This window comes from Strigops habroptila, chromosome 4 (assembly GCF_004027225.2).
Source record: "Strigops habroptila isolate Jane chromosome 4, bStrHab1.2.pri, whole genome shotgun sequence".
Taxonomy (NCBI): domain Eukaryota; kingdom Metazoa; phylum Chordata; class Aves; order Psittaciformes; family Psittacidae; genus Strigops; species Strigops habroptila.
The window spans coordinates 36,276,838-36,389,077 of record NC_046358.1 but is presented as its reverse complement, the minus strand read 5'-3'; the positions used below and the strand labels follow the sequence as shown (position 1 = coordinate 36,389,077).

The 112,240-nt window shown below is 52.6% G+C and overlaps 3 protein-coding genes and 1 long non-coding RNA gene across 4 annotated transcripts; 2 read left to right on the top strand and 2 right to left on the bottom strand.

The window, feature by feature from the left end:
- Positions 1 to 17,756: 17,756 nt before the first annotated feature.
- On the bottom strand, positions 17,757 to 20,906 carry ISCA2 (iron-sulfur cluster assembly 2). The gene is made up of 4 exons (XM_030483825.1): positions 20,510 to 20,906; positions 20,195 to 20,363; positions 19,951 to 20,066; positions 17,757 to 19,759 (listed from the first exon to the last, which is right to left on the bottom strand). Exons 1-4 carry the CDS (start codon positions 20,689 to 20,691, stop codon positions 19,585 to 19,587), a joined length of 642 nt encoding a protein of 213 aa, XP_030339685.1. The 5' UTR covers positions 20,692 to 20,906; the 3' UTR covers positions 17,757 to 19,584.
- On the top strand, positions 20,571 to 21,440 carry LOC115607061. The gene is made up of 2 exons (XR_003991070.1): positions 20,571 to 21,103; positions 21,197 to 21,440. It is a non-coding gene; the product is annotated as an uncharacterized LOC115607061 (long non-coding RNA).
- Positions 21,441 to 24,600: 3,160 nt separating this feature from the next.
- NPC2 (NPC intracellular cholesterol transporter 2) lies at positions 24,601 to 26,183 on the top strand. The gene is made up of 4 exons (XM_030483822.1): positions 24,601 to 24,772; positions 24,874 to 24,981; positions 25,228 to 25,400; positions 26,051 to 26,183. The coding sequence occupies exons 1-4, from the start codon at positions 24,688 to 24,690 to the stop codon at positions 26,135 to 26,137; spliced, it is 453 nt and encodes a 150-aa protein (XP_030339682.1). The 5' UTR covers positions 24,601 to 24,687; the 3' UTR covers positions 26,138 to 26,183.
- A 1,308-nt stretch (positions 26,184 to 27,491) lies between these two features.
- On the bottom strand, positions 27,492 to 101,696 carry LTBP2 (latent transforming growth factor beta binding protein 2). Its single transcript, XM_030483823.1, is given in 37 exon segments — positions 27,492 to 28,400; positions 31,669 to 31,818; positions 32,031 to 32,306; positions 32,850 to 33,017; positions 33,256 to 33,396; positions 33,644 to 33,772; positions 34,397 to 34,477; positions 34,601 to 34,792; positions 35,066 to 35,209; positions 35,848 to 35,973; positions 37,143 to 37,274; positions 37,492 to 37,614; positions 37,712 to 37,837; positions 38,136 to 38,258; positions 40,709 to 40,834; positions 41,028 to 41,150; positions 41,353 to 41,472; positions 42,425 to 42,544; positions 42,941 to 43,069; positions 43,243 to 43,368; positions 44,434 to 44,526; positions 44,940 to 44,979; positions 45,677 to 45,699; positions 46,278 to 46,508; positions 47,330 to 47,494; positions 47,939 to 48,061; positions 52,022 to 52,096; positions 61,064 to 61,166; positions 62,763 to 63,031; positions 63,385 to 63,585; positions 65,170 to 65,340; positions 66,644 to 66,825; positions 85,706 to 85,949; positions 92,217 to 92,287; positions 100,117 to 100,666; positions 100,669 to 100,834; positions 100,836 to 101,696. Coding segments are annotated over 37 exon segments (5,658 nt in total). The 5' UTR covers positions 100,965 to 101,696; the 3' UTR covers positions 27,492 to 28,233.
- Positions 101,697 to 112,240: the final 10,544 nt, after the last annotated feature.

Here is a 112,240-nt window from a genome sequence, read left to right as displayed (position 1 = left end):
ATACTTGTGCTCGTGAATCCAAAAGCTACAGCTCTTCACACAGGGTCTGGCTGCACCCAACCTCTCAGGACCCTTATTTTATATCTGGCAGGCTCTAGTGGTTTATTAGCACATTTACTCTTGTCCAGACTCTTGCTCCAAGCTTTATACATCAAGGACGACACCACCACAGCACAGATCCGAGCTGCTGGCTCCCTGGGCTCTTGTTCCTAGGCTTAGCACAGCTTTCTGCTGCTGAAATCCTGGCCAGTTGCAGGGAAGTAGAGAGTGCCAACGCACAAAAAAGAGATTATTCTCCTGTATTTACAGTCTCTCCAGAAGCTCTACAGCTCTTATACCATATCAATTTTTTTGGTACAAGCATGCAGAGTGTATGAAGCTATAACCCAACCCATTCCTCTTCAAGGTTGCACACCCAAAGCTCTAGCAATTCAGCCCCACTTTTCTTCCTGGGATGCTGTATTTATTCCAGTTGTCTTCTGACTATCAAAACAAATTCTGATATGAACTCAGGGATGGACATCATGGGGTGCAGAAAAATATTACAAGGAGCAGAAACAGCCTACATACACAGCTGGAACAGCTCTCTGATTCAGAGACCTTATTATAGATCAGAGCCCATAGGATTCAAAGTCTGTATAGACCATCAGAGACTGTGCGGTCTCTAGACTTCCTCTGAAACATGTCTTGGCAAGTAGAAAAAGACATGTCTGTCATATAAACCAATTTATTTAACCCTTGCCAGCCTAGAGTGGACCACTACAGTAGAAAGAGGGGTGTCGGAAGCTGGGGCCAGGTTAAAGCGGGACACACTAGCCGACAGATGTTTACATCTGTTTTCTGCAGTGGTAACAGATGACTTGATTAGGATTGGTGATGGAGCTCCAGAGCTGGTTGGGCTAATTGTCCCTCAGCCCTGAAAATGCACCCTCAGCCACATTCAGAAAATTAGGTTCTGTGTCCATGGGCATGTTCTCACTCACTGATTTCCCTTGTACACTGGTGAAACAGCCTTAATAGACAAAGGAGTTCATCAGGCAGGATACAACATTCTGAAAGCCATTTCTAATCAAAGCCATTTCCTTTCCAAAAGTAGAATTACCCCGAATCCTTGGGAAGCTCCAGATGCTGTGAAAATGTGTATGACCAGATTGCTCTTCACTGCACTGATCCCCTCTCTGGCTCTGCAGTGCAGGAGGCAGGGGAGTGCTTTCTTCACCTGCTTTCTTGATTCTGCCTGTATCCCCAGTGCAGGAGCCATCTTTTCCTGAGACCACTTCCTTGGGGCATGCAGAAACACTACCTGGATCTGCTTTCCAATGCATGGTTCGCACCAAACCCAGTGCTTCTTGGCCAGCCATCATGGTAACCAAAGCAGCAGTCCCTCCTCTGCGCTCCCATTAGAGGACATTGATATTTGTTTCTTCCTCTCTGCTTTTTGCAGTTAGAGATTTGCACACCCCCTGCCCCAGCCCAGCAACTCGTCAATGCCACGACATGTTTGTGAGGCCCATCAAAGCATGAGATGAGGGCCTTCACAAGCCACCAGCTTTCTGCTGAATCTGTCCCCCAACTTCGCTGGCAAATCTGCAGCGGCAGTGACCCAATTTCATCTCTCTCCACCATGCAACCTTACACAAGAGCATGGGATTTATTATGCTGGGATTTGGGCTCTTAAGTGTGAGCACGTTGCTTTTATCAGCAGTTGACAGGCCATCAAGAAAACATTGCTGCCAAAGTGACAGGCCGGTGGTTAGTATTTCCCCAGACCCCTGTTTGTCTGTAAACAGCAGGAGTAGTGCAGCTCCTGCTCATGGAAAAGGCTCTCTGGGGCCTGGGGGAATTATCTCCCCACTCCCTGCTCAGGACAGGATTGTGTGCCAGCCCTGCAGCATCGCTGCTGGGGGATGAGCGGTTCCTGAGACGCTGCAGTGCATGGCCACAGGCAGAAGGAAGCCCCACCTGCCTCACCAAAGACTTCTTTGGTTGGTGAGAGCAAAAAATAGTGTGATGTGTCTGTCCTCCACATCTGCGCCCTATGTTTTGGAAGAACACATAATAACCTTGAACAACCTCTGAGCATGGCAGGAGAGGACTTGACATGGAGCACCAGGCCCATGGGCTCCCTAATCTGGGCATTACCAGAGGTCACATCCTTTAGTTTTTTCTTTTTATTAAAGCCAGTTGTTTCTCATTTAAAACTCATTTTTTAACATTTAGGAGCACAATTCTCGGCATGCCATTTTCTCCGATGATGTGGATGCACTTACACTGTGTCCTCGATTGCTTTGGATGAGGACGCTCCTGCCAGCAGCAGCCAAGGGTCCATCACACAAGCAACGCTGCCAAGCTGACAAACAAGAGGTCACCTGCAGTTATTTTGTGAAGCAATCCACATGCATTATTTACAGCAGAGCCCAGAGCAACACCTCCCTTGTGTGCTCTTGAGCCAGGCTGGTCTAAAATGTAATTGTTTGAAATGTCATGTCAGGAGGACCTTTACCAGCTAGCACTGTGTGTGCAAAAAAGGAGACATTTTGGAAGCATGCATGTGTTTTAGCTCTTTTTACTGCCTGGTCTCTTAGGGGAGTGGGCTATCTCCATCACCATGTGTCTGTTTTCCATGGGCCAAGGCAGTTTATAGCTGTTTGGTTACTTTTGATAATGTGTAAGGGGTTTCTGTCTGAAACTAAGCCAGTACACAAGATATTTCCCTTAGAATTTAAAATGTTCTTCCAACAGGGCAACTGGCCTGAGGTTTCAGGGTATTGAATCTCTCCCTTTTGTTCACGGGTGACTTTGCTCTAATAATGTGTCACAAAGTAATGAAAAATAAAAATGGGGCAAAAAAAAAGAAAAGCTGCAGTCCATCTCATAACTGGGATAGACATGGCCAGATATTAAAGACAGGTTTTAGCACCTTATTCCCCCTCCCAGAAAATCTCTGTGAAGTGCTTTGGTGAAGTGCCCAGAGGTATTAAAGAACAAGGGATGATGCACGACCCTGGGTCTGAATGAGCACCCCTGGCTGAAATTTCATCACAGAAAGTCAGGAGCTGCCTATTCCCCAAAATTAGATTTCCTGCAGCCCGCTGTTCCCATCCAGGCAGAGTTGGCAGTGCTAGGCACAACACGGCTCAGCTCTGCTATAGGCGGGGAGGGGGTGAGCAGGAGCTGGCCTCTTTAGTGGGGAAGGAAACCAAATTAATCCTGTTCAGACTCAAAGCCTACCACCAGAGGAAGGCTGAGAGGTCAGCGGAGAACCGCTCTACATAGCTACATTTTTATTCTATTAATTTCCCCACTGCTCAGTCAGAGGATTCAAGAGCAAATCCACTTTGCAGACAACATTTAAATAGAGAAAACCTTTTAGAAAATGGTGGGAATCAGCATCACCGCAGAGAAAGTCTGCATTGCCTTTGCTTTTCCTGGGAACAAGGCTGCCTTTCCAGGGTGCTCTGCTGGTGCTTGCTCCTCTGGTCCCTGAGCACAACAGGTGTTAAACTGAGGTTTCTCTGCTGGGGCCAGCTCAAGGTCTGTGCTGAGCACCCTGCTGGAGCTGCTGGTCTGGGGCAGAGTTCCTACCCTTCTGCCTTATTTCTGACAGCAAAGATGCTGGGCTTTCCCCCAGAACTGTTCACACAACCTCAGCCAGAAAGGAAAGACTTCCTGTTTCACTCGAAGTCAGGAATTCAGAAGATTAGAGAAAAATCCAGTCCATCGCTATTTCTATCATTTAGATAGAGATCAACTTTTTCTGCCCTAAATGAATGGGCTTCTCTTTCCCCCCCTGCTAACACAGAAGCTTGCAAATTCCTGCCTGAAAATGGTTTGCCAATTACCTGGTGACTGTATGCATGTTAACTGCTGAATTGCATTGAATTATTTTGCACTTTTTATTGTCATTATTAAAAGGTTGGGGGAAAAAATAGCTGTCACCTCGTGAAGCTGATGCTTGACTTCTACATTCCCATTATTCTGGCTGCTCACCTTCTCAGACAACTGCACGGACCCAGTGAAGGTGACAGAGAGCCTCATGGTTTGGGAAGGGCAGCAGAGCAAGCAGGGGCTGTTTCCCTTGCTCCATCTGAACATCTTTTTTACGCTGCTGCTGTGGCAGTGTGCAAAGGTGCTCACTGTAGGAGCTGCTTTCACAGAGGATGTTCCTGGTTTGCAGCCTGCTACAGTCTCCATCATCACCTGCTCGGAAACACCAGGCTTACTAATAAGAGCTGAGGCTGGTGCCTGCTCCCCCCCTCCTCAGCAGAGGGGTTTTGGTTTCCATTTTAACCATTTGGGTCCAGCAAGGTGCTGGGAAGGATCCAGGAGACTGCAGGGAGGACCAGCACCCTTCACTCACTGCCCAGAATGTGCTGGGCACTGAATGACACAACGGCTCTTCCTCTGGCTCATCTCCCTTTTCTCCTTTCTGCAGGACTGTGTCCCTTCTCCTGCCTTCTAGCCCCATTTTGCTTCCTAATCCTCTGCTACCTCCCTTGCTTCTGTGTTCCCATCCCTGTCTGGAGCTTCCAGATGCCCACACATCAATGCCACATGTGGCCAGGCCAGCTTTTCTGATCCTCCCTCATGCTTAACCACACCATCACTGACTTTCAAGAGGCAAGGGAGAGGTGGATAGCTGCCTTCCTGGCAATGGAGAAATGCTGGAGCCGGGTGATGCAGGCATCGGATGCTGTTGGACAAGGCTCAATTCCGACCCAGTATGGGAAAGACGCTTCATTGCCATTGGCTTTTGCTGTTTCTATTGGGCTGGCTCCCCTTGTCTTGGCTGAGTGCTCAGTAGAGGTGACCACTATGCAGCCACATGGAGGGATTCTTGGACATGACCTAGGTGGGCAGCAAGCTGCAAAGGTCCTGCCTGCCAGCCTGACTCCCACAGCACCCCACCCCAGGCCCCTTTCTGGGTTGTGCCGGCAGGGAGAACCTGTGCTTTGGCATGTTTTTGGCTGGTCCTGTGCAAGGTATGGGATGCGGTGCCCGCCAAGGCAGGGCCCCCCGCTGCCAGCACACTGCTGACTGCACGAATCTCCACAGCCAGCTCCCTCACTCACACTTATCAGAAAAAATAATTGAATGAAGTGCAGCACCATTTTACTGAACAGACAGATAAGAAATTTCATATCTGCCCTGATTAGGGGCCAAGAGATATGAGCTTGCTCCAGAGCCAGCAGTGGACGCAATTTCATTTCACTTCTGCTGACAGGGGAAGAAGTTTGTGGAGCTGAGCACTGCTGTGGTTTGCTGCATTAATGTCACCATGGAGGTGACCTGCCTGCTCCCAGTGGGCATGGAAATGCTCTAAGGAGCTCAGCCAGGGAGGCATCATGCGTCCAGAGAGCCCTGTGCAGTGCCCAAGCACAGCTGGCTGGCATCTGACAGTAAGCACAGCGTAGGAGCTCAGGGTGGTGTGAGATGCTCATCCTCCTGCCCAGCACCTGGACGACAGGGAGGTCCAGAGCCCTCATTGCCTGTGCCAGTGGTAGTGGCACCTCACCACCTCTGTTCCTTCATCACAAGCGCAAAACACCCACAATGGAAAAGAACATCAGAGTCAAGCTGAAGCCATCATGGCACATGGGTCTGTTTAAGATGGCAACAGCTTGGCTGTCACCCTGTGTTGGGTGTAGCACTGCTGTGGTGTCTTTGGTGCCTCATCTTGGCACGACAGAATGTCTTCACTAGAGGTATTGCCTAAATCGCTTGGGATTGAGGTTCCCACCGGTCCCTCTGCTTTCTGGCTGTCTTGCTGCCACAGGGCCGTGAGAAACTGGCTGTGTCACAGCACAGCCAGCTCCTGCAGATGGGCCAGGACATAAACCCAGGGAAAAATGCGCTTAGCATCTCTGTCCTCAGCAGTGGTCAGAGGTACCCCGTAAATCCATGTACTCACAAAGGTAGGCTGGATGTCCCTCATCTCCCAGAGGCCAGCTGGCAAGAAAAGAGGAGGTCCTGGCTGTCCTGGCAGCTGACAGCAAAGCTGACAGCAAAGCTGACGGCAAAGCTGACGGCAAAGCTCCAATGGGGAAATTTTGGGCAGCTCTCCAACTCTGCAGCCAAAGCTGGAGCAGGTGAGCTCCACCTGCTTTACAGGTATGAAGAGGAGGCATGAAGAGGAGGCATGAAGAGGAGAACCTTTGCCTGTGCTTATACTGATACCAATAAAACTATTAGTTGCCATCAGTATGATGGGCCAGAGCAGGATGCCATGCTGTGCTGAGGGAAATGGCACCTGAGAGTTTTTTCAATATCTTCAAAATAAAAATAATTTCTATTAGCTTTAAGCTGGGAGCATAAGCTGGGACTGTGTAACTTGGGGACAACTGCAGTGCTGCACTCTGCATCAAGAAAAGGGCAGAGGTGTGGCTAAGGTGGCACGTTCTTGGGATTCAGGAGCTTCTGCAGTAGGTGGTGAAAAGCAGCGGGTTCACATGGTGCTAGGACTTTTTTTACATGAAATGCCTAAAAACACCACCAGTATCTAACGGATCAGCAAAATGTAAGAGCCTGAGCACCCTCCACATACTGAGAGGCGTTGGGAGAATTGAGTGCTCCCACACAACCCTGAGCAAGGAGTAGGGCAGAGATGAAGCGGGGATGGAGGGCAGCACAGTGATAAACGTCCTCCTGCCGTCAGCCAAGCCCAGGTGCTGGTGTTCACAGGAGGAAGCTATGGAGATTTCACTTCTCTTACAAAACCGATGTTGAGTTTTTAAATCAATAGCTTCACTTTCTAAGATGTTCCAGAAGAGCCTGTAATGATTTTCAGCCTATTCTAAATGTCAGAGCAAGCAACATTTTCTTGCAAAAGGCTTTGCAGGCAACAGTGCCGGGAGCCAGGCGGGCAATGAGCGCAGCTCCTCTGCCTCTCCATCCCTCTGCTCCGGGTTACATAGCTGCCCTGGCAGCCACCTCGTACCGATGCACGGTCCTTGGCTGCTGCAAGGAGCCTTGGCACAGATTGCGGGTGGGAGCCAGCCTTATTTCTTGGGATATTTTCTATTAAACCAGGAATAACTACAGAAAGAAAACCTGTGCCCTGGGGTGAAGTTTTATCGCTATCTCTTGCTGCTACACGTGACTTAGTTTGGAACAGCCAGGCCTGGGCAATGTTTCAGCCCCACAGGGGGAAGGATGTTAACCCTGAAGTCTGCTTTGGCTTAAGGAAAATGTCACTGGCAGCTGTCAGGGCTGAGAGGTCCTCAGGGCACACGCCATGCTCCCACTGACTTCCTCCAGCCACTGGTGTCAAGCCTGTTGCAGTGAGATGAAGCATTCCACGGAGTGAGCCTTCAGAGGAGATGCTTTCAGCAGTACTCCAGTCCCTCTGGGCATTTGCAGACAGCTCAAGTCACATCTGCTGCTTGCTTTTTTCTTTCTTACCTTTGCAGAGGCACTTCCCTCACACTTCCTCCGCCAAGTGCCTCCTTCCCTTCTCCAGGCTGCGGGAGCAGAAGTAAAAATGGGAAAATCCTGAATTCATAGAAATAGGTCAGAGACTCTCAGGTCTCCCAGTGTGCCAGAACAAGTTGTTGAGATGGGCAACTGTTGAGCTATTTAAGCCATGAAAAGATGCAGAGGGTCCTGCCTGGCACTGGCGTTAGTCACCCTCCCACCTTAAGAACATACCTTGTAAAGGTGTCCCTTACGGAGAGCGAAACAAACCCAGACAGCCCAGCCCAACCTGGTGAGGGCAATTGTGAAATGGTCCCCTGCACACACACATGCCCTTAGCCTCTCTAACCTGCTGGGGGCTGGGGTGGGAACTGGGGAGAGGTGTAGGCAGCCAAAGCCGTGCTGCGGCTGGTGCCCAGCACAGAGGTGCTGTGTGAGACCGGAGGTCTCAGTGTAGAATGGTATGCTGCACTGCAAATGGCAATTTCCTCTTGACATCTAATCTTGCTGCTGAAAAGCATGTACACTTCTCAACAGCCCAAACAGAGATGCAGTATTCTGTGCTTGTGCCTGCTCCTCTCTTCCTGATCAGGAAACCGTGTACTCAGGCTCTCCAAGAAACCCCTTTTGGGAACATGATTATGCCAGAAACCTCTTCCCCATGCTGCATGAGCCATTGAGGGATGGCTCTGGCTTGTTTATAGCTCCTTTCCCCATCATCATATGCCAAAGATTATCATGGCCCCAGTTTTCGCCCCTGCAGCAGGGCTGTGGCTTGAGTCAAAGGCAGGGGCAGGCACATTGACCTGTGGGTACCTGTGCATCCTACCCACCGTGGGCAGAGAGGTCCTAGTAAGGGCTGGGTCACTTGAAGCTGCCCTGGGCACGGCCAAGACCTGCCTAGCTTGCGTGGAGTATCCCTGGGCAGCTCTGCTCCCCAGGCAGCTCTCCAGTCTCTGCCCTGCACCACTGCACTTTGGATGCCTGGGCTGCGGCCAGGAGCATATGAAATATGTTTGGCACATGTCAAGCTTGCCTCAAAATGAGGTTTTCAGGACGCCAAACTTTTCAGTCACATTTGTTAGCAGGTTTTGTCTGAAAATGCATGGGATAATTTTTTCCTGAAAATGTCAAAACATTTTGTTTAGACATTTTCTAAATGAAGTAGCTTGGTTTTCTTTCAATATGACAGTTCCAGCTCAAAGCTGACCTATCTTCCAAAATTCTTTTAAAAAATGCTAAATAACATGAAATGCTTGGAGTTCGAATTGGCATTATTTTACTTTCTGAAAGCCTCCCCCAAGTTTTCTGTTTGGTTCAAACGGGCAGGTCTTCCCCTTCCTCCTGTCTGTGTGGGGAGGGGTGAGGATGGTTAGCAGACGATGAAATCCACTTCTCCCCGTGGTGCTGAGGGTACAGGGAGCTCCCCCAGGACTCTCCTTCTCTTCTTGCTGGGGTATTGCCTTGGATACCCATACTCCCCTCCATTGCCTGACCCCTCTCTCCCTCCCTGGGTTTTTACTCCAGTGCCCCGTTCCCCACCCTGGGAATAAAAATGCTGCTTTCAAGGCTGCCTGTGCCTCTCTGACCCCCACAACATGCTTTCCATTAAAGCCAAAGATTAATTCCTAACTTCACTGACTGACAGTGTGCCAAGGGGGAAAAAATGGAGCAGGCTCGGGTAGGGAAGGGATGGAGGCTGCGGGAGGAGGTGACACAAATCAGGGGTGGCATCCATTCACTACTGGTAGCAGGGCAGGGGTTGTGTGGGGCTGGCTCTGGGTGCATGTAGTCCCCTAAAACCTGCCCTGCAGAGCCTCAGGAGGCTACACACACCCATCGCACCCTGGCCTGGCTGGAGGTGAACTGGGGCAGGCCAGGTGCTGCTGCCTTCATCAGAAGCATCAGAATACTCCTTTCCTCCTGCCACCGCACTGCTGGCCCCAGATGAGGAGAAACCTGCATTTCCCTCTGTTGGCTTCCTGGCGAAGCTGACACCACTGATTGCTATGGAAACCTGCGGGAATGCGGAGCAGGGGGATGCTGCCTGGCTGGGAGGCTCCCACAGCTGATAGGGGTCCCACAGGAGGAGATGCAGTGTGGCAAGGCTGGACGCCTCCGCTAGGGCGACCCCAGGGCCAAGCCCTGTATGGAGGCAGAGGACAAGTGCTGGCTCACCCTCCCCATCCCACTGACACCCTAGAGGGTTTGAGGTGCAGTTATTGCCTACAGAGGATCCTGCACTTTTCCTCTCTCTGTCTCTGCACCAGTCATGACAGGAGCTCACGGCAGAAAAGCACGTCCCTCGCCAGCTGGGGACTGTTGCCAGATTTTGGCTCCACCAGCCTTTCTTCCCGCAGCGACGTACAGAGGTTTTTCTTATACATGCAGCTCAAAGGCTCTTCTGTTTCACTTTCTTGTGAGGATTATCAAAGTGCTCAGAGATTTTTTTTCTCACTCTTTTTTTTTTAATGTTTAGCAGCTTTTAAGAGGGGTCCCAGCACAGGTAAGAGGCTCTCATCAGGACTGGGTTCTGCCTCCCCCTCCGAGCAGCAGAAAGGCAGCAAAGTCTCTTAACTAGCAAGCCGATGCTCCCCTTCCTTTTTTCCCCTGCCCAAGCCCCAGCAAAAGGCCATGAGCATCCATCTGGGGTACCAAAATCAGCTTCTGATGACAGTACCTCCCTTGGCTAGGCACACACCTCTCCTGGCACCCCCATGAAACTTTAAGAAAAACATGTAACAACTTTCTTCCGCAGAGAGACCAAATCAGCTTTATCTATCCTAGATATGTTTGTAGCCCTCTTTCCTCTTTTAGTACCTCTTTGTTGTTAATGCAGGCAGGCTCCTGCTGCGGCAAGCGCTCTTATCTCAGTATTACAGATCATGAGGTGACATGAGCAAAGTTTGTGAGCAAGCCAGCAATGTTAAGATGAGGTTATCTGTGTAGGCAACCTGAAACAGGGCAACAGCACAGTCTGTACTGGGATCATCAGCCAGAAACATATCAGAGAGGCACACACATAGGGAGTATTAGGCTTTTAAGGACGTTCAAGTTGTTTCCTCCCTCTTCCCCCACTCTCCTTCCCCTGGGACGAACTCATACAAAATCCTTTCTAGTGCTGCTGGCTCTGCCTGTGATGCACCCGTGAAGCTGCCTGGGACCAAAATATCCGTTTCTGTGTGTCTCTGCCAACAAAATGGACCCCTGGAGAACCTGCCATTCTGAGGTACCTGCCGAGCTGGGGAGAGGAGGCTAGTGCTCAGATCAGACCTGAGAGGCTTTAGTAAAGCAGCAGCTGACTCACCACTGCCTGAGGCCGGGAAGAAGCAGGAGCAAGCCTAAGGGACAGACAAATGTTATCTGCAGCCCTCATGGGGAGAGGCTCAGTGCCCCTCGCACCAGTTTAAGAGAGGAGGAAGCCAGAAAGGGAGCTGCTCCCCAGCACTCAGCATCCCATTTTTATTCAAAAAGGTGGGTGTCATTTTGACTTGTCCCCAAATCCTGGTTCTGATGTGACAACCTGCACAGGGAGGTACAAAAGAAAGGAGGGAAATCTAGAAAATGCTTCTTGCCTAAGCCGGGGTTTAGTTAGACTCCTATAATTAACTACTGCTGCTCTCCCAAGATCCCAGCTGCTTTGCTCTGCAGCCTGCTCTATCAATTTTTCTCTGTCGCACCAACACGCACCAAAACTCATTCCTGTGAAGAAGGGAATGAGTATGTATAAATCAAACGCATCTGGAAAACATAAGCAGGAGAGGAGGGGGCAAAGGGAGCACAGATACAAAAAAAAGCAACACAAATCAGCATCCCTGGGAGAATGCGATCAGGCTCCCCTGGGCCAGAAGAAGCTTGCAGGGTCATGTGTAGCAAGCCCTTCGCACATGAGCACTAGGTGAGGAGTGAATGAGACCCCTCTGTGCCCACTGTAGCATATGCTGTGCAAGGTATACCCTCATTTTGTCTTGAGATAAACAACTCCTAAAAAGCTGTCCTTCTGCTGAACTACTTTGTGTTTGGCCCAGCCCCAGGGGGCCAAGGACCTCCCCTTTCTCTCCCAAGCCCCAGTCTTTAGGAAGCCCTCCCAGTCTGACACTTCTAGTGGTCTCATCTGTCCTGTAAAATCACCACATCCAGCATGGATTGAGAGGACATCAACCCGCGATGCCCAGCGTATTACAGAGGAGGGCATCCTCAAGCAGCAGAAGTCTGTTATTCAATTCCTTACGACAGGAGCCTTTACTATTTTGGAAAACTAGCCCATGTTCCTAAGCACCTAACACATTGACCAAGGCTCTCTGTGCACCCTTGCTTTTCGGATCTGCTGCCTCCTCTCCAGGCCAGCAGGGCCCAGTCCTTGAAAAGCAGGCAACTTTCCAGTCCTTTGGCCGGTCTGGTTTTCATCTCAGAAACTTTGTCACTTTCTGTTTGCTGAGGCTCTGTCCCCACAGGCTGCCGCCATCCAAAGTTTAGCCACGGCAAAGCAGAGTGGGTCAGTGCCAAGGATCTGGCACCCCCATGGCTGTATCTCGGGGGGACAGCTGCCCAGCGGGCATAGACACATACTCTGCTCAGCTCCTGCATCCCCTTGCTCTTAGCTTCCTACTCTTTGTTCCTCCATCCCATTTGGGGTTTTTTTTACACTAACTACACCCCATCCCTTCACCATTTCTTGTCTTCTCAGAAGCTCCCAGGTCTCACCAGGTTCTTTTGCCTCTTATGATACCTGGAGAGCTGTGAGTGCCCTCCCACCTTCTGACAACCTCATCTACCCACAAATGTGTGCTTCTGCAGCAGAGCTGAGGGAGGCTCAGCAAATACCTCCTGTTGCCTTGCCCCCCTGAGCATCGACCTGGGCTATTCCCCCTTCTCTCATACCAGTCTGTTTTGTCTTCACCCTCTCACAGTGCTGGAGCTCTATTTGATTTGCAGACACAATTTTCTCCCATGCAGTTCAGCTCTGCCGTGTGAATTGGATCTTCACTGATACATTTTTGCTTAGCTCGAAGAGGATTAAGTAACTTCTTTCACCATGGCAGTCCTATTTCTGGCCTGTGCCTGTTATCTGGGAACATAGGACAGTGACAGCTGGGGGAAGCATTTTATTAAGAGGCCAAGGGATCTGCTACGCAGTCCCACTGCTTCCCTGCTCCACACTAAGCTTTTGCAGGCGCTGTTAGATAAAGTTCTGCTAACAATAGCATTGCCCCATTATTTCTGCCTTTATCACTAAGCGCAGCTGATGAATTCCCTTTTCCAAATGCTACTATATCTTCCCTGAAAAGTTTCTATATTTAACATGAATGTTCCAGGTCTGAAGTTTGTGTCAGGCACGCATGGGTAGGCAGGGAGCAAAGGAAAGCCTGCCACGCAGCCTGGGCCAGAGCATGGCCACCCTTGCCTGGACACAGCACAGGATGCTGGCCAGGAGAGTTGACTCCATGGCCAAGGAGAAGCTGAACAAGGGGCCATGTCACTCCCTCAGTCAATGCCTGCTTGCTGCTACAGACATGAAGGGAAGAGCCTAAAGCCCAGCTGTGCAGCTCTGCAAGCCACTGCAGCAGGCTATGACTGAGCCCGCAGGCAAACTTCCTTATGGTTCTAGCCCATGGCACAAGCCTGCCAGCTCACAGCAGCCCTCAGCAGGAAGAGCTCAGGCTGTCCCTGCTCTCAGGCTGCCGTGCAGCTGGTCAGCTCACCACAGCAGCTGGAAGGTAGCCACCGCTTTGCAGCAATCCTTCCTCCGTACCCTCTGCACCTCGAGTCAAGCCAGCCTGGTCCAGCATCAGCAGCACATCCTCCAGCCAATTTCTGTCCATGCAAACCATGCAGAGTTTGTCCCAGTGCTCAGTACCTCAGCTCAGGAGGGAGGTCTCCACATCTCAGAGGCCATTCTCAGTGTCTTCCAAGCAATAGCTCCCAACCAAACGTTGGCAGTGTGTTCAGACTGTAATTCTTCCAGGGTTAAAACTTGCAAGTTCAGCAATGTACAGGGCTCCTTGGTCTTTATTCTCCCCTTGATGAGACAACACGAACTCAGGCTAACTGTGACAGCTACCATGTGCGATCAGCACTGTGGTAGACTACAGCAAGGAAAAAGAGTTGTGCTTGAGCAGCACCTGCCTCACCTGTGACATGTTCTGAAGGCAACATCTGCCTCCATGCTAACTGCTGAGTGGACAGAGCTTCATCATCCTTTGCTTCAGGTCTAATGGAAGGCTAGTGGGGCTATATGGAAGGAGAGCTCTACCACATCCTCTCCATGGATGACTCTTATTGCATCGGGCTAGAAAAGTGCAAGACACAAGTTTTTTTCCCCTCAGTAACCAAGATTAGACTGTGAATAAGAGGAATCAGCTAAAGGTCAAGCCAGCTAGAACAAGAATAATGAACACAGGCTTAAGGAACAGCTGTGTGCAATTGCTCAAAGTACTGCAGATTCTGTCCTTTTTTCTGACTCAGTGGCTGGGGGAGGCAGAGATGTTAGCAGTGGCCAAGAGCACTTCTGGCTGGGGGCTGCAGACCCATCATACAGCAAACACCTGGTTTCTCTGCCCTGCATCCCGAGTCACGCACAAAACAGAGAAGCATCACCTTTGATCCCTAACTCTCTGATGACCTCCTGAAACTGTCCACACTGCCTCCCTTGCAAGAAGGTCCCTTGCTCCTGACGTTAACTTGATGTGCCCTGGTGCCTCCAGTCCCAGCAGACAAAGGCTTCTCCTCAGAGTCTTAGACCCCACAATTAACTATTAGCCCTTCGGACCAAAAGGAGTTGAGACACATTGACCTTTGGAACCCATTGGAAAGTTCAATTAACTTCAAGGGCCTTTTCTGGGAGCATTAGTTGAAGAAACAAAGAGCTCAGAGCAGTGCTGGAACATTGTCATCAAATTGTTCCGAACGTCTCTATTTTTAGAAGGATGAAGGAGAGAAAGAGCTGAAGACAATACCTCGGAGGCCCAGCACATGGGATGGTGGCAGTAGTCACAGGCCTCTCCCAGCCCCAGGCCTAAGCCAGAGGAAGAAAAGGAGTGGTGATGGTGGTGGTAGTGGTGGCATCTTTCTTTTCCTGTTTTGTTTTTTTTTAATTTAGTTTTTGTTAAGAGATGAAGTTCCATTTTCACCACCCCACCCCCATGGTCAGAAAATGAGACCCACAGATAGAGCTGAAGATAATGGCAGGTTGCCATGGAAATGTGCATTTAGTCTCACTGTTTCCATGGCAACTGAAAGACATACCATTCTGCTCCTCTGAAGGATGCCAAAGGTAAATGAGCACTGATTAAAACAGGGGCACAAACTTGGGCTCTAATCAACCACAAAGACTAGGGCCATAAATGCTTATTGCTCAAGCAGGAAATATTAAGACCATACAAGTGCTGGGAAGGCCAGAGGCAGGAAGCTCTGCACACAAACTGCTCCCCACAGGGCAAAGAATCACAGCCTTGGAGTAATGGCCCACTGTCATGAACAGCTTCAGCTGCCTCACCATGGCATTTCTGTCCACAGCTGGATGCTAAACCCACCCCAAGTCCATGATCTATTCAGCTGTTTCCTGGGCAGGTATCTGCACAGATCAAAGCCAGTTGCAGCCTAATCCTGGGAACCATGCAGAGTAAACATATTCCTCAGAACCCAGCAAGATCCAAACTGCAGCATTAATCCTATACCTAGCCCCTAACAGTGTTTGGTTCAAGGATTCATCCTCCTAAAAACAGAAAAGCAATACCCAAATGGAAGAGTTTGATACTATACAGATGGCTGCAGTTTGTTCTTGCCAATGCTTGATCTCCTTGAATCAGGGTTCTATTTCCAGGCTGGCTGATAGTTGTATCAAACACACCATTGCACAAGGTTATCCTTTTCTCTGCTGCCAGCCTCTCCAGGAGCTACAGCCCATTCCAGAGAAGCATGGTGAATGCTGGGTGAGAGCTTTACTGGTGTGTATAAAAACAGGTGAAGAGAATGAAGAATCAGAATGGTGCACATGCTATCACACTCTCTGCTAATGAACCTGGCTATTGCGTTTGTCAGTGAGAACTGTGCAGCTTGGTCCTCAAGCATACATTGTAGGAGCTAATCCTGGAAATACAGCATGCTTGCTATGAATTCAGTTAACTCCTGTGGCCAGTCCTGGCAAATGGTGTGAATAGTGGGGTTTATACAATTCTGGCTGGCTTTTTACTTCCAGCTGCCAGCAGATGTTCAAAACGCTTGCAAGGCTGAAGACATTTTTAATACAAAAGCATTTGCCTTCACAGCGTGGGACACAGACAAGAGAAGCTTTCTTTAATGCACTTCTGCCTTACTGTTACTGCCTCCTCCACTGTTCAGTGATTCCTCCCCCAGGTGATGGATTCAGGCAAGCCCCACAGCAGCAGGAAATGCAGTACTGTGTGGAGAAGCAGAAGCCTCAGTGAATGTCATCTGGGGGGTACTGACTTACCCAAGAGGTCTGTACAGACACAATTTCACAAGGGAGAGGACTGAGCTTAATGAAATTTCGCAGGTGAAAATGTGGAGGTGAGAGGGACGCTTGTTCCCCTAACATCCACCTTAGTCTGGCCCTCAGTCTTACAGGAGCCGCTCACCCTAAATTACTCTTGCTACGGCAAGGAATACCACACAGAAGCCCTCCAAGGTGAGCACAGCATTCTCATACATATCCCTATACAGGAAAAGGGGCATAACAAAATCTGTCATTTCTCTACCACTGCTTGTCATGAAGCCTAAAAAGAGGGACCCACAGTTAACAGGCGATGATAGATACCTAATTTGAAGAACAGATCCAGAGTCACAGGCTGAGGATGTGCTGGTCCTCTACTAAAAAGCCCTTGCAGAGCTCTAACAAGCCCTCACCAAACTGAGGACTTCTATTCCATCCTTTTCTACTGCATGTCAGTGGCACCGATGATTGTGCCCTTTTCCCTTGAAGTTTCATCCTGACATAGGTTTCCATAAATATCTCTTTCTTGATCATTCATTCCTTGTCAGGTGGGTGAACTGAGAGAATCCTCCTTCTTCATGTGGGAGCAGAAAAAGATTTTCCACTGCGGTTTCTCATCTGCCATGAAGTGAAGGCAGCACCTCCAGCTCCGTACTCCTGATATTTCTTGGATTTTTTCAGTACAAGGGCTCCCACCTATCCCCACACTATGGATCCCTCACAGGCATGCCTTGGCAGTCCCTCACAGCCCAGGCAGGACCAAATCCCTTGTCTACTACTCTGCACCTTTCTTTTGGAACCGCTGGTCTTGCCCCACAGCCTACAGCGTGGTGCCATCACTGCATCCTTCAGTGTACAAACCTAGACAGGTTGGGATTTTTTTTTCTTCCATAGGAGCCAGATCTAGCATTTTCTGCACACACAGCAAAAATTCACCAAGGTCACTTTGATCCTCCTCTGCTAACAGGACCCCCTTTATGACTTCCTAACATGAACAGAAGTTTTCAGTCTTCGATGTACTGACAGCCTGAGTCAGGAGGACTCTGGAGGTGACAGACGGCCCTTTGCACCCATTCACTACTGGCAAGTGGGAGACTAATAGCTCTAGCCAGTATATTACAGCTGCTCCCATAAAGCAGCACTAGGAGGCCAAGAGAAACGTGTTGTATAGCTGGAACCTCTCCAGCTCTTAGCAGTTTCTCTGGTCTAGAGACCAGACGAACTCAGCTCCCGCCTCCAAAACAGGCAGCTGCAAAGAAACTTTTGCTCTTGCCTAGGTCCTGCATGGAGCAGATCCAACCTCACCCCAGACAGAAGTCGAAATGCCCGTGTACGCCCAGCGCAGCAACTCCGGAGTAAGGGGTCCACCTAGTGCAGTTAGAGCAGTACTGACAGAACCGCAGGCAGAGCAAGCTACCCATGCAAGCTTCCCGGTCAAGCCCAGCAACACTGCCGGTGATACCGGTAGGGACCCAAAGCCTCATGCTCTGTATGGGGAGGGAGGGAGAGGCAGATTCTCTGAACGGGGTGACACTAGACATGGACAGAACTCGCTTGATTTACTTCATCAGCGTAGAGTAAGTGAAGGGAGGTGGAACATGGCTAGGTTGAACAGACACAGCAGATTTTCATATAGCAAGAACAGTAACCCAAGATGCAGGCTGCATGCTTACAGGGGCTGAAGCCCGGCTTTAGTTTAGGGGAAAGAGGCCTTGAGAGCCGGTGGTTTGCTACTTCCCCAGCATTACTGATGCACTTTTCTTTCCCTTAAAAGACCCCAAAAATAGACTTGCCCAAGGTCAGACTGTGTGAAATGGATCAAGAATGGATCTATACTTCCTGTTTCAGAAAGCAATTCCTTCTGCCAAGTTTCATTGCTTAGTTATCCCAGTTGAAAGAAATTGAGTTTATTTAAATGTCTTCTACCTACACAAGCTTTTAGGTCTTATACTTCTCAAAGGCAGTTCTGGCTGACATCACATTCAAGACCTGGGAGTGTAAGGGTAGGGCCAAAACAGCCTGCAGGTGGTTGGAGAAGTCTTTTAATCACATCCTTTTACTCCCTTTTACAAAATAGGAGAGTACTAAACCCAGCTCCCTCTGACAGCAACACAATTAGGTAGATCTTGTCGACTGCAGGAAATGGCAAGGACTAAATCAAAAGAGCTGCTGCTCCAAGTCCCATCCATATCCCTCATGGGATGAAGTCAAAGGAGATCACACACTAACTCCCGTAACATCTACAGATGAAACTGAAACTAGCTGACTATGAACTCTGATCACTAAGAATCGACAGGCAAATCAGTGCTGTACATAGGCACTGCTGATTAGTTGAGAAAGATGTTTTGGAAGCTTAACAACAAAAATGCCTGTGGCGCAGAGTCTTAAAAAGCTTGTTTCCCATAAGCAGCTTCCTTGAGACCAAAGTCATGCAGTGTTCCCACACTCACGTGAGAGATTCAAGTCTTAGACAATTTGGTTATGATCAGATAAAACACAAGAGAGGGGAAAAAAGTAGCTTCCCCATCTCTCACCTAGAAGCAGGTGAATCATTCCGATTTAAAAGACATCTAGTGGCAGACAAAAATCTACAGAAAACAACTAATCAAAAGGATGTTATCCTGGAAACTTCTAGATTACTCATTCCATGGCAGTTTCAGAAATGAAAGGAGCCATTTTATTCTTTCATCAAACCAGGCACAAGTCAGAGATTAAACGGTGAAGCAAAGATTCCCAGACAACTAAGTCAAAAGGACTTGAGGACCCTTAAGTAGCACTCCAGACCCTCCTCTGCCTGGGCCACCTGAACTTCCCTTCCTGCTGACAAGGGAAGGCAGCAGACACATCTTGTGTTGAAACTAGAGAGTCTGTGTGACCTAAATTTCCAAGTCAGGTTTAGGAACAGACTAAAATAGCAGTGGGGGATGGAGGGCTATGTGTTTTGTGTGTGTGTGTATATATATACACACACACATATAGATATATACATACATATATATACACACATACACACAAGGGGGTTTTTCATATAAAATTAATAAGCTATTAAGTCTTCCTACCTCCATTTTTTAGCTTCACTTACTCTTAGTAAGTAAAAGTTCTCATCCCGGGGACTGACAGCAAAATCACTGTAGGTTCCTGGGACTGAGAGAAGCCTGCTGGGTAAGAGAACAGCAAAGTATCTGGAAAAGCCCACTAATGGGGATTGCAGAGCTGGCAGCACTGGGAGGTATACAGGAGAGAAACTCCAAGTCCCATTTGGCTGGAAACAACAGATAAGCAAGAGTACCCTGAAAGAACCCAGATTCTAAACACATGGGAATGTACAAGCAATACCCATCAACCTCAAAGAATTTCTTTAGTAAGAACTTTCAGTAGACACACATATATATATATATAGCCATCTCTTGCAGAGATAAGCAGTGCAGTGGTTCCACATTCAGGACAGGGTAGGCAAGTCAGCATCACCTGGACGGTGGTTCACAAGGTGCTAAAAATGCTCCCATGTGGATGCTCAGGGCTACTTCATGTTTCTGAAGGGAAGACTAACAAGCCTTGGAGACAGGCTCAGTGCAGACATACACACAGCCGGAGTCATGTGTAACAGCTGTGTTACAGGGTAAAGGAGATGAAAAGGAGCAGCAAAACCTCTGCAAGCAAAAACCTCTGAAGACTGCCAGGAAGTGTCTGCAGATTGTGTCCATCCATGGGAACTCCAGTCAGAATTTGACAGAGAAGGAAGTCCCACATGAGCAACCCTTCTCTGCCTGGGGGTTGCTCACCACCTGGAAGGAGCTGCGAATCAGCTCCTGGCTGAAGTCCACCATGGAACCTTTCACAAAGGCCAGGCTGTCCACATCCACGACCACGCGGGCACCACCTTGTTCAAATACCCTGCAGAAAAGCAGCATATTTAACCATTAGCTGTGCTGCAGATCCGTCAGAAAAGCACAGCCTGAGCACTTGCTTTACCTCAAAGGTTTCTTCCCTTCAACACAAGATACTATCCATGTAATGCACACCCTTTTTGTCACCTTTGGGAAGCACAGTCACACCTGCCCACCACTACACCCCTTTGCCCTTGCCTGTCATCAGGATTGATAACTGTGTCCAAGGAAAACTTGTACTGGAATCCAGAACAGCCGCCTCCTTCAACCTGCAGCCTGAGAAACTCTGAGCCTTCTGTGATCTCCAACAGCCTCTGCGAAGAAAAGGACGAGGGTTAAAAGACCTACTGACAAACTAAGGAACACTCAGGTGCCTCCCCTGCATGCCTCTGACAGAGAAGACAGTCTGGAAACCCCTGCCAGAGGCACCCGTGGTCCCTACCTTCACACAGCTCTCGCTGAGGAACACCTGTCCCTCGCTGGGCTCACTCTCTGTCGGGCCCGGCTGGGAGAACGACGATGCCCACTGCAGGGGGCGGCCAACTGCACAGGCAGGGCCCGCGGGGGGCCCCGGCAGCGCTCGTCCTCGGCACAGCGGAGCGGCACACCAGCTGCCTCAGGGAGAACAGAGGAAAGGGGGGCCTCAGAGGGGTCCCTGACACGCCGGGGAGAGGGGGTGCGCCCGGCGCCGCACAGTGGCGATACCGAGCGCCCGCCGAGGGGACCGAGCGGACTCAGGGCCGCTGCGGAGCGGTACCTCGTCCGGCCGCCCGGAGCCAACATCCACCAGCGCCTCAGAGCCCCCCGCGCCGCCATACTGCTCCCGGCGCCCCGATTGGCTGCCCGCCGCCCCTGCTTCCGGCGAGGCGCTAATGGCGCCCGCCGAGACGGAAGTGCTGAGCCGGTGGGGGTTGCTAGCCAACGCACTGCCCGCCCCATCGGGCCGCGGGCGGCTGCACCTCACCGTGCGGGCCCGGCCGGCGGCGTCCCACCGCGGGCAGTGCTCGGCTGCTCCCTCGGCAGAGCCACCGAAGCCGATAGAGCTCTGCACAGAGGCACGAAGCCGCTGTTTGTCCTTGGGGGTGTTTCTTTTCACAAGCACCAGTGCTCACGGAGGGAAATAAAACAGCAGTAAAAGAATAAATAAAGTAAATAACGCAGCACTCCACGTAGAGCGTGTTTGTCCTGGAATTAGCTCTAAGAGTTGTTTATCCCAAGCAGAACCCAGAGACCTGGAGAGGGATCAAGACGGAAGAGTTAGGCCGCCTGAGGAGCAAACACGGGGCCCAGGCGGATGGGCTGTAGTGGTTTCCCATGATCCTGGCCCTCCTGCCTTGCTCTCCTTTATCAGGTGGGATGATCTGACATGTGACAGCGGCCTGGCCGGTTGCTCACAGACACACCCGTGGTTAAAAGAGTCTTTATCTCCTTCTTCTTCATGCAGTTCTGGGGGAAGAATCCTGTTCCCCAACCCTGGCCAGGCCTGTGGAGAGTCACGCAGCGGGATGTGGAGGAAAACCAGTCATCCCAGCAGGAGGGGCTGACTTAGCACCAGGAGACCTCGGGACCCAGCAACGGCTTGCGTTCTCACCGTCCTGCTTCAAGCAAGGCGATGCTCTTGCAACCATGTGCTTTTGCTCATTTGTCCCACCCTGAGCATGTAAATAAAATCTGGTTTGACCTGTTTACTTTTGCTTGCTCTTGGCTTAATTCTAACGACATTAGGATAAAGCATCACAGGCAGGGTCCTAGGGGGGTGGTATTAATGTGAGTACCTGCAATAGTTGATGAATCCTCATCAGGCATATTGGAACACTTCATGTTTTAAAAAAGCATATTGGGGTGTTTCTCTGGTTATTATCAATGTGGCATCCCAAAAGCAGAGCTGGGGGATCACGCCTGCTTTCCATCCACTGGCTTTCCTTCTCTCTCCCACAGAGTGTATTAGACCAATCCCACTGCATTTGCCCATGTTGTGACTCCATTCACTCTGAACACCTTTTGGAGAATGGGTATAGCCCCAAAAACTAGACACTCCTACTTTCTAATGTGTAACACCAGCTAAAACACCTTCATTTTTACCAGTGTTATGTGTCAGAAGTGAGACAAGTAGTTTCAAGGCACTTGGGATATTGCTCAAATGGTTACCTCAAACTGAAAGAATGAGAAAGAGGCCAGTTGGCCTCAGTTAATTTAATCTGATTAATAATCCACTCTGCTGAGGAGTGACTCAGGTGCTGGGGCGAATTTTCTGAGTGGCTAGGAGGAGCGGGTGTAACTAAGGAGAACAGCTATGTCTTTGCACCTCTTATTACTTACTGTTTTTTCCTTCTGCCAGCTTTGGGGTATGGTTGTTTTTCTCTCACCCGGAGTTACACTCCAGGTTTTCTTCCTTCCTGGGCTGTGATTTTGTTGGTCACCTTGTTCCCGATAGCTTGATGTAATCTGTTTTTAGGTTTGGCTGTGTTTCATTTTCCACTTCTTATTCTGGTCTGTGGTATCTGGGTTTGGGGAGTTCCTTTAGCCCTCCTCAAGCACGCTGTGTTGAAGAGATTTGCTGTGAGTTGAATTCTCTAGATATTTTGCGCTATTCTCCTCTGCAATGTGTATGCTTTAATCATCCTGTATCTGTTTTGGTGGAAAACTGAGCTTGTTTCAGCGCTTCAGAAACAGGTGATAATAAAACCTCTGGCGTGGTGTTGAATGTGAGAGCGTCTTGTGATGCGTTTCAATGTGAATTCTGATGACCTGCAGCAAAAGGAGTATGTTCTGGCTGAGAGAACAGTAAAATTGATTAGTCTCTGTGTGTGGATTTTCTTGAGAACCTGACTTCTGTATTCACTGCTGCTGTTGTGCCTGCAAGTCCATCTGTTTACCAAGCTGCAAGTGCAATGTTGTCGGAGGGATTTGGATTCATCGGGTGTAGCTAGTTCATGAAGTGGAACCTTAGACATTTTCCTCATGTAATAGAGGTGGTTGGATTGCAGAAATTAAGAACTTGAATATCAGTCTTGCTGAAAAGAATTTATCTGTTGGTTTCCTTAGTCTTTTCTCCTGGTGTTTCTACACCTTAGCACAAGCTTACTGTGAAGTTGTTAATCTGGGAAGAGCCCTGTCTGCAAAATAATGAGACTAACCTACAGCTGAATTGAGAATTTTGGTGAAATGTTGGGCTCCAAGGTGACCTGGAGGCCCACATCTTGTATCAGATGTCAAAAGGGGCATGTGCCTAAAAGCAAGGTCTGTTTGGTCTATGATGCTTATGCTGCCCTGGGGAACCTAAGCTTTAGTGCTGCTATTGCAAAACTGGTAATGTGTGATAGCAGCTAAAAACCTTGGGCAGAAGGTTTCTGCTTCTTTCTTGAGTAAAGGCCTTGGCTGTAGTTTTACAAACTTACGCTTACTGGTTTGTTTTATTTTTATTAATCCAGATCTGGAGGGAATAGATGTGTTAATTCTGATCCTAGTTTCAATGATTTTTAGTTCAAAAGCTTTGAAATACATGTAGACTTGTATCTATGTAGTTGCTGCCACTGTGCAAAAGTGTCTGTAAAGCAAAGATATCTGGTGAGCCATTTCTCAGAGAGGCATCCTGATTTAATGCACTGTAGAATTTGCTCCCAAGCGTGACACTGCTTATCCTGTGAATGTGTGACAGGAGTTTATGGTGTTGCTCTGAGCTGACTGTGATCCTGTTCCCAGCAGTCAAAGCTCAGGCTTTGTTTACCAGCTGTAAGACTTGAAGGGTGGGGAGAAGGAAAGCCGTTTTAAGGGCACGAGTTCCTGTGGGCAAGGAAAAGACTTTATCCGGGTCAGGTATGAAGTGTGCTGGGTAGGCTTAAATATAGAGCTTGGTCTTAGGAGGGTCTTTGGTTGATTTTTGGTTTGATAGGGCTGCTGTAAGCACTCTGGTCTGCTTGCTTGAGGCCTCTACAAACCAAAAGCTTACTCAGAAAAAAAAAAGTAAGACACCACCCCCCCACCCCCCCCCCCCCCCGCAGATCTACTTCTCCTTCTGAAGGGAAGGTTCCTTCCTCTTCGGAAGAGCTGAGCTGCTCAGTGGAGACGCACAAGAGCAAGCCCCGCTCACTCCTGCAAAAACCTCTGAGGTGTTTCTTGGTATGACACCCGTGGTGGCGGGCCCGAGCAAAGCGGGGGGGGTTTGCCCCTGAGTCACTTGGCAGCACAGCTGAGGCTGAGTGTGCACACATTGGGATGGGACAGAGGGCTGCTGCGGGAAAGCTGTGTCAGCTCTGCCGCGTCCCTACCAAATCAGCGCTCACGTCCTTCCTCTCTGTTGTGTCCCCGGCACGACCCTGTTAAAGGTAACGCTGCTGACATGTGAAATTGGTGAGAAGCTGTAAACTTTAGCAGGGGTCAAAAGCTTTCTGAAGCGTCTTAATCGTCCTCTGGTTTGCCCCAGCACCCACAGCACAAAGCTGGCAGTCTCTGGCATTTCACAAGTTTGAGAAGCGGGACTAACTTGTATGAGCAGCAACCACACCAATTACTGAGCAGATGTCACTCTTGGCACTCGGGTTACTCAGCTTTCGACATGCCGAACAGGAGGTATGAAGTAAGTAACGAGTAAGACTACTACGCCGGCTTCTTCGAAAGAGCCTCCCAGCCCACCGCGGGGCTGCACCGTGGCGCGTCCTCCAGCCACTGCCCTTGGGCGCCGAGCGCACCTGCCCGGGAGCGGGGATTTACGCGGCAGCGCGCTCTGTCCAGCCCAGTAGGGTGTCTGCTGTCGGAGCGCGGCACTGCAGGAGCCGCTGCCGCCAGGCTGCCCCCAGGCGGCTCCGGGGGCACGGGGCGGCGGACGGGCACCGGGGCGGGGCGCCCCAGCTGACCGCTGGGCGGGGCCGCCGCGCTCATGTGACACCGCCGCGGAGCCGCCGCCACCGCTGCTCCGCTCCCGCTGCCGCCGCCGCCATGGTGCCGTCCCCGCTCGCCCTGCTCCTGGCGCTGGGTGCCGCCGCCACCGCCCTGGCCGAGCCCCTCCGCTTCGTCGATTGCGGTGAGTGTCTCCGGGCGGCGGCGGCGGCGGCGGCGGGGTGGCGGGGGGGGGGGGGGGTCAGCAGGCGGAGAAAGTGCGGTAAGCCCGGCTGTTCGTTGCAGGTTCCATAGACGGCAGCATCCAGGAGGTGAACGTGAGTCCGTGCCCCACGCAGCCGTGCCTGCTCCACAAGGGAACGTCCTACAGCATCAACGTCACCTTCGCGAGCAGTGAGCACTGCTGCCCCAGCTGGGGTGCCGGGTGGGCTGCGCGGGGGGAGGTCACCTCGGTCCTACTGCGTGGAGAGAAGTAAGGGAGGGTGGCTGGAAAGCGGTCTGGGTGGGAAGAAGTGGCGGTGAGGAAGAGCATCCCTTAGTTGTGTTCTTGCAGCCTCTAGGGTACGTGGAGGGGAGGGTGTAAGGTAGAAGTGTGTTCCTTGCTCCAATGCTGTGCTCACGCTTCTCTGTGTTCTGCAGAGATCGAGAGCCAGGGCAGCAAAGCAAGGGTGTATGGTGAGATGCTGCACGTGGACATCCCCTTTCCCATTCCTGAGCCTGATGGATGCAAGTCCGGGATCCAGTGCCCCATTCAGAAGGGCCATTCCTACAGCTACCTGAATAAACTCCCTGTGAAGAGCGAGTACCCCAGTGTAAGTAAGCAGGCAGCTGGTATGCTCCTCAGAGATACTGCCCTTCCTGGGGCAGTCCCACCACCTGCCTTGAAGGAAGGACACCTTGTCCTTTGGTGGTAGGGAAGGGGTTAGAAGACTCCTTAGGCTGTCTGTATGCACTTCTGCTGTGAGCGTGACACTTGTTTCAAGTTCCCACTTTGGGACAGACCCAGCAGAGGAAGCAGCCTGCCTCCAGCTGCTGAGAAGTGGCTTCAGCTGCCCAAGTATCCTCCTGTACTATGCCTCCCTGCAGAGCCTGCTGCATTCAGCCAAATGCTCCCAAACTGGGGGTGCTGGCTCCAGGGTGCAGTTCAGCTGGGAGGCTGCAGGGTGTTTCCACTCTTTGCTCACTCAGAGAGTGAGGATCTGAGTACAGTGTGTGAACATCTCCTGTGTCACGCAGCTGAACCCTCCATCCATGCAAGATATTCCAGGAGTCACTGCAGGAGCGTGGCCCACCTACTGCAGCAAGGGCAATACCCCACCTCTGATATCTCTCAGAGATATCTCTTAAATGCAGAGCTCCCAGGACCTCTTTGCTCCATAGAAGTGATAACTCTCCTCCCCATGTCCTTGCCTTGTGGTTTCCTGAGCACTCTCATTTTCCTCTGCTCTTCTCTCGCTTTCAGATTAAACTGATTGTGAAGTGGGAGCTGGTGGATGACCAAGACCAGATGTTGTTCTGCTGGAAGATACCAGTGCAGATCACCAGCTGAGGAGCCCTGCCTTTAGTAGGGCTTGGGGAGGGGAAAACCAGAAGACAACACAGGCCAAATTCTTTTATATAATAAGCATTTCTTACTGCTTCCTTCAGAGCTCTGCAGCCTCTGAGCAGCCAGAACCGTGTTCCTGCAAGGTCAGCCTGGGCAGAGGGCTCTTACCCCCTTTAGAGTCCCCTGGGTGTCCTCACAGCAGCTCAAGGGCGAGCAGTGCCTGCTGCAGGAGTGACTGAGCATCATCCTCCAGCTGCTCTGTGGAGGCACATTAGTTGTTTGAAATGGAGCTGTCTGTCCTCTCCAAGGAGTTTCTCTGTGATGACCCTGGCTAGTATCTGAGCTGCTACCTGGTAACCCTTCAGTGCCTCTTCTAGAATGCCAGCTACATCCACCCTCCTGTGCTTCTCCTGCTCCGCCACAACCGGGATGCCCCTGGGACCTGTGTTTGCGCTGAAGGAGAGGAGACTTTCCCTGAGCTGGCAGCCTGCTCTGTCCTGGGCCCACTTGTGCCAGCAGGCCTGCAGCAGGAACACTTTTTTATGGATGCAAAGCCAAATGGCGTTTGACGTCTCTGCAGGGATGATTCTTTCTCTAATCAATGGTTTGCACTACTAATTTGGAGCTGCTGGGAGCTCCTGAACCTCTTTTTATAACTTTCCTTTTAATAAAAGCTAGATAGATATTATCTGCTTCTGTGTCTTCTATGAGGGGAGAGGAGGAGAGTGGCTGAGCATCTTCTAGTTGGGGTTTGGCTGGTCTTCCTGCTTTTCAGCTGAAGGTGGGGATGGGATGGTGGTATGCTGGCCTGAGCATGGGTGATGTGTGAGCAGCCAGGCACCTCTTGCTGGCTGTCAGTGTCCATCTGGCAACGCCTGGCTGTGCTCCTGCCTCGCTGGTCCTGTGCTGCCCTGAAACTGTGCAAGGGCTCCCTGAGGAGGTGGTGGTAGAAGGCATGGCCTTGCTTGCTGCACTATAGGTAAAGGCTGTTGTAGTGAGGGCTCTGGGGCTGGACCAGCAGGCTCCCGAACCTGCCAACTGCAGAAACCTACATGCTCTCGTGCTTAAATGCAGCCCCCTTGAGTGTGAACAAGGCAGGGTGTGAGCAGCCACAACTGCTGTGCTGTCTCGTGGGGATGGAGTCGGCTCTTTCTGCTGGCACTGGGCTTGAGAGATAAGCAAGTATTTGGCCTGGCAAGAGTCTCTGCTCTGGCTCAGGAGGAGGCTGGATGCCAGCATGAGACACATATAAAAATTGGCTTACAAGAGTGTGGTGGCCTTGCTAGGCTAGACCCACAGGGAAGATGTGAATCTCATACCCCTTGGCGGAGGCAAGACAAGCATAGTTCTGAACAGCCCCAGTGTCCTGAGCCACAGAGGCCCAAAATATATGTTTATTTAACAACATGAGAGAAGTTTCCAGCAGACTCGGTTAAAAAACAACAAAAAAAACCCAACAAAAAAAGAGTCACCAACAACTTTACAGAGAGGAAGCTGTGCCTGTCCCCCTGCCCAGCAGCACAGGGCACAGGGGGGACATGCCCGGCTAAGGGCTGCGCCTGGGCTGGCCACAGGGAGAGCTGGCCCTGTGCCCCCTCCGGCCTCTCCCCATGCCCCAGGGTTAGGCAGCAGTTTTAGAAAGCTGGGGTCACCCCCCTCAAAGCTCTGGCCAGAGGGCTGGACGCTTCACGAGGAGCAGGGCCAGCACCCATGGTGTGGGTGAGGCTTGTCGCTAGGTCAGTGCAGCAGCAGTGGGGAGATGAACCCCCTTCCTCGCAGGGTGAGGTGGGGTGGCTGGGGCTGTGTGGCAGGGGAAGGTGTTCCGTGAGCTTCCACGGCATGGGGCGATGCGACATGTGCTGGGAGCAGGGGGGGGCTCTGCTGCAGCAGGAGCAGGGGCTGGCAGGGTGCAGGGGGCGCAGAGGCTGGGAGCTCAGCCCTCACCTGTAGAGAGAAGGTGGCGAGGAAGTTGTGCACTTCGGAAGGGAAGGAGCGAAGAGCCTTCAAGCACCCGCAGCCTCGGGGGGGGCCTTCTCCATGCTCCTGGGTGCCAGAGCCGTGTGCAGGAGGGGAGCACCCTCACCCCTGCTCCCCTAGAGCTACGCTGCTGGTGGGCTCTGGGCTGTCTGGGGCACGCAGTGGTGGGGCTGGGCCAGGGCTATGTAGCCTGGCAAGCAGTGGCAGCGGTAGGAGCCCTCCGTGTTCTTGCAGGTGCCACCCTGGCACAGGGGCTCAGGGCCGCCCACCTCCTCGCACTCGTCGATGTCTGCAAGGAGAAGGACAGGGGTGAGCCGATGGCACAGCGAGCAGTCCCAGCCCACAGCCACCTCCTGTGCCCCTGCCACCCCACAGGTGGCCCATGCCCACCCCCAGCACCTCCAGGATGCCCGTGACCCTTCCAGCCTCCCACACCCCTCAGAACACCCAGAGATGTCACTACCCAAGGGTGACATCCCCAGCATTTAGCATCCCCCAGCACGGGAGGGAGTTCCTCCCACCCCCAGCAATGCACACCAGATAATGGTTCCCCCATGTTCTGCAGCTTGTGACACCCCTGGGTTAGCAGCTTTCTGCTAAGTTGTGGTTAGCTAAGTAGCGCAGATCTGGGAGAAAGGCCACCTCCAACCTTGGAAAATGCTGTTTCCTGATCCGACAAGGCCGAGGAGGCAGATGATGGTGGCCCTGAGCAGCTGATTATCATCACCAGGACCAGAACAAAGAGAGACCTCGTGCTGCACAAATAAGGGCTTGTTTTATTAACCCACTAACTGTGCCAAAGGGCTCGCTTGGCCGGCTTGCCGCTGGGCTAGAGTGTGCATGCGAGCCTATAGCAGCTGCCCCGCTTGCTAAATGCATCTCCCTGACACCCTCCCTGAGCTACCCCAACTTGTGGTGAGGCCACCAGCTAGGCAGAGCATCCCTGTGCACCCCAGAGCCTTTGTCTGCACTCACAGGACCTCGAGAGCCCAAATCCTCACCTGCCAAGGCAGGTCCAAGCCCTCTGACCACAACCTCCAGCCTCACCCCCACATATCAGCAGGAAGCAGGAGTGGGGAGCAAGTGGTGGGTTCAGCCTGCCACACAAGGGAGAGTGAAGGCCCGGGCAGCGACCAATGGACCCCATGAGGAGTGAGAAGCTCTGCCACCCCGGGGAGTGGCAGGTTATCCCTAGCACAGGTGGAGGGGGCTATCTGGCAAAGAAAGAGAAGTGCAACCCCAGGGAAGGAGGCTGGAAGCAAGACCTTCAGGTAAGGCAGAAGGAAGCACTGCTGAGTCATGGGAGAAGAACGAGGAGAAAGGAAAGGTGAGATGAGAGCCTGAGAAACAAGGCAGCCTTCATATGCAGCCAAAGCAATGGTTGAATGGGCACTGTGGGCTTGGGCTAAATCTCAGGACCAGAACATCACCATGGATGGGCTTGCTCAGAAGCCCAAGGAAGAGATGTTAGGCAGCACATCAAGGGAGATGTGCTCCACAGCCTGGGAAGCAGAGGGAGACAGCCTTGCTGGGTGCTCCAGGGCAAGGTAAAAGGGTGAAGAGCTGGCCTGGCTGTGGGCCACTGAATTGAGAGGAGAAGTAAAACAAGGCTACTTAAGACCAGTCACATGAAAGCCAGAAGCAGCAGTCTGTGCTATCACTGTGCACCAAGCCCTGGAGCTTGCCCACTCAGGCAGGGGTAGGCAGGCAGCCCATCCTGTGGGGTGAAGGCAAGCTATCCCCACAGGCACGTGAGAGGGGAAGCACTGCAGCAGCTGTAGGAGTATTTTACATGCCTGAAGTCAGCAAGGTGAAAACACAGAGGTGACTAAGCACCAAGTAAGAGAACTGAAGGGAAAAAACCAAGATAGACTCCAGTGTAAAATGAGTGCTAGTTAGTCTAGGATGCAAAAGGCAACAAGCAAAGACTCCATAAATATGTTAGCAGGAAACACTGGGGAATGTTGGTCTGGTCCTTATCGGCGGGGGAAACAAAAGCCAGCCGAGCTGGCTGGAGCAGCTGGCGTGGGCTTTGTTCCAGCCATCAAAAATGCTTGGGGTGACCAGACAGGGTGCAGACCACGTCTGAAGTATTTGAACAAGGTGAAAGAGCACAGGGAGGGAAAGGCCATCCTATGATGGAGAGGTTCAACATTTGGACAGATAAAGCAGTTACATCCATATTGCTAAAGGCTTGTTGCAACTCATCTTCACATCTTAATGCTCCTGCAGTCCCTGAAAAGTTGGCAGTTCTCTCTGAGATGGAGGATAAAGGAGGTTTCAGAGACCCAAGGAAGCGTAAATCTGGTAACTATCTTCAAAAACAGAGAAGGGAGAATCCAGGATTACAGACTGCTCACCCCCATTCCCGTAAGCAGACCAGGTTTGTGAGTGATTAGGTCATAACACTCCAAAGGATATCAGGGTCATTAAATAGCTGGTGCAGATCTGTTAAGGTCTGATTACGTTAAGCCAATCTAGTTCCCTTCAGTGACCTGATAACTGGTCTGTCAGATAAGGGAGAAGTGGTGGATATGATGTGCCTTGGCCAAGGTGAGGATTTCAACACGCTCTCACATGACACACTCAAGCAGACTGAGAAAATACAGTCCAGATGAAACTGCAGCAATTGCACAATGAGCCGCAAAGCCGCACACCAAAGGTAATTAGCAATACCTGTCTGCTACAATAAAAGACATTTAAAGCATAGCCTGCAGGAGTCTGTCCTGACCTGTACTCAAGCTAAATGTTGTCATTAAGGTGGACGAAGGAAGAATTCCCTTGCTTATAAAACATGTGTGTGACACCAGGCTGCAAGCATTTTGCAGGGTTCAGACTCATTCTGATCAAGCAGAGAAGCCGTCCAAAATCAACCAAACAAAATTCACTGAAGGCAAATGCAAAAAAATCCTGTGGCCAAGGAAAGTGAAACAGTGCACAAATGCAGAACAGGGAGTAACAGCTCAGGCAGCCATTCTGCCCAGCAGCACTTGGGGAGGCAGAGACCACGGGTTCTGTACAAAGAAGCTACATGATCAGTAAGAGCTGGGAGCTAGAGTAAGGGCTGTGCCTAAGGAAAAAGAGAGTCTTCATCTGCTCTGTTGACTGCCTGGGGCCTCAGCTGACTTGGGGAGCTGCACTGTGAAAAAGATTGAGACACGGCATAGGGATGTAGAGGAACTGCTAACAGATGCTTTAGAGACCGTGTCTCATAGGGCAGGGTGGAAAGCGAGGAATTTCACCAGGTCAGTGGTGAATGTCGAGGAAATTAAACAGGGATAGAGTAGCAGTGTCTGGTGATGTAGTAGGGTGCTATGCAAAGAAATCAGGAGTGAGCTGCTCCCCGCGGTGCACAGAGCTGCCCTGACCTAACTGCCAGCAGAGAGTGGCCGGCTCAACCCTCAGGAAGGTCCTCCCAGCCCTACAGGAAGGAAGCACCCGGGAGCAGGGACTCCTCCGGCAGCTGTCCCGGCCAGCACCACCAGAGAGCGGCAGCCGCCACGGGATGCGGGGCCAGGCTGCCCGCACGGCCCGGCTGCTGGCCCGGCCCCGCTCACCCATGCAGGCCATGCGGGTCATGTCCAGCTGGAAGCCGTCGAAGCAGTCGCAGGTGTAGCCCTCCCGGACGCGCACGCAGCGCCCGTTCTCGCAGCCGTTGAGGATCCCGCACTCCTCAGCCTGCAGCCCCTCGAAGCCCTCGTAGAGGCCTGGAGGGTGGTAAGGTGGTGTTAGAGCAGGGTGACCCTCCACGTGTGGAGGGGACATCGGGCACGTGGCGAGATGGTACTGGCGAGGCCAGGACTAACTCAGCAGCCAGGAGCGGAGCCTGGAGCACCCTGGCTGGGGTGGAAGCTGCCAAGCAGTGCCCACAGACACAAGCTGGGTGGGAAGGCGCCTCTCTGTGTCTCCCCGTACTCACCAGTTTGGCTGGGCACGTAGTGGGGTGGGGGCTGCCCTGGGCCATGATGCAGAGGGCTGCCAGGAAACTCGCTGCTGGGTTCCCTCCGAGGGAAACCAGCATCTGGGTTTCCGTACTCAGATTCCAGGTAGTTGTAGTAGGGGCCCATATCTGGGCTGGGAAGGCCGTAGTGGGGGTCTTCCAAGCCTGGTCCATACTCATACCTAGGTCGTTCTCGGAGCTCAGCCCCTCTCTCACTGTCTTCACTGGCCCCATTACACAGGAAAGCAAAATCAGCTGCAAGTGGTGAGAGAAAAGGAAGAGTCAGTGCAGCCTGGCTCAAAAGAGGTAGGTCCACTATGGCCAGAGAGTATGCATCCACACTGGGCAAGCAGATCCAGGCCTGCATTCAGTGGCCTCCAAAGCTGCAGCTCTGTAGTTTGCTGACAAGACCCCATCTTCAAGAAGACCAGTTCATGTCTGGAGCCAGCAAGTCCCTGAGCAGCAAGAACCCTCAGTTCCCAGTGTGCTCCCATCCCAGCCGGCCACTGCCTCACCTCTCCTAAGCTAAGCAGGAGCAGCGGGATGCACAGAGTAACTCTCCCCTCCAACACCTCGGACTCATTGCAAACCAGTTTCAGGTACATCCTACCCACAGGTGCAGCCCAGCCCTGGAGGAACAGGGGGTTCACCCACTCCTTGGACTGGTCTTGGCAATGCAGGTAACAAAAGGAGCCCTCACTGCAGACATATGTGGCCGACCCTGCAGGACATGACCACTGGCACCCCAGCCCGCTCCCACCTCTGCCGGGGGATGCTTGCCCATGCCACCCCACTCACCGGAGGACCTGTGTGGGCAGAGGGCGCAGTTCTGGCCCCAGGCTTCGCCAAGCCGGCAGCAGCACTCAGTGTACGTGGTCTGCTCGCCATGCAGCAGGTCTTGGCAGATGTAGTCGGCAACGGTCTGCCAGCAGACATCCAGGTGGATTTCATACTCCTCCGAGGCATCTGCAAGTGACACAAGCAAAGGAGGCTACGAAAATCATCCGGAAGAGTGCCACCCACCTTTCCTGAGAGGGACAACCATGCACCCCAGCTCCTGCTCACGCTGCCCTGGCTGCACACATGCTGGTGCTGGCACACCTCAGCCTGACACAAAGCCCTACCCCGTGCTCCCTCCCGGAGGACCAAGCCACAAGGCAGGATGTTGGGGTGAAGGTGTGCTACAGCAGGGTCTCAGGCTCACCTGCCCTGCTGGAGAGGTTCACACACCGGTTGCCAGTGGCATCCAGCACGAGAGGGAGGCTGCAGAAGCAGTGGTAGGAGCCATCAGTGTTCAGACACTCGCCATTGATGCAGTACACTTCGTTCTGACACTCGTCCTGGTCTGCCCACACACAAGGATAGAGCAACATTTCAGACTGGTAGACATGGGCAATGCAGCCCTTACCCTGCCCAGACATGGACCTTGGGAGCTCTTGCCACCTCCTCTCCTCTTTTGTAGGAGGTTCCCAGGAAGCCTGTCACCCAGACCTGGCCCTGTAGCATGGGCAGCAGGGACTACTCTGCGTGCAGCAGCACAGCTGTCCCTCCATGTGCAGTGAGGTGCCCACAGCTCTTTAAGGCTGTCTTACCAACACACTCGAGCTTGCTGGAGTCATAGAAGTAGCCTGCACGGCAGAAGCACTTGTAGCCCGGCACTGTGTTCAAACATTGTCCATTGCGGCAGAACTCGGAGCCAAATATCTCACACTCGTCCATGTCTGAGAGAGGGATGGAGGGAGGGAGGGAGAGAGCATCTCAGTGAGCAGAGCCATGGGAGCAAGGTGAGCCGGGTGCTGTACCTGCACAAAGCTGGCACAGCACCTTGGCCCGGATCACTGGCAGGTCCTCAAGTGAGCCCTCCTGCCTCTCCCACCGGCCCCATGCCTGGGAGCACAGAGGGAAGGACCTGCAGGCAGAGCAGGAGAAGGGATGACAGGGAACAGGATACTTTCACAAATAGGAAATTCCTGTAAGTTTCTGGAAGAACACAATCCCCTGGAGGTGATGTGCAAGAGGCTGAGCCGGTTGGCCACTGGGAAATCTGATCAGTGACTGGAAGGGTTGTGTCTTACTGGACCCCATCCCTGGCTCAAAATGGGCACAGATTTGCACCAAGAAAGAACCACTGCCTGCAGAGAGGCAGGACTGGAAGAAGGAGCACTGCCAGCTTGGTCATACTGGCAACTTGGAATTTCTCGGGATGGAGGAAAGCAGCAGCAGGATGTTAGCATCCCCCACCACAGCCCCAGGGAGATATCTCTGTGAATGCATCTCCATGCAAGGTTTTGCACTGCTCCCTCCCTCTTCTCCTTGGAATAAATGAGAGAAAATAGTGCTAGTACCTGTGAAAGAGACTTTTCCTGAGAGAGGATCTTCCTGGGGAATATAGCCCTTCCCGAGAGGGCAGATCTCTTGGTACTCCACTGGCCAGGAGGTAGATGCCAAGGGAAGATGGGAAGTAAAGAAAACAGTTTGTTAGTGCAACCAAGGTGGAGCTGGCAGGCACAACACCAGCCTTGCCTGGTGTGGTGGGGCCACAGTCCTACCTGTGCCCGGGATGGGGCAGGGGTAAGTCTCACAGTTGTCACCCCAGGCTGCCCCCACAGTACAGCAGCACTCCTCCTTGGTGATGTTCTTGGCTAGGACGCTGTCGCACAGGCGAACGTCACTGATGTGGTAGTAGCACTGCTTGCGCTCTGTGCCATCAGAGAGGTGGGCTGTGTGTGTCTCGGGGCCCTCTAGAAGACAGCAGAGCAGAGACGGGATGGGGTCCTTGGCACCCCAACACAGCATCCCACACCTAGGAGGTCCCAGAGCACACCCATCACCTGCAGTGTGGCCTTCACAGGTCCCCACTTTCAGGCTCCTCAGCTCTCCCCAGATGAGAACCACTTGTCCCTGCATGGGCTTGTACAGCCCTGGCAGCCCCTCAGCTTTATCTCATCCCAGCCAGGACTACCACACTCCTGCTGTAGCTGCTACCCATGCTTCTGTCCTGGCTGCCTACTCACCCAAGGCTGCTCGGGGCTGGCACTGCCCTGCCTCTGTGTCATACTCCTCATGGTCGCTGGGGCAGAGGCACAGGAAGGATCCCTCCACGTTCTCACAAAGCGCAGTCCCGCACACGGCGACCATCAGCTCGCACTCATTCACATCTGCAAAGGAAGGGGCAGTGGTGGGCAGTGGAAGCCCTGCCTCTGCATGGACACCCTGTGCATGGTCTGCAGCAGAGGGTCACCCTTCAACAGGGAGATGGAAGCTGCCAGGGATGAGCTCAGAGCTGTGCTCACACTGTGGCTCAAATCAAGTCTGGTAAGAGCTTCTTGCCCTGCTCTCAGTGGATTCAAGGAGCCTGAACTACAGCTTGTGGTGAGTCACTGGATCACAGGATCATCCAGGTCTGAAGGGACCACTGGAGGCCTCTAGTCCAACACCCTGTTCAAAACAGAGTCAGTTATGGGGTCCCACCAGGCTGCTCAGGACTTTGTCTTCTTGGGCCTTTAAAACCTCCAAGGATAGTGACTGTGCAGCCATCTTGGGCATCTGTTTCATTGCCTGCCTGTCTTCATGGTGAGAATGTTTTTCTTTATAGTACACCCTGCCTATTCTCTCCAGGCACCCATTTTGCCTAGGGTTTTGCCATGAGCTGCCCTGTCCATGGCTGGGATTCTCCATGCATGGATGCAGTCCCCATACATGCTCTGGGAGCACGTGTCACACAGTAGGGACACCAGCCTAGCATCTACCGATGGCTTTTCCTCAGTGACTGGCAGGGTGATCACAGGAGACTCACCAACGCAGTAGTGTCCGGAGGGCGAGCTCTCATAGCCACGGTCGCAAAGGCAGCGGAAGGAGCCATCCGAGTTCTCACAGAAGCCATGGCTCCCGCACAGCGTCTCATTGGCACACTCATCTATGTCTGCAGCAGAGCAGAGAGCAGGGCTTGCCCCAGACCCCACCTCTCCCAACGGACTCCCCCTGCCCACACCTTTCTGCTCTGACCCCAAGACCTAGGGATGGGGCAGGCATTCCCTTGATGTGAGGGACTCCCCTGCTATCAGTGTGTGTGTCAAGAAAAGCTTCCGGCAACATCCAGAGCTGCAAAGGGTCCACACGGATTGAGAGACAGGAGCAGGGTGGGAATGAGAAATGCATGGGAAGTGTGGGAGGTAGGTGGCAAGGGCAACTAAGGGTAGCACAGGTTCCTCCAGAGGTGTAAACGGACACAGAGCCTACAGGCTCACATCAGCAGGAGATACAAGGGTGCAGCTGAGGTGCGTGGGGCAGGTGCAGACAGACAGACAGACAGATCTAGGATGATACCGTCCTGCCCTGTTCTTCTTGACCTCGTCCTTCCCCAGCTGCTATAGTGCCAGAGAGTAATCTCTGCCTAGCCGCAGCTCGGTGGGGTTGGACAATCACAACTGGGTCCTCTGCCTACAGAGGGCAGGTTTACAGCCCTGCTGGCTGCATCCTGTTTCCCTCCTACTGCTGCATGGGGGAGATATCCCTGGAGCAGCTGCATGCCCACAGCCTTCTGCTCCTAAGGCCAGGAGCAGCACCATATGCTAAGTCCGAGCACTGGTGCAGGCCAGAGAAGCTCCTTCTTGCTGCAGCCTTCCCTGAGCCAGGCAGGGGAGCCTCAAAAACTGCAGAATCCCCTTTGATTTTTCTTCTTTGCTGGAGCCTAAACTCCAAACCCAGACTCCTCAGCCTAGCAGAGTGGTACCAGCAGCTTTTCCTCTCACCCAGCCCTGCCAGGCAGGTGACCGGCACAGGCAGCAGCCCCAGCAAGCACAGCTTATGGGGATCTGTGGTCCAGCCCCAAGCTTGGAATGGCTGTAACCTGCCCAGGACTCTCCCAGAGCGGAAAGCAGCACAATGTGGTGTCTGTTCCAGATGCCAGGAAGAGAGAAGTCTAGACACAAGCAGGCAGCTCAGCCAAGAAAACAAACTCAGCATTATCTGCCTCTCCACCAGCCACACATTTCCTCCTCCTCCTTCTCCCCCGCGCCCTTGGCAGAGATGTCCCACAGCCACCCTGTCCCTGCCAGGAAGAGGGACAGGGACACCCGGGGCTGTACTCACCGATGCAGTCACCCAAGGGGGTCCAGTGGAAGCCAGGCTGGCAGCCCATGATACAGCGGTAGGAGCCCAGGCTGTTCTGGCACCGCCATGTGCCGCAGATGGCATCCCCATATTCTTTACACTCATCCACATCTATAGGGAGGAGGGAAAGGGGGTGAGGATGATTAGATGGGGACCCTGCTTGCTCACTGCAGCACCTGGGTCAAGTTCAGTCAGCCTGAGGCCCTAAGCTAGTCCTAACAAGATACCGGCAACTCTGCGTGCTGGCAACAGAACCACTCTCCCCATGCACTCGCTGCATCCACCCCCTGGATCCCAGGGGCCTGATCTCCCAAAAATGAGCTCTCACCCACGCAGTCATCAGTCTCCTGGGAGTGTTTGAACCCATTTTCACAGAGACACCTGTAGGACCCTTCAGTGTTCAGGCACTGGCCTTGTGAGCACCGGGACTTGTCTGCGCATTCATCCACATCTGCAAAAACAGGCCAAAAGCGTCAACCTGGATCTCACAGCACAGAAGAGAGCAGAGGGCAGGGCCTGAGGTATGTCCCTGCCATCCTGCAGCTCACCTTGGCAGCTGACTCCGCCAGCCACATTTGAGAAGCCAGGAGCACAAATGCAGAAGTAGGATCCATGATTGTTGAGACACTCGCCATTGGGGCTACAGATCTCACCGTTCAGACACTCGTTCACATCTGCAGAGGGAGCAGAGTCAGGACCATGCACCCAGCACTGGGACACATCCTTCACCAAAGCCTCATGATTCCCTCTCCCCAGTCTCAAACAGGCAGCCCTCGCAGGGCTCCTGGACCCTGGTTTTCTCACCATGGAGACAGAGATCTTCCCTGTCCATGGTGATCCTGCATTTGGCTACAACCTTACAGATGTGCCATGCATGATGGCATCACCTGCCTTGCCACTAGCATCCTCCCTGCCAAGAAAGAAGGAGGATCCATAGGGAGGCTCAGAGGGCTGAAGGGATGGGGTTTGTACCTGTGCACACGGTGCCATTGATGAGCTCAAAACCAGTCTGGCAGTGGCACTCGTAGGAGCCTGGGGTGTTCCTGCACTCTCCCCCCTGGCACTGAACAGTAGGGTCCTCACACTCATCCATATCTGCCAAAAAAGACACAGCACACAGTGAGACCCCAGCTCTTGCCACCACCACTAGAGAATATCCCTGCCCAGAGAAGCCATCACCCAGCTGTTGGCCTGCAAGATGGGTTCAAGCTGCTCTCCCACATCGTCCTGTCACAGTGAGATGAGGGCAGAGACTCCCTGTTACAGACATGTGAGGATTCAGCCCAGTCCCTTCACTTCCCTCCATCACAGGGACCAGGATAACTGGATCCCAGCATCAAGTCAGTGGGGCCCAGAGACAGGACCAGAGGAAATGGGCATAAACTGAAACACAGAAGGCCCCACCTGAACATCAGGCAACATTTTTTTTACTGTAAAGACTACTGAGCACTGACACAGATTGCCCAAAGAAGTCAGGGAGTCTCCCTCCTTGGAGATATTCAAAAGCCATCTGGACATGGTGCTAGGCAGCCAGCTCTAAGTGGTCCTGCTTGAGCAGGGGGCCTCCAGAGGTCCCTTCCAACCTCAGCCATTCCGTGATTCTGTAAGCACAGGGATAGTGCTAACCCTAGTGTCCACCTCCAGCAGAGCTCTGCACTGGGTACCACAGCCACCAAGAGGCCAGTGCAGAGCAACAGTTGCTGACAAACCCTCTCTTCAGCCAACTGCACAAGAGCAAACACCAGGAAAGTAACCCAGCTCCAGCCATACCTTCTGCAGCTCTGCTTTCCTACCTGCCAGACTTGCAAACGATGTCCTTTTGCAAACCTGGATGGGGCCTGCGTCAGCTGTTACCCAGCTGCAGAGCTCCACACAAACCCTCTCCCACCCAACTCCTCCAGGCCTTGGCCAGTCTGCTGGCACTCTGAGGATTTTGCTCACAGCAGAGGACAGAGGAGTACCTTCCCCCTAGCAGAGGGCTGCGAGATGCCAGCAGACTGCCATTGCCTGCAGGTCCATGAGGTAGGGGGAAGCATTGCAGGATGCTGCTAACCAGAAGGATGGGCTGGTGTGCAGGCAGCAGAAGACATGGTAGTTGAGAAGGTCCTCTTCTCTTCTCCCCTGCCGAGAGCTAAAGCCCTGAGACTAGCAGCTCCTGCGGGCAGGGCAGGGACCTTCTCTTCCTCTTTGCAGAGCACTGATCATGCCACAACCATAGATGAGCATCACTCCCTACCACCTCAGGGCAGGGTTCCCAGCTCTTCAATCTCAAAGAGTTGCAAGTAACAATGTTCTTGAATCCTTCTGGAGATGAACCATAACCTAGTTTATTTATCACAAAACTACCATGAAACCCTTATCATTTTTCAAATATGAAACCCAGATCCACTGACAAGGACACCAGCCAAGGCAGGAAAGAACATGCCATCCTGCCATCAGTGTTCAGGTCAGTGTGACCCAGACAGTATCGAACCCTGATAAGGTGTCCTTGTGACACAGCTGGGGCAAGGTGGCTAAGAAGGGGCTCACGTGGAGTCTTGTGAAAGGGGGAGGGCAGATGGAAGAGATCAAACAATGGTCCTTCCATTGCATGCAAAAAGCATATGGAAAATAAACTCATTTCACGGTGGCATTCTCAGACACCAAAACAAAGGAGAATACAGGGAGGAAAGCCTCCCGCTCCTCCTCTATCGGAGGCCCGCATGCAGGGGAGTCTTCTAAGAGCAGCATCTTCTGTTTGCCAGCTATGTGCAGGCTGCAGAGCTCTACAGTGCTCCAGAAAGAAATTCACAGCACATGGCCAATCTTTAAACAAGTACCTTTGACAGCTCTGTCCTCTCCCTTCCCTTGCACCAAACAGGAAGTCTGCATCAAGCCAGCTCAAGCCCAGGATGTCCCCTGGGGGCAGCCACCGGGGAGGGAATTTCCCTGCCTGTGAGGGGCAGTCAGGCTGTAAGGCTGGGACAGAGCGCTCTCATGTCTCAACAATACAACCAGCACAGCTCAATGCTGGCAATAACTCTCTGACACACACATCTGGCACAGCAGAGCCTTTGCTGAGCTTTCCTTTTAAACACGTCCAAGTTACGTTAGGGGCTGGGAAAAAATGATGAAACCTGGGTGCCCACAGTCTATCCATTGGCTGTGTACTCAAGGTTTCTCCCTCTGCTGAGGACCTGCATTTGGGGCATGTGTTCCCAGGCACATAGTTCTCAACTGAACCACAAACAACTCCTCTCTGCCCACACTTCCAGGCCTCCCATGCTCTGGCCTGTGTCAGCATCCCCCAGGTCATCATTAGTCCAGGGTTCTCATCAGAAGGTCCTTCTGCCCTATTCCTTTCCTGTGTGAGGAAGATCACCTTCCTGTTGCTCTAGGCAACATCTGCTTGCATCCCTCCCTCCCCGGCTTTCTGCAGATCAGAGAGATAAAGAGCTGGAGGAGGATCCTGAGGCTAAACAAGTCCCCAGACACCACCAACAACCCAGCTGTGGCAATGTCTCTTCCCTTCAGCACCCTTTCCTCTGTCCCAGGGAAAGGGATACCTTCACATGTGCTGCCATCTCTGGAGACAGTGTAGCCAGCATCACAAGCCATGCAGGAGTAGGAGCCCTCGGTGTTGAGGCAGAGTCCAGAGGAACAGGCAGCCTGCGATGTGCACTCATCGATGTCTGCATAGGCACATGAGAGAGCGCGGGATGAGTGGGAAGGATGTGGAGTAACCACGTCTGGCAGCAGATGTGTTGAGGGAACCAGCCAACATGGTGGCTAGGACCCCAGCAGAGCCCTCAGGAAGAGCTTAAGGAAACCTCTGGACTGGGCGTGTGACACTTCAGAGGGTCTGGACCCATGGCTCCCTGGTACCTTGGCAGCTCTTCTTGTCAGGTGCCACCTCGTAGCCCCGGTAGCAGGAACAGCGGAAGGAGCCATCCAGGTTGACACACCGTCCGTGAGCACAAGTCCCCTCCACAAGGCACTCATCCACGTCTGCATGACACAACAGAGGGCAACATGGCATGGGAAGGTGCTCAGGGCTGTCCCCACCACCCAAGCCATTGAGGGTGCTGTGTCCCAGCCATGCAGGCTGGCTGCCCATAGGGAAAGGGTGCTGCCTGTACCCCTGCTCCTTCTGAGGCTTGCAGAGAGCACTGCCATGGGGTGCTGCCCAGAGACAGCCTGAGCTCCTCACCAATACATCTCCCATTCCTGGCCCGGTAGCCATCCCCACAGCTGACACACTTGTAGGATCCCAGTGTATTGACACACTTCCCGCTGGGGCAAGGGCTGGGATCCACGCACTCGTTGACATCTGCCAAGAAACACACTCCTTTCAGGCTCCCAAAGGCAAACAGTGCAGCCTTCTCCAGGATGTCCCATCCAGCTGAATCCTCAGTCTCCTTCTGGGGTACAGTAATGCTGAAGAGGAGGCAAGACAAGTTTCCCAGGGCTTGGGTAACACTTCTTGTAGTCCCACTTATCACTCAGGATCCCACACCCACACCTAAGGGCTGACATAATCCAGCACCAAAGCTCACTGCTGCAGGACGTTGCCAAGGCCAGGAAGTGCATGGGCAGAGAAAGAGATCAGAGAACATCTGTGCAGGGCTGTTTCATCAGGGACTTTCATAACTATGACTGTGATGCAGCCTCCAGTTCAGGAAGTCCTTAAGGCAAGTGCTTTCTGGAGGCCGAGCAGGGGGAGCAGCATTCTGTGAATGCCCTGTTTCCCGTACTGCCTCCTAAAATAGTCTCCCACTCTCTGCTGGAGATGAGCTACTGAGAAAGGGGAATCTTTGATCAGGCACATTGTTGAATGATAAGGCACCAGGCTGAATGCTCTGAGGGGCCCAGGTCATGCCATTTGACTGGGATGCTGTGGGGCCAGATGGCCTGAGGCAGCCTGCTCTCCCTGCAGTCTGCTTGCACAGACTGGTGCACAAAGGTCTGGTGACACAGAGTCAAGGCAGCATGAAAATGGATGGGCATCTCCTCCCAGAATGGAAAGCTGACATGGGCTGGTCGTGGGGGATCTCCTTGGGGAGGTGGGAGAGGATCTTGGGAGAACTACCCCTCTCTGCCCAGGAAAGCCTGTCCCTCCTAAAGCCAGAGAGGACAGGCAGCCCTCAGGGAGGGCACAGGGCTGACAAACATGGTGGGGTCTTTCCTCCCTTTCAGGAGGAAACATGGAGTGGTGAGGAAAGGTGATCAGCCCTGCACAGGGTGGGTTGAAGGGGCAGGGGAACGGGAGCAGCAAGCTTCACCTTCACACTGTCCTCTGTGTCCCATGGCAAAGCCCTCCTTGCACTCGCAGCGGTAGGAGCCAGGGGTGTTGATGCATCGCTGTCCTCGGCAGGTAGAGGGCTGCTCACATTCATCTCGATCTGGAAACAGGCAGGAAGACAGTCCTGAAGTCTTCCTCCTCCAGTGTCAGGAAGGCTGGGTGCAGGAGAGGAGCTGCTCCACCTGCAGAAGGCTTTGCCCTGAGGACCCATGCCGGGGCTCTCCCTCATCCCCCATCTGTCCTAGTATCCCCTTGAAGCAATGACCAGCACTGGCATCACAAGCTCCTGCCCAGATCATCATGGGCAAGGTCCTGTACTTGAGTGAGCAGGAGAGAGTGATCCCCATGGATCAGGCTGTCCAAGGGCAGGCCTGCAGGGAGGGAGGGTGTGCACATGTGCATGTGTGTGTGTGCACATGCATGAGAGTGAGCGAGAGCAGGAGACTGGGGACACCCTGGGGAGGTGGCAGCCCTGTGCCAGGCAGACACCACTTACCCTCACAGCTCTGCTTGCCCTGAGAGACAGCCCGGGTGTACCCAGAGTAGCAGAAGCACAAATAGGATCCCACACTGTTGATGCAGTGACCTTTTCCAGCACAAGGATCTTTCAGGCACTCATCTTCATCTGTGGCCAGGCAAGGACGGAAGACAGGCAGTCACCACTCGCAGCCCCCTGCCAGCCCTGCTGTGCAGCAGGTGGGCAGGGGCTCAGCAGGGCTGCAAGAAAACCTGCTCCCAGGAGCATGAAGGACTGAATGGTCCATCAAGGCCCAGCAGGCAGAGGAGGTGTCAACCTACCAATGCAGTGGTGGCGGCTGCGGTCCAGCATGTAGCCAAGGTGGCACAAGCAGCTGTATCCTTCTGGGGTGAGCACACAAGCACCAGCTCCGCAGGAGAGAGGTGAAGAGGCACAGCTGCCAACCTCTGGGAGGAGAGAGCATGGGGTTGGTGGCAGCACCAGAAGGGTGTGGGGATTCTAGTGTCTGCCTTCTGTCCCCAGCATCACTCTGGGGAGGCTGTTTCCTAACTTCTTGGAGGGCGATGCTGAGCCTGATCCTCTACATCCTCAGGGAGCCTGCACTGATGGGGCTGCAGGGAGGACATGGCAGACCCTGCCATCTCCTTTGGCCTGAGCCAAGCTGGGATGCCCACGTCCCCTGCACTATTCTCTTGTGCCCTGGCCCCACAAAAGGGTGGTGAGGAAGCCTGCCAGCCCCATGCCTTGAGGAGAGCTGGCAGCAGAGCCTGGTGCCTGTAGGGGGCTCGTTTTGGGGTGACAGTAGGGCTCCCTGCTGCTGCCGGGGGGTGCAGGTGACAGAGGGGGAGCAGCAAGGCACCACACACCCCTTGTCACTGAGCCGGATCGCCAGTGCGTGTGTGTGTGTGGACAGCCCAACCCCAAACAAAAGGCTACTGAGGAAGATGCATTCCTCAGCAAGGTGCCTCAGCCAGGCCTGCTCCCCAAGGTGCTCCAGCCCCCGGTGGAGGGCAGGGGCCACACTCCCAGACACTTAAGCAACCCTGGAACAACAGCGTCCTTGTTTCCAGCACAGTAAACAAGCCGCCCCGGGAGCCACATGCCTCCCCTCGCGCTCCCCCTTCCCAATGAGTCAGCTTGCACTGCCGGGGAACAGGGCCAAAGCCACCCGAGCGAGCGCGTGATCCCCTCGCCCCGCAGCCACTGCTGCACTGGGCAAGCGAGCTGCAGGCGGGGAAGCACACAGAAAGCCAAACGCTTTACTCCTGTACAGGAGCGCTCTCGTGCTTCCCTGCAGCCAGCCGGCTTTCCCTGGCAGCAGCCAGGACCAGGATGGAACCACACCCCAGGGTGGCATGGCAGGAGCTTTTCTTTGGGAAGTCAAGGGGGGTATACGGGAAGAGAAGCAGGCTGGGCAAAGGAGAGAGCTCCTGGGCAGAGCTTAGGGCTTCATTTCCCCATAGTGACAGGCAGAGAAAGGGGGAAAGTCCCTGGGAGCAGTGAACACACACCTGAGCCTTGTGCTGGCATCTGTGTTGGAGCAGCAGCATCCCAGGTGGTGGTGGGGCCAGGCTGGGGAGGACCATGCCAGGACTCCTCTTCCTCTGTTGAGGAAGAAAAAGCAGAGAGGTGAGGTCCAGCTCTCAATCCCAGAGAGAGATGCCCACCCAAGGTTTACCTGTGCTGGGTGTCCCTGCAACCACTGCCCTAAGACAGCGTATGAGAAGGTGCAGCAGGGTGGCTGCAGTAATCTCATTATCCAGTTATTTAACACAGCCTCCTTCACCTCACTGGAGATCCACCACCTCCCCACATCCCTACAGCCACACATCAGCCACCCCAGCGTGATGGGGGTCCCCCATGCCACCCTGCAGCCAGCCGAGCCAGAAGCCTGTCTTGCCCAGTGCTGGGGTCTGCTGTGCAGAAGAGGCAGCTCCCAGCCTCTGCTCTCCTCTCTCCTCGCTGCCCTGTGCTCTTCCCCACAACCACCCTGCCCTCCTGCCAGCTGGGCACTCACCTCTGCGCATTGCAGGCTCTGCGATGGTGTCAGCAACACCCTGAGGGACAAAACACAGGATTGTAGCTGGGGTGCAGCATCCCCAAGACATTTTCCCACCCACCTCCTGGATCCTCTTGTTCCCCAAGACACTGTCCTGGTAGGAGAAGTTGCCACAGCCACTCTGTCCTGAGCAAAACACAGCTCCTGGCTGTGCCCAGGGGGCTACCCACAGAGGGGCCACACCAGCAAGCCACACAGGTGAGACCCAAAGCACTGCTACCAGGCAGGCATCCCTGCAAGGTGGCACGGTAAATACCGCCACTGTCACCAGTGGCTCTGGAGGGCTGAGGACAGCCACTGCTCCTCCTGCTACCCATCAGCCCTACAGCCAGCAGGGAGTGAGCACCCACACCTCAGCCAGCTCCAGCCTCAGCCTGGGCTGCTACCCCCGCCCAGCAAACACCAGCTGGAGTCAACGCTCACCATGAACTAATGCAGCAGAGGTCTCAGCTCCTGCTGTTTGAGTTAGTGGCCTCTTAGCACAGGCTGAGTGGGCACATGGCCTTCAGCCACAGCAACTCAGCCAAGATGACAGGGTTTGCAGCTTGTATGACATCATTCCCTCTGGCAGCACCTACTTGCTCTCCTTAGTACTCTCTCTGACCACATTTCATACCTCCCGGTCACTTATTTGTATGACATTCCCCTTCTTGCCCATCAAGCTACCGTGGTTGTGGCAGACAAACCTTTCTCACCTGTGCAGCAGAAGAAACTTCACCTGGAAAGTGAAACAGTGCCTGGTGAGTAGAGACAAGGCAAGCAGGCATCCTCCTCAAACCCTGGCTGTCCTACCTTCACCCCACCTCTAAGGCACTGACACTCAGTCCCTCACACTCCTCCAACAACAAACAAGAGCTTGTTCTCAAAGTCAACACACCCAGACTCCTCTCCTGGCACTGCACAGACCCCAGGACCTTCCGCTTCAGCAGGTGCTGGCACAAGCAGCTGGTCACAGTTCTCTCCGGCTGAGTTGGACAGAAGCCCAAGGACTGCAGTGCCAGGGCTGCCACACAGACCTGGGGTCCCAGTGGAGGCAGCCTGCCCAGCCACCACCAACTGCAAAGATGCGGCTGCAGGAGCCTGAAACACTTGACCTCCTCTCCAAAGGCTTGAAGACATGGTGCCTCATGCCCCAGGAACACTAGTGGGGCTGAAGAACATCTTGTATATTCATACCGACGTAGAAGCCTTTAACAGATAGAAGTCCACCCATGCGGGCATGGCAGGACCTGTGAATCTGCCCACCCTTGCTAGGGGCCCAGATGGAGCAGCTTTAAGCAGTAGATCCCACACTACCCTCTCCTGCTGAGATGCCAGGGTGTGGGAATGCCTCCAGGATGCTCCCACGCAGGCCGTCCTGCAGTTGCTGTCTCCTTGCCACCCAGTCCAATGTCCAGTTGCTGCTCTCCCCTTGCTCTTCCAAGCTGAGAGGCAGCTCTTCTGCCTCGGCCTTCCTCATCGACAGACGGATATCAGAGCTGGAGTAGGTGTAGCCATGTCCTGCTGGGCAAATCTCCTTGAAGGCTTCTGTAAGGGAAAATCACATCAAAGCTTTAGATGGCAGATGTTAGGAAGAGGCCGGTGCAGGGATCACCTGGCTTACCGCACCCAGACATGTGTGGGACATGCGGTAGAAAAGAACTGAAGATGGACAGGCATGTATGTGAATGCAGGTACCAGTTTCTCCCATCCTATTATTTTCTGGAGATTTCTAAGGGTTAAATCCTTATGGAAACACATCTGGGCTGCAGCAGGTGGATGCTTTTTGCAGAAGCAATCTGCTCACAGGGCAGGGTGGGTTTCCAGCAAGCACCAGGTAGTATTCCCAGACACCAAAACCTAAATCCCTTCCCAGGTCAGCACTGCTAGTAAGGGATCATGCCACAGGAAGGTCTAAGCTGAGCAAGGGGGCAAATAAAAATGAGCCCGTTATCTCGGCACTGAGCACATCACTCAAGATGCTCTGCATAAACCACCTGAAGATTTTTTCCAGTCCTGAGGATTTCAGTGCTTTCCCTTCCACCCAACCCCATGCTGAGATATGCCAAACTCATCCTCACCTGGCTTTCATCCCAGCAGAAGGTGTACAAGAGACACAACGGTTGTCAGGTAAAGCCAGGCACAGATGTGGCTGTGCTCTCCCTCTGGTACAGAGTGGTTTCCCACCAGGGGCTTCTCTATCTTCCCAGTATTATCCAGGTCTGCTTCCTGGGCTGCTGTACCCATCTCACAGGCCAGCATTTGCACCGCTCAGTTCTGGGTCCTGCGGCCACCCACGTGGCAGCATGTTCAGGCAAGCCCAAACCCCAGTGTAGCCAGAGAAGCAAAGCTGAGGTGGGAACACTCACTTGAGCCGGGCACAGGGCACTCCTCGCAGTTCTTCCCCCAGCCCTTGCCAACGCGGCTGCAGCAGCAGATCTGCTGGGTGATGCGGTGGGACAGCGGGAAGGAGCACACGCTGCCAGATGCCGAGCGGTAACACAGCCCCTGCTCCATTGACACGGCTTTGTCCGCTGAAACACAATGGCGGGGTCAGTGACAAAGGTCAAGCTCTGTGCTCCCCAGAGAGAGTGGGGGACACTCGGTCTCTCCCCCTCAGGCCTTTCTTTGCCCGTGCCTCCCAGACTGTTCCGAGGGCTGCCCCTGCCTCTTGCAGCCTTGAGCCATCAGGCCATTCCCCCAGCAGTGCCAGTCCCAAGCAAATCCAGCTCCTGTGGGAGCTCTCTCAACCCAGGAGGCTGTGTCTTCTGCTGCCACACTGCAGGCACATCCCCTCCAGGCCATTTTTCTCCATATCCATGGAGAAGGATAATGCATGAAGGGGACCCCTCCTGCACACAGCATAACTCAAACGCACTTGTAAGAGATTGGAAGAAGGCTGCAGCCTTCACTCAGCCATGGGCTCAGGCCCCGTCCGAGATCCCTCGATCCAGATCAAGGTTCCCTGGACCACTTACAGATGCAATGGCTACGGGATGGGTCCAGCATGGTGCCAGGCTTGCAGGTGCAGCGGAAGCTGCCACGGGTGTTCACACACTCAGCATCTTTGCACAGGCCCTGCATCAAGCACTCGTTGATATCTGTGGACAGAGAAGAGATGTGAGATATGGTGAGATGTGAGGAAGCTGGGGGTGAAATGAATCCCCTCCTTAGTGCCTCCCATTCAGGTGCCGGGGACTGAGGGTGTCTCAGCCGGGCTGGTGTCTGGGGCAGCCTCTGCACCAAGCAGCATGGTGGGGACCTCTGTGGTAGCAGCAGTCCCACATGTGCAGCACAGAGCTTGCTCACTGCAGCTGCAGGGATAGCTCATGAATGACTGCTCTGCTTTGCAGTCCTCGTGGAACACAGATGTGGTCTCTACAGTGAGCCACCCTGGTTGTCCTTTTACCCTGTCCCTGGTCCTGCTTGCATGGAGCCATCATCCGCAGAGGACCCTTGCTGAGAAACTCAGTGCCAGCACGCAGGGAGGGCAGTGACTGATCCCCTCCAGAGGCACAGGGGTGGTGGGCCGGGCTGTGGCTCAGTGCTGTAGTGTCTTCTTCTAGGAACGCGTTGAGCAAGCAGGAACTAGCCAAGCTCAAGCCCTGCCTCAAGCTCTGGCTCTGCGTCTGACTCAGCAGGAATCAGACCCAGTCTTTGGGAAGAGAACTGGGCTTATCTCAGGGAAACACTGTCAGGCTCACCCATCAGGCTTGCTGTAAAACCTTTCCTACAGCACCACATAGGAATGCATGAGCTAAGCTGGACAAGACAGGGATTGGCAAAAGATGCATAAGGGGGAGCGAAGGGCAGTTTTCATGGTGGAGAGTGAAGAGGAAGCCCTCCCCATGGACTGATGTAGCTTTATATTTTCACTAAAGAGCCTGGCCCACAAAAGTCAGTGTGCTGTTGAAAAGTGCTGTATCAGGAGGCACAAGCAGTGCAGGAAGAGCTGAATGGGAACATGGAGCAGCAGGAGTGGGATGAACCTCAGCACTACCCTGGAACAAATCACAGGAACATATGCTACAAGCTAAGAGATGGAAGCAGGCAGCGAGAGGGATGTGGGCACAGTCACTGCTCGCAGGGCAGCTGTGAGCTGCCAAGACCAAGAAATGTCAATGTGATGTTACACCAAACGTGATGATCACACCAAACACTTTCCAAGGACACAGGGCAGTCCCAATGTCAGTGTACAAGGCACTGGTGAGACCTCAGGTGTCCTGAGAGCACCCAGTTATATTCTAGAGACTGTATTAAGGTGTACGGGGTGCAGAAGTGGGCTGCTGGAACATTCAGAAGAATGGAAATAGTGGAAGAGCCTGACTGAGGGCAGGTAGGCTCAGGAATGGCTTTTCCAGCTCTACCTTATTCCTCAGAGCTGAAGCATTACTGCTTGGTGGAAGTGCAGGTGTCAGACAGCCACCAATGACAGCTGGAGTTCAGACGTAGTGACCTGAGAGGTTCTACCCAATCCTGTGCTCTTAAATGCCCCGTTCACCCCACTGACTGTCCCGTAAACGGTAGGGACACACAGGCGCCATCAAGACCAGGCCACAATTTTAGTCAATTGGAACTACCAATGCTACAGAGACGTGCAGCAAGCCAAGGAGGAGTGGGATCTGGCTGAGTATGTAATGTAATGGTTTCCTGCTCCGTACCAAGCACAGGACAGGGCTCATGAGAACTACCAATGGCTAGACCCCAAATGTGCTGGGAACCCCAGCACATAAGAGAAAAGGCTTGTCTCTCCAGAGGAGCCTCAGGGCTCATCCCTGTCACTCCCTGGCATGGTCAGAGCACCGCGTCACTCCAACACACCAACTGGCACGTGTTTGGCCTCCACATAAGCAAAGGGATTGAAGGGATTAGAGCCATGAGAGCACAAAACAAACAAGCACCAAGGGCTGGGCTTTATGAGCTTAATTTAAAACTGGGCCACATACATCCCAGCCTCAGTCCGACCCCCTCTATTCCACTGGCAGCGAGGACCCCCACACAGTGGAAACCCCTGCAGGGAACAGAAGCAGGCAGGTGTGCTCAGGGCTACGCACTCCTACCTCCTGCAGCATGCCAGGGACAGCTAGCCCACAAGAAGAGGCCTCAAGGACCACAAACCAAGATCCATGTTCTGTCTCAGCCGCTTCTTCCCACCCCACACAAGCCTGCTGGTGCTCCACAGAAAGAGCCAGGCTGGGACAGGCAGCCTGTGGTAGAAAGGTGCAGGCTGGTTGCTGGTACTTGGTGAGCAGAAAGGACCTGAGTCAGCAGCAGACACGAAGTATACACAGACAGTGCGGTGCTGGTGTGTGTCCTGTGCAGTGGCTGCTGGGCATGCACACCTCCCTGCCACTGAGCCTCCAAGACAATCTTTGCCTCATGTCTAGCAAGCACATTACCCCTTCCAGTGTCATCCTTCTTGCTGGTCCCAGCAGCACTAGGAGATTCCCTGGCTGGGTCTGCCAAGCACTGCTCTCAACTCAGACTCATTGCAGCCTTCTTCCTGCTCAATGGGATGCAGCAAGGAAAGGAAAGGAGATCTGGCAGAAATGAGCCATTTGTTCCTCTGCTGGAAGATACCAGAGGCAATCCTTTCTGTCCATACAGAACAGAGGAAAGTGGGCTTCTGCCAGGGCCCTTCTCCAGTCATTCATCTGTGCTTTGATGTCAGCCTGCAAAACCAGAGCTCAGCTCCTTTCCAACTCAGCTCCTCTCCTACAGCCAATGGCCTCAGGAACCACCAGCCCTCGTCCAGCCCCTTGGCTCTCCTCCTACCTGGGCTGGCGAAAGAAGGCCACGTGTAGCCTCTCCCACAGTCTATCAGCCAAATTGCTCACTCTGGACCCCGAAGTGCAGTGCTGGTCTTCCTGACACACATCCCGCTGCAACAGCAGAGACGGGAAAAGTACCTTGAGTCCACAGAGTGTCTGCAGAATGGTACTTCTCTAGCCCAGCTTATGAAAGAGCACACAGAGGCACAAATCTCTGGTTCATGCTTCTTCCAGTGCAAAAACATCTTCCTAGCCAACTCCACACTGCTAGCTCCCTCTGCTCCTGTGAGCCTCTCTCTGCTCCGGAGGGGACACAAATCTAGAGCACATGCTGCAGGTCTCTGCTTGCTGACACTGAGTCCCTCCAACTGCTCTGCTCTTCGGACTCCTGTTCAATGTCTCCGGGTAGCTCCTCATACCCGTAGCACTGTCTGTGGCCACATAAGGGATGAGATCTGAGCACCAAGAATAGAAGCTGTTGTGTTGTTCAAAGTTCTCCCCCAGGACGATGTGGGGAGGCTGAATCATTAATTAATTAAGCATGGTGGAAAGTCCCGGCTAAAAGAGATGAGTCACTGGATTGCCAGCCCTGGATTTGCACGGCTGGTGCCCAGGCTCCCTGCTGTATCTTCAAGATGACACCTCTCAGCTTATTGTGAATCACAAGAAGGGAACCATAAAGTTCCACTTCAGTAAGAGCACAGAAAAATATAAGCACTGTGGGTCCAGGAGATGCCAAAAAAACACTAACCAGAGAGAAAAGTGAAGAGATGGCACCTTCCTCACGTGGAACTGAGGGACCGCGGGAGTGAGAAATGGACAGACCCGAGCAGGCAGGGCAGCCTGGCAGCATGGACAAGAGACATGGAACAGAAGGAATTGCTTTGATGGCACTCTACCACTCATAAATGAACAACTGAACAAGCTGACAACCTTCTTAAATGTTTTCAGGCAACAGAATTTCTGATGCTTCAGACTATGGCAGAAGTGTTTTTATACCCACACTTGTTGCAGAGCAACAACATAGGTCCTTAGTGGCTCAGCAAGATTTAACAGGTGAGTTTTCTTGTGCTGGCCCGACTACACACTGACGATGCTTATCAGCTGAGCCATGCAGCCCAGTGTTACCTGGTTTTCTTTCATCCTTGATGAAAGCACAGAGATTTTTATAAGTCATGTTCTCCACAGATCTGTATCAGGGAGTTAGATAATTGTATTTTACTTGTGTAGATACTTATAACTCTGACAGTGGATGTGGGAAGGAGAGAGATATGTAAGCAGCATCCTTACCTTGGCAGTGGCTCTGGTTCAGCCTCTTGTATCCCTGAGGACACTCCACCTGCCCATTCTCAATCACAGGGTGTGCTGCGAAGAAAGCAAACAGTGTGGGATGTCAGCAGTGGAGCCAGCCATCAGCGTCCTACCTTCTCTCTGCAGAGGGGAAAGGGTCCTTAGTCTGCCTTGGATGGGACTCCGATGACTCCCAGGGCAGAGGGAAACGTGGGAGCAAGCATATTTTCCAAGCAATGTCTCTTGCTGCTTGGCAGATGCCAATCTGGTGACCCAGAGTTGCTGCCTGTGTTTCACATCTATCACTATGTCACCCTAGCTCCTCCTAGGCCAGCTTGGATAGCCAGGTGGCATATGGCAAGGGGCATCAGAGTGAGAGGAATGACAGGGGTTCTTGACAAGATGCTGAAGTAACAGCCCAGGGCCTGTTTATTACATTTCCCCCTTTTTTACTGCATGTGATTTCCTGTCCCAACCACTTTCATAAAAGAAAATTTCAAATTTCTGCTTAAAATAGTTCTGTGGGTTTCAAAATGTCCTATAACCTGCACAATTAATCTCTCCCGATTGTTTAAAGGTAAGTAAAATACGGTCCATAAATTCCAAGGAGGTCAAATTTAGGCACCGTGTTTTGGAGCAATGGGAAGTGAATATACGAGGTGATGGGCTGGGAAGTGAGTAAGCACAGGGTGGGGTAGGAAGAAGGGTGCTTTGCCTAAAGATGGGATTTTCCCAGGGTGGGGTTTCTTTTTTATTTTCTGGACTGTACATTTGGAAACAAGAAGTGTGTGTAACAGCTAAGTTCCTGTCCAGCTGTATTCCCAACACTCCAATTCCTCCTGTTTGGCATCAGTAGCTCACACCCTGGTGTCATATGTGGAAAGCCCTCCATGGCAATAGCAACAGTAAGGATCTGGCAGAATCCTAACACACTGCAGCTTTCGAGAACCAGGGACAAATTGAGACCATCCTTGCAGCAGGAGATGGTCAGAAAGAGGCTGCAAATGTTAAGAACACAAACAGTGTGCTGGAGGCAGAGAACACAGACATCCATGACTCTTTGTCCTGGTCCTTTGGCCCTATAATGCAGTTTAAAGCCATTCTAGGACACTCCTTAAAGGCAAAAGTTAAGGACCAGCCTCCTAGGATAAATGTACTTGGGAAATAAAAGATGGGAGAACAAGTCATTCATCAGCCTGTACCTAGAAGAATAGAAAGCCTGTTTTCCTTGGGTATATTAAATGAAGCTATGAAGTTCTCTGGGTGCAGAGAGATCCTTAGCAGCTGGATGAATGACTAAGACAAAAAAGTCTATATCTGCCCCCTTCAAAAGCTCAGTCATGAATTGTGATCAGCCCTTCTTTACTGCCCTAGACAGACTCCCGGTGGCACATGGTGTAGTGGTGGTAAAACCAGCCCCCTCTGTACTCTCCTTCCCTGTATCCTCCCCAATCTGATATCTAGATGCTAGGGGCAAGGGGCATGCTGGTGATACTGAAAATCACTGGGTACATTTCCAACCTTCTGGGAAGGGAAAAGCAACCTCTAGCTCACGGGCTCCAGGCTCAGTGCCCCAGTGGGATTCCAGGCCCTCTCACACCACAGCCTGTGGGCTCAAGGCTGCTGACAGGCATTAACTGTGCTTGGAAGCATCTGTCAGCTTCAGCACGATGTGATAACAGATGATGAGATGAAGCAGCATCGTTATGTGTGAGCCCTCCGATGGGGAGCCAAGCATGCCAGAGATCAAACAGCGATGACATGTGTCAGAGCCCCACTCCCTCTCTGAAAAGCCTTTGTGGAGAAACAGATCCTGCACCATCCCTCTGCCAGATGCTGCTGGAGAGAGGGCAAGGCAAAAAATACCAGTGATGGGGGGTGAGTGTGCACGTCTTGTGCCACCTCAGCACTCATACGACTTCAGCCTGCAGAAACCTGCAGCCCGTTATTGCAGCAAATCACTTGTGAGGCTGTGGACAAATGCCTTTTAATTTTGCAAAGAAACCTGTGTTCCCTGGAAAGAACAACTGTAATGAAATGTGAGCAGACCTCTCTGTACCAAGGGTAACGAAGACAGTTTCTGAAGTACTGGATGAAGGCTGCTCTCTTTCTGCCAGGACCTGGCCACAAGGGAAGACAGTGTGAGGCTGCAGGAGGATGTAAGCTATTAACTCCCAGCTTTGTACTTGGTTACTCGAGCAGAGGACCATTTCCTTCCACGAGTTCTTATGTTGCTGAACTGCAGTGGAGATGGCCAAAAACCTCTGAAAAACCAGCCTAGGACATCTGAGTTTCCTGCAAAGGGGATCAGCATCCACCCTCTCCCATGCAGCTGCTAGCAGTGGGAGAATGGCTTTGGAGGCTATTCCTCTGAAACCCAGCAAAGGGAAAAATAGGTTTCTGCCCTATTGGAGAGGGCAGAAACCTACCAGCATCCACAGCCAGAGAGGTCCCAGCCTCCTGTGTCTGTCTGTCTGTCTACACTCTCTCCAAGAAGGCATTGTTCCAGAGCCTGAGGCTGCAGATGGAGCAGCTGAGCTGCATCTGTCGGGCAGAGGGATTTCAGGCTTGCCGAGCAAAGGGAGCTCTGGCTCCTGATTCAGGGGTGTGATTTCAGTGCCTTGCCTCGGGGGCACTTCAGCCCTGTGGGCACTGTGCCAAAGCTATGTGCTCACCAGGTACCTGCACACTGGGACTTACCCTTGGCTCTCCTCATTGCTCTCTCCAGCTCTGGTCCCACTGTCTGGTGCTGCTCTCTGCAAGCTCTGGAGGCACCGGGCATCCCTGGCGTGGCAGGGCTCGCACAAACGAGTGTATATGAGCTCACAGACCCAGAAAGGAGGTGAGCATGAAGCAACCACAGCCCAGGACTCCCAGCAGCATCTCTGTTCCCAGCTAGATCAATACTCGAGCAGAGCAGAGTAAGAAGGGAAATGAATGCATGGAAATTGGGCAGAGGGATTTTGCAGCCTAGCAGGATCACTTAAGCATCTAGGTTAGTTTTCCATCACTTCCCAGGAGAAGAGGCTTTAACTAAGAGCCCTGATCCCCCAAACACTGAAGACAGGACGAAGCAGCTCAGGCTGATGGTGAAGTGGAAAGAAACCACTTCTAGTGGTGGTAGCCACAAGGGCCCAAATGAGGCAAGGTTTGTAGGGTGAGATAATACATTGCATTAGGCCAGCCAAAATCACTCTGTTAAAAGGGGAAGAGGCAAGCCTGCGGTCAGATGAAAAGTGAGGAAATGCTTGGCTGCTGAAAGCTAGCCCGTTTCTTTCAACTCTTTCCATTTATCACAGAAAAGGCATTATCTCTCTGAGAAACATTGCTTTGCTGAACTCCTTTGCCACTTTCAGCATTCACAGACATTGCTGGAGACCCTGCATCAGCTCCACAGAAGAAACCCCACCCTGGAGGGACGCCAGGCATTTCCCCATGCCTGCAGTGGGCACAGAGCATGCAGTCAGGAGAATGGCTGTGGTGTCTCTGCTTGCCCGGGGTTTTATAGCACGTGGGAGATGAAAGGAGCCAGAGTTCATGATCTCATGGCATCTGGAGGGGTGGGGTGGTGGGCCCAGTCAAACCTCACACTGGTTTAGTGTGAAGCAGAGATCAGCCTCTGCTGCAGAGAGCATCTCAGCTGCTGAACTCGTGGCAGAAGAGCAAAGCAGCCTGGACCCCACAGCAGCCTCCAGAGAGAGGATGTACTGGAGATACCAGACCAAGAAGTAGGCAGGGCTGTGGCTGTGTGGATGAGCTGAGTTCCCAGGCAGAATGGACAAGAGGGAAAGGACACAAATCCTTCAGCCCAGATCTGTCATGACTGCTCTCCTCCAGGTAGTCTGTGGTAGGCAGGCTCCAGCAAGCCTTTCTCCAATGCCCCAACAAAGGCTATGGTAGCAGGGGTGGTGAGGGCATGCACCAGTGCTGATATGCAATATGAAACGAAGCCCTCTGCTCTACTCATGGTCAGGAAAGATTTGCATGGTGGAAAAGATGCTTGAAGAAAAAAGACTCTGGTGTTTGGGGTTGTTCAACAGAGAGAGAACCTCATCCTTCTCCCACAGTGGCTTTTATCTGGGACAACATTACCTGTACTTAAACCCCCCCCTACTTTTGCAACACTGCTGCTGTGTGCTTGAGACCATGATGCTGCACATGAATGATGGGCAAAACAAGCACTCTGCACAACAAGGCAGTCCTGAAAATGCTGTGCTTCTCCAGTTAAGCATTGCTCTCTGTGGTACTGCCACAACCTTGCAGAGATTTCAGCTTCTTTCCCCACCTTCAGCCCTTCTTTACTGCCCCAGACAGACTCCCAGTGGCATGTGGTGTAGCGGTGGCAGAACCAGCCCCCTCTGTAGCCTCCTTCCCATATTTCCAGGGCTTTTTTCCCTGCATCCTCCCCAATCTGATCACAAGAGCAGGCCAGGCAGCTGATTTTCAAGGGGCTTCCTGTGGCTGCTTCAGCGCCTGCAGGCACAGCGCAGGGTAGCCGCTCAGTGTTTCTGATGATGACGGCTCCATGGGTGAGCTGCCACCCCTCTCGCGGTGGGAGGTCTGTTTGGGGAGTGCTGCAGACGCCAAGCCAGACATTACAAGATCCAACTTTCCAGTGAAATTCAGACTTTTCTCTAGGACAAAAAAAAAACCCTTGAAAAAACACAGGGAGTGGGAATAAAAACAAAACAATAGCCTTCAAAGACTTGTTTCTTAATGCAGTTAAAACCCATAGGCAGGAGGAGAGAAAGCAGCCCAGGAAGATCTGCAGTGAGCACAACTGGCGGGTGCGCAGCCCAGCCCATGCTCAGGCTGACTGCAGCCTGAAATAAGGGTCAGGGGGCACTGAAAAACCAGGACCTGGAAGATGCAGGTTTACTGCTGCACTCAGACAGTCCCCCAAACCCACACAGAAAGATGAGACTTGTAGCTCCTGGGCAGCACCAGAGATGGTGTCCATCACCAGTATGGGCTTGTCCTGGAGCACTGCTGGCACAGATGTGTGTGGTCTCAGGGGCAGGGGGGAGGTGGAAGAGAAGGGCTGTGACCCCCTCTGGGCAGAACTCTCTGCTACCAGTTTTGTTTATTCCCCCATGCCTGAGAATGACCAAGGCTTCAGGGAAACCAGTGTTCAAATCCACACCTGCCCTGGGGTCTGTGTTGACCTGCAGCTTGGGTCTTGTTGGTTTTAGTTTCCACAGGCCATCTCTTGTTCCAGCATGTTTTTCTCCACAGACCACTGTATACCCTGGAATAGTATATGACCTGTCAGGAAAGCAAGAGTAGCTCTGCCCAGCAGTATGCCTGCTACTAGCCCCACATCCTGAGCTTGTCATGGGACATGACATTGCTTCAGTGCAGCTTTCTCACCAGCGCTGCTCAAACACCTTGTCAGCCGTTGAGCTTCCACCCAGCCACATCCAAGTGTCCCAACTTCAGCTGCTTCCTCAGCCTCCAATTCCCTTTTCCTACTATCAGTCTTCTCCAAGTTTTACCTTCCAGGTAGCTGCTCCTATCTCTCTGTTCTAGCTTTTCAGTGCTTCTCTGCCTCCTCTGAGTACTACAGACCCAGGAGGGTCACTGGATGTCTCCATTTGATTTATCCTATCTTTGCAATGCAGCACATTTCATCCAGCCACCTTCAGCTGGAGCTGAAGGACTGCAGCCACATGACAGCATGCAGGTGTCCTGCCACTCTCCATGGCCCTGCCTCTGGCTCATCTCTTTGTTTCATGGGTTGGGTGACAGCCTTTGCCCCAACAGCTCATGGAGCAAGCTCTCGGCTCTCCCCCTTCTCCCAGGACTGTCTCTGACACATCCTGGGCGTCCCACCTTCAGCTCTCACTTACATGAACAACAGCAAACTCCCAGCGACTTCCATAGCCTGCTTGATTATCCATCTCTGCGCCCACTTCTCTGAAGTGGCCTAACAATATACAATCTCCCACGAGCAAACCAGGCAGCCAAAGGCCTGAGCAGAGCCTATGGAAACCTCTGAGGCTAATGCGACACCCACTAGAGAGAGGCCTGCCCAGGTCAACCTCACCTCTACCTTAATTCTGAACTCAGCTTTTACCATGTTCTCCTTAGGATGCAGACGAAGCATTCAAGTGCCTTGGCTTTCCTGATGCTGGACAAAACACACAAAATAGTGGGGATTGGTTACGACAGGTTTGCTCGGACAGCCGCCTGCCTCCGATTCTTCTCCTTCTCTGATGTCTTTCCGCACACAAACACGTACCAAACATGAAAGCAGCAGTCGACAGAGACATCCGGACGTATCCAGACTCTACTAACAATCAGCGTCTCGGGCAGACAGTCAATCCAAACAAGTTCTCCATTTGTCTAGCTATTGCCTGGCTGCACTTCTGTACATTTGTAAGTGTTTACACTGAACTAGCTTCTGCCATTTCTGTCTCTAGTTGCTGGAATTAAATTCCCAGCGCTGTCAAGTCTGATCTGGTGCACGCCTCCCTGGGACACACGAGTGCAAGAAGGTCTCTCCAAAGACCACAGTGCCAAGAAGAAAGCTGGAAACATCCACTGGATGTGTTATCTTTGTGCACGAGACACCAGGTCACTGAACCACAGCCCAGTGACTTTGAGCGAGCACAACGCAAACCAGCAAGACTAGTAGACAGAAGGAATGAGAGTGTGGGATGTGGTCTACAGGCAGGAATGATGTGGAGTGATGACTTCACACTGGACAGGCATGGACCTGGGAGCCCTGGCAGAGGAGGTACGGGGCAGTGAGAGGTCACAGTGCTTGATGGCTCCATTGGAGCAGTTAGATCACGGAGAAAGGACTTTTTCCATTGCTCCATACTGGGGCAAGACCTTGTGTAAACACAGCATGCCAGAGAAAAGCATGCCAGCCACCTGGGCTTCTCACTCCACAGCTGGTCTCTCTTAGGCTGCCTCCATCGAATGTCTGCCCTACAGCTCCCTTCACTTGCACTGTGTGGTCTCCTGCATGTGGGGCTGGTTACGGGGCAGTCAATCAGAGGTAGCCAAAGGAGGAAGATACTTGCACACAATTAAAGAGGATGAAAACAGCCTCTTCAGCTAGCCTGAATTCCTGCCAAAATCAACAAGAGCTATTTGGTCTCCAAGGAGGAATTTTATTGCCCAAAGCTAGAGAGACGGGGAATGGGATTTTTTTGTGGCACAGGAAGATGGAGACCCACAGGATATATTTTTAATATCCCCATGAAATTAATCTGAAAAAAAAAAATCCAGACAAGCATTTGTCCACTCAATGAAGACCAACAGTGACAACCTCCCTTGATATTCAGCTGCTGCTGGGACACAGCACGTGATGAGCTGTGGAAGTGGAACCTGCGGGCAGCTAGGAGGTATTTCTTAAGTGCATTTGCTCTACTGGCTGGATGACTACATGGAGCACCTGGGGGTATTTCATGCCTGTTTTTATGTCTTGGAAGTCTCTGATTAGAGACACATTTTGAAGCCTGAAGATCCAAGTCCAGCAGAACAAATTACTGCTGGAGCTCTGGCTGCTGAGTGATACCTAGCATCCTGGCTTGGAGAAAAGGAAAGGAGATGCAGAGATTTTGCAGCCATCTGTAGACTAACCAAAGTGTTAAGCATCACCTCCTGCCTCCTAATGGGGGAGATCACAGAGAGACAGGGTGGGAAATGGGGAGACTGGTGTGGGATAGGGAGGAGAAAGCAATGACTGGGGATGCGAAGGTCAGGGACAATGAGGAGAGGGCTGAGGCCTATCTGGGGCATTTCCCTGTTTGTGCTGAACCTGGAGACCCTGTGGTCACCCCCATACTACATGTGCCCATGGCTCCCTTGGGGTTGGCATATGGATGAGGTCAGGCAAGCAGCAGCATGGCCACAGCAGAGCCATGCAGAGCCTGAAGATGACAGCAGTGAGAGTTCCTCAGATATGTGCTGGGTTCCAGGATGCTGACAGCCTTGTCTGTGATTGTGAGGAATTTGGCTCCAGCTAGCCCTACCCCTGGCTGAGGAGGAACCAAACTGAGGGAGGACAAGAAGATGCAAACAGCTCTTGTGAGCGTGTGCATGAGCAGCTGGGACAGCCTCTGGGCAGAACTAGAAGGCAGCAACATCACGCTTGCTTGCGCAAAACCTGCCACCCTGGACACCTCCACTCTCAGTCTCCTTGGCCATGGGGTCTGTCTGCTTTAGTCCTTTGATCCAGTGAAGGCATGTGAACAAGCAGCCTGGCATGTGAACAAGCAGGCAGGCAGAAGAGAGGTGTGCAGCTCCCTGCCTGCATTGCACTGGACACGTGCACCCTGCCCTGCACCAGACTTGCTCAGCACCGGCTGCCAGAGCCACTGTGCCCATGGGGCTGCCTCCCCCCAGCAAGGAGCCCTTGAGCACAGCCTCTCTACCACAACACAGGATGGGGCCACAGCGTGAGAGGCCATGCCTGTCACGGAGCACCCCGAACAAAGCAGATGAGGAATCCCCATCTCCTGCTGGATCAGTCCGTCCAGCTCCCAAGTGCAGTAGAAACAGAGCTGGACGCCCGTGCCTCTGGAACAGACTGTGGGTGTGCTCCTGCCAATTGTTTGATGTAGTGTTATTTCCACAGCCCCTGCCAAGCCCGTGTCGGGCCCAGAGCAAGCCCGTAACTCTATAGGGCCGAGTCTGCAGCCTCCTCCACCAATCTAGGACTGCACCTCCTAAAACCACGGCAGCTCTTTTCCTGTTTCTCCCTCTGAGCGGGGCTAGCATGGCAGGAATTGCTGACTGCGCTGGAGCTAAGCAGGGGCAGCTTAGGGAGAAAGAGCTGAGCCTGGACCCAGCACCCAAACCAGAGTGGTGCTTTAGGGTGCATGGGCTGGGGTGGAAGCCAGCACAGCCCTGCAGACCGCCTCGACACACCGCCCATCCCCGACGGCCTTGGGCAAGAGAAAGCCACACGGCAGGGGACCCACAGCTCTCCTCCATGCCTCCTTGGCTGCCACCAGGCAGCCTGGGCACTTTTGCTTGCCGATGGTGCTGGCCATTGCTCTCGTTGTCCCGGCCTGCGGCAGTACTCACCTGGCCGGGGGGGACAGGCCAGGCACCAGTCTGCACCCCAGAATAGCCCCACGCTGCCACAGCAGTCCTCCAGCTTGGTCAGCCCCGGCAGGGGGTTGGTGCACTGTGGAGAGAGGAGCAGAGGATCAGAGTTTTGTGGGACAGGGAAGGGATGTGCGTGACCATCCGCTGCGGGCGGCTGGCGCAGCAGCAGCAAAGCCAGCACGGGGAATGACAGTTTGGGGTCAGAGGCTGGCACAGCCCTCTCGGCACAGGTCCCCATGGGGACACAGCAGGACTGGGGGTGTGAATTAAGACAGTAAACAGTTGTGCAGACAGAAAAACACAAGACTCCCTCAACTGCACCCCTCAGAGGAGTAGGGGACATCAAACAGAGCAGGAGATGAACCAGAGATGATATCACCCAGCAAAGCCCTAGGATCAGCCCCGTGCCTGGCTGATTAGCCAGCGAAATGGGTGCACCACTCCAGCCCGGCGGGAGCTTGCTGTGCACTTTCCTGTGCTTAATGAGCCTCTCTTTCCCCCTTCCTTCCCCCCACCGGCAAGGCCCTCTGGATTACAGGCTTCCCCATTAGAGTGGAGCCGCTGCGGCCCACAGGCCGGAGCTGGCCCTGGTCCAGGCGTGCGTGGCCGCCTGCCCAGTGCTCGCATACCGATCGGCTCGGCTGCGGCTGGGCTGAGAGGCAAGCGCTCCCCGCTGGGCTCCTCACCCTCTCCCGGGCATGCCATCACCCTGGCTGAGCGAGGTGTGAGCACTGCAAGGGTACCCCCTGCCGGCCCCCTTACCCCCCACAGAGCATCTCCTGCAGCATCTCTGGACATCCATGAGCATCTCTGTGCACTCATGAACATCTCCGTGCACCATCATCTGCTCCCAGTGGCAGAAAGCTGCTGTCTCCCCACAGAGGAGCTTTTCCAACCCCAGGGGCTGATCTCATTTACTGTTGGGAATGGCTGAGAACATATCCCGCTACAAACAGCGGGACGATGGAATGACTGAAGGACAGGATGGGAATTGGGAGCAGCCCCCCAGAAGGGGCTGGGGGAAGTCGGGAGGGGGCTAGGTCCCAGGCTGCCCATCAGGGGGAGACCTCACTGAGCACAAGCTGCTCCGGGGAGCTCACAGGTGTTCCTGTGGGTGCCAAAAACCTCCAGTGCTTTTCCAGTGACGCAAGAGAAACACATGGGGCAAGACAAAATAAGAAATTACGATGACTGCGGGACAGGGGTGAAAAAGCCCCTCACGTGCGTTTGCTTCCCAAGCCCAAGCCGAGCTGCCCAGGAAGGCGTCGTTCCATGGAAATCAGACTTTCATTTATCGTCTGAGAGGGAAAGGAATTTTCCTATGTTTTATACGTTTCCTACAATAATCGCAGAGCGTGGCTGTAAATGTTGCTATAAATAGGGCACTTTTTTTAAACGAGACTGTGTGTGAAAGCCATCAAGTCTGGGCTGTGCTGCCCCAGGGCACAGCCTGGCCAGGGCAAGGCAGTGAGGTCTCCCTGCGGTGCCAAACCAAGGGATTTTCTTCTCAAGTACTAATACATTGCTGCCCGTGCCCACAGCACCTACGTGATGCCCACGCTGATGCTGAACAATTGAAAGGCCATCCTCCCTGCCCCATAAGCCAATGCACCCACACTCCAGAATAAGAAACGTATCTGCACATACACCAGCACTTCAATGGGTGACCCCTTACCTGCCCATGGAGAGCCTCCCGAAAGCACCTCCCCAGCAGCCCTGGTGCTCTCTGCTGCTGCTGGCCGCTCTCTCTGGCAATGCTGTTGCCATTCCCGTGGGCATGGGTGTACCAGCGCATGGCAGCCAGCTGAGGCACCAGGACTGCCTCCACGCTGTTCTCCTCAGACACCTCTGCATCGCCCCGCACCCTGGCCACCTGGTGAATCTGCACGGTGGCTTCTGGAGGGTGGCTGATGTGGACATTCACCAGGGAAGGGTTTAGGGAAGCTGGAAGATGAGTTTATACAACAGCTGTGACAATCTGGTAACAATTTGGCACCCAAAGAGCATAGTGTCATGAACAAAGGAGAAGAGGCAGAAAGACCCCAACTAGAAATCTAGTAAAGGAAGACTGCATCTAAGAGAAAATACTTCTCTGCCCAAAACCTGGACAAACCTACCAAAAACTTCCCCCAGCAGCCTGAGCCCTTTGGAAACCAGGGGAACCACTTTTCTAATGACCTGGCATGAAAAGGCAAGTATAGGAGGCAGTGGCCTCCTTGGGCCTGTGAATGAAGATCTGAGGTGCACCCAAGGAGAAGGAGGAGAATGCAGGGTCTGGAGTCACAAGCCACGCTCACCCAGCTGGTTGGACAAGGGCAGGGTGTAGGTGGAGTGCTTCATGGAGCTGCCAGCCAGGGTCTTCGGGGCTCTCCCTCCTTGCTTCTTCTCCAGAGAGGGAACGGGCAGGTGGCAAAACTTCCCCGTGGAGTTGGAGGGGCACCAGCACTCATCCCGGCCCACACAGCGCCCTCCATTCAGGCAGGGGATCTGGCAGAAGTCTGCAAGGTAAAGAGAGGAGAGAGGCCTGCTTAGCAAGACACTGACGCACTGCGTCTAGCCAAGGGGCGGCTGGGGGAGGCCAGGCAGCTGCATCTGGGCCAGCACTAGCCCCATGGTCCTCAAGGAGCACGTCCAGCTCCAGGCTGGGGTCAGCACTGCAGCCTGGAGGCAGCCTGGGGTCTCTGCTCTGCACCACCATCTTGCCCAAGCTCTGCTCAGGAATGGAGTAATGGGTTGAAGATGATGGGCTCTGGGACCACAGCCAGCCTGGGTCACCCACAGCCTGCCGGACAGCCCCCCACAGCCAAGGTCGTGTTGCTGGCACAGCAGGATCCCTCGGAGTGGGACAGGAGCTATGGCAGCTGCATGAGGCCTAGTCAGCACAATTCCTTCTCTCCTGCATTGCCCCTTCCCCACTTGGCAGGGTTTTTACTCCCAGCCCAGAAGAGAGCTCAGCGGGGATGGGAGATGCAGAAGGAGAGAACAGGCAGAGAGCGACGTCCTCGGAGCCTGCCTCCTGGCCAGCCCTGGCCCTGCCAGCAGCTCAAGTGGGAGAAGTGTGGAGTGGGACAAAAGAATCAGGAGCAATTCATCTGCACAGACTCAGGAAACACATTCACAGATGAAACCAAAGTCATGTCTTTTCTGGCCTCATCAGACGCCTACAGCAACCCAGAGTGTCCCTCAGTGCGAGCAACACTCAAGCAAGGCACAGGATTCCCTGACACATCATCCTGACTCATTTTCAGTGCGAGCTGCAACATTGCTGCTGCACATCCCTGGATGGCTTGTCAGGTTCGTGCCAGGGGATGAGCTCCCAGCCTGCTCCAAGTTCATTTGCTCAAGCCCAGCAACCAGTTTTGGGGAAGGAGACACATCTTTGGACTCAGATGAAGGCAGAAATTCCCATGACCCCTGCATCAATTGGTGTCCACAACAGCCGGACTTTGCACTCCCCCACTGTTACACGAATGTGAGAGTTAAAGAGGCTTTCAGATGATAAGTCCCACCAGGTCCTGCAGGCTGCTCCCACCAACTGGCTCCAAGAGGATGTGCCCAACCCACTGCTGGGCATCCCAGTGACCTGATGAGCAATCCCAGCAGCTCTGAAAGGCGAGCAAAGGTTTCAGCAAGCCTGTTTATAAGAACAGCTTGCAACCAGCAGCCAGCTCTCCTGGCTGCCACGTGAGTGAAAGGAGAGAACAGGAGGAAATTAGGTGATGAAAGTCAGCCCCAAGACTGGATGCCAACAAAAGCAGCGAGCTGGCTCTGACAAGGAGGGGGTGGCGAGGCTTGGCTGCAGGCCTGACTCAAACACACGCACCCCCTCTACCTGGGGTGTCATGGAAACAGAAGTGGCTTGCCCAGGAAAAGAGTGCAATGAGGCAAGGTCTGTCTTCCTCCCCCAGAGACAGAGACAAGTAAGCCCCAAGGACCCCAGGAGACATCTTCCAAGGCACTGAGAGGCCATCTCTTCCCATCTCTACAGCAGCCCAAGCCCTCAGTCTGTAAAGGCAGGGAAGGCAGAAGGAGGAGAGTGGGGAAGCAGGAAAGAAGGTGGGCTGGAGCCTCAGGGTGCTCACAGATGCGGAAGCCAGACTTGGGATCATGGTCGTGCCCTCCTTGGCTATAGAGAGTGGTGGTGTCTCCTTTCTCGCAGCTGTTGTAGCAGCGCCCGCTCCGGCACGTCTGTTTGCAGATGGTGGGTGTGAAGACGATTTTTATCTTCCTAATCTTCTCTGTCAGGTTGGCCCCTATGAAAGAAAAGGACAGCGCTAAGTGGAAACAGCATCTTGAGGCCATGGGGCTGGTAATTCGCAGCTCAAGCTCCAAAGCATTCCCAGAGCAGGGAGCGGCCTGCATCCCTCCGCAGGGCAGTGTGTCTCTTTGCCCCTTGCTCACTCCAGCCTGCCCTCTGCTCCTGATGCTCTTAGCATCAGTAAGGGTTTGTCAACGCATGAAAAATGGCAAGCAGCATGCTCTGCCTGCCCAGCTGGAGTGGCACAACTCCCTGCGAAGGGACACACATGGACTAACTCCAGTATAAAGGGTGTTTTTCTGCTTTGGGCAATATTCCTTCTACAGCCATGTCAGTAGCCAGGAGACTGGCTGCCCTTAAACCACTGGAAGACTTCCCACACGAACAGACACACTGGTATCCATAAAAGAGAGTACAGGGCTTCAGAAAACCAGTATCTCCCTACAGGTGTCCCATGGCTTCCTGCAGTTACCTGTGGTCCCCTTCTGGACCCTCACCAATCCTCACATTGGATACACGGGGAAATCACACTCAGAGCTCTCGGGGGCTTGCAGAAAACATGCAACAGACAGAACTGTTGTTTAACCATGAACCAGCTGGCTCGACACCAGAGCCCTCCATCCCAGCCCACCAACACAGCCGTCTCTGTGGGTGCCTCCCTTGCTGTGCTCAACCCCCACTATCCCATTCAATTCCCACTTTCAGATCACAGCTTCACTTAGGCTCACTGTCCTACTCAGAAGGGCTAAGATGCCACATGGTGCCTCGCTAGGGAATCACGGCTTCAGGAGGAGCCAAGCTGCAGAAGACAACTTGCATCTGTCCTAGCTGGGGAGGTGCTGAGGCTCAGCAACTGCACGTCCCAGCAGCCTGGCCTGATCCCTGCTCATGTCAGAAGGCACCATGGGGGCAGCCAAAGGGAAGAACTAGATGCTGGTTGCACAATCTGACCTTGAGGTTTGCTCAGACTGAGAAGTAAGCTGGGAGACACCATTCCTACAGACTGAGGCAATCCCCCTGACTGAGGCAGCATGCTGGGGTGATGTTCAACACCTCTGGGAGGCATCTGTCACATCCCCCTAGCTTCTCTCTCCTGCTGTCAGCATTTTGCTTCCCTGATCTGTCCTCCTTTGGTAGGGTCTCTTTCTTTGCCAAGCCCAGCAATACCCACGCTGACCTTCCCTTTCCATCTGATCCAGTGGCACAGTCCTGGGAGTCAGGGTTTCTTGGCGATCCCCACTCACACTATTGCCCTTCCCCACGACACCCCTGAACAGTGACAGCCCTGGAGGCCTTACCCCTTGCAGACACAGTGCGCTCCTGGGAAACCATGTGAGGCCCAGAGCTGCTCTGCTCATGTCCATTCCCATTGGGGAGTGCATTAGAGGTGAGCTGGCCATTGCTGGCTGGGTAGCGCCGGACAGTCCGTGATGGCCCTGTATGCTGGGGGGAGACAGGAGAGCCAATTCTGCTCTGAGTCCTGTGGAAGAGAAAAAGTGAATCAATACTTCTCACGAGTAACTGCACTGGCCCACAATGCCCATCCACCGGAATACCCTGTGGCAACCTTCACTGCTAAACTGTCTGAACCCTAACCTGGACACAGAGCTCCGCCTACCTGAGCGGGGTCCCACTCCTCACCTGCTTTCAGTCATCACGATGGCATCATTTCACTCTAGAGACCATGCCCCATGCTCTGAACCTGGCAGCGCAGGTATCACCAAGACACCTTCTCTGTACTGTTACATCAAGCTGCCCCACCACAGAGACGCCCCACTTGCCTTGAAGAACCTTGGCTGCCCAACATACCCAAGGGCTGCTTCTTGCCCCACCACATCCCTCCCCCAGCAAACACAAGCAGCTCCAAATAAACTTGTTCTTATGTTCTTTCACAGGATCTGCCTTCTTTGCCCAAAAGGAGCACTGAAAAAACAGCAAGGCAGTCAGAAGAGAAGCCGCACCAAGCAAATGAACAAAACTTGGCCCATGAGCATCACAAACAAGAGAGAATGACCAAGAACTCAAGCGTGTAAGTGGAGTTACAACTCTCTGCAGTAAGTGCATTTATGGCTTCTGGTGTTTTTCTGGGGACTAAGCATGGAGAAGCCATGCAGCTCACAAGGTCACACTTCTTACACCATGTAGACTGCTAGGCATTAATGCACTCTTTGCATTAAACCAGAAAACCAGCACATCTTGCTCTAATGCCCTTGCTCCCATTCCCTTTTACTAGATGGCAGCACTAAGCCCCCAAGATGGTGCTCTGTGCTTAGCAGCAAATGCCTCCCTGACTCTCACCTGCACTACCTGCAAGGAAAAAGGCCTTAGTACCCCAGGGACCAAAACAGATGGCTGCCCATATGCTCCTTGAGTTTCTCTGAAAGTCCCAGCTTGGACTGCTCTGCAACCTAACCCTTAAGTACTGACAGGTCTCCTGCATACCGTATCCAACACCTCCATCTCTGACTGAATGGCTGAAGTCATTCTTGACTTCAAAGAAGCAAGCTCTGTCCCACCAAACTGCCCAAAGAGGTCCATCCCATTTTATGTTTTTTACCATCTTCCCTGTGAGAGTCAGCACAGGGGAGGTGTTACTGTGTCTACAGGGAACACAGATTTCTAAACCCAACAAGACTGGATGATCCAACAAGAGTTGGCTGACAGCAGCTCTGGCTCACTGACATTCCTGGCTTGGAATAACAATAAGATGTGGGGAGATGGAAAGGGAGCTAATGCTGCGCTGATATTCAAACAGGTCAAGCACAATACACAAGGTAACTGTCAGCCAGCGAGCCCAAAATCAGCCCTGAACAACACAATGGAAAAGATGACGCACAGGTCAATAATTTGGGAACTAAAGGAAAGGAGTATAGAAGTGAGGTCAAATCGATGGGGTTTATGCAGAACTACTCTTGTCAAAGGAGTCTGTTTTCATAACTTGATAGAAATTACATACATGCACACCGACAGGCTCAGAGCCCATGCTATTCGATAAAAAACAATAAACAGGGCAGTACGATGTCAATCAGGCACATGTGAAATGAATAACAAACTGGCTGTGTGACAGAACACAAGACGCAGTTGTCACTGGGGAGGGAATTAGATGGGTTCCAGGATGATCAGTACGAGGCCTGGCACGATTCAAGGATTTCATCTGGAAATAAATATTTTTATTTCGAAATAAACATACGATCGACATTGATAATGTGTGCTGCTGACACAAAAATTTGCAATGTGGTGTATCGTGATGAGAACAGAGCAATCACACAGAGCAGTTTGGATCACTGTGGAGGGCAAATCCATCCAAGTAATATGGGATTTTAATGGAGCCAAATGCAGAACTACACTTCTACGAAGAAGGAATGCAAGCAGCAGCTGCAGATAGGAGATGATCCCGGAAAACAGCAATTCTGAAAAGATTTCTGGGGTAATGACGAGCAACTAAGTATTAACTGTCAGTTCAATGCCCTGACATCAGGGCAGTGGAACACTGCAGGAACAGGGTGGTATTTTTGCCTCCCTACACATCCTCATCCCAGCAGGGTGTACGTATGTTAAAATAGCACATCTAGCTCTGATGTGAAGTATGTCTACAACATCTTCTAAGGGATGTTGAAAACTGGAGAGGATATGGGAAAAAACATGACAAAAATAATTGGAGGGCTGGTGAAATGCCTTTCTGTAAGAAACCTAAAGTTTTCCATCTCTTAAATATAGCAAAGAGAAGATGAAGAGGTGCTCTGATTACAGGGCACAGGTTTCTCCACAGGAACAAAACACCAGGTGTAAAGAGCCTTGTAATCTAACCAAGAAAAGCAAATCATGAAACAACATCTGCGAAACAAAGCCAAATGATTCCCTACTACAAATCATGCCCACATGCAGCAGTATAGCCGTTTTCCTTCTGCAGAATTACCCCAGTACTGGATTCCTCAACTCCCCATACCATTGCTTCAGGAGAGGAAAATGTGCCACTGGGAGATATCACTGCAACAGTGCAAATATAATTAAATAAAGACGCATAATCTGTGCTGTCCTGGAGGCGATTTTAGATATCTATTGATCTATTGTTTCTGGCTTCGATCTGTCGAAATCCAAGAATGAATGGTTTTATCCCAGAGACAGAAGTCCCTGGTGCAGATACTCATTACCTAATTGGTTCTTATGCAGGAAAACCTTGAAAATGAGGGCTGAGCTGCTGGGAAGAGGCATGAACAGGAGCCCTGAGAAGCAGCAGCACAAGTAACCCATGCTGCTGGACAGACACCCAGCTTTGCAGACTGAAGGTTCATACGCTGTTTGGAGTCTGGCTACGGGTCATCCAGGGATGGAGACAGAACAAGTGGGACTGGTCAAAGAGCACAGATGGATCACAAAATTATCACCTGCTGATAAAAATCTTTTTGTCTTGTTAAAATCAAGATGTAAACTAGGATGAGGACAGCAAACAGCACTTGTTTTTCAATGATCAGCAAGACTAACCAGAATAATTGCAGAGAAGTGCACTTTACATCAGCTCTACCTCAGTCCCTACCAGTCTCTTTCAGAGGCTCTCCTGAGATTCTGCAGAGTACCACCTGCCCCTGATGGCCACAGGAGCCAGGCATGACCTGCCCACACATTTGTGAGCTACTAATTCAGCCCTGCTGCTAACAAAGGACCTTCTGGTGCCTGTTACCTACCGCTCTTTTACCTGGTGTGCTACTGCTGGTTTTGTTAGTGACAAAGGAAAAGCTGTATGGAGCTTTAAGGAGGCTAGGTAAGAGCTACCAAGACCGGGAAGCTCAGGCACATGTGTTCTCTGATGACAGACCCTAAGCACAGTCCTATGGGTGAATGTGGCTGGGGTTCCAAGCTTTTACTGCATATATGGAAGCACACAAGGAGAAGAAGTGAGAGTTCCCTAGCCCAGCAACATTCACTGCCCTAGTGCTGGTCACTTGAGGGCAACTTCAGCCCCAAGCTCTGAAGAGTTACTAGCTGAAGGTGACCAGTGGCAGAAGACAGGGAAATATCAGCTCCTGTGCTCGAAAATACCCTATCTATAGAAAATACATCCTATCTATTCTTGAGGAAGGGAACATGCTACGTGCAAGTAGCAGGGCTTGGCTGGGCACTAACAATTGCCTGCCTGAAGGAATTCCGTGACTTGGCCTTAGGGACAATTCCTGTCATTCCCAGGATTATCAGATTTTGTAAAAAGAAACCCAAAAAACCAACATATGAAGAGCTTTATATAAAATAATGATTAGCATTTCAGTTACCAAAAGAAAAAAAAAGAAAGGATTATATGCACTCACTGTGAGGGGCAGTGCCAACTTCACAAAGGAAAAATGGTGGAGGAACATTACTCCATGGCATGCAACACTTGAGGAAGAGCCATCCTACTGGGATCGTGTTGGCAAAGCATCCCAGTGTGTGCCACAGTGGGGGGAGGCAGATTTGCTTTGAATTAATTTGTTTATTTGGCTCTATTCAAGGCAGATGAGCTCTGGGATTTGTGGACTGAGTTGAGTAACACCATCCTACCCCAGGCCACAGAAATCAACGGCAAAAGCATCTTTCCATTGCAGTTTGTCAGTCCCAATCCATCCCCAAGTCACGCCAAGCAGCTGGCTCATGGTCAGGGAATACAAAACACAGCTTTTCCCTTCCAAACCTTCAGCATTAGTCTCTGCTGGGCAGAGGGGGACTGGCTTGCTTGGAGGGTCTCAGGAATTGAACCTGAGCTCACCACATCAGTACAGACCTGGCCAGAAGGCACTAGCAACCCCTAGCCATTTGGTGGATCTTAATATGTTTGGCTGGAGCTTGCCCAGTTCCCAGGTACCCGCATTGCCTCAAGTTCTCTCACTGGTGTGGTTGTCCTACGGGTAGTAGTGAGGATGGAAAATAGATGTGGCGGCTCCAAATGAGCGGACTGGAGAACTCTCTGTGCCTCCACTGCTCAAAAAAGAGGCACTGAAGGGACAGAGGAGGTTGACACCTCAAGCACTATGTTCCAGGACTGTTGAAGTCCCGAGGCTTCACACTGATTCAGGCTTAGCCTCCCTCAGCACAGCATTACTCACTTCCACTCTACCAGTCAGGCACACGGCCAGCACAGATCTCTGCAAAGAGGCAGTGGTCTCTTCCTTTATGGCAACCACCTGCCAAGCAGCCGGTTTCCCTGTTCTTCATCTGTCAGAGCTGCTAACAGCTTTCTCCATGTCAGGCACAGTCTGTGGGGCAAAACCAGCATGCAGACTCCTAGGACACCTCTCCTTCTGGGCTGCGCTGGGGCACTCACCTCTGTGGTGTCAGGCTAACAGCGGCAACAGCCACGGGGAAAACCCTGGTCAAGGAGGTAGAGGGAGCAGCGTTCTCCTTCCAGGAGAATGGGTGTGTGTGCTCCTGCTGATCTCTACCAGACTGATGTCTGAAAGATCACTAACTGAGAGACCTCCATCACCGGCACATGGAAAGTTTCACTCCAATAGGCATTAGGTGCTAATCAAAATGAAAAGATATTCAAGATGGGATGGAGCTGTGTAGTCACACTGACCCACATCTGCAACAGTAGATTACTACCCAACAGACTATCCAACAAGCACTCGTAGCTGCCCTCTTCTGAGGCACAGGTCAAGGACCTAGACTCCTCGTAAGCCCCCAAGGACACATGCCAGGAGAAACGAGGGAGATCTGGTCCCTTACATTTTAGTGTGACACATCGTTGCAGGATCCAAATGACACCTGTATGACATCTAGCAAGGGACATCCACACCTGCCACTGCACCTCTGTCTGTGTATAAACACTTTATTTTAAATAGGCTTGGTTACCAGTTACACTCTGCTCTATATTTACTTCGGAGACAGGAGGCCAGAGGAAGTACAAACATGTTGTATTCCCTGGATACGATGGCTCTCCTGCCCACTCCCAGCTGAACCTGCAAGGTGTCTGTTCCTTGCCCAGAGGAAGTGAGGGGTATCTCACACCCTCCTGAGGGCAGCAGGCAGAAGACTGAGCTGGCAGGCTCCCAGCAACCACACAGATGAACGTGAGGACCTCTGTTTTCTAAATCAACCACATGTTTTTTCTTTAAGCCTGCAATTTCAAGACTAGGTACACAGAATCACAATAAGCAAGTCTAAATCACCGAGAACATGGGTTCCAGAAAACAATACTGGTTTTCTAACCCACTGTATATAGAAAGCATTTTTTCAAATCTCTGATCACTTTTTATGATCTATAGTTCTCTGGGTAAGCGAAAGCTCATGGAATCCAGGTGGACATACAGCTGTGGCTTCTCTTAGTTACCTAAGGCCAGGCATCCTCCTTGCGGCTGGAGGCAAAGGTGGCAAACTCTTCAAAGCACTTCTCTCTCCCCAGCAGCAACACCTCAGTCTTTCCTGGATTTAGCTTCTATGAACCACTCTTCAACCAATTGTTGACTTTGGCCAGATCACCAGTGAGCTGGGAAATGGTGTTTTTTGTGTTTGTGCGAAGGAAATGCAGAGCCAAGTGCCACAGGAGTATTACTGAGTTTTCATCCAGCCTGCCTCACCCTCTCCCCAGCCAAAGCCTGAATGACCATAGCAGGGTGGATGGCCCGAGCCACTGCGGAGGCAGTGAATCCAGGACAGTGTGGTCAGCAGGGAGGGGTGCTAACCCCAGGCAAGCAAAGACTGGTCACATGAGGATTGGAAAGTAACTGTTGCAGCTGGAAACAAATCTGCACCCTGCTGAGCATGAGGAAGAGATGATAGACACCATGGAGACCTAAGGAGTAATTCCCATGAGGGCAGTAGCAGAGTGGGACAGCACTGGCCAAAACAAAGCTGAAATGAGCAGCCCTCAGAAAAGAAACCGTGTTCCCAGGGTTGTCACCTCTATCTCAGGGCCCAAGCTCAACAAGCTCCATTTCTCCAAACATAACCAGCAGGATGCCTGGAACGCAACTGCTGCCCCCAGCCACCTGGAGAGGCAGCGGGGCTGGGAGCAGGGTCCCACAGAGGGGAGCTGCTGCAGCACGGGTAAGGCCACCCCAGCTCCTCCACCCTCCGCCTGCGCGCGCAGCTCCAAGGCAAGGGCTCAGCCAGGACAGGGGCTGAGTCATGCTCAGCCCCTGATAACCAGCCAGGACAACAGGCGGGTTCTCCCCTAGTTTTTAAACACCGAACAATGCACCCGGTGTCTGTCTTGTCCGTCTGCCTGTCCCTTTGGCTAGACGCCCTCCCCACTTGGGGCCACTGGGACCAAAATCAGTGATTCACTTCCCCCTTTGTAATGCTCTGCAGTTGCTGATTTTCCACTAAAGCATCACAGAAGAATGGGCAGCCTCAACACCAGCGCCTGTGTCTACAGGGGAGAGAGAAGCAGCCAGCCTTGGAAGCAGCAAATTGACCGCAGACCAGAAACTTCCCCTTTCTTGGACTCTGCACAGGTTCCTCAGCAGGCAGACAGGATTCATGGCTCAGTCTGCAGGCCCCGGAGCACAGGAGAGGCATAGCTTAGAAAGCACTCAAGTTTATTATCAATTAGCTCACAAACATGCTGACAAGGATGACAGCTCTGTTAGAACTCGGGGAGGAGGGGGGAAACTGCACCGTACAAGGCACCTGCCTTCAAGCCCACCCACATTATGACCGTAATTCCTGGCTCAGTTTATCATCCCCATGAGCAGCAGAGATAGCTCTGAAACCTGCCTGCTTCAGGCTTCCCACTGTCCCTCCTGTGGTTGCCTTTAGCCCTGGTACCCCCCATGCAAGTCAGGGAGACAACAAAGTCCAAATCCCTGCCCCCCAGAGTTTGGTGGAAGGCAAGGAAAGTTCTCCTGCCCAGAAGAAGGGGCCACCTACCTCTTCCAGGCAGAAGACCTTCCAAGCTGAGCCAAGCAGGACCTGCATACGATGAAGGCCACAGGAATGACCACTGGGTACCTTCATGCCCAACTCACTTGCAACCAGATCTCATGCCAGATGAGACACCAGACACCGGGACCATCATGGAGGCGTCAAGGTGAGTGGCAACCCTACTGCTTACCACAACAGAGCTCAACTGCCAAGGCGTCCCCTTGCATGCTCACCTCACAGTGCCACAGGCACAGCTCACACAGTCAGGTCACAGGGCAAGCAGGAAGGGAGTCATCCAAATCCTTCCTTCCCTGCAAGACCTGTGGAGCACCTGCAGGCAGAGGTGCCACTGGCAACACCCTTTGCCTTGGGCACAGAAAGCACTGCCAAAGCAGGGCTGCACAGGCAGGAACGCAGCGTGTCAGGCTCCCTGCCCCACATGTGCACTCAATGCTGCTGGCATGTGCCCAGGAGACGTGCCAGTCCAGCACCACTATCCCTTGCCACAGCTAGCACATGGCTGTCACAGAGCCCACACAGGTCTTGGTTTGGGCTCTCTCCTATGCCATCTTACAGTGGTAACTTCTCTCTGCTCTGCCTGACACACATGCCAATGGCTGGCCAAGGTTTCTCTGGATCTCTCGCTACAAACTGCAGCAACAGAAGTGCAAGTCTGTGGGGTAGTAAAGACACAGGGTGTCTGCCCCATGCCACCAAGCTCAGTCCCTCCACCACCACCACCACCCTGGCATCTTCCTTCCTCTGGTCCCCAACGCAGTGCTGGTGGTGTAGAGCCACCCTAACTGGCTCCAGCCTGCTGTGTAGTGCATCAGAACAAAGAAAGAAGAGACGGGCTGTGAACTCTATTTTTATCTGCTCAGGAGTTGCGAGACACTGCATAAGTGACCCTCTCTAAGCACACGGACAGCTAACAGGTTCTTTTTAACCAGTCTCTGGGGGTCTAATTTGCTTCTTAGCCAAAGTGGCTGCTCACACATCTCTGCACAGCTCTTTGCTGACATTAAATGCCCCTCATGCCACCTATCACTCTGGGAGTGCTCTTCTTTGCTTTCATGTATTAGGGAGTGAGCAACTGACTCCCTGGAAGAAGTCCAGCTCTCCAAGCATGGGAACACCACCTGCCTGGCCCAGCAAAGCTGCAGAAACATGCCCTGTGTGAGGCTATGACACTGGGCTGTCACCAGGAGCAGCAGATCATGCCCCTGGCTGGATCCATTACACCTTAGTGCTGACCCATAAACCGTCCAGAACTGTGATTTCCAAATGCCAAGCATGATGAAGAGCTGTTTGCAATCTGCCTGTCTCCAGAGCTGAAATGCAGGCTGGTGCCTCCCAGGAAAATCAAAATGCAGCCTACAACCCCTCCGAGATTCAAGTGGAGCCAGCAGAGGAACCAAGCCAGGCTACTCAATTACAAATGCCACATCTGGGCCAAAGTCTGCACACTTCATAGACTAAAACAGGGATTTAGCGGGAGGCCAGGCGAGCTTCCATGCCCCTGGCAGAACCATCCAGGCTGGCCTGCGGTGTGTGCAGTGAGTGGCTGGTGAGATGGGTGGCTGTGTGGCCCTCCTCTCCCAAGCACAGTCACACGCTCCTTTGGGCTGAAGCAGTGAGAACGCTGCTCCAGTCAGCTCCCCTGCCTGCATGCAGGGGATGGTGTTCAGCAGCACAATCAACAGCCACAGCACTGCTGCCAGACACAGTCGTACAGCTGCGCTCATGCCTTGGTGAGAAAAGACCCATCCAGATGTGTCTTAACAGCTGCCAACACATGATGGTCTCCATCAGTGCCACCATCTTACTGCAGGTATCAACCCACAGCCACAGCTTTTGCCTCGTTACAAAACCAGGCATAAGATGCTGGCATAGTTGGAGAGCTGGGCTGCCCACCATGCAACGTGACTGTCCCACAGGGGGTTCAGCCACCACCACCAGCCACAGCAGTGCCTCTGCTGCCCCTCTCCTCCTCCCTGTGCTCCCCAGCACAGTGAGCAGCAGCCCCTGCATGGCAGGGGAAGGAACTGTATTTAACGCGAAGGCACACAAGAGATGAGGACAGCACATCGACCTGCCCTTGTGCCCACAAGCACACCAAGCTCTCCAGCCCAAAGAGCCCTCTGTCTCCACAAGACACAACTGTGAGCCGAGGACCCAGTCCCTGTCTAATGAAAACTGCTGCAGAGGTATCAGCCACTGAAAACCCTCCTGCCAGCTGCGGGGAGGTCACTCATCTGCCCCATACAGCAGGGAGAAAACTAGCACTCTTGAGTTTCATCTCCATCTTGTTGACTAGAAACACCACCTCCACCAGGCTGACAACTTCAAAGCCCTGAAAAAACACTTTACCCCATTCATCCTCACACCCACATGCACCCTGGGGAGTGGGGAGAGCCAGCTGCCTGCCCCCACTTTACATGGGACATTGAGAGGGCAGGCAAGCCTCTCATCCCAGGCATGCGAATGGGGTGAAGAGCTTGCGGCTGCAGACACACACAGAGGGCATGAGAGCAACAGGGTGGAGAAGAGATGTGTGTTGTCTTCTCATCTGAAGAAGGGGAGGCTTTTCATCTACAGCAGGAGGTGCTGGGAAGTCTCCCACTCACCCTGGGAACACTGTGGATCTAAGACATATCTTAAGCTAAAAGAATTGTTGAACATCCAGCAGGACTTGGCCTTTGAATCTATTAGCTTGATGTAGCTAAGTCTCCTCACATCTCTCCATCTCCAGCCACGCGTAGGATTCTCTCGACCGCACTCAAGCCATGAGAGATGTGTTGGGATTTTTCTGCCCACCCTCAAAGTCTCAACCCTGCTGGGAATCAACGAACATCCCGGTGATTTCTATTCTCTACTGTTCTGCACTGGCTCCATCCGTCCCGTTGCTCACTAGCCAGAAGACTAGAGCCTGGGTAGCGACCAGGAGGGCTCCTGGCCACATATGCATGATGCCTGATAGCAAAGCCAGTGCTCCAGGAGCACCATGACCATGAATGTGCTCTCACATATCTCCCACATGACCTTCAATATCCATGCCAAGGACCAGCAAGGGAGGAGCAGGTTTCACAGCATCCCTGGTGGGAAGGGGTCCGGAGCAGGCAGAAAGGCTGTGCCTGCCTTGGCAGCGCCTCGGCTCCAGCTCCTCAGCAATTCAGCTCCAAAGCGAAGGAGAAGGCAGAGCTCCAGTGTCATTATCACCTGTCATTACATCCCTGGGAGAGTTTGGCACTTTGCTGTTGTAGAAAGCCTCATAGCTGAAAAATTAGCATGGCCACCCTGCCAAGGCTACAGGCAACCTAATACACCCTGTCTGCCCCCTCCAGATAGCCTCAGCCTCCAAGTATGCTCCCCATCCTTCAAGGCCAGCGTTTGGCTCAGTTTTGCAGATGTGGGTCTGTTAACCATTTCCCTCAGCTCCCTCCCTCCCTCCTTTTGTAGTTCTCAGAATTCCTTCCAATTTGTCAAGATCTTTTCTGGCAATAAAGAATACCTTGACTCAGTGCAGGACCCCAGGGTGCACAGGAAGAAAACCCATGAGACTCAGGTCTTTTGCCTCGAAGGTCCTAAGCACCACCAGTCTTTCATATGCAGCCGCACTGCATTACTCTCTGGTGCCTAATTTGCTATTCATCCCTGCTCTGCAAAATCTCAGCCTCTCCTTCTTCCAGATTTCTTCCTCCCATGGAGGATTGTTTTCCTTCAGCTGTAACAGATAATATTTTTCCAGCCTGAATCTTTTCTTAATTCCTTCTTAGTTTCTGCATGTCCCTGAAGAGAGTCTCCATGCGAGTGAGACAAAAATGAGGTGGTGCAGAGAGCTGGATACCAATCCCATCCAGCACCAAGGACTCAGGGTAGCATTTCTCAGGATGCTTCTGAAGAAAGGAGAGGAGAACAAGCATGTCTTATATGGAGACTTCTGCATCTCCATTTCAACCGTTTCAAATCAGCTTCAATTCACCCCTTTTGTCTTGCCAGCACTTGGTGATTTATGGAAAACACTCGAAACCAAAGACAACAGCTTTGATTTTGCTCAAGTACCAGCTTAAACCAAATAAGGCAGCATACAGTCAGGTATGAGAAACTGCAGCATAATCCATATGCACAAGGGAGCTGAAAGCAAGCTGGATGACAATCCTAGTTCAGGCATTAGGGAAAAACTCTCCAGCGTTTGATCGTGTGGCCTTAGCACTCTTCTAACATCATTCTTTTTTATACAACTGCTATATAAATTGTATTGTCATAAATGTCCCAAATGATATATGTATAGTATATAAAATAGGCTATAAACTGGATTTTCTGTACTACTTAACCTACCACATGTACAATGCATTTGCCCTGCACCCTGCTCTCTTGCATGTAGTATCAGACTAAGCCAACAGTAGCGTTTTTCTTTCAGTTAGAAGGAAAAGTGCATTTGAACATTTTCTCCCAAATACTAGAAGCTGAATTGAGCTATAGGAATGGCTCCCAAGGAGGTGCAGGAGAACCAGGCCTAATGTAAAGACCATATTTGGAATTTAAAAGGAGCCTGAAAAGCCAGCTATCCTCTTGCTGCTCTGAAGTGTATGCAACCCCCTAGAAAGTAAATACATAAAACACATAAACCAGAATGGTGCTGACAGCTTTAAAACACTAGAAAGTAGAGCAACTGTATCTGGTGCCAGGCTAGAGAAGGTCTATCATGTAATTTAAAAATAGAAGTATTTTTATATAAGAAAAATGACATTTACGCTCCTCTTGCGTAGCTTGAGTTTTTCCTTTAGGCTTCCCAGCCAGCTTGCCAAGGGCTTTCAACTATGGCAAAGCAGGAGAGGGGCTGGGATCTGGAGCTTATGGAGATCTCATTGTCCTGAGTGGAATCTCTTCTCACTTATTCTCACATGGCCTGGCACCAGATTTTTAGTTTCAATTTTTTAACAAGGGCTCAGATATCTACTGAAAGCTGGCTCTGGATCGATGAATGCAAATGCTTGGCCACCTTGTGAAAACTATATTGCCAAAGGGAAGCACCTTAGAATACTGCAATTAGGACTTATCTGCACCAGGGAAATGTGCCATTCAAGCAACAAGCATAAAGGTGCCACAGTGGCATAGGCAAGGCTGGCACCAGTGGTTTACCCCAGGAATTCGACGTCACCACACTATGGATTTTCTGGGCTGGTCCCATCCTGAGCAAAGTAGGAAACCTGCCACAGCCTCTGCCATGGGAATGCACTTACACTGGAGGGTGCTCCTCAGCCAGGGTCAGCTTTTACTTTCTCTGCTATTTGTAACAGTAATAAATTGTAACCTTCATAAATGTAAAGTGAGCAACGGTCATAATTGTGCAGAAGAACAGGAGGCGTGTTCAGTAGGTATGTGGCTAGTATAGACCTCCTCCTAGTACTATACGTACCCTGGACAAATAGTCCTGGACACTCAGCAGCAACCCAAGTAAGGCAGTAAAAAACTCCCCCTTTTCTCATAAATATGGAAAAGTTCAAAACTGGCAAGGCAGGAGGCTCCAGATCCTGCTTTAACAATTAAGACAAATCTGTCTGTTTGGAGCATCATGTTTAAAAATCAAGTGATCTCACAATGAACTTTCATTTTATCTGCTAGTCCTCCGTGACAAACTGATCAAGCTGATTTTGCCAAGCCACAGTTCTCAATGTCATGTTTTTGGTGGCCACCTCAGGGTGGAGACCTTTACATTCACCCATGGGCTCCACTCTCCTCTGCAAAGGACCATTCTAGACGTGTGACTGCCACTAGAATGGAAGCTGGCTTCAGCCCATTTTCAAAAGGGGGCAAATACACTTTCTTCATCCAGCAACCTCTGCCACACACCCAAGATCCTGCCTTCTGCTTCCTCCCTGCTGTTCTCATCCTTTGCTTCCAGGAGACACAACTGAGATTTTGGCAGAGCTTCCCTGCTGACATGAAGCTCCTGGTGTCTCCAGGCCAGGAGTACTTGCCACAACTCCTCAAGGGCTGTATATAGCCCTTCCTCCCATCAGGAAGGGAGGAGATGTCTCCTCTAGGGTGCTGAAGAGGAGTCTCTGAGATCAGGAGTCAATGGGGCAGGCATGTTGCAACTCAGCCTCTTCCATCCTGAAAACACCAGGCAACTCCCAGCAACTGCCTTGCCTAAACAGAGCCCTCTCGGAGAAAGCTCCCTGTCCTCAAGAGCTTAGCTGCATTAAACTGTCTGCACAGTGTCTCAGCACCTTATACCACGGTTATGTCCTTTTCCCTCGCCTGGGTTGCTGGGAAAATACTCTGCAGGACCCAGTCACCGTTTCTTTTCTGTGAAGAAGAAGGATGCCTTGCTTCCCAGGACACACATCCCATCTGGGCAGCACGATGCCGGTTACAGATGTGTATGTGGCACTCCTGCAGGGGTGCCCGTGTTGGGTGGCAGTGGCAGGACCCTCCTCGCATGCTGCCTGGAGTCAGAGGCAGTGGCTGTCCGTCCCGATGGTGAGGGGCAGGGGCACAAACCCTTCCCACTCCCTGCTAAATAAACAGGAATTCTGCTGATACTCCAGCCTTAGGAAAACAAAGCTGTTTCCATTTAGCTTGGCTTCTGGACCGAGGTGCAGCTCCACCCGCACAATCATCGTCGGGGCTTTGCTTCTCTGGGCAGAGATTCAGGCTGAGATCAAGAGGAGGGAGGATTTGCAGCTAGTCCATGCTGGGAGGGCCTCTAACACCCCCAGGATTTTACTCTCCAGAGCACTCCCTGTTCCAAACAACACAGTGCGGGGGCCTCTGGCTTCTGCAGCATCTAACAAGTCCCCACAGGCTCCCTCAGACACCCAACTCTAAACCTCCGCTGAACCATGGCCTGCTGAAGCAACTTGGGAAGTGGTACTCATTAGCCTGTACTCAAGGGATAAGTCTGAGCATCACCAGCTCTGCTGTCAGCAAAGTAAACCCAGAGATGTCCTTCTCCTGGCCATGGCTTCCCCTGGGCAATGCTGACCTCAGGTACAGCTGGGAATGCCTTTTTCTTTAGTTCCAGGAACAGACAACGGGCACCATAAAGGCAAGCCAAGGATGCAGTGACTCTTCCCCAGTAGTTCTCCAGAGGCACTGACGGCTATGTGTAACACTGCAGCATTGACACCTGTGCTCAGCACAACACTCTGGCTGATGCCCACATCCGCATCATCCCAGGACTGTGAGCATGCCTAGAAATGGATCTATGACAGCTACATTAGGAATGTCCACAGACCCATTTTCTAACCTTCGCATCCGCCAGGTGCAAAACCCCTCAACCAGTACAACCAGTTGTGTATGACGAGTACAACCCTGCTGTCAAGGAGCTGCTACTTCTCACCAAGGCTGATGGCAGAAGGCTGACAGTCACTTATCTTCTGCTATCAGTCATGCTTCCTGGGCTCTCCCAGCAGGGAAGATACAGAAAGCATCACTGCTTCTGCTTCCAGGTGTAAGTGAGCTCTGGAGAGCCTGAGCATATGTACCAGAAACAGGGCCATGGAAACAGGCACCTGCCTGGTCATGCTCTTCACCAAGGCTTTATAGGCTCCTCCAGACTCCAAAAGACTTCCTTCCTCCAGACCAGGCTACTCTCCACAGTGAAGGGGCAGTCATCAGAAGCAGCAAGTTCAACTAGCTGTAAAAACCATTTTAAAGCAGACCTACCACTCAGGCAAGTGGGGAATATTTTGGTCCAGGCAGTTCCTGAATAACCCAGGAGGCTGCTCTCCTAACTCTTTCTGAAGACAAACTTCAGAACACACTGAACCAAAATCAACCCCATCTCTGCTTAGAGAGCAGGTCTCTGGGGAAGATTAATGGATTTTGTTTCATTTTCATCTGGCCTCTAACACAGCACTGTTCTACTGCATTAGAGCTTCTGATTGCTAGCTCCATACAAACACAAATAAAGCCAATATACACACAAATAAACAAAAAGAGAAAAAAAATTTACCCATGTGAGGATTCATTTCCTGCATTGGCACAGCAAGATGAAGCTTAAGGTCTATAAGCTCCCAATCTTGCGCAATTCCTCCTTGTTAGCCATGTGAATGTGCAAGGAGGTTGGGGACTGGTTGTTCATCCTGGGTCTCATAGTCTTCTCACAACAATTGACCTGGAACCACCAGAGTCATCCATCCACCAAGCCACCCAAGAGCTTCTTTCACCTCTTCCTTATCGACAAATGATACAAGCAAGCCAGCTGCTGTGGGATCATGGTGGACTGACTAGAAAAAGTCAGTGTCTGATCAGAACAACCCATCCTTATCCAAGAGACTAAGGACTGGAAAACCAAAGCTGTTCCCTTCAGACTTGTCACTGAACTGAACTCCAGTGAAGGTGACCCTGAGTTTGCAGTGCCCAAGAACCTGTTCTCATACTTGCACATGAGTAAGATCTACCTAGCTCTGGTAAGGCCAATATGCTTCTTGCTTTTGCTGCTACAGCCCAACTGTTTGGAGAAAGCCTGATGCAGAAGCACAGAAAGTTACTTTAGTGGTGGCACAGAAACAGATGATGTTAGATAGGTGATAGGCCAGGCTGGACAGGGCCTTGAGCGACGTACTCTAGTGGGAGGTGTCCCTGCCCATGGCAGGGTGGTTGGAATGAGAAAATCTTAAGGTCCTTCCCAACCCAAATCATTCTATGATTCTATGATTCCATGCTGTAACTACAAGAAGTAGGGTCCAAGTTCAGATAAGTCTAAAAGCACGGTTTCATGAGACAAATGACCAATCTAATATGTGGCTTCCCCAAAAGGCACGTCTGCCCATCTCCTGTTGTCCACTGCTAGCCTTGCAATTCTGCCCAATTCTTCTGGTCCCCATGATTTTTCAATGAGCCAGTTTTAGCCCACTGAAGTGGCAGAAAATTACCCTTAATTTTGCTGTGTTATTTTTTTACTGGTTTATTGAACTAAGCCAACTCACCCAGAGGCCAGATGAGGACTAATGCCAGTGCAAGGGAAGGAGTGGGAGGGCATGGCTAAGTGCAGTAACAGCAAGAGTGCACTTTGGCTGCAGATGCTCACTCTTACAGGCTCCACAGCAAGCCCAGAAGTTGGCAGGCTGAAGGGGCCACTCAGAAATATTCGGGCAATAATGCATTTAACAGCAGCAAGACTTTTAGGGCATGCTAGCTGCACGCAACATGTTATATGGGCCACAGACAAAACCCAAGCAACTGAATTGTATGGGAAAACACCCAGGAGCTGCAGTGAGGCATTTCAATGCTGACCAGCGCCAGGGCGCAGGCAGGCCCACACCAGCCTGCAAAGCAGGGCGTCTACACAATGTCCAGGCAGGAAAGGCAGCAGCCTGAGGCACAGTACACAGAGGGGCAGTGAGAAATCCCTCTTGGATTTCTCTAAGACATGCACAGCAGCCTCAACAAATCCTTGAGGATGGGTCCAGAAGGCAGCCAGTAGTGGATGTGTCCCAGGGTCCTACCTGAGGCCATCGCAAAGGATGGACGTCAAATGCTCTCGCTGAAGTGTGGGATAAGGCGATGTCCTATGGGTTCCATGGGAAGGGAAGGAGAAAAGGCATGGCATGGTCCTTGATGGAGTCCTATTTCCCTGGGACAGCGCCAGAGGATTTAAGGTACAGCAGGCAGCTGGGCATTCAGCAATCCCAGCTCAGTGGCTGCTAGACGCCGCGTCTGACTGTGTGGACAGGAATTCTCTGCCAGTGTGGGCACAGCCCCCTGTCCTCTGTGCAGAGCCTGAGGTCATGTTCCTTACTGGGAAAGCCTTCAACAGGTGCTCTATCTCCAAGGGCACTGCTCTCCGTCCCCTGCAGCCCCTCCACACACCGCGGCACACAGGGGTAGGAGGAGGTCACCCTTGCGGGGAAACTCGTCAGCAATGGCCGGGATTGCAGGCATGTGCTAGGGCTGCGTGCTTGCTCGGGCACCAAGCACCTCTCAGGGCAGCGATGACAGGGGCCTGGCCGCCTCTCCCCGCCAGCATCATCTCTGCCTTGGCTGAATTTGGTTTCCATCAGATAACCTTTCATTTAGGCACCGAGGTATGCCAGCTTCAGTGAACTACTTGGTGTCAGTCAATTCCCCATCAGTCATTTGAGACCCTCCAAAATTGTAGATGGCTGAAACTAAGTGTCTAGAAATGTCTCCAGCCCATTAATTGCCTCTGCTTCAGAAGAGACCGAAAGGCAACAGCTACTTTAGGTGCAATAGGCATGTTAAAATCAACTTCAGGAATACAGAAAAACAAAGGCCAAACTGCCCTCTCCTCAGGCAGCTCTAAGTGGCGTTGATGGAGAAAGTCAAAACAGCTGAGAGAAGAAAAGGAGAAATGGAAGTTACCTCCTGGTTAGACACCTGTAATTTGCTGTAATGTTTTCTTGACTATGACTAAGGGACTTCTGCTGGAACCTACATGTAAATTCTCTGCTGTGGTGGCTACCAACAAAACCCGTCCTTCTGGCCCAGCAACTGAGCAAGCAGAGGCAAGAAAGACAAGGGCCTTTAGGGGCAGTGCATTCTAACACTTTGTCCCATGTCCATGGACCCTTACAGAACAGCAGAAATGATTTAGAAAAAAAAACAAAATCAACCAACCAAAACAAAGCCAAAAACAAACACCATGTGCCTGTTGTACAGCAGCAGGCACCATTCCCACCTCTTCATCTCTGCTGAGCTGCAGCCCAGCAGCAGTGCTTGTCAGGGAAAGGCACCTTTCCCACCTTCACTGCCACCTTCAGCAGAAAACTCACAGCTCCACCAGGACTTCACAAAACACAAAGTGTGGAGGAGTTGCAGCTTGGGTACAAGAGCACCTCAGCACCAACCTGAGGCAGGTGGGCTGAAGACATAAGCTCTTCCTCACCCAAATGACTGGACAATGCCATAGCCATCATCCTGAGCTTAATACACACCTCAGACCTCCTGCATGGACCTTTGTGATCTCCAACACCCGCATCTTTGTTTTCGTACCAAATAAGCAGGCACCTGCCTGGGTACAGCAAGGTGGCACAGAAATATGGAACGAACGGCTCAGTAACAGCTAGAGTCTGCCAGGAGACATTTCTGAGTATCATCACTTTGTTTATACCAGCACTTAATGGCATAGATTAATAGCACCTCAGATCTATGTACTCTTCTGTAGGTACTACTATTGATCTAAACACATCCTCTTGGGAAAGAGATTTAACTCCCACTCCTCCATCCACCTTGCTGCTACCACAAAGGCTCTTCACCAACTGGACATGGGAAAACTGCTGAACTTCGCAGTTCTCCTTCCGCATGGGACCATTGCTAGCCTGTCCCATTCCTGCATGTGCCTGTGGACTGTGACACAGTGCTGGAGACAAACCAAGTCCCTTGGAGGGACAGCAAGACCCAATCCCCTTACATCAGCTCCCACAGGCCAGGGAGGAGCCTCCCCCAGGAGCCAAGGTGCCTGGTCTCACGAAGCAGAGGCTGTGGCCTGACTGAGCATGGCGTTATCTGTCTGTGGGTTTGGAGGAGCATCCTGCCAGGAACCAGGTTTGACTTACACAGCTGGGACATGCCGTGGGACGGGTGCCTGAACTCCTTGCAGGGATGTATCCCGCCCTGCTGTGCTGGTCCTCCTCCGGAGGGAGCTCGTGGGGGGCTGGAAGGCGGCAGCAGCACCAGGTGGGTGGTACTCCTGCTCTGGAACGACTTCTTCGCACCGGGAGCCCTGGAAGCCTGAGCGACAGGTACAGACCTGGGGCCGGCTGCAGGAGCCCTTGTTCTGGCACGGCGGGTCGCAGACAGCTGAGGAGACACAGAAAGGCAGTTAGTGGACATGGGGCTCAGCCCCGTGGTGGTGGCACCCACCTGGGGCAGCACAACAAGGGTGGTCCTGTCTCTTCTCTGCAGGCAGACGGTCTCGGTCTTACTGCTGCCATGGGTCCCTAACACAAGGTCACCTCCATCAGAGACTTGTTTCTGCTCTCACTTCTCTTCACTGGTCTCTGCAGAGCTCTTCTCCAACAATACTAACTTCAGAAAGCTCAGAAATAAGCAGCATGGTCTGTAGAGCACATACGGCCTCCAGCATTGCCCATAGCATTCTGGGCAGGAATAGAACCTCAATCCCAAAGCAAGGGATTGCATGTTACCTTTAGTCTGTTTTGGGGTCTGATTTGCATGATCCTCCTCCCCACCATGGCCTGTCCCCTCCAGAGCTTTCCAGCTCTCCCTCCACAGCTGATTTTGGAGTCACTGCACTCAAATTCCTCCACAGCTATGGGGACTTTACAGTTCATTAACTTCATGCCCAAATCACTCTCTCAGCCTGTGTGTGTTCCTAATTACAGCACATCAGCTTCAGTTTGCACCCCAGGAGGAAAGTGCTATTAATTATATGCTGGACCCTAACACTTTCCAAGTCAACAGATGCCAAATTTGGTTTATAGCCCAGACAGCAAGAGCCAGGAAACCACAGCCTGCTCAGGTAGGACCAGGCTCGCTGCTCCACGCAAGACTAACAGAAAAGGCACTGTAAAACAGTGTCATCCTTCAAAGAAGGAAAGGGACAGCTGGCCAAAGGGTAATGAAACCTTGTTCGACAACACAAGGTGGACATTAACCTCCAGCTGCACGGGAACCCTGTGGATGGGTTTAAACACGCAGCCACCACTTCTGCTGAGGACCCCTTCCTCAGGACAGCCTCAGGGAGGCTGCAGGAGCATCCGACATCCCACCATCTTTGCACACAGCTGCTGGGCTTTCCTAGCACATTCCTCCCTCTCTAGCTGCGCTCTCCAGCCCCATGAGATCCAAGCATGCCTGTGAGAAGCACTGCTTCTAGACAACACACAGAGCTCTAGCCTCATGTGCCATCCTGCTGTCACCAAGCAAAGGAAGTCCTTGTGCAGACTCTGAGGTCCTTTCACAGCAGTATCACCACCACAACCCTTCCCTCACCCCAAAACTGGACCGCCATCAGCTTTTCCTAACTAGACCAGGGATATATTGGCTGGAATGCTTCATTTGACTGTTATTACCACGTTAACACTCAGGAAGAGAGAGAGATCTCAAGACAAGAGAGAACCCAAGTCACGTAGAGCTGTATAGGTTAAAGCCAGAGGTTTTGATGAAATCTCCCAGTAAAATAAATCAGCCACCACTGCAGACTCTGGAACAGAGACAGGGTCCTAGTCAGGCAGGAATTAACCGTGTCTCTGGGAAGTCTGGCACTCCAAAAGTTGATGTAATTTATAATATAAAACTCAGCTGTGATTTAAATAGGCTGCCAGTCCCCACCATTATCTCGCAGTAAATGCCTGTTTTAACAAATGCCACCAGACCAGGAAGCCTGCCATTGAAAACAACTGCTTCACGTGCTGAAATACTGCAGAGCTGCAAGGCTGGGACCTGGGACCACAGCAGTTCTCACAACCTCTCCCACTAACAACGTTCATGGTGTGTTAGGCTGTGCCCTTCAGCAGGATGGCAGTGATAAGTGACCAGGCACTCTAAAAAGCCCCTAAGGCAACTGATACAGAGAAGAGAAATATTCCAGCTCTAGGATTAATTGCCTTCCCAGTTGCCTTTGCAGACTCAGGAAGAACTTGAAAGAGCTTTAAAAAATCACTGGTTTTCACTCAGCCCAGCTCTGTGATGTAGTGAGAGCAAACCATTCAGTAGAAGTACTGCCAAAGCCAAGTGCGTAAAATCATGAGTCAGATCCCCAAAACCATAATACTGACAGAAGAAACAAGACAGTTTGTTTGGAATCTTTCTCTTTGCTTTCTGGTTTCTGAGCCCAAGGGTTACTCTGAGATGTCAATCCCCAGCTGTGGGAGCTATGAACAGTTTGACAGCCACTCATGTCTTCTCGCTGTAGCCTCACATAATCACCTGCTTCAGGACCTGGGGCTTTAGGGAAAGCAAAAAGAGTCATCCGAAAACTCTTAATAAAAGGGTAAGTCCGAAAGGAGCACTGCTGAATTATCATTAGTAGCAATGCCAGTTTGTTCAAGAGCATCTAGCAGTGCCCTCACAGATCAAGTCTGGTGCTGCCTAGCCCTGCACAACCACACTGCAAGGATGACTGTGGCATGACTCTGACCACCCACTTAGGCCAGGCAATCAGGACTCTCAGAGAGGAAGGCCACCAAGGCCAACCTACACCACTTTGAAGGCACACCCAGCTCAGGACTGAGCAATGACTTTGGAAGGTGACATTCACCTACTGTGTCCCTGTTGCTTTGCACATGCTCTAGGTCAAGGAGAGTGGTGTAGATCTTCATGGTAAGCAGCTCCTGCTCAGTCAGTCCCATTTAAATGCAGGGGAACATGTCCATTCAGCTAGGCATCCACAGGAAAACTGGGAAGATGCTGAAGGACTTCTACCAGTGGAGTGATTTAGTCCACTTTCTCATGGAAAAGTTTGCTTATTGATGCAGAGTGAGATGTAATCTCAGTCTAACTTAAAGCTCTGACCGTGTCAGCACACCCAGAAGGGGAGAATAATTTAACACAAGTGAGAGATCTATGCAGGTTGACAGGCAGGGATATCAACAGCAATGAAGGAATAACAAAGGGAAAACAGAACGTCGATGAAAAACAGTCTGGGCTCAAAAGACCCTACAGTCACTGCACAGAAGAAAAGACAACAGGAGAGACCATGTGAATGTCACCTTCATTCTGCAGATGTGTAAAAGCCCTAGATGCTAATGTGACTGACTGAAGACACACTGTGAGACCACAGTAGAGACACATCCTGGAATACCTGCACCTTCATCTAGTATCTTAACTGCAAGACCAGATATACAAGATTAGAAAGCGCATTAATAGATCCATTCCTTCCCAATGTGCTGATTAAAAATGTTTCTTTTAAACTTTAAAATATCCACATCAGGAAAAAATCTCACCCTACATTCCCATCCCAAGCTGCTATGTTGGGAAGTAACAAAGAACCATAGTGAATAATGCTGATGAAAGTGGAGGTTGATGAACTAACGTTGGGAGGCTGAGAAAGAGGATTCCTTTGCTTTTAAGCAGAGGGGAAGGATGATGAGCTAAAAGGCAGCAGCTAAGTTATTGAGAAGTGCACACCACAGCCTCTGCAGTCCGTGAAATATGAGCAGTGCAAAGGGGCTTCTGGCCAGCTTGTGTGTACGGGTGTCTTCTCCACCAAACCCAGGACATAAAGGCCTGAGTCTCACCCCAGGATTTAAGTGTTCAAAAACCGTGCAGACGAGGCCCTCAGTGACATGGTTTAGTGGTGGTCTTGGCAGTCCTGGGGTAATGGTTGGACTTGATGATCTTAAAGGTCTTTTCCAACCTAATTGATTCTATGATTCTAAGTTAAACAGGCAGAAGGTTGGATGAACTCCTTGGACCCAAATACAAATGCAGCTCTTTATCCCTAATGTCCCCTCCTGCGGGATGCCCTGTATGTAGTTTAGTGTGACGACCTGGCAGCATGTGGGTAGAAAGCAAGCCCATTGCAAGCGGGCGAGGTCTTCCTCCTGAACCCCCTCCGCTCACTTCCACTTTCCCAGGAAATACTGGTGTCCCAAAGAGGGAGATTTCTCTTTTTCATCCTCCCAGCCATTGACTCTCTGATAACTCAAGTCCTCAGTGCACTTTGGTCCTCAAAGCTGGAATAAGCCAAAAGGCTAGAGACACCTGCCCATGGCTTGAGTTCAGTCACATGTACAGTTCTGGTGTCCTCAACATAAAAAGGACATGGAGCTGTTGGAGTGAGTCCAGAGGAGGGCCACGAGGATGATAAGAGGGCTGGAGCACCTCCCGTATGAAGACAGGCTGAGAGAGTTGGGGCTGTTCAGCCTGGAGAAGAGAAGGCTGTGTGGAGACCTCATAGCAGCCTTCCAGTATCTGAAGGGGGTCTATAAGGATGCTAGGGAGGGACTCTTCCTTAGGGACTGTAGTGGTAGGACAAGGGGTAATGGGTTCAAACTTAAACAGGTGAAGTTTAGATTAGATATAAGGAAGATGTTCTTTACAGTGAGGGTGGTGAGGCACTGGAATGGGTTGCCCAGGGAGGTTGTGGATGCTGCATCCCTGGTGGTGTTCAAGGCCAGGTTGGACAGAGCCTTGGACCACGTGGTTTAGGGCAAGGTGTCCCTGCCCATGGCAGGGGAGTTGGAACTAGATGATCTTAAGGTCCTTTCCAACCCTTACTATTCTATGATTCTATGATTCTATGATATGCAAGAGATGTTGCAAGAGGAAAGTCTCTGGAGAAGCATGGGTGAAGAAGGCAGAAATCACCATGCTTGGTAGGTGACAGGAAGGCGATCACAATTTGGCAATAATTTGATCTATCGCCTCTCCTGTACCCAGGCTCAAATCAATGAAAACCAAGGTCCTGCCCAAGACCCGAATGCCAACTTCTTCCCTGCTCTATTACACCAAGAGGTTCCCTCTGGCTGCATTTCTACCTTGATAACTTCCCTGAAATGCCCATATAAAAAACCACGGGATCAGACGCTAAACAGCATTACAGTGCAGAAACTAACTGGGACAGGCTGTCCAGCATGCCTTGGCAGCTCTAAAAAGAGCCGAACATCTCCAGCAGCTTGAACTCCAGCAGAAAAGCCCGGGGAGGGAGGTAGCTGGGAACAAAATGATGTTTACACATCACCAGTCTCCCCTTAAGCCCTGCCTGAGATTTACCATCCCCTGTCAGGGGGACACTGTCAGGCCCAATCATGTTGACAAGGACCTTTCAATGAATCCTTGGGGACAAGGGCCCAGCACCTGAGCAACTGCTAGACCGCCTGCATGGCTGTGAGCCCAGATCTACTGCTCCTATGAAAATCCCTAACGAGAGAAAGATGCTGCCATCGCTGGCCCCGCGCTCTGTTTACAGACGCTGTCTGGCAGCACAGCATGCTCTCTACCGTTTGGCTTCTGTCGGCAGGGGGGAGAGGGAGAAGGGAGGTGAGTCAGCCCTTGGCCCCTTGCTCCCAAGCAGCGATCGCTAATGCAATTATCCCAGCACTGCCAAAGCTCCATGAGATCCCGCAGCAAACAAAGCTGAGCTTCTTTCCCTGCTAAACATCTGGGCAGCTGCTGCCACTCGAGTGAACACAGATGCTCTCGGCAATCCTGGGCAGGGCGTTCCCATCCAGAAAGCCTGCCCAGTGCCTGCGTGCTGCCTGCCCTCTGCGCTGCCCAGGCGCTGCAGGCAGCCTCGCACCTCCCTGGGACCAGGCAGGTGCACTGGGAAGGACCACGGGTGGGCTGGATGGTGTAACGCCATTGTTAGGGACAGGGATCACAGCAGGGGCTGGGCTGTAATTGCAGAGCTATTGGGGATGGAGATGACAGTGCAGCTGCCTCTGGTGTGCACAGCACTTGTGCCTGCCCAAACCCCTTCTCTTCCAGTGCTGTGTCAGGGAGCCCAAAATGATCTCAGCCCCAGGGCTGTGACAGGGCCCTCAGAGGAACAGAGCCCTTATTAACCCCTCTGTGAGCAGGCAGGAGGGCCCTGCCCTGGCAGTTCCCACACTGCACCCCCTGCCATTTCACACATCCCACATGCTGCACCACGCTCCAGCCCCACCCGGCCCAGCCCTTCTGCCAACTCCATTAATTGCTTTCCTTAATAGCACCCAGGTAATTTGCAGTCCTGATCTGCCCCTCAGCATCAGCACTGCTCACCCAAATGAGCACAGCCCCACTCTGCTGGTTCCCACCTGCTGGGACTTTCACAGACCTGCCTTCTGCTCCAAACAGGGTGATGAGAGCCCAGGGCTTGAAACTCACCCATGAACGTACTGTTGCAATGCCCTGCCCCAACAAGACCCTATCTGGGATGGACACTAATAATGATAATAAAGCCATAATTACTCGGCATGCTCAGACTTTGCCAGCAGGTGGGGAGAGCTGACCCACAGCCTGGCAGCCCCACAGGGAGGCTGCGGTACTGCCTCCAGGGACCCCACAGTCCACCTCCTGCCCCAGCACAGTGCAGGGGACATGTGCAGGGCTGCAGCCACACCCGAGCGCTTTGTAGGGGTGCATCAGGAGATCTGCACCAGCTGAGACTGTCATACTCACGTTTGATGCAGCGGTTTGTGCTGAGAGCTGTGGTCCATCCTGGGCAACACTGTCTGCCACAAACATTTGGCCTAAACGGAGAGACAAAGCAGTGTGGTTAGGAGAAGGGGAAGCTGAGGTCTCTCTGCAGCCAGCACCTCTGAGTCACCCGTAAAATTATTTCCTGCAGCATGTGATATTTCCTTCCAGATGGACCAGCAGCTGAGATCAAAACCAATGGGACAAGGGCTGAGTTGTTTAAGTGCCTGGAAAAGAAACCCCCAAGGGCTGTGTGAATGCTGCAGTGTGAGCGATCCCTCTGGGAGTATCTCCCTTTCAAACTGGCATTATGCTGGGTTCCTGGCACAGCGCTAAGAGGAACCATTTTCCTCCTGAGAGCAATTGGAGGCCAGCAGCCTGTGACCATTAAAGATCTCATGGCACTTCATGGCATTGGGGTGTAAGTCAGGCCTCACTCCAACTTTGGTCATAGCATCTCGCCTCCGCAAATGTCGAGAGCTGCTTTGGCCGAAGACAACGCTTCATTCTCCACCTACCTGCTGCTGCCTGGTGCTGTTCATTGCTCATTACCCCAAGAGGGACGGCACTCCAGCAGCCACACCAGCCGCTCCTGGCTTGCTCTCCCTCTGCAAGCACCCCAGTCCTGCATTTGTTACCTGCTTCTGGTGCCACGACCCTGGGGCCTGGGGACTCTCCAGTGCAGGTGGAAGTTTGTGTCTAGCTGACATGCACAGTGCTACACTAATTGCAGGATGCTCAGATCATTCCATGGTTGTTAATTCCAGCATTTCACTGCAGCAACTTTTTGACTACCTCTACATAAATGACGTCCTCCCCACTTCTTCCCTTATGCGTTTTCAGGTACTGGTCACTGCCAACATACAGCTATCAGAGGCAGTGCTGTGCCGCCAAGAGGTGCTGTGCCGCCAAGAGGTGCTGTGCAATGCTCAAGCAGGCAGCTAATCCTGCTTCCTCTAGTCACATCTCATGTTTATATGTCTATAATGAGAAAGAATAACAAGTTGCAGGTTGCTCTCCAAGCATATTTACTCATCGTAGAGGGAATGTTTTGGGAATATGCAACTTTTCCATGCCTAGGTAGATGGGAGAGTACAGTCATCAAAAGGTAGAGAGTTAGAAATAGGCAGGCTGAAAGCTCTGGAAAGCTTCTGGAAACAAAGTGGGGAGTATGGTTTATTTCTAATGCTGGACAAGGCAGTTGGAGCTGCTGAGAGAATTTACAGAAACCATGGAAACATGCACATTAGTCTTCTGGATTGGCTTTAACATGAACACAGCAGGATCAGAAGATGATCCTGCTCTGAAATGGTATCCCTGTGACTGCTGCATCCACATGGCATGAGATGAGACTCCAGAAGTGCCACAGCTCAAGCTGTGGGGCTCACATTTTAGGAAGGCCAAAGACAGCGGGTAGCAGGTGTGCCAAGGATTGTTCTGGTGTTCATGAATGAAGCTGCCTGTAGACAAGGGGAAGGGGAAGTGGTCTGAGAAGCCACATCATTCGCAAAGTGCTATCCAGCCCTTCAGGATCAACATTTTATTAACCTGGGTAGATTTTTACAGGGAGAAAGCACTTAGATTCCCTTGGTGTGACTTCCTGCGAACTGAACAAGCCAAAGTAACTCCTGCATCCACTCACATCTGCTCTGGCTGGGCTAAAGCACCAATTTCCAGCTTTTTGTCTGTTGACCCAAAGATATCTATGGGTCTCTTCTTTAAGGCAACTCCAGAAAGTATCCAAGGAAAGCAAACTTTCCTTTACTTGCTGAATAAAAGCCCGTGAAAGGCCTTAAGCTTTTTAAAGATGTCTTGATCAGTAACGACAGAAAACCACTAAGCTGGAGCAAATCTTTAGGTAACTAAAGTCTGCTGAGGGACTCCACTCCAAGCAGCAGCATAAACATCTTTGCTTAAACTGTCACAGCTCCCATTCTTCCCCCAGCATGGCTGAAACACACCTTGCAAGACATATCCGGCCAATCTGTTCAAAGAACAAAGGCCTTGCCCTTTCCCACCTCAACTTACTCACATAACCTGAGGTTGTTTCTTGTAGGCAAAATAACTACCTTCCCCAGAGCAGCTGTTTTGGCCTTGAATCACACTGTTTTAATCCCTTCGTGGGATTAAAGTTCAAGTTTTATCTACATGTCTCACATGCTGGAGGGAGCATACTGCTAGGTGCTGTCAACGCCAACAGTGAGCCAGAGATTGTAGGAAGAAAGGTATAAGACTAAAACAGACAGGGGCCCAAGCGTGAGCAGACAAGATCACTCTTGATGGCACGAAACCCCTGCTGGGTTCAGCACAAACCCCTCATTAACACAGTTGCTCTGTGTTACTGGCAGCTCTAGACATGAACTGCCAGCCCAAGGTGAAGGGAAATGCTAAGCACCAGAGTGATGCTCCTGAAGGGAGGACAGCCCAGCATGTGAAGAGGGGAGCAACCAGGCAGGGATGCCCTCAGAAGCAGGGGCAGAGGGAGTACCTGGACAGGAACATCCCTTCCTTCCATAACCTCCTGGATGAGAGGATAGGCAGAGACAGAGGCAGGGAGGACCTCCAGGACTGGAAGTGAGCACTTGGGAGGAGCAGCATGTAGTACTGGAGTGCAGAGAAGGACCACAACTATTCCATGACGAAAGCCCAGTGTGCAGGACCTCACAGAGCATGGGGCCCCAGGTAAAGCAAGAGCATCAGCAGTGGGAAAATAGCTATGGGGCCTTTGCTGCATGGGACCCAGTCCTCAGCAGGTCTGGTTCTATTTAAAGCTTTTAGTTGGCGATTGCATGGCTGGAACGCCATGTGGTTTTCACTGTCTTACAAAGAATCCAGAATGAATCCCTGGAGGTTTAAGGAGCACAGCATGTTTACAGCATGGAGGGATGGTGCCTGAGAGTAATGGCCCCCAGATGTGTTTGTCCTGCTGCACGTGCCATCACCAACACTTCGGGCAAAGACATGGATCAGGCATAAGCCACCTGCAGGGCACATCCAGCCCTGGGTCTCTCCATCCAGCACTGCTTCTGGAGAGCAAAATAAGTGGCAGGGTCCCTCTAGGTTTGGTGTCACCATCCCAAGGCTGGCTGTTGTGGAGCTACCTGTACACCCTGAGTAACCCCTGATCACCCTGCATCGCACACGGGATGGGGGCTTCCAAGGCACCAGGTGGAGCTGCCCAGCAAGGGGACCTGTAGGTGCCATGATGCACCAAGCCCCTGGCAGACCTAAAAATGATGTGAGCCAAAGCCATGCTCCTAACTCTGAAGCCCTCAGCAGCTGTGCAAGGCTGAGCACCCAGGCTGCCTCCTGCTTACCCACCACGTGAAACTGGGAGCATGGCAGCAGGGAGGGGAGCAGGACTCTCATCCTGGGCAGCCTGGGATGCAGAAGGACCAGAGGATGGGTGGGCACATGAAGGGGTCAGCAACTCTCCCAGATGGAAAGAAGCTCAACACAGCCCCAGATGAGAGCAGAAGAGAAGACACATCTTCACACAGGTGTCCCAAGCTGAAGTCCCACTGAACGCTCCCAACTAGGTCATGCTGCCCAGGGATGCCTTATTCCCAGCCCTGTCACTGATGCCAAAACAAGCCTTGGGAAAACCGTCAGTCTTTCCTATCTGTCTCATACCAGTGGAATAGGTTAATTAACGTATTTACCTTCCTAAGGGCCAGGCCAGCTAGCACACATCTTTCTTATGAAAGAAAATGTTGCTGGGGACATTCCTGGGCACTGGGGCTTGACTGACTGTAACACTGGACTGCTACAGGGCTCATGGGCCACTTATCACCTTCCAAAATAGTTCCCAGCCCAGCTCGGACTGGAGCAGACAGAGACCATTTCCAATAGTCTGATTCCTCTTTTTGGAGAACTCAGGCAGCTGAATAACCACAGTGCCAGAGAAAGCCCTAAGGTACAGCTCATTAGCGCAGACGTGGGTCTTCAGGACTGCCTTTCTGGCAAAATGCAGAGTGAGGCACTGGATCCACATCTCAGCCCCTGCCTCAAGTGCCAGGTACACCCTGAGGTTTCCAAACAGCACAGGCAGCAGTAAGCAACTGCAGACCAAGCTCGCTTGTCACTCTGCTGCCAGGATGTACCATCCACCAGAGATAGTCCCTGGCACATTGTGAGAGTTTGGTGCGCAGGAGGTGGGTGTCAGGCATTACTCACTTGCTGTTCCTGTTCCGGGACAGACATCTCCCTGACACCCCTCAGCGCTAAAGCCAGTGCCATGAAGCCTCCCTACATCCAGAAGTACCGTTCATGGTACTGCAGAAAGCCCTGACTGCATGCATCAGCATAACCTGCAACTTTGGCAAAGGAGCTGCAGCAAGCCAGTCCTTCATCACCTGCTTTGCTGCAGCAGCCAGAGGCCAACACCATAAGGATCAGGCCCCCACTGTGCAAAGTGGTACCAAGGATGAGAAAAGCCTGCAGGAGCTTGCAGGGTTATCCGTAACCAGAGCCAAACAACTGTAACAAGCACTAGGGGGAAGGAAAACAAGAAAACAGTAGTAAGACTGTGGCTTCGCATAGTTTCAGCATGTGCACAGCCTCAGCGATGATCACATAGTGTTTCTGAACCATTCAGTAGAACTATTTTTTCACCACTTATTTTAACAGCAATCTATGCATCATCTTCCAACTTCATACAGCACTCTGTGCTGCCAGATATGCTGGCTCCATTCAGGTCATTTACAGCATCCTAACAGAAGGCCAGGGGACCATTAGATCATCAGGTCTGCCTTTCTGCTGCAGGACAGTGAACTTTATCCAACTGCATATGAAATATTTGCAGTCAGACCCCATGAAGAACATTAGCAAAAGGCTGCTGGCATCGATGAGCCCTTGAAAATCCTCTGCCAAGTCCACATCAGAGTTAACTGCCTCTACTCCCGAGCAGCCACACACACATACTGCAGCAAGAACCTATATCCCACAAAGCCTGGGTAAAGCAGGACTAAATAGCCACAGATGGTGCCTACAACAGCAATTAAACAAGAACTGGGGTGCAGAATACACAAAAAGAAGGTGGGAGAGAGAATGAGAGTGTGGGACTCCCATCATGTTACCTGAGGAGACTCATGCCCCTGAAAATTGTCCAGGCAGGTACCAGTAGAGGCTTCCCCAGACCGCTCCCCTGTTACCGACCTTCCTCTGATTTTGTGTACACCACCTGAAGATGACCTCTGGGACCCACCGCCCCAGCCACAGGGCAGAGGAACAAGGGTGTCACATCCCAGGGAACACATCCCTCCCAGGGAGGGAGATGCATACAGTGTCCTCCCAGCAGGACTGGCCAGCCCAAACTAGGGATGCATCTAGCACACAAGTACAGCTGTAACTGGATGCATCAGGCCATAGGAGCTCCCTACCCCATGACACATGGGAGGAAAATCTTTCTAGTCAGGGGGAGGCTTGAGAAACAGGCAGGTTAAACAGAGCACAGCAGAGAAGAGATGCTCTCGGGGCTGGATTGTTTTCCTCACTCAGAAGGCAGTAATTTTCTGTAGCACTGTCAAAAGTCACCTCACAATGAGCCTCCAGGAGAAAACACTAAAACCCACCTCTCCCAAGACTTGCGGTTGGACATGCTCATGGAAGGGTGCAAGCAAGTCCCACCTGCAACAAGGTCAGATGTGAGCAGGGTGGCAGACACATACAAACAGTCCCCAGGAAAGAAACTCAATCTTGGGTGTGCCATTATCAAACAAAGAGAAAAAATAATTATCCAGAAAAGGATGTAGTGCTGATAAATGGGGGTTTCGTCCCCAGGACTGTGCAACGCCCCTGGAGGTACCAGCAGAGAACGCTGACTGGGGAATCAGGAAGGGCAACCCACGCAGGAGCTGAGATTTTAAGCAAAAGTAACTGTATAAATAAATAGCACCAGGGTTTAGTGCAGCCTGCAAAGCTACCTGAGTAAGGGAAAAGGAAGGTCGTCATACTAGAGAGTAGTAGGAGGTCAGTGTAAATAGCAGAACAGAAAATATCCCACCTGGCAAAAAAATGAAACATCATGAAATGAAGTTTTTCAGGGGCCCTGAGTTTCCTGGATGGAAATGTGTCCAGTGCAGCAAGGGGCGTAAGAAGATGGATGAGGTGGAAGGACGGAGTCTCACCGAATGGATGGAGGCAGCAGCAGCTAGCTTTCCATGAGGAGTAATGCCATGTGGTTACTCACAGACAATTATTGCAGCTAGGTTTTCTCATACTCTCCAAAGACAGTAGGTCATAGAGAAGTTTAAAAAGTGCCGGTTTGGACTCCAGAAGAGCTGGAAAGCCACTGATGACAAGCCATTATATGCACTTTCCAGAGTTCAAGTTCTTTGGGATTGGAGCAAGCTCCGTAACCCCAGCCCTCATCTTCCAGGGCAAGGCAGAGGCAGAGCGCAGCACAGCTGGTGTAGGGAACACAGCACCAAGGCACAGTTCTTCCTGCCTCTAAGCTTGGAGGCAACAGCACTCTCCAATACCCCAGGAAGCTGAATCTAACTGGTAACAGGTCAACAGCTGGACCAACCATTGTCTACACCCTTGATTAAGGGCTGAGAAAAAGCTACTTGCAAAGAGGTTCAGCACTCTTCTGAACACCGCGTGAGCCTTGGGGCTTGCCTGCCCCTCCTGACAACAGGACGGCTGTTGTCACCGGAGGCAGCTGCAGCCTGAAAACTCGGTGGAGACTGTTCAGAGTAGTCACAGAAGAAAATGGGCTACATCGCACACGACTCAAATCCAACTGAACTGCCTTGTGACCCCAAAGCAATGCTGACAATGCTCTGACTGCAGAAAAGGTAAAATCCTTCTGAGCCCAAAAAAGCCCAAACCTGACTGAGCAGGGCTGGATCTTCCCAAGACTCTAGCTCTGGGCAGCTGACAAACCCAGGCTAATGGACTGAGTAAACTCAAATCTGCTCAGGACCTACCTATCTGTTGGTGATAAATACTTTATGTATCAAACATAACGGAAGAAGAGCAGGTTTGGTGCTTCTCTGGATTTGTTGAAGGGAAGTACACAGAATGGCACAGGCCACTCTTGAAATTTTGCAAGGAGGTGGTCATGGGAGAGAGAAACTTCAGAAACTGAGCTGCCTTTTGTATTGCAGTGAAGCTCCCCACCCAATGCTAGCAGATGGCATTTCTGCCCATGTCAGAGAGCAGTAAGCCTAGAGCCCACTCTCAGTATCCCGCTGGCAGAGCTCACACGGAGAGTGGACACATGCTGCCACGTGGGTGGGTCAAACTGCCTGCACCATGGCTTTCATGGCCCTTCCCAGCTGTCAAAGCAGCTCATCACAAGGGGCATCACCCACGGCAGAGCGGAGAGGGAACTACCCCCCAAAGGAGGGGACATGGGGCCGAAGCGTACGTCAGACTGCGCCAGACATCCCGCTCGCCGGCTGCCCTCGCAGCAGCTGGCCTTGCCATACGATCTCCCCTCCACCTCCACAGCAAGAGGTCGGAGCTGGAAGCGGCCCTGCCAGGCAAATAGTAGGAAGCCTCCCTCGGTCCGAGCCAGCTGCAGCCATGGGAAGCGGCCGCACGGAGTGCGTGCGAGGGGCCCGCGACGGGAGGAAGGAGCCAAGGGGCCAGGTACCTGCAGCGGAGCGGAGCGGAGGCGGCCGCGCTCCGTCCCGCAGCGCCCAGCGAGGCCGCTCCGGCCTCTCCCACCTCCCGCAGCCCCGGGGAGCGGCCCCGCACCCCCTCCGCCCGCCGCGCGACGGGGAGCCGGCCGCACGTGCGGGGCAGACGCGCGGCACGAGCGCGGGTCCCGCTCCGCCCCGCAGCGCCCGCGGGGACGGGACGGGAGGTGATGCACCGGGACCGCCGCGGCTCACGCTGCGCACCCGCGGCACGGTCCGGCCGCAGCACTTACCCCACCATCCTCCCTCCGCCGCTTGGCTCCTTCGAGCGGGGCACGACTCGCGCTTTCAGCCCGATGCCCTGCCGCTGGCGGGACGGGTCCAGCCTGTTTCTCTGCCCCGGGCCGGGACCGAGCCCGGCATCGCCCGCCTGGCCCCGGGACGCGGGCAGCCAGCGGTCGGGACGCTGCCTCCCGCCGTCGCCTCCGCTCGGGCTCCCTGCGGCGGCCGCGGAGCCGCGATCCACGTGGAGGGCGGCGGGGAGGGGCCCCGCCGGCGGGGGGGCTCCGTGCGACGGGGACAGGCTGTGCGCCGCGCCCGCCGCCCCTAGGGCAGCCCCCCGGCCCCGCGGCCGCGCCGCCCCCCCGGGCCCCGGCTCCAGCCTGGCCGCAGTGTCCGGCCGGCAGTCGGCGAAGCCCAGGAGGACAGCGAAGGTGAGCGGGAGGAGGCTGGCGGCGGCGCCCCGCATGGTGTCAGCCGGTGGTGGGGGCAGACGGGCGGCGCGGAGCGCTCAGCGCCCGGCCGGCATCGTGCGGCGGGTGCGGGGCAGCGGGCACCGCCGGCTCTCCGTTCACCGCCCCATCCCGCGCCGGGGCTCCGCCGGGACCTGCCGCCCACGGGGGCCCGGCGCGCTGACAGCGGTGTTGAGGCAGGGGCGCGGGCTGCCGGGCGGACCCCGCAGGAGGAGGAGGAAGAAGGGGAAAGCGGCCGGCCCCGCTTGCCGGGCTTCCAGAGAGCTCCCGCGCTCCGCAAGCAGCTCCGAACACCTTCGCGCCTGCCTCTGGCACTGGCAGCGCCTGCAGGGGATGGAGGGTTTTATTTTTGGAAACCTCCCCCTTTTGTGTCTTTTTGATGCTGACATCCCCCCTCTCCAGAGGACACGGCTCGGCCCCCCTCCTTAGGAGAGGAGACATTCCAGCAACACCCACTTTGGCAAAGGGAAACAAACTACAACAGAGAAGCCTTAACCCCTGCCTGGCCGGGGAGACCCGTCCGCCGCCTGCCCGTCCGCCGGCGTGCGGCCCCGGAGCCCTCCGTGCCGGCCGGCCCGCCGCCGGCTCCCCCTGCAGCTGGAAGCGCTCGGGAAAGGTGGAGCAGCCCCGGGTGTGCGGTGCGCGGAGCAGGACATGCGGATGCCGGAGGAATACCCCGCCGCCCCCCCAGCATCTGGGGACTTGTGGAGCTCCATCAGCACCGCTAAGCCCTCTCGCTGCTCTTGATCGCATCTCACAGGAGAAAGGCACAGCAATGGGAAGAGCCTTATTTGCCATCCCACAGAGCTCTCGGACCCTCTCAAACCCAACTCTGGCTTTAGACTCTTCCTTGTATAGGTCCAGGCTAGAAAAGGACCCACCTAAAAGCTCCAGGTCCTTCAGCTAAGAGAGATCTTTCAGGAGACATCCCACTGCTTAGAGTGCATGTCCATCCTTCCCTCTATCTATCTCTTCACGGGCACCTGGAGGTTGAGGGATGACTTGAAATGACTGCTCTATACACACTGAGAAATTCTGAGGGAAGAGTACGACAGGGGAGGATGGGGGGCACAAAACCCGTTTCAGCCACACACATCAGCTCAGCCCTGCCATGTCTCTGCTGCTCTCTGCTGCCCTTGGCTATCTCCATCAGGGAGCAAAGCCTCCCAGAGGAGCGCAGGCTCTGTCCCAAGCCAGAAACAGGGTCTATCTATCTGCGGTGGGTTCCTTCTGGCCTACAGCAGCATCTGTGAACTTGGTGGGTGGCTAAAGACCTCTCACTGCACCTCTGTGGGCCAGGAGGCAGAGGAGGGCACTGTAGGTACTCATGGGAAGCAGATGTTCACTGGCATATGTCCCTGCCACGGGTCCTGCAGCCAGTAACATCTGTCAACCTGTTTTCATCATGCCAAGCTCAGGGAGATGAAAGGTGCACCTCACTCAACATCCCAACCCTGGGTGCTGTGCCTGGATGCCTGCGGGAGAACACGAGGAACTCTGTGTGCACAAGGAGTGATCCTTTAGGGTGTGCCCTCACGTCTTGGGAAGCCCGCGGGGTAGGGGCACCTTCAGCCAGATGCTGCAGCTCAGCTGCTGGGTTGAAAAGGAAAATTGTCATATCAGCCCATGAATTTGTCTAATTACTTTTTCCCCTTTCGATGCATGGCGTGGCTTCAACATAGAGCACTAGCTCTCCTGCTATGCCTGCCACTCCCCCAGCCCCTTACAGCACCCTGTCCCGTTGATGCTCCTCTTCCTCCAGCCTCTCCTGCTGCAGGTGCTGTGCCCCCAGGCCTTCACCAAACCATCTGCTTCCCAAAAGCTTCGTGGCAGAGGGGTTCAGCTCCCCCAGTACCTCATCTCTGTGCATCTCTCCCATTTGAAACCAGTGGCTCCTGCCCCTTGACTTTTAGGCCTTTCAGATCATAGCTGTCCCCTCCTTGGGATGGAAGCCCTGCTACCCACCCTCCAGGGTGCAGAAAAGCCAGGAAAGGAGCAGAAGCATAGGGAATTAATCTCCCTAAAGCACACTGGGTCTGGAGTGGAGCAGGACCCCAGCACACCCCCTCCAGCTGGGGTCCTGCAAGTGAGGGAGAGGGGAGGGAACTTGGCAGGTGAGCAAGTGCTACAGGAGCACCAGGGCTGAGTGGGTTCAGGCTTTGACCTTGGCGCTGGCAGCCGGCTTTACGGGGCAGCAGCGTCAGAGGAAATACCAGCGGGTGCTTTGGCACTTCCTGCGACACCACCAGCTTGCCTGCCTGCCCCGCTGAGGGGGAGCCACTGCTTGGGCAGGAGCTTGCATGGCCCTGGATGCTGTGAGCAGTGCCTGATAACAGCCGTGGCTCGTTCCTTTGTTCTGAGAAAGAGGAATGTCCTTTCCATCCTCATCTAATTATTTTCTTATGCAGCAGTGGAAAGAATGCTTGTGCCTAAACCTGACACAAGAAAATTAGCAATGCCGTAAACAAAGCCATAAACAAAGCAGCTGACAGCCAGGGCAGTGCTCAAACGAGAACAGGCAACCCTGGGGCAGACACACTCAGGGCACAGTGCATTCCTCCTCCCTGGAGGTGCTGGGTCACCCCAGGGAAGAAGCATGACCGCAGTACCCCAGGGGACCGCACCTCCACAGCAGCCTGCACTCGGGCCCCAGCGGTGATGGAACTGCAGCAGCCTGTGCCTCCCTCACGGGGGCTGGGCAATGAGATGTGCAAACCCAACAGCGCCATCGGCAGCCCTTCAGCACCTCTCCCGCCGCCTCTGGCTGCACTGGAGCCCGGCCCACGGAGCTGGCACCTCCTCTCCAATCAGCTTCGCTCCTTGGTTACTGGAGCTGGACACCGAACTCCTTCCAGGCTCACACATCCAAACACTCCTCTGTTTTTGCAGGGGTGTGCCAGCGACATTTGATCCATGTAAGAGCAGGGGCTGCCCGAGCCCCAGCCCCGCCACCCCTGGGCTGCCTGGCACAAGGGGCTGCAGGCTCAGGCGCCTGGGAAGGGAGTGCCTGCATCCAGCTGTGGGAACGACTGCATCCTGGTGCAGGTGGGTGATGCGCAGGTTCTTGGTCCTGGGCTCGCTGCCTCCCATCTCAAAACCAGGCCTGTCAGAATAGAAGCAGGGGGTGCATGGGGAGTCAGTGCAGGTTGGGTTCCAGCATGCTGCTCAGTGGGGCTCATCAGGAAAACATGAAATATCTCATTCTCAGGAACTCACACAGGCACAGCACAGTCGGGCTGCTTGTCACCAAGAGCAAACCTGCACCTGGAAAGAGCGATCAGCAGTGGAGGGAGGATGGGGCAGCAAGCTGGCAAGCAGGGTTCAACAGCCTGGCCCCCACCAGCAGGGAGCACAAGGCTTCTCCCGGGCAGTGAACTGCAGGTGAGCGGCTTGAAGTGCTCTTTGCTGCCTTCATTTCCCCTTAATTCACCACATGAACTTCTAGGCAGCAGGGATGGCACCAGAGGAGAGGCAGAGGGCAGACACAGCTGCAGCACCCCTCCCAGTCCATGCTTTCCAGGGCCAGGGCAGCAGGGTTCATGAGGCAAACTTGGGAACCAGCACAGAAAACAAGGGACTCAACAGACCCTGCAGAGAAGAGGAGCAAGAGTAGACTGTACTTATGGTGCGGTCCTTCTCACCTGCCACCACTATGGCCGAGAAGGAAGGCTGCTTGGACAGCTGAGGATCAAAGCTATGGGGCCAGAGACAGGGGGTTGAAGGTGGGCTGTGCCCTGGAGAGATGAGCACAAGTCATCTCTCTTTGAGTTCTCTCAAAGGACAGGGAGAAGGGGCTCTTCAGGACTGTGCTGATGGGGGTCTGTCTGTGCCAGGACCTCTCGCACTGTCATTCTCCTACGTGTTGTGTCCACACGAGCTCTGTATGACCGCTTTGGGGTGGTAGCACCTGGGAGCCACACTTGCAGGGCCACTTGGCCCCCAGATGTGGCTCCTGGCACTGTATCCTTTAGATTAATTAGCCCCTTTTCTTCCTCTTCAGAAGGGTTCACAACCCACATGTGCTTCTTCCTCTGCTGTGAGCAGACCCCTAACGCGCTGCAGATGGGACACATTCCATAGATTCAGAAGCTGCCTATAGCTCCCACAGAGGAAGGAGGAGCACTCCCCCCTGCTCGGGGCTGAAGGGCAGGGGAAGGTTGGCCAGCGCCACTGACTTAAAAATCAGGGTGTGGAACCAGCCTTTTAGAGGTACAAGTCACAGCTTCCCAGAAAACAGCCATCTCGCACCAGGAGGACACAGCAGCCCTGGGGATCTGGATGGAGAAACAACTTGGAGGCAGCAGTGCAGAGAAACCTCTGGAGAGGACCTCTGTAACCATGGGCACCAGAGAGGCAGGAAAAGCAGTTTCTGAATTTGTGAACGCAGCCAGGAAATCCCCCATGGACAGCATTCCCACCCCTGCCTTTGCCATGAGATACACGCAACTCAGAACACTCATAGCACCCAGGGAAGGAGGCGTTCCCACTGGACAGATGAGCTGCTCCAGCCAGACACGGAGCCTGGCCCTCCAGCCACCTCCACCCACTCTTGGTGTGTCCCTCTGAGCCCTAGGGTCCATGCCGGCCCTCCCTGTGAGGAGGCCGGCAGCAGGCAGCCAAGAGCCATGGAAGTGACGGTTTGTTGTCAGAAAACAGAAGAGAAAGTGTCCAGCAGCTCCTAGTCCAAAGCCAAAGTTTGCTGGTTTTATTGTTCCTTCTGCTTTCATTTAACCAGGACCATCCCTAAGATGGAGGAGGGAGGCACAGAATAGCCAAGTGGGTGTCCCCCAACTGGACTCCTTGGTCGTGCTCTTCCCTAAGCATATGTCCATGCATCACCGAGGGCTGAGTCCACATGCTGGAAAAGAGGTTTCAACAGGAGACGAAAACATGTCGCTAGGAAGAAGAAACCTGGAGAGCAAGACCAGATGGCAGAACCCAAGGGATGGGAGTGCAGAGTGAGGCAGAGAGGAGGTTGCTGTGGGCTACTGCTGCAGAAAGGCTCTGGTGGGGCTGGCTGCAGAGCACAGCTGGTTCCTTATTTATCCAACACACTATTTCAAACCCCTTCAGCAACTTTTCAGTAGAAAAACAAAACAGAACAAAAAACCTCAGCTAGAATATGGCTCATGCAGAGCTCTTGCAGCTCGGGGGAACCTGTCCATTTGTAATTAATGAAGTCCTATTTGTGATGATCCAACTGCAATCTCCCCTCTCCCCAGGAGGCTGGTCTGGCCTCGCTGCTTCTTTGATACCTGCGTCTGGAACTGCACGTGGCGGGGAGATGGGCCTGGAAACTAGGGAAGCCTGAGCGTTCCCAAGGAGCCCAGAGGCTGCCCTGACCAGGAAACCCATTCCATCACATGTTCACTGTAGGAGCAAGCCTGCTCAGGACATAAGCTTGATGGGGGGGCTTCAACTGGAGCACTCATTAGTCAGCTGTCCTCGCTAAGGGAGGAAAGGAAAGAAGGAAGCAGAACCTCTTGCCATTTTTGAGGGCTGTGACCCACAAAGAGGGTATGCTACCTACATGGTTGGGGCACTGTGGAGAGGAGTGTAGAAAGGGCCCTGATAGTGTGAATTTCCATAACCACCTATTCCTCTTTTCAGTGGGGTCTTAACGCCAGGAGGCTTTTCCCAAGGTGGCCATTGAACATGAGCTTGTCACAGACTGGAAGGGAAGCAGGATCAACAGCTTGAGGATGCACAGGGAGCAGGGGGTGCTCTCAGTGGAAGGTCTCCCTTCCTGATACCTGGTACCACTTCACAGGCAGCACTTCCCAAGGACCCCACAACCTGGAGAAGAGAGAGATATCCAAGTGAGATGACCCAACAGCAAGGGCAGAAGAAACCAAGAAATCCCGAGACTGCCAAAGCAGCTTTTCCTGAGAAATTCCTCCCACACTGAACTTCTCAAAAGCGCCCCATTTCCTTTGCATTTTCTTAAACAACAAAAAGACCAGAAAAAAACCTGAATCAAACTTTGAATTCTACTGAGTGTTTGGGATTAAAGTAATTTAACTCCTGCTTGTGAGTCCAAAGCAATCTTCCTAAAAAGCAGCAACTGTTGTTTCCTTCAAGTTGCTGTTGCTTCCATAAGACCCTCACATTGGCTGCCCATGGCATGGGGAATTTGGACTGGAAGTCCTTCAACCCATTAGCTTTGCATATCAGAGGAAAACCGATGATGGCCACATAGACACTGATTGGGAATGATCGGTGAGGTTGATGTTATATCTGTATTTTAGTTTGGTTACTCTGCCATCCTGAAATTGCAGGCCCACTCCCTGTCACAGGATTTAAGGTGTTTTCGTACCACTTTGGGTGCTGGAATGGCTGTGTGAGCAGTGACCTCAGCTCATTACAATGCAGTGATTTCAAGTGGATGTTTAATAGCTTATTAATAAGTGAATTTTAGGGAACTGCAAAAAAAGTGGCTATTACTAGGTGGTGTGTGTTAGAGCTAAAGTAGTCATCAAGCAGTAGACTAGTTCATTGACACTTTACGGTCCCATTGGGTAATTATTGGGATTAGGCTGAGTACCCAATTTCCCGCCTATGACTTCATAGGCTGGGAATGCAGCTCTCTGGTGACATCACAGCTCCAGCAGTCTCCCTCACCAGTTGCCACATTGATTCTGCTGTCACCCACTCGACACACAGGTGTGGCACGCAGCCTTAAGAGAGGGCTTGGACTCTTCCAGGAAGTAAGAATAACAAGGAATGAGAGCTTAACAAGGAAATAAACACAAGGCAACTGCAGAGGAGATGAGCGAAGCCCCTTTCCATGCCTCACCACATCAGGTCATCATCTTCTGAGAAGAGCAAGGAGCTTGGGATGGGGAAGCATACACTTCCCACCCGGACAGGGGCCACATCAGGTGCAGAACAGAAATCCGTAACAGGATTACAGAGGTGGCACCCATGATTTTCCTGCCTCTCCCAGGACCGGGTTGGAGCTTAGAGCAGCAGTACGGACAACGTAATCCTGCCCTCTTTGTGATGATTACTTCTGCTTCCATTCTGAGCTCTGGCATGCACTTTCAGGCCATGCCTCTGCCTTCCCTCCTTCTCCCCTTCCGCTCTCTCAGCCCAGCTGAGCAGGCAAGGCAGCCTCACACAGCCCAAGTGCACAGCAGTGCCAACAGCCCAAGTGGCTGCCTGGGCTCCCTTGGGGCTGGTGAGCCCTTGACAGCAGAGGTGGTGGCTGAGAAGGCAGCTGGCACCATGGAGGCAGGAGAGACCCTCTCCTTCCTCCCTCCCTCCCAAAGCCTGGCTCTGTGCACCCCTGAGCTAAGGGAAGCACATTCTGGAGGGTGGCAGGGGTGAAGGAGGTGGGGATCTCCCAATGTCCCTGGGGAATATCCCCACAGCAGCAGCAGCAGCATCAGTCCAGAACTACCTGCTCTGAGGCTGTGCGGGCTAGGCTGGTCTACAAGCAGCTCCTGCCACAGATGAGCAGGAGGAAGGCAGGCAGATGGGGTATGGACCAGGAAGAGTAGTTGCACAGCCAGGAGTGCAATCTGGGAACAGATGAAAACAAAGCAACAGCATCAGCTTGCCTTATACCCACCAGAAGGGACAAGGGGATGCTGAATGCATATCCTGGACCACCTCAGAAAGTGGCCCCCTGAGTGGGGGATCCCCTGAATGTCACTTTGGTCTTTTTTCCTGTGAAGGAATGGCACTGGTATGGCCCTTGGCTATCCTCTGTGCTGCCCCTGGCCTGACTTACCCCTGCCTTGCTGCTCACTTCTAGGAAAGGCAGCTGCCCCTATGGCATGTTCTGCCTGCCTTGTTGCTCTCAGACAGACCCGTCTTCCCTGCAAGTTTGGGCAACGCTATGGGGGTTCTGGAGGGTATGAACATCACCAACAAAGCTTTTCGGCTACATAAATCACCCAGTGGAGCTAAAATTCTATGTGAGAGCAAATTTGGGAGTTTTAGGAGGATAGACCATCAACATGGCTCTCACCTCCGAGCCTGCAGGCACCATGCATAGGTAAGGCAGTGTGGTACCAGCACCTTGTGCCCTGCCTCATCCCCACCATCCCCAGGCTTTCTGCCAGCCTGCACCCAGGGCTGGCTGTCCTCGTGCACCAGAGGGCTGGTGCCTCCCTCTCTGGCAGCCCACAGCTGCCGCCAGTCCTCCCACTGGGCCTGCGCTTCTCCCCAGCACAGCTCTGGGGAGCCGGATGCAGGCCCAGCAGCAGGATACCCCGGGGCAGGGGTTGCAGCTGCTTTTCAGGCCAAAGGCACACATGAAATTTGGCTCAAGGAAGCAGCTGCCCCATTTCCATTCCCCTGGCGATGCCAGTGAGGAGTTGCTCTGACCTGCAGTGCCTCCCAGACCACAGAGCTGCTGCAGAGGTCAAAGGCAGCTACAGAAAACACCACAGAGGTTGGTGGCCAGCTATAGCCCTGTGCTTCCTCACCAGGGCAGATCCGACCAAGGCTGATGTGCTCCCCATATAACCAGGACAGCCTCCAGTGCTGCTAAGCAGGGGCTGGGGGTTGAGGGATATTCTGGCTTGCCCCTTTCCTCCCTCACAGTCTGACTCTGCATTGCAGTGAACTACAGCTGACCTACGGCTCTCTGCCTCACCTGTCCCTGCCCCAGTATCCATATCCTATATGGCACCAGCCCCTTGGCCCCTGCTCAGCTCAAGCCTCCAGCTGGCTTTGAGGCCACTGCTAGAAGCGTTACAGCACACCTGTTCTTCAGATGAGGGTTTACGGCCAAGGCTAGCACATCTGGATTGTAAAACAGACATTTGGAAGTTTATCAACATGTTTCCAAACAGTCTGGGTATGGCAGAGATTCTGTCTTGATGCTTTAGTCGAGGAAGCAGCTGGGCTGGAAGGCCAGTTTGGTGCCCTTCTCACGCCCCATGCGGGCTAGGCTGAGCCCCACACACGTGTGCACACCCCAGAACCTGAACTGCTTCTTCCTGACACTAGTGGTCCAGGAAGCTGTGTCAGCAAGGCTCTAAGAGGGAAATGTGGAAATGAAATGCAGTGCCCTTCCCACCCCAGAACCCGCTGACGCAGCTGCACCAAGCCTACGCTTCAGCCAAACATCTCCAGAAACACTGCCTGCTCACAAAATTGGTTGGGAATCTGCACCATATGTGCTGAGAGGGAATAACTGACTCCATCAGCTTGGTCCTGTGCAGAGCTCAGCTGCCAACAGCCTCCAGGGCTTTTGCTCTCAGCAAAGTCCTGATCAGCAGCAGCATCAAGCTGCCACTAATGGGTTTGTCAGCACCAAGCAGATCTAAAGGAGGAACATGGCTTGCTGCCCTGAGTTGTTTCACGTGCGCAGCCCTTCTCATCATATTAGTTTCTCAGATGTGCAGCTCTCGCAGCCGTGCTAACAACAGACCTCCCACGTAAGCCTTCAGTAACATACTCTGACTTTGGTCTCTTCCCAGCCATCCCTTACCAACAGAAACACAGCTGATGCTTATGGGCACGAGTGACACAGAGGCAAGAGATGCAGAAGACCTGTAAAGCTGATGGAGCAGGAGGTAGCTCTGCCTCCAGTGTGCAGGAGAGCTTTGGTAACAAGGTGGTGGCTGCTTCCCACAAGATCTTCAGGTGGTCTAGGTCTAAGTTCACAGCGGCTGATTAACAATCCTTGTCCTGATAGTAAATCAAAGCAGTACTAGATACAAATGTGCTCTCCAAACTGCTCCTTCTCCCATTCTTGCCCCACAACAGCCTGGGGCAAGATGAAAGGGTCTCCTTTCATCTCCTTCCATTTTGCCAGTCCACCTACAGGTGAAGGCAGCATTCCTGTCCTGTAGTACTGACAGCATGCTAGGCTCTCATCACCCTAAAGCCAAAACACGGCACTCTACCAGCTACTAGGAAGAAATACAACTCTATCCCAGCCAAAACCACCACAACCCTGAAGGAGAAACCACTCTGCTAACGAAGCAGTTGAGCACTGCACAAATATCTGCAGCAAAGGTAGCACAAAAGGAGACAATTTTCTCTCAAGCTGGGTCAGTCTTTTCACTTCTCTGCAATGCAATAAACTATAAATGTATTTATACTTATTTTACAGCCCTTTGAAGGCTTGGGCAGACCTGGATTTTTTTATCGATTGCACCTGGATGAATCTCTTCCCTACCTAATCCATGTGCTCTCAGGAATATTGAACTACATCTTTAGAGACATTAATTCACACTAATTCAAAGTGGTTCCAAGCTTAGAGCATTTCAGTGGAGGAGGCTGGGGAGAGATGAAGATGTGGAAGTCGGGGGTAACACCAAACCTTCAAACACCGTACCTGCAGTGATGGAGATGCAAATGCATTTCTATAGCGCTTTGCACTTGGCCACATTCTTCATCCTTATGTATCTGTTCCAAAGCCTGGTGCTGCAGAGCTCCTCAAAACATCCTGTAAGTAAGAGCAACCTGACCTAGGTGAACACAAAGAAGCGCATCAGCACAGAGAGACCTGACAGCTTGTAAACAGAGCCCATGACAACAGAACTGAGGCACTGCCTCACAGTGCCAATGCTGGGACCCCAGTTCAGACCTAGCACTGACACAAGCTTCTGTGATCTCAGATGAACCATCTGGCTTCAGCACTCAAGTACAAAGTGGAAAAGAGACCTCCCCACACACCCACTCTGTGTTTGCCCATCTCCCTTGCTGGGCCCTCTGGCACTAGAGTGAGCCACATTACATAGAACAGAGAACATGCTGTAGGAGAAAACATCTGAATTGATGTGAGGGCTGTACACATGCCACTGCTTAGGGAAAACAAACATGTTTAGCTGCACCTAATATCACTGAGCATGTATATGTTGTCTGAAGTCCATTCTAGGGCCAAGTTTACTAGTGGATACTTCTTCCATGGGACCTGGAGAACCTGCAAAGATGTTAGCAGCAATTCAGGGTGAGGGGCACTGCAAGACATGACAAAGGAGAACAGATAGGAAAGAAAGCGGGAAAGAAAAAAAAGAAAAAAACAGAAAGGAAAGGAAATTCACAACTTCATTTGGATCAAGCAAAGTCCCCTCTTGCATTTGGATGTGCCAGTGGGCCCATATGCTCCGGCCATCCCAGATGGTGTATTTTTACTGACAGAGGAGGCAATGTAGCTTTGCATTTCTCAGTAAATTGAGCTGTTCACCTCTAGGCTTCTAGGTCACCGGGTCTGCTGTCTTTTCCTCCCCCTGGAACATAAATCTGACCCCCACCCCAGGCCCTCCCTCCCTGAGGCAGGCAGGTCCTGCTCATGACAGCCAGTGCTTTGTTCAGCGGCTGAGCCAACACTTCCTCCCGAGGGAGAGCACAACTCCACAGAGGCAAAGGTCAAGTGTACTCTTCTCAAAGCTGAGGATTTGCCTTTGCCACTTAATCCAGGCTGAGATCTCACAGCCGGCACAGAGCTGCTCCCGAGGCTGGGAACGCAGCCTGTTGCAGGCAGACGAGGAGCGTGCCTGGGGCACAGGTACAAGGAGAGAGACCAAACATTTGCCCTTCACCCCAAGCCTTTGGGGCACCAGCAAGAAGGCAGCTAGAAAAACAAACCCCCACCACATACTTCATCCCTACTTTGTGAAATAACCCTGCCCTTGTCCCCATCAGTTCCAGCCTAACGCCAGAGATGGCCAAGTGGCTGGTGGTGCCTAACTTCCATTTTACA

Coding starts and splice junctions, on each gene's coding strand:
- ISCA2 (XM_030483825.1), bottom strand. CDS start 20,691: ATGGGGCGGGCAGTGCGTTGGCTAGCAACCCCCACCGGCTCAGCACTT. Junction 20,067..20,194: donor TCAGCGAGAGCTGTGTGAAG/GTAGGGACCACG, acceptor TTTTCTTCGCAG/AGGCTGTTGGAGATCACAGA. Junction 19,760..19,950: donor GTTATCAATCCTGATGACAG/GCAAGGGCAAAG, acceptor GCTTTTCTGCAG/GGTATTTGAACAAGGTGGTG.
- NPC2 (XM_030483822.1), top strand. CDS start 24,688: ATGGTGCCGTCCCCGCTCGCCCTGCTCCTGGCGCTGGGTGCCGCCGCC. Junction 24,982..25,227: donor CAACGTCACCTTCGCGAGCA/GTGAGCACTGCT, acceptor TGTGTTCTGCAG/AGATCGAGAGCCAGGGCAGC. Junction 25,401..26,050: donor TGAAGAGCGAGTACCCCAGT/GTAAGTAAGCAG, acceptor TCTCGCTTTCAG/ATTAAACTGATTGTGAAGTG.